The 144,179-nt window shown below is 39.5% G+C and overlaps 3 protein-coding genes across 13 annotated transcripts in view; all 3 read right to left on the bottom strand.

The window, feature by feature from the left end:
• EPM2A (EPM2A glucan phosphatase, laforin) overlaps window positions 1–12,347 on the bottom strand; it is a 34,984-nt gene extending 22,637 nt beyond the window's left edge. The window contains exons 1-3 of one of the 8 annotated variants that reach the window (XR_010720011.1): window positions 11,749–11,914; window positions 11,609–11,646; window positions 9,070–10,932 (exon numbers count right to left, since the gene is read on the bottom strand). Coding sequence is in view for 3 of the 8 variants with exons in the window: in XM_066178901.1 (XP_066034998.1) it covers window positions 1–7; window positions 12,059–12,320 (269 nt within the window). In the remaining 5 variants the exon portion in view is untranslated. Of the gene's footprint in view, window positions 8–8,975; window positions 9,030–9,065; window positions 11,915–12,058 lie in introns of those variants that run through there. The other 7 variants (XM_066178901.1, XM_066178903.1, XM_066178904.1 and 4 more) reach the window with 7 other exon arrangements.
• A 14,966-nt stretch (window positions 12,348–27,313) lies between these two features.
• FBXO30 (F-box protein 30) lies at window positions 27,314–44,552 on the bottom strand. 3 transcript variants are annotated; one of them, XM_066178898.1, is made up of 4 exons: window positions 44,378–44,552; window positions 39,688–39,792; window positions 30,848–32,939; window positions 27,314–30,008 (listed from the first exon to the last, which is right to left on the bottom strand). In XM_066178898.1, the coding sequence occupies exons 3-4, from the start codon at window positions 32,921–32,923 to the stop codon at window positions 29,805–29,807; spliced, it is 2,280 nt and encodes a 759-aa protein (XP_066034995.1). In that variant the 5' UTR covers window positions 32,924–32,939; window positions 39,688–39,792; window positions 44,378–44,552; the 3' UTR covers window positions 27,314–29,804. The 3 variants fall into 3 exon arrangements, with proteins under 3 accessions (XP_066034995.1, XP_066034996.1, XP_066034997.1); XM_066178899.1 differs by lacking the exon at window positions 44,378–44,552 and adding an exon at window positions 43,883–43,999; XM_066178900.1 differs by lacking the exon at window positions 39,688–39,792.
• A 34,655-nt stretch (window positions 44,553–79,207) lies between these two features.
• SHPRH (SNF2 histone linker PHD RING helicase) lies at window positions 79,208–130,917 on the bottom strand. Of its 2 annotated transcripts, none has more exons than XM_066178897.1 (30): window positions 130,776–130,917; window positions 127,705–128,374; window positions 127,180–127,309; window positions 121,150–121,368; window positions 120,752–120,830; window positions 119,814–119,964; window positions 118,367–118,472; window positions 117,612–117,868; window positions 115,527–116,222; window positions 112,815–113,066; window positions 111,954–112,032; window positions 108,402–108,565; window positions 108,056–108,312; window positions 105,195–105,316; window positions 102,609–102,697; window positions 100,761–100,850; window positions 98,584–98,691; window positions 97,945–98,087; window positions 94,876–95,049; window positions 94,494–94,556; window positions 93,227–93,452; window positions 92,204–92,347; window positions 90,812–90,913; window positions 89,900–89,971; window positions 87,971–88,159; window positions 84,372–84,464; window positions 83,745–83,831; window positions 83,127–83,305; window positions 81,153–81,233; window positions 79,208–79,939 (listed from the first exon to the last, which is right to left on the bottom strand). In XM_066178897.1, exons 2-30 carry the CDS (start codon window positions 128,341–128,343, stop codon window positions 79,843–79,845), a joined length of 5,088 nt encoding a protein of 1,695 aa, XP_066034994.1. In that variant the 5' UTR covers window positions 128,344–128,374; window positions 130,776–130,917; the 3' UTR covers window positions 79,208–79,842. The 2 variants fall into 2 exon arrangements, with proteins under 2 accessions (XP_066034994.1, XP_066034993.1); XM_066178896.1 differs by lacking the exon at window positions 130,776–130,917 and adding an exon at window positions 129,950–130,115.
• Window positions 130,918–144,179: the final 13,262 nt, after the last annotated feature.

The raw sequence follows: 144,179 nt of genomic DNA, 5'->3' as shown, positions 1-144,179 counted from the left end.
CCACTACCTAGAACAGAAGACAGGACAGTTGCAGGCTGTTTACCTAGATAATCTTCAAAGAAAGCTGCGGGGAGATTTGAACTGAGCATTCAAGGCCAGGAGTGGTGCTTCCTGCTTCTTCAAACTGCACTACCAACAACTGAAATAATAGCAACAGAAGCACTGCCACAAAGCAAATGTTCAGCATTAAAATAAAATTCTGTAGATTATTTTTAAAAAATTATTTTAATTATTTCTTTTAAAACCCCCACAATATTAAAAAACTCCTAAATCACTTAAAAATTAAGGAATAATTAATGTCATTTAAGTTTTTCATTTCATGTCTCCCAGTATGTGACCTCAGTGTTTAATATTCTTGCTCAGTGACCTCTCTCTAGGGTATCAGTCTTGCTGTGTCTCAGACATGCCATGGCAGCCTGACCTTGGCTCAGGCTGACTTCTAAGGAAGTTGCCAAGATACAGGAAAGACTGCAGGGAAAGTTCAAAGGGTAGCCATGCCAGAGACAACCACAAAAAAAAGATAGGACTGGTGACATAGGATTTGCTACCAGCTTAAGGATTCAAGAAGAAAAACATCAATGTGGGAAGGCATCAAAGCCCAAAGAAGGTGGCAGACAACAACTTAGAAACAAGACAGACTTATTTAACGGGACAAAGAAGGGTGGCCCTCCACCTCACTCACAGCTGCCTGGCCAGCAAAGACTTCAGATTCCTGCTGCAGACCAGACACATACAGATATCTAGCCATTGAGTTCATTAAACCCTATCTGTCTTTTAAGTTTGCTGACCAATAAACACTCACTTTGTTGTCTTCAAATGCATGTCTCACTTTGAGAGTCTGTTCACACACAGTAAAGCTGCCCAAAGTGACCCACAGAGAGAGAGACAGCCACAATTGCAATGGTGAATGACCACAACTATGTTAAACCACCCAGGTTAAAATAAGATTCTTTTTCTTATGATTTTCCACTAATATTCATTACCCTTCTTCTCTTACAACAGTAGTGTGAGCTTTAGTCAGAAAACTGGGGGTTTTTTAATACCATGCCACAGTAAGCAACTTGAATTGAAACAGGTCGTGTCATAAATCAAAAGGTTATCTAGCCTCCAAAAATACAGTAAATGTACATTCTCCCCCCCACCACCATTTTTACATACTTATTGTAATACTAATTGCCATGTAGGAATAATTATCGTGCAGATCAGAAGTGACCTAGTCTATGGCTTGCTTAAGCCTGTTACACTTGTACATTATTAATGAGGTTAATATATTTCTGAGAAAAATTATGCCCAAAGGAATATCTTCAATTTCACATTGCATGTAAATGCATGACCAGTTTTCAAGCACCATAGTTAGGGAAATTTGCTAGAGCAAGAACTTTTTGGGAGATGTATTAATGCAATCACTAGAGAGTAAGAATAACATTTAAGAGGAAAGCTCAAATGATCTCCTTTTTTCCAGATGACATGCAGGTCATTTTATCATAATTGTGAAATATTATTATTTACCAAAATGAAAAATAAAATATGAAGCAGAAAACTATTTTCTCTTTCACACTGCTGAGCAATCATGCATCACATAGTTTTTGATTATTTTGTTTATAAATAAGATAAGCAAGATCAGTACAGTTTCGGAAGCAACAAATCTTACCACTATATTTTTATCTCACATTTCTAATTGTTTACATATTCTTTCCACTTTTAAACAATATGAGAAGACAGCAGCATACATCAACAAATACAACAGCGTAACGAAACCTATGGATGTTTAAGACATTTAATTAATGACTTCATGCATCCAGCAAAATACAGCCACAAACACCATATCTTGCCTTCCACATTCTACCCTCCAACTGACTGTAGTGATGCACATCCCCGTAGCCATGTCCTGCCATCACGAGACTCTGTTTCATCCTGACCCCCACATGCCCACGGACCCATGTCCTGTCCCAGCCTCAGTCTTTCCCCAGGGAGAAGCCTGATGCTCGAGGCTGGGGCTGCCCTTGTGCCCCTGGCTGCCAGTGCCATGGGGTGTCCCTGCAGTCCCCGGGGAGCTGCCAACCCTCACTGCACCCTGGCAATTTTGAACCATGTTCTCAGGATCTCTGTTTTTTTTGCTACTCCCGGCCCTGTGTTTCCTTGTACGCAGGTACCCACCATGTACTTCCTATGGTTCCATTTTCAATTGCTGCTGCTTGAGGTGCATGCACTTCTGCCACCTGCCAGTTTTACAGTTCATCCTTCTACTTCTCCAGCTTTAATTCTTGTCCCTTTTTTGTCTTCCTTCCTTCTCTATGACCTCCCTCCTTCTCTCTGCCTTCTTAAGTGCTTCAACCTCCTTGCCTTGTAACCTTACCACTTTCACCATCATTAATCCCCTTAAATAGCCTACAACCACATATGGAAATGGGGCCAAGAGTAAGTTGTAAGTTGCCATGAGATGTTTATTTAATTTGTTCCCTCAAACAGGTTTTGTCAAATCTCATTTTGAAACACTTTCTTGAGTAATTAATATTTATTGCTGTTGATTTTTCTGCACCACTCAGCCTCAGCCTTCCTGCTGTGGCCTACAGTCAAACCTGAATCTCAAAAGGTATGGTTCTGGTTTGCCTTTAATAATCAGGTAAACAGCAGTAGCTTGCATTCACATAATATTTCATGAGAAGTGCCTAGCTCTTTACTAATCTCTATGTTATATACTGAACTATGAATTAAACCACTTTCCTACTGAAATAAGATATCTGTGCAACAGAATGTACATCAACATATTTTCAACATACAGATACATATTCACATGAGATACAGCTTCATACAGGAAAGAGTTCTACCATCTTCAATATATACTAATTTACGGAACAGTGTGATCAAAGTGGACAGTGTTCAGAAAGCTGAATTCCCTATACTTCTTAAGGGAATTATGAAAATCTGCGATGTTGTATTTCTCTGGGGAATGGTTTTTCCCCCCAAGACCCCTAATGCCTGTAACCATATGGTTTGACCTTTCCTTTCTTTCTTGACCTAATTGGCTGAGTGCCAGGCGTCCTCCCTGAGTGGAAGACTAGATAAGACCCCTGTACTTCCTTGTTCTTCCTCTTGCCCCCTGGAACCCTTCGAGAAAAAGCACCTTGGAATAGTCCTGGGGTGAGAGCCTCTTTCGGAATCTTTTGTCCTATCCCTCTGAGATATCCCTCCAAAGTCTCTCAAGAGCTAGTCCCGGGGGCGGGGGGGAACATTTACACTGCAATTACCGAAAAAGATCAGGTTTCACTACCCAGGTAATATCCACATGATTACACAAGTGCTTCTCACCCCAGTTTGCTTCACAATATGCATTTAACGACTAAGTTTCAAAATAAGAAAAAATTGTATCAGTCCACATCATGCTTCTGCTAGCACAATTTGCCACAGGAAGTCCACCATATTTTGGATGCCATAAGACAACAATGCAATTTTTATAGTATTTTAACTTTAATGTTCCTAGAGACAATAATAAAGCCAAGAACATCAAATGTTCCATTCACCTGCTCATCTTTGAAAAAAGGAAAACAAGCACAAATGTCCTTTGAGAAAGGGCTCACACAACAGCAAATACATGGCTTTACAGCTAAACCCATTTCTATATCAGTATTTTTCTTAATCTTGCTTTTATTCATATTCCAAGTGGCAAGACATAGGTTTAATTATTTATCGTTGGGAAGCAAATACACAATTATCTGAAAACATGTAAAATTCAACCATAAAAAGGGCTAAGTTAAATATTTGAAGAGTATTGATCTTCCTGTTAATTGATGATGTTTGCTTTCCTAATTAAAGAAGAAAAGCATTTTGGAAGAGTTTATTAGAATATACAAGTCCTAGTTTAACCTAGTTTAACTTCTAGGATAGCATTTTTTTCCTTTAATAAGGTCCATTTTTTTTTTTAATTTAAAACCATCTCTGTGATTCTTCACAGCAAAAATGTTCATCTGAAAGAGGAAGATTAAAATAAGTTTCTAGGCATTAAATTATAAATTTCTTCATTGCTCTTGCACTTGTTGCTCTGTACTGCAGATGGCTTTGCGCAGAATCCACTGACGCAGGGAATTGCTGGAGAGCAAAGCAACCAAGTAGCCCTACTTAGGGCTCAAGCTTCACAGAGGGCTCTTTCAAAATCTGCATGACTGCAGTTTATGGCTCCTTGTTTAATGCATATCAAGCATGATCAAAGGAGCATAAGAAGTGGCTGTACAAATAACTAAACGAAAGAATAAAACCAAAGATCTCCATATAACTGATAAATGGCACTGGTAAAAGGAGGAGACCAGAATGAAGGAAAACTCTGGTTTTGATCCTCCTTGAGCAGGGAAGTTGGATCAGATGACCCACTGTGTTCCCTTGCAATCTGAGTAATTCTGTGATTCTGTGAAAACCAGATGAAGATATAAGAAGTAATACAAGATATGCAAAGATCTAGGACTGGACAAAGGTAAGCAGAGACTAGAAAAGGATGTTCTGAAATTCAATCTAATGAGGCACAACCACAAAACACAAAGAAAAACGTGCACTTACTATTTTATTACAGCTGTACTGCAGGGATGAAAGAAGTATAATCCGACAGTCTGCCAACAGCACAGACTCAACACAGAAGAGAACTGCACATGTATTCCACAAGAGTCAGAGTGGAGAAATTACCAAGCTTGATTATTTATCAAATTATAAGCTTGATCTTATAAGATAATAAACAAAATATGGGTCAATGAAGTTTCTTGTCACCATAAGAGTGGTGAACAAAAACCACATGAATAAATGAAAAAAAAGTTTGCCTCTCCCACTGTGTCTGCAGAGCTCTTTGCAGCAAAGGCTCTGTTCAGCCACCGCTCTCCCAGTTACCAGCTTGTTGCACACCTTGTTCAAAGTTTGCATTTGTTCTGGTTTGTGTTGTGTAAGGGAAGATATGCAAGAACTCCAGGGCACAACAGCAGCCATAAAGGCACTGGGTATTTCATCCCTGACTTAGCTTGACCCTAAAACACAGACATGCAACATCCAAACCTTCAAACCCCAGTAAGGTGTGGGTGTTTCTCAGTGAGCTGCTACCTCTTTAAAAACCACAGGGCTATTTAGATAACCTTAGAAAAACACATTAACTAACTAACCAACCCAAACCACAAGTAGCCAGGCAATTTTCAGATCACCTACTCACTCACATATCAGTCAGAGCACAGACTAACTCCTATAATCTTTGTCATAAATTTTGCATGAACCAGCACACTTTAAGTGTCAATTCAAAATTTTACCTATGTCGAAATACTTTAAGTAATTCCATTTGCTATATCAAATGGTGTCCTTTAACAAGGTAGATGAGTATTTTAAGTTCATGCTTAGAAATTCCCCTGGAAGAGTTTAATATTATAAGCACTCTCAGGGCAGGGAGGGGTCAAGGAATAAAAGACTGCATCAAAAAAAGTTGCAGTAGAACAGGAAGGAAAGAAAACATACAAAAAAAACCCCTCAAAAATAAAGCATTTGAAAGAATAAGTTTTTGGTAGCTTCCTTACCTTCTATATCAAAATTACAACAAAGAAAAGTCTCAAGTCCTATTTTGGATACAATTCTCAGTTATCTGAATGTGCTATTGCACAGTCTTGCTATCCCACATCACTCTAACTGAACTTCCTTCAGTACACTCACAATATTCAAATTTACATACCCTTCACACCAGATTCTGTCACAAAAGTCTCCCTGTTACCTGTGAAAAAAAATCATTCTCTGACATTTTGAAATAGGATCTATCTCAATCTTGTCAAGACTGAATTGCTATTGATTGTTAAAAACCAGAGGTAGGGGAGGATGAATTCCCCTCAGTGGAACTGAGTGAGGTCGAGTTTTTGAGAGTTTGAGTCTGCCACAAGCTCTGGAGTCTCACCTTCCTCAAGTCTCAGCAAAGCCCTCAGTAGCAGCCCTTTGTTTTCACAGCTCTGACAAATAGCTCCAATTCTGTATGCCATGTACGAAGCCTCACTCGTATGCCTAAGAAAAGCATACTTTGATTTTTAATGCTATTTTCTTCTGCTGTCAGTAAAGCATCTTCCCCTTAGATTCTGTAAGGGGTAGATTAATTTATTGTATTACTTAAATACCTAGTATTAATGTAAGACAAAACTGTTAATTTGCCACACTCCTTAACTGGTTTGATTCTCAGGATTGTTTTCTTGCATTTGCAAGCCAAGATATCCAAGAAGAAAAACATTTGCATCATACACCCCATGTTTATATTCTACCAGACTTAAAGCAGAGTGTTGCAACTTCCCTTTTGGTAGAGCTGCTACACAGAACCATGGAAACAAGTTTTAATTCTATTAAAATCCAGGCCGAATTTAAGACTTTTGACTCTATTTATATATCCTAAGAAAATTCTTTGATGGAATGATATTTTGAAATTATGCCAGAATTAAAACGAAATAGTTTACAAGAAAGCCATTCTCAACACTTGATGCTGTTAATCACCAAGGCACTTTTTTTTTTTTTTTTTTTTTAATCAGATATAAGAAAATCAGAATTTTCAAAGGCAGCTTTCAAAAACATGTTTTATTTCTCTCTCTAGGTCTGCTTGGGCCCAGGTGTTTTTCAGTGGAAACTTCTACCATTCTAAGTGATTTTAACCAAATGCCTGGTTAAATGATGGAGATGAAGTCAGAGAAAAGCAACTAAAAGGAAATTTTCCACAGGTAAAAGACAGTTTCCTTTCTGACAGATGGTAGAAATAAGACTAAAGGAAATTCAGATGAGAGAATAATGGCTGATAGCAACAATATTTATAATCTAATACTGTCTTCCGATTTGCTTTGACACTCTCTACTGTACTGTCTACTACTGACTGCTGCTTTCTATCATACTGGAAGAATGGGCAGGAAACGAGCTACACCAAAATAGCAACCACAGCAACATCTTAACCAAAGTATCAGCCCAGTTACTTATCATTTCTCAGTTTTCTCGGCATTGAAAAGAAGTTGTTGAGCCCTATTGCATGCTACCACCACTTGGAAGCAAGGGACAGGAAAAATGGTTAATACAAGATTTGCATAAACAATGCATTTATTGTAATTTGCCATTATAACCACAAAGGCTTTAATTAGACTTTCACAGCAATCAGAACTGGCCTCTGATTATCTCTGTGGGCAGGAAAAGATACATGCCTGCCAAACACAGAGAAATGCCAAGTACATGTATTTATTTTTATTTTTTGTAATTTTGCAGTTCCACATAGGCCACTCGACATTGTTTTACTGATGTCTGGTTGTCTACTCAGTATAAGCTGGTTAATGCTAATAAGCAGATAGAAAGCAATGAGAATCTTGCTGCCATTTAATTGCACCGAAATGCATGCTCTGTACATCTTGAGGGGGTTGTTTGTTGAAGAACAAAACACCAGGAGCTATTGCACTTTGTAACCAAAGGTACTTTCCATTCCTTAACGAAGTATTGGGTTGAAGAATTCAAAGTTATCCACTTTTACTCGTTTTGTCACATCTGAAAGGTGACAAGGTATCCAACACTGTCCAGAAAAAAACAGCTTTGCAGGAATGAAATGCCTGTGATGCAGAATTATTCAACTATCACATAACCTGTGCTTTATGCTCATTTCTAGTCACCACCTACTTGAGGACAAGACTGGGATTGGGAGAATAAGTAAAACTCTGGATTTTTTTCAAAAGCAGAACAGATTACACCAAATACTAACGAAACATGCAAGTAGCTGCAGGATGCTAGGCAGCCACTGGCTATACAAAGGGAACATGGCACCACCCAGTGGGAACAGCACTACATGAAATTTCTGCACTAAAAGAGCCATGAAGAAATGTAACTCTTCAGGGTTTGCTGGGGTTTTTTTTTGGTTGGTTTTGTTTGTTTTTAATAATGGAACTGCTGCCTATTTTAGGGATCTGCAGAAAAAAAAGAAGAAAAAAAAATGGATCTCAGTTACAGAAATTAGTATTGCATCCAACTGTACTTCTTGAAATGTCCTCAAAAGAATTTTTACTTTGCATATATTGCTAAGGCTTAGCCCCAAGTATTTTTTGTTCTGTTACAATCTCTCCATTGCAAATGGTGAATGGACCATACCTTCTCATACAGCCTTGCAAGAATCTCCTCCTTTAAATTAAAAAATTATGTGTTTTATTCAAAGAGCCGAGGCCAAAAGTCAGATTGCTTCAAGTGTCAACACACTTTAAAAATGAAATTTTAATGTGCTTTATTATCACTGATGTTTTCAACAAATCAGGTGCTCAACCCTTGAAACCTCTGATCAGAATTTACTTCTGATTGTACTACAATGATGTGAATACATTTACTACTCCATAAATGCACCAATCTTTTGGTTTATACAAACAGGCTCACCGGAGCATGAACTGGAAATGGAAGGTCAACAAAACACAGGGTGAATAACATAATTGTTTCTAAATTGCACTGTATTGTATCGTTTTGTCTTGCAAACAATACACCTCCTTTTCTCTCCTCCTCCCTCCCCAAAAAACTAGAGATGGGGTTTTTTTGGAAGGATTAAGGCTCTGCTCACCTGAACAAATTACTAGAACATCAGCTGACACTGCTTTTGAGCTTTCACTGGTGATACTGTACCTGTCAAGCTTCAACCAAGCTCCATCTACACCAAATTAAGAACTACATGAAAATCACAGAATAACAAAATGGTTTAGGTTGGAAGTGGCCTTAAAGATCATCCAGTTCCAAGCTTCCCACCTCTTCCCCAGGCAGGGACATGTTTCAGTAGACCAGGCTGCTCAGGGCCCCATCCAACACCTCAAGGGGCATCCACAATTTCTTTGGGCAACAAAGGATCAACATTTTACAATACAAGCTTATGCATGTACTACAAGCTTATGTAGGTTTTAATAGAAGTTATTTTTCCCCTTCCCAAAAATATAAAGTGTCAGCAGATTGTATTCCATCATCTCAAAATACAATTTGGGGCATACCTCTAGTAAATTGCTTGTCCTTTTATGCAGCATTTTTCTTGATCAGTACCTACAGTTTATTTAGATGAAAGTAAGAGGATAAAGGCACGGATGAGTGTTCCATCATAAACTCACAAAAACAAATTCAAGCGTAAGTTCCATCTTGTATTTATTTAGTTTTGACAGTAGGCACAAAATACTTTTAGTTTCCAAGCTGAGAGATGTTAAGTCCAGTTTTGAAGAATCAACACCAAAAACAAAGTACACAGACAGACACTGGCGCAGCTGGGGGGAAAAAAAGGTACATACATTAATTTAGGTTTTTTTCTAAACCTATTCCCAGATTCTAGAGTTCAGCGTAACCAACCTGTTTCCCCAGACACCACAGCATATCATAAACCCTCCTGGACAGCAGGCTTCAGCTTTCACAGTAGGTAAGCAAGTACCAACCCTGAAGAAATCCCACACAGCTCATGTGACATGAGCCAGAAACGCTCAATGGCTTTAAGTGACAGTCCTGGGCACAGACCAGCAACATCACTCCGGGACAGCAGAGGCAAGCACCTGATCTTTCAGGAGGACCAGGGAGCCTCACCTCCTACCTCCTCCTCTGAGGGAGGGGAACTTGCTCCCTTCAGGCACAAGCAACAACCCAGGGAATCTTGCACAGGCCAAGCCTTGCCTGAAAGCTTCCTACCAAAAGCCACAGAACACTGGCCTGTGACTTGGACTCTTCTAGCCCACGGGAATAACTACCCCCACTTCTACCTTCCAGTCTCCCCACTGCATTGGAATGGCTGCAATTTGTACTCAAAATATATAAGGTAGGTACTGTACTGTCATAAAAACAGTATGCACTGCCAGTGGAATTCTCACATACATACATGTCTTAATAAAAATCTGAAGTAATTTTCTTAAATACAGCACATCCAATTTTTCAACATCCAATATATGTAAACATCTGACATTCATAACTAGACTAGAGTTTCTCTGGTTACAGATGAATTCCTCAACTCATAAACTTAGAGCAAGTATCATTCTGCACTTCTCTCCATCCCTCATAAACATGTCTTCAAAATTGCAGATGTTCTGCAAGTGCTAAACGTTTCCCATCGCACATTTTAATTCTAAACATGCAGGATACTAAAGAGACAATGCACAGCATTTGTTTAGCACAAAAAAAATTGTTCTTTTCTTTAAGAAGGGAGTTGTCTTTTCAAGTTGTGATTTTTATAAGAATAAACAGATGACAGCCAAAATTTTCATTGATCAAGAGCTTAAAAAACAAACAAAAAAAAATTAAAATAAATTAGATTCAAAAGAACTGCAAGATTCCTGTTATTGGATAGGAAAACATCCCTAGGCTCCCATCATGTAATAAATGAAGAACAATAAATTTCAAGGTTTAAGCAAATTTGTACTTTCCTGTAAATATCAATTGATGAAAAAAATGTTGATATGAATGACTAATTAAAAAATTCTTCTGCATTTGGATGATATGCCCTCTTGCTTTCCATCATTCCAGATAAGCACTGAGCTCAAACTCCTGAACATTCACAATGACAAGAACAAAACGACACACAGGTTAATCCTAAAACTGCAAATCTGCCAAAACACAGTATGCTTATTACTCTGACTACATTTTCTAAATGTGCTCCCTGAAACAGACAATAATTTGAGCTACCCCTTCTTCCAAACCAAACAAACCAGTAAGCAATTTGAGGTACCCCTTCTTCCAAACCAGTAACCATTGACCTTACAATTGCTGATTCTCTGTAGTTATTCTCTATTATTTCTCTAGAATTCTAATTATTTCTAAATGTACCATTATTTATATATTCTGCATGGTGAGGACTGTTTTATACACCAGTATCACTGTCACATTATGTACAACTTGGCACCTTCAAAAGAGACCCAATTCTGCTTCCTTGGAGAGATGTAAAGATTTTTATTCCACAAATTCACTTTTCCTGCAATTCTGGAAAAGAAAAACATGGTTAAAACAGGAAGAATATACTATGTATTTTAGTTTCTAAATAAAACAATGACTATTGTATGATGTACATAGTCCTCCATGATGTAAACTTCTGTGAATGTAGCATTAACACAAAATCTTTTATTAGCATAAAGAAGAACAAACAAATGCAACAGTTATGACAACATGCATGTTTTAGTCTACATGATGGAAAGGCACTTCAGAAGTGTGGTACATATTCTTAAATTGGGTGAAGAGCAACTGCTCTACAATGTGTTATTTTGGTACATGGATTATGATGCTATGAGTTAAAAAATACCCTCGCAAATCACCAAGTGATCTGTCTTCCTCTCACTAGGTCAAATCCATTCCTCAGCAACAGGAGGTATATTTAGAGCTTTATTTGACTCAGCAGACAATTGTCTGAGTGTTTTCTTGCATTTAAGATACTTAAATATACTAGAACAACATATGCAAAATGACTAGAGTTATTCAACCTTTGAAAACACACAGCAGGAGGAAAACACGGTGGAAGTACTACTGAAACAGCAAGAAGACTGGAAAATCTGCAATTGAACTTCTCCCTGTGTTTTTCTTAAAGAAATCCCAATAGTAAAATTTACCAGCCTGAAAATGCCATCATGACATTTCACCTTAGCGAAATGAAATAACAACTCACACCACAGTACATACTAGAAGAGCCTGAATTCTTTACTTCTGGAGAAAGAAAGAAAAGAAAATAAAACATCATGACAATGGATGCCGGAAGTAAGGGGGGGGGGGGGGGGAATAAAACTGTTTCAAATAACTTTTACCAACCTAGAAAGGCAGCCTCCTTCTGCATTCACCCGCCTCCACCACACGGTTAAAAAATCTTTTTGTTTGCGAGACCCCAGGACAGCCTGGGCGGCTCTCCCTGCAGGCACAGCTCAGGCACCGCCGGGCCGGAGCAGCGGCAGCTCCGGCTCGGGCCCGGCCGGACAGCGGCGCGGGGCGGGCAGGGAGCAGGCGGGGCAGCCAGAGCCGGCCCCCAGGAGAGGCGCCGGCACCGCCCCCGGCGCGGCCGGGACGTCCTTGCGGCGGGGCAGCGCCGGGGGCGCGAGGGACGGGGAGGGGTCCCCTCTGTTACCTTCCCAGAGGAAGTGGCCGCCCTCCCGCCGCAGGAACTTGTACCAGAAGGGGCTGGCGGCGTCCTCGTCCGGCAGCGCCACCTCCGCCAGCCACAGCGTGGGCTCCTGGGCGGACAGCGGGGCGCTCGGCCGCGCCCGCCTCATGGGCACGGCGCGCCGCGGGTCCCACTCGCCCAGCTCCGGCCGCGACCCGGCCACCAGCAGCTCCGCGCCGCCCTCCGTCACCCGGGCGGGCAGCACCACGCCGAAGCGGAACAGCATCTTACAGAACGTGGGTTAACCACGGGTTCTGCTACTGCTGCGGCACGGCCCGGAGCTGGGCCGCCGGCCGGGCCCGCCCTTCCGCCGGGGCCGGGGGCCAGACACCGCCCCTGCCCCGGACACCGCTCCCGCCCCTTGGCTCGGCGGGGCCCGAGCTGTGGCTTCTTCGGTCGGGGCTGGTCCCGGTGCGGTTGTTTCGGGCGCTTGGCTGCCGCACGTAGCCGAGGGAACTTCCCCTCCGAAAGTAGCGGCTGGGAGCTGAAACAACACTGACCCCCGATCGCCTCCTGAAGTGGGGATGGAAAATCCTCCCCGCAGCTAAACGCTGGCTCTCCTGGTTGCCAAAGGCTACGCGTCACGTATGCTGACTTTAACCAGGATTATTGCTGCATTAAAGGAAGGCACTGCAGTTCCTCCCAAGAGCCCAGGCTTAATTTAGCGCAGCGAACACATAATTAAAAATTGCCATACGTGCAGCTACAAACAAGGATTGGCTGCAAATAACGCTTTCGTGTTGATGATGTTTGTGTCTTTCCCGCTCGCAGCCAGCCAGTCGTGGTTAGAAATGTGAAATGCTGAGGGAGGTTAGAAGGCTTTTAAAAGAAATCTGGAGTTCACTGCACTCGTTCTGTTTAGAGCCAGAAGGGGAAAATTCGGCAACTCCTACATACTCAGGACTTAAAAAGAGTGAGGAAGGGGATGCAGTCCAACCATTTATGGGGCGGTCGCTGCTTGAATACACCCATTTCAGAAGCTTTTAAGGACAGAAACAGAGGAGTGGTAACTTTATTTAGGTCAAGTTCTGGGAACAGGATCAAGGCCTTTCAGTGAGTCAAAAGAAATCCTGCCTGAGAAGATGGCTGTTTGTTTCCTTTATTCAGGGGTGATGACACTGAAGTGTATGTGCAGCCAAATTTATTTTTAAGAGTGCTTTGGCCAATTTTCACTCATACTCATTGAACTTGTTTAAGTGATATTCCACCGCTTTTCCAGATGCAACCAAAGCGAATGGAATTCTTGCAGTCCTCCATTTCTGCTGACTTCACTGTAGCACTGCTGCCTTTGTGGAACAGTGCAGTACATTTTAATGTTTGTTTTTGCTCAGCCTTACGGTCAAGCTACCCATACCCTATCTCATAATTGTCCTTCAAATATCTATCTCTTGACCATACACCTACATTTTAGCAGCATGGATGAGACAGAATATAACAACTTTGGGGTTTTATCCTAAAGCTCAAGCATGACAGAAGTCCTGAAACCATCCCAGCATACTGTGTCTACAGAAAACCGTATGCTTCTGTTCATTCCAGTCACAGTCTCAACTAAGAAACTGCAAGATCCAATAATACATCTGACAGACAGTTTAATTCCTGGCTGTTGTCTAAGCCCCAGTGTAAAGAGAGACCAATCCATCTTTGGACAAATCTGAACTGCTTTATTCCTGTAAATATTGAGTCTTCATCTTACACTTGTAAGTCTTTTGGAACAATAAAAAAATTTTTCTGTGGACTCTGATGTGCCAAGCAGTATCTTTAAAAATAATTCAGTCCATTTCTTCTCCAGGATCTGCCTTAATCCATTTTGTGCCACTCAATACTGTGTGTTAGTTTAAGGTTAAAGATGACAGAAAGTGGCCAGCTTGATTTTCTGTGGTTTCCTCAAAAGCCCTAGTGCAGATTAGGGTTAGGTTGAGAGATCAACAGGAAGGGCTAAAAAACTGGATCTCCTGATGGATCGTTCAAGACTGAGATAAAAACTAGAAATGTAGATTGGCTTGGGACGTCCCATGGCTGGCGATAGTGGGAACAGAAGAACTGTTTATATTGGTGAAACTACAGGCTGAGTAGGGGCTGTAGACAGGCTAAAATTTATTAGCATTAGACCTGAGACTGAGGAGCTAAAGGTACTATAAGGTTTGTTTTTAAGGTCAAGAAGCAAAGGCAAATGTATGGGGTTTTTTCCCCTGCTAGATTTGCATTGTCTATGATTTGTCATCTTCTAAACTGGAATTTCAGCTGGAGTAAAGGCAGGGGAGGTGGCGAGGAGTTCCATTTACTGTTAGTATTTGGGATTGAAGGAACTGATGAAGTACTTCCACAGTTGAACCATTGCCATAACCCTAAATTTAGTTTTAAGTGTCACCCTAAGCCTCTTAAGGAATTAACAATAGTTTCCTTTGCCAAAATGACCTGTTATTCTAGTGCTGCTTGGCCAGTGCTCTTCCCGTACAGTCCTCAACACTATTCTGAAACGTAAAAGCTTTCCCTATAATCCAGTCATCTTTTACAAGCACAAATTAAACATGACCATTTCCTTTTTTGTTGGTGGTTTTTGTTTGTTTTTTTTTTTTTTTTCCCCACTAGAGTAAGTCATTCCAACTTGGCAAGCCTTACAGTTCCCATCAAAAAGCTTTGGCACAAAGGGGCAAAACCCTAATAATCAAGTTGTTTTTAACTGTTACAAAAACTGTTGTCAATTGTTGATTCCTATGGGAACAAACTACCATCTTAGTGGTGTGTCCGCATTGTAATAATAAACACTGTGCATTTGTGCCCCTCACAGCTCTTTAGGATCTCTCAGTACACTTAACTTACAGCAGCCACTTGCTGAGTGGAAGCCTCCATTGACCTCAAATCGAACAGTGAACTAGCAACACAGTGAGGCTTAGTGCCAAGTTTATTTTAAAGCCTTCAGTTTATTGTTGCTGCTACCATCCCAGGCATTTGCTAAAGCTGATTCTAATTGGCAAAAAGGGAAGAATTGTATGCAAAAAAGGGACAGCTTATTTTTACACACTATTAGTGTGCAAGAAGGGACTTGAGAGACCAGAGTTTCTGCAAGAATCAATTGCTTCGTGGATTTCACCTAAATTGTACCAATATGCAGTAGCCTTATGTAATTTCCAGCTAATTGGCTGGTTTATTATCCAAAATTTGTGCAGGTGGGGATCTCACAGGACGACTCACTGAGGCTGTGTACCAACTTAACATTAACCAACCATTAGTTATGCCTTCAGGTTTCGGCCTAATGGCTGTATTTAAAGGATTCTAGGGAAAAGTCTGAATGTCCAGAAACTGGAGCTGTAACTCTATTTGCAAACACATATAACACATTTAAAGGCATTTTCAGTTGCTGTGCACTGAACTTTTCCAGAATCACAGTTCTAACTCTCTGCAGAAGTCCAATTTCTTATAGTGTCTCTTTCAGGGATAAAATTGTCATCGCATTTTTGTGAATCCAAGAGTTTTAAACCATTTGTTACAGTTAGAAAACTTGGGCAAAGTTTGAAATCGGTTGAAATTTTAGCAAAGACAGTAATTGAGAATTTGGAACAGTGGACAGCAGTTCAAAATTCAGCTTTCCAAGTGGAAAGTCATATTTTTCTTCACAATTTTCTTATTTGAAAAGTGTCTACTAGGTATAGAGACAGCACACAGTTACCTGATCAATGTGAACACTAATAAAGTGAGAGATGAACTTTATAGTTCCACGTTGGGGTAGCCTGTGTCTGCAGTGTGCATGTTCTTTACCGAATCCAAACTTTTACCCCATAGCACAGTTTGCAGCTTGGAACAGCTTTATCTGTTATTGCTGTACAGTGATCTCAGATGATAATATTTCCAAGTAGGGAAATCTGTAGTGAAGAGAGAGAGTTTGAATAACAGAAACAAAACACAAATACAGAAAGATCTGGTTGGAGAAGGGAGGGGGTGTCCCTGATTGCAAGTTGTGGGTGATGTTTAGATTAGCAGTGCTCCTTCCTAGACTTGCCTTTCTTCCCTTTTAAGGTCATATTCTTTCTTGTAAAGATACAGAGAAAGTGTTATTGCAATTTCCAAATGTTTCTGCTAATTATAGAAAAAATAAAGGCAGCAGATGGTACGCAGTTTTGCTTGTAAAAAGGCAAACATTTATATTATATGATAAGCTGATTTAGATGTATTAGTGATTTGGGTAAATGTTCATTGCTGAAAAATTTATAGACAGCCTGTATTTCTTCAAAGAGATAGAGCTATATATAAGAAACCCTATTCTAGTGCAAATAATTTAAGACCACTGGTTTAAGTGAAAATTGATTGTGTTGATTAATCTAAACTAATCATTCTATGGACCCAGACCTTCTAATTGAATTCTAACTAATTCTAAAAGGAGTTCTGTCCCTCTCATATCAATTCTGATAGAACTATGAACTAATGCTCTCACCAATACTTCTAATTTGACAATACGGCAGCTAGGAAATACTTCTATAGACTGAAGACTGAAAGACTAAGAATTAAAGAACTTGTTAACAGAGAAGCACTGCTATCCATAGTTTTTAGTTTTAAGTTGAGCTGTGTCAGAGCAGTGATAACTGCATGAACCATTTTAGATGCTTATTGCTAGGAGTGACCTTTTATGCAGACTCAACTACAGAAGTTCTTTCAGGACTGACCATTTTAGGAATTGTGTTGGAAAATTATTCTGCAACAATAGGTAGGATACTACAGGAGATGGTCTCCACTTTTACATGGGGGTTTCTGTAGCATATTTTTTTAAAAAGTGTTATTTTTAGAAGTAACTTAGCAGTATAAATACACAATAACATTACAGTAGACATTGCAGAAATACATACAGGAATAACTGATCTGGTAGGTTTCCTTTTTTTCAACATCCAGTAAAGCTGTCTGCATCCTCCCCAGCCTCATATGCCTTGGGAGCTGGAAAAAGTCCCAACATATTTCAGCACAGGGCCCTTTCAGGATGTCCGATCAGCCTCATCAATGCCCAGAAATCAGTGAATACTGCAGGCTAGTCCAGCACATGGCTCCTTTCCTGCCCAGAGTGAGCCACACAGTTTTGGGAGGGATGCTCCAGGTCATCTGTGGTGCATTTGCACTGGGATGCTGTGGCCCAAGCCAGCTCAAGAGTTCTGGTAGCCCTAGCAGGAACATGGCTCTTCTGCCTGGCACAAAGATGCAAGAGAGGCCAGGTGCTTATTTGGAGATCAAACTACCTGGAGCTTCTTGAGTGAAAAACAGTATGTAGCAGCAATCATACAATATTAACTCACTGTAAGCTTCATTTTTGAAACCAGACTTTGATATCAAGTTTCTAATTAAAATATATATGTAAGGAAAAAAGAAAAGTGTTTCGGCTGTTTAGAAACAAGACTGTAAAAACAATTACTTGACTGTATGGAATAGCTAAACTTTATTTCATTAGTTGAGAGAATGCAATCTGATCCAAAACTTACGTGCAGTATGACAGATTAACTTTTAAGTAGAACAATGTGCCTGCTTTTTTCTTTGGAGACTTAAATAATCTTCCACTTTCACAAGCCGATGCTCACAGATCCTAATAACTGTGCTCCAGTCTAATGCACCCACTGTACCTGTGTAGGGCTTCAGTGTTCTTGGGATTCCCAGCAATTACTGATTGATAGAAAGTTCCTGTGTATTATACTCCTGGGGCCATTTTAGGAAAAATGTAATTGCTTACTTTTCATTATGCAGACTTTTTAATTGCAATTGTTTTATGTATGACCAATAACATTTCAGGAAGTCACACACAGCATTAGCTGTTGAGCAAAAAGTGAGAAAAGCAACCATGGGAAAGGAAGTTTGACAAGAAAACTTCCTTCTCAATATGTGCTTAAGCAATAGGCTTCTAGCTCCAAAACTGACTGGAATTTAATAAACAGCCTAAAAATGGAAGTCTTGCTGAAAAGTCTGACTAGATTTTAAGTAAGTTAGAAATAGAACCCATTTATTGTATAATGATTAACAACCTTGGGAACAAAAGCTGTTTGGAACACTAAAGGGAAACCTTTACTGCTTTTTAAAAAATCAAGTAAACACAAACTGAAGGATATTATCCTTCAAGCCGTGGCCCTATATCAGAAAAGGGAACAGAAACAATTATTCATTTAGGTAAAAAATCCTCAGTGGTTATTATATGCTCCCCATAGTACAAGAAATGAAACTTACTGGTGACTGACCCTACCAATCAATTTATTTTTCCAATTATATTAAAAAAGTAAAAAAAAATTTCAAAGCCTTTTTCTTAGACTGAAACTGGGTCAAAAAATAAGTCCAGAACTTATCTTTAGATCAACACATTATTTTTAAGGTCAAGGAAAAGTGGCAGCAGAAATTTAAAAAAAAAAAAATCAGAAAACACCCTACCCAGCAGTTCCACAACATACAGAAAATAAGAGGTTATATCACCAGCTAAATGTAATAAAACAGAGATTTAATGCTCAAGCGTAGATAACAGCATATTCTCTTATCTTCTTTCCATATATGAATCTGTTGCTGTATCACTGCATCAGTACAACACATTGCTGCCGCTTATCTTCCTGGTTTCATCTATTTACCAAATTTTCCACTGCACATCTCTTTATTTTAAAGAAACTTTATTTTGGCTGATTTGGTAAGCTTCCCTAAATTCACTTACCTGGCACAAAAATAATCCTTGCTAAGAAACAAACACTACTTTCATCCAGATATAAAGAAACCCTTGGAAATAGGAATTGCAGTCTAGAATGAGAGTGTAAACAGCCTGCAACTTAGCAACCTTCCACAGGCCATGGCAACAGCTTGCAGCCAAGAACCAGGAGATGTGTATGACATACTTTGCAGACTAGATCATAGACAGGGGACTCCTGCTACTTAATTTGGTGTGTGTATGTTGCTGTGTACCATAGTAACCTGTTTCCACTTGAGCTCAAGTTCTCACACAGATGCCTCCCCGTTAGCACAGCCATCCCTAAAGGTAATGCCACAGAAACCACAGCTGAGCTGTACCTGGCCCCTAAGTCAGCAACTGATCACTTGGTTTTTCTTCACCTGTTTGAATGAATAATAGATTTTGAAGATCAGCCCCAAACCAGATTAACCAGTCATGTTAATCAACAGTATTACAACAGTGTGTACAGTCCACACTCCCAATATTCTCCGTGTAGAGTTACACTGGAATTACACATACATTGTCTTGAACAGCTACAAGAACACTTGAATTTTCAAATGACATTATCTTTCTCAGTGCTTACTTTTTACTCCTTACTGAATGAAACTATAGTTATGCAAGCTGTCTGAAACTTCTTACACCTATGCCCTCTAAAGTGGTTTTAAGTTTACTGAAAAATAGCACAGAGATCTAATTTTTAGAGATTCCTTCTTGGTTTTCGTTTATACATTAACTAGTCTGCACTCTTCCATAACCACAAATTCTCAAGCTAAGATCCATTAAAGCTTAGTGCCACATAAAATATTGTTGCCAAATGCCTTTCCTATCCTGAGATAAATCTAAATCGAAAAGTTAACATTCATATATTAGTAACAGGCATTAATTTGGCCAAAATTGCATATTTCTCAAGTATTACACTCGTGACCTCAAATTCCAGGTAAGTAGAATTATTTTCTTAAATAACAGGATTAGTTTTTGCTTGATAGCAAATTCCTTGTCTGTGAAACTTGTAGAATAAATCCTGATCTGATCTCTCACTTTTTCGGTTCCAGCCTATAAAACAATGAAATGGGAGTTAAAAAAAATGTATTTATATAGGGATTGTTGGAACTTGTTCCATGCAAAATTCAAGCACTTTTGAGTTCCTGTCAACCAACAATTCCTTGTAGCATGCAGTAGAATATTATGTTCCAAGTTCTCAAGAACTTAACCTTATTTAAAGAATAGGTTTTTTACACTCCACACATTTATGAACAATTTTAATTTATTACCAAATACAGTGATCCCAGTGGCTAAAATATTTCTAAAGAGGAATAGGCAAAGGTAATAGAGCTGTTAGAATGGTGTGATGGCCTGTCTGCATTGACAGGGGCAGCACAGTGAAGCATTTGATGTGCCACTATTAGATCTTTGGAAGCATCCACATTTTAAGTGATTTAAACTGAAAGCAACAAGTAAGCTCTGCACTTTCACTTTGACTATAAGCATGAGTATGCAAATAAAATAATTTTTACCTTTAAGATCAACGATATTGTTAGTGTTCACTACCCTGAACCACATTAAATGACACATAAAATAAACTAGCCTTCAGCATTTTGCAAAGACTGTGGTGTGATAACTCAATCTGTTGCTTCCATAATCAGAAATTCTGAGGGTATCCCTTCTGGCTTGGTGAATTTGACTGGTGTTATTGCCCAGTTCCTCCTCACCAGAACATGAGTGTATTGTGTGAGGTACTGACTGTGGGTTCCAGGTATAACAGAGCACTTGTCTTACCTTTGCTTTCTGAACTGCCTCGCTTTCAGCTGTACACACATTGCTTTCAAACTACATGAATTCTATCAATATAAAATATTAAGCTAAACAAATTGACAGTTTTCTTCAACCCTGTTTCTAAAGGGTGATTATGCACACAAAAGACAATTTAATATTTGCATGTTGATCTCCATGCTCCTTTAGTCACTGCAGATACTTGTTTGTCTCTACCAGCCATCCTCCCATGGGTTGGAAATAAACAGTCTGGCAAGTTATCAGCATCAATTAAGGAAGGAAAAAAAAAAAAAATCAAGCCTGTTGCCACACGTGACCAGTGGAACAATCCATGCTACAGCATGCCCAAAGCCAAGTACTGCAGGAGAGGTGGCAATCACAGACCTATCCACATCTGTACAAAACAATCATCTGCAGCACAGCAACATCAGTATTTGATTCCAGAAAGCTCCTATGCCAAACAGGCATGAGACAGACTTTTTTACATCCAACACTGCAAGAGCTGAGCCCATCATTATTTACCTCCAAAAGCAACTGAGCCAAGGTGGCATATTATGTTGTAACAACTCTGTTATGTCTACCTTCTAATACTTTTCCTTTTAATATTTTTAAGGAGAGAGACAAACCAGTATTCGTATCATTCTGGTCTCCATGTCTTTGTAAGGAAAGTTAAACCAATCTTACTCAAATGAGGTTCTCTAAATGTGTTAAACACTAAACCTCAGAAGGTAGGTTTTTCTTTCTTTGTATTTAAAAAGCATGAAATAAAAAGCATTGACTGTCACTGCCTTCATGTGCTAGCAGAAAGGTTCAAAGTGACTCCGGCAAAACCATTCTTTTTTTGGAAGTCAAAAGCTAAGACTTTATGAGAAGTAACAGATAAATCCATACCCTCCTTTGACTTTATTACCACATAAAGGATTATGTGCCTGTGGAAACATATATTTCATTTTCTGTGCTTTCAGATCATCTTTTTTAAGCCATGGGTATTTAACATAGGTGCAAGTTTTAACTTAAGACTTTATGAAAAAACAGAATTGCTGTTTACAAAGCTATGCAAAATGGTCTTTTACATACATAATTTACACTAGTATGACTGCAGATGAAAAGTCTCAGTGGGAACAGCCAGTGGGATATTACTACTTTTTGAACAATGTCAAGAAAATTATAGACATTAAGGAAAAAGGAAATATTGCAAAGAAGCTCTTCTCTGCCTGAACTCTTCTCAGCCAAGAGATACTGATTCTTTTCGTACTGCTTCCCTCAGCTGTGTTTTTTGCAAAGCTCTGTGGATTTCACTGAAGTTCAAAATCAGCTCAAAATGTAAAGGGGACTATAAAACTTCAGCAACTGATTTAGGTATCATACTTTTTTTTTTTTTTTAATTGCAGTTCTCTGTCATTCAGAAATGCTTGCAAATATAACAGCTTTTTCTTTAGGGACAGGCCATTGACTAGACATCCAAAAGGGAAAGCTATTGAATTATTTCATGGCAATGGACTAGAGTGATGGATGAATGGCACATTACTGCCTAGCAGGGCTTATTTCAGACCTGAAGAGTTAGTACTTTGGTTTAGAACTGAGATGTATTTTAAGCAGCAACCCATGTGACCTTGATTAGGACAGCCTGAAAATTACATGGAAGTCAAGTCACTCATTTCCCCACAAGCACCTCTTTATGTAAATTTAGTAATAGTGTTGTCATATGACAGAATGTGAACATGTACAAATGTCTATGCCATGAATGTGTATAACACATAAACTAACAAACTTCAGATTGTTCTACTGAGACAAAAAACACTCAAAAATCTGTGAAAAGTTGATATTTACATAATAAATCCATCTGGTAGCTACTGGTAGTCTTTCCTAAGTTCTTTAAAGGTTTATGTTCATAGCACTAGAGAATGAGTGGTTTTATATTTATTATTCTATATTTATTAATATTTGCTTTGCGGTAGCACATCTTTGTTCAAACATTACTACCTGCATAAATTCAATGAGATAGAAATCAATTCATTTGATACACTGATCCAACTAAGCATAAATTAACTCTACATGGATTTCAAGGAATTACTATAGTCATAGCTTTAGCATCTTACTTCGTTTAAATGTGACTACATCTATATGATCCATATGGCAATAAATAGTGACTTTTTTTTCCCTTCACAAGCTACATTGTGGGAAAGTTGATGAGAACAATTGCAATTAAAAGCTGTGTGATCACATCTGGGTGAGTCCCCACATAATGAGCCTCATGACAGTTTCAGCTTGAGCACAGCTCTCAAACTTTATCACCATGGATGCAAGTAGCCACTCTAACCTGGTCAAAATATGGAAGAAAAATATGCTCATATAGCCTTCATACAACCATCAGGTACTTTGCTCAAGATCTGAAGTTGCATGGCATGCATCAGTTGGCCACTTGTTAATTTTCCCCAGGCTCTGCTAGGTCACCACAGCTGCCAGGGAATACTCTTTCACTTCATGTGTTGTTCTATGTTCTAAGTACCATAGTTAACAGTAAGTTGTTCAATTGCTGTCAACCAAGAGTGGCTTAAAGTTCAAAGAGAATATTCCAAAGGCAGGCTGTAGCCCTACCTTTAGAGTAGTGGTTTTTAAACCCACTTTTGCTGAGAGCATATGTGTGGTCAGAGCAAAATTAAAGACCAGTTACAATTTACATTAACTGTCAACAACATGATTCCATATTCTCCACCTATTTTGATGATTTCTTACTTACATTTTATTTCATCTTATTTTTACATTTTACATCTACATTTTATAGATGTTCTGGCCAACCTTATTTACCACACCTCTACACAAGGTAACTAATTCATCCAGGTTTCTGTGTGTTATTCTGGGACTAGTTAATGTAGTAGAAATGTAGTAGCCACAAAACCTGCTCCTGCATAGACTCCCTTCCATGGGCAGAATCTCCTGCCAGAAGCCTGCTCCTGTAGGGGCTTTCCACAGACCGCAGCTTCCCTCAAGGTAGATCCACCTGCACTCCACATGGGGTCCTTCACTGACTGCAGAGCTGATACCTGCTCCTCTGCAGTCCTCCGTGGGCTAGAGGAATGACCTGAGTTACCATGGTCTTTTCCGTAGATTTCAAGGGAATCTCTGTTCCCACATCAGGGACCTCCTCCTCCTGACCCTTTGTGTCTGCAGGGCTGTTTCTCTGACATTTTTGTCACTCTTCTTTCACAGCTGGTACATACTGTTTTTCACACTCTCTTAAATGTCCAGTCTCTTCTCACAGATCTTCTTCCCTCTGGATGGTAAAATCAGTAAATCTGGGACCATTTAATTAACTTGAAGGTCAAAAGGACAGTAGAAAAGTGATATTGCCAATCATACAGCTTTTGTGTCTTGTTTTGGCTTTGGTTTTCATTAAAAAGAGGCACTTGCTTATCTACATGCAGGAGACTTCATTTGAACAAAATATAGAAACTGAGTTTTCTGTTTACTTCCCAGGCTCTCCTAACAACCATTGATCAACACTGTTTATACATTAAAAAAAAATCTATCATTGAGAATTTTTCCAGTTGCTGGGGTAGGTTTCTTTTTGGTGTGTTTTTGTTGTTTTGTTTTTTTTTTTTTTTTTTTCTTGGCTGGTTTGGTTCTAACCTGTAACATAAAGGCTTCTGTGTGTACCCAAAAAGGCATCAGCTGAAAAATATGATTACAAGTTACAACTCCATTTAACTGATGTCAAAGGTGCAGGTCACTTGGATAGAGTCTGTTTTATCACAAACTATGGAAGCAATGTTGTATGCAATCCCATCTACTCAGTAGTCTTACTACATTGTTAATTCAAGAATATCCTAGCCATCTGTATATTAAAAAACACATACCCAGTGCTGTACCTTATAAAAATCTTCATTGTCAGTAAAGCCACCATGCTTAGGCAACACGGCATCCAGTCATCCCTTCCTCTTCAAATACACAATGACTTGAAACTCTGGACAGCTGATGCTCATGAACAGCTGTCACAGCCACAGCACTAATATTTTACCTTAACCAAGGTTCAAATCTCTTTAAGCAGCACACTATTTCCTGTTTCCTGCAAAGGTCTCCAGAATCACATGTAGAACACAACCATATAATTAAAATACTGAAGAGAACACAATATTCAGAAGATTACACAACACATAACAATCAAACATTAACACTTCTGAACAAAGTCCAACGTAGGTTCATGCCAGGTCGTTGATTGTTCATTTGCTAACCAGTCACATAATCAGATTAGTTTTGTCCTGCAGCCTACCCCTGTGCTATGAATACTAATGCAACCCAATTTTCATTTTACTAGCAGAATTGCCTCCATTTAAATCACATTAAACTCGAAGGTAGCTCTGCTACTTCTGTTACATACTTGAAAACGTGTATTAGGGGGAGAAAAAAAAGGCAAATATTTAATGAAAAGCATATGTCAATCTATTGCTTCTGTTCCTCTCTTTCACATCCTGCAAAAATCTAAGTTCAGTATGACATTATGATATTATGAAACTGAAACAGTTTTGTGAGGTCATTTCATCTTTCCCTACTACTGTTTTCCTGCAGCTCGTTCATTTTATGATTTAGATAAACATATAAATGTCAGCCCAGTTTAGGACAAAACTAAGAACCAGAACATGGAAATATCCTCAAGGCAGAAATCACATTTTCTTGATTCATTGTACAAATCTAGCCCTAAAGAAATTCTAGCATTCCTATATTTTGCAGTTAAGCTCTGTATATGTGTTTTTTCTGCTACCTGAGGCTGTAAGGAGGCTGTAAACCTCCTTACACCTCTTTTTACTGCTGCATGTGCCACAGCATTAGTCTGCCAAAACAGCAGAGGTGTGGACTTTTGTCATCACACTGCATCTAACGATGATTAATAATGTTTTCTTGACTACCAGGTTATTAGTGAGCTATACTGAATGAATGCTATCAGTCTTGCTCCTTGCATTCCTTAACACATTTTTGGTCTCTTTTTCTAGCAAATATCAATAAAAATAAGCAGATGGATCCTCTGTCTCTGAAGGACCTTACTTTTCTATTATTCTTACCAAATACTGCCTCTGATTCCACCAGCATGTACAATCTACATCAACTACATACCTTGCACTCAGTAGAGAGGACTGTGTTCAACTTGACTAATATTTGATTCAGGAATGCAGGCAGTGCTTGGAGACAGTTTACAACTAAAGCACATTAAAGCACAAGCAGCAGCAGGAAAACTCCTGCTATTATGGAAAAACTGATAAATCCCCATTGAAACACAGCTGCAGCATGTACGAGTCAAACTCCCACCATTCTCAGAGTCTCTCAGAAGACTCTGTATATGCTGGGACTCCATGCCAGAGTTATTTTATCTCTTCATTCAGTTCCTCTCTCCAGTTTGGATTATTGCTTCAATATTCACCACATGCCAAAAAGTCACAGTATGAGACTCCCATTCTTTAAACTCTGCTTTACATGCCATAACTTTTTATAAATCCTATCTGAATATTACTTTTTTCCTCAGTGGTGTAAACAACTGCTAGGTTCTGCTCATCTGAAGATGATCAAAGCTGCCTGAACAGACATTCTGACTAAAGGAATTTAAATCTAATATTACAGCAGGCATTGAACTGTCCACTGAACTTATATCTCATTTTAGAAAATTACATGCAGCACAGAAGAAGTTTCAGCAGTAGTAATCTCAGAAAAACAACCTAAACCACACAGGCAAATCCCCTACAATACTTCAAGCATCAAGAAAGTTAAAGAAAAAATATTTTGTTACACAGCAGAATATCTAATGCAGTTATGGAGAGAGAAAACCAAAATGTGGTCTGTCTAAAAAGTGAAATAGTCAAATGTTTTTAAGGTTGAACCTAGTGAAGTATGGGTACCATTTTTATTTGTAAAGACTATTAATATGCCAGTAACAGCAAATGTCAGGGCAAAATGTCAATTTCTGAGCAGTCTTCTATTTTAATCGTGTTTTATATTTTGCCATTCCATAAGCAGTCTGAAATACAACATTATCTGAACACCCTAAATTTTTGTTTCTGTACTACTCTAACCAACAACTTTCTACAGAAAGCTTTAATCATGAAACAACACACTGAAACTGTTCTTTGCAAACCTGCAGCATATCATGTTGATCAGATAATCTTTCTAATTTATTATTCAGAAAAATCAATTAGAACAAACCTACAAACTACAATATGTGTCTTCAATGTTTTGTACTCAAATCTTTAATTATGGAAGGGAATCTATATTGCATAATAGACCAAAGCAATAGAAATTAGTAGGTAATCTGAAAGTGAATGACCAGTCTTCATTCTGAAATGTGTATAAATATTAATTACTTCCAAATTATGCAATGTTTGAATGTTTGTAAATAGTTTCCCATATATAACTATATGTGGACTACTTACTGGAATCCTATAGGCAGACTCTGAGCACCATGCTTGAACACCCAAAGGCTGGGGACAAACTTTAAAGAAAATACAATCATACTAAAAGAGAAATTCCAAAAGTTTTATTAGGATTTCAACAGACATTGAAAAAAATATTGCATAATGATTGAAAACATAATATTTTAAACAAAGTAGCAATGTGGTATCAAGTAAAAGAAAGACTGGAACAGCTGTCTATGTATCATGTACGGAACATGTACCAGGAAAGGGATATGACATTTTTAAAATTCAAGGGCAAATGTGAACAAGTCACATTTTGATAGACTGACTATACACCATGGATGCTTTACAAACTGCATAGCAGTGTTAAAAAAAAAAAAAAAAAAAAAAAAAAAAAAAAAAAAAAAAAAAAGTTTAATCCTAAGTATACTGTATTCCTGCATTTGGAGCAGTTTACAAGGCAGAGATGTTGTTTACAACATTGTTATTTTAATAGCTCTGGATTCTCATAAAAAATAAACTAATTTAACAAAAAAGCCTGTATCTACATTTGAAAATAAAAAGTGCATGTACTGAGAAATAGTGTTATTTCTTAAGAAGAGTACTTTAAAAGTTCATTTTAATAGATCAACAACTGATGATACTTTAGATGCAGTTCTGCACTGTGCTACAAGCGAGGTTCTAACACCAGGTCCTCTAACTGAACATCCTCTTTTCCATAAGCACCAAGACATGTGCCTGCCTACCATACTTATCAGGGTTCTGGGGAGTTAGAAAGAATGCAGAGTACCAAAACCACCACATTGTTCACTAAAAAATACCAGTAACCCAAGACAGATGTTTTAAAGTAGATTCTGCCATAAATACGAGCATTATCTCCTCAACTTTCAGGATCCTCCCAATCACACAACTACTTTTAAACACTGGAGAGCAGCAGCAAGGAGCCATTAGAGCAAAAAGACAAGAACTGATGAAAGTCTGTCTCCTGCCTTGTACTGAAGAATTTGTGGGTAATGAGCATTTCAATGTGCTCAAAGAACCAGGCTGGAGGTGTAAGATTCCTACCTAAAACCCAGTTGCTATAGTCAGATCTGTACTTGAATCTAGATCCTCCTTTCCAGAGAACTGTGGTAACAGCTAAGAATTACTGCAAATGTTGCCAACTTCCGTAGAGGGTTTACTCCTTTCCTCTCTTCACACAAGAAAGAAGAGAAGTTTTGGAATGAGAACATGCAGTTTGAAGATCCAGGCAAAGCCTCTATTTGAGTTCTTATAATTTCAACTCATGGCACTGAAGAACTAGTTTTGTTTATTTTTTTTTCTGGGCACCTGTAGCACTCTGAATAGAAAAAAGGCAGTGAATGTTTAGCTGGACTGAATTCAGAATGGGAAATGTACAGATACCAAAGCTATGAACTGCAGCCAGACTAGCCATAAACAAGTGTCTGGTACAGAAATTACAAGTAATAAATTTAGCCATCTTTGTAAACATCTCCTCCTTACTAATCTCTTTTTTTTCCAATAATGGAAATACGAACAGTATTTCATTGTTCCAAGCTCTGGTCTGTTTCTGTTTTAGCTTTGTGGCACAGTTGCTAAGTGCAACAGGCTAGAAACACCAAGAGTAATACAAACAAGTTGGAAAGTCAGTTCAAGTTATTAAAGTTTTGCTGTACCAGGCCATTTTTCACAGCATGTATTCTCTGTTCACAAACTCTTTGTAAGATCTTTTCTTATGGAAGACTGGAAGCAAATTGGAGTTATTGGTTTCACAAATGTGGTTTAACATAATATTTCTGATATGCCTTATGCAATTAACAAATTATGTCTCATCTTATGAAGATGATACATTTGCTGTACATACCAGTAATTTAAAATGCTCCTTTAAAAGCAGCATTTTTATAGACAAATTAACAGAGAAGGAGACAATACATCTCACAATACCACAGAACAAGTAAAGCCCTTTCATTAGCTGCACTATAAATTCATAACTGTTCATCACATACTTTGAACTTCTGACTGCTCAAGCAACTTAACCCTCAGCCAACTGCAGGACAAGGAAAATTTTTCTGAACATTTGACATTGATATAATTGTAGGTGTGAGAGTAGAAACTAGTATTCCATGGTTTTAGCTCTAAAAGTTTTGCTCCCAGAAGTAAAACAACTGTTAAGAGTTCAGAAGAAAAACAGCAATTGTTGACATGTCAAAACAAAGTTGTACTAAAAATTAAGCTGCTGTAAATTTGAGTTCACTTAGATCATTCCTAAAAAACCTTTTTTTTTTTTAAAAAAAAGCTGATCCTAGATCACCTGTTAAATAGGAAGAGCAGCAGAACACTGATTTCATGAGAAAAGATGTGCTTAAAATGCTGTGTTTGAGACATCTATTATAAAGTTTTGAATTCTTCTTTATCTTTCAAATATTTGGATTATAATTTCTTTAAAAAAAAAAAGACCAGATACAGAAGGTACAGGATTTGGACAGGACTTTCCTCTCACTACAGTTCAGTGTTTCCTATCCAAATGTGGATACCATTTAGAGGCCATTTTTGAAATGTTATCAGTCAACAGCTACATGGGCACCAGTGAATCAGAAAACACACCTTAGGATTTTTGTTCTTAAATTATATAAGTTAGATAAAACTACCCTGTCCAGCAAGTTCCGAATTTTTCAAACATTAAGGCAACTTTCATTACTTTCCAGCTAAACAGTTTATAAAAAATAAATGTCACTTCAAACCTTATATACACAGTGACAGAGTAGATTTAGCTAGAAAGTATCTTTAGTACATTAATAAAGTGTCTCGTAATATTACCGAGGTTATATCAGGTGCTTGAGTGTATGTGCAATTGGAGTGGCTGCAATACTTAAAGTACTGGTTTGAGAACAGAGCGCAGTGACCGTCCCTCCTTGGTGAGCTCCCGCGTCACACACATACACGGCAGCGGCACAGCCTCCTCTCTTCTCTCCACGGCGTTGTAGCTACACTTCTTCAAGTGGTCAGCCATGCTCACTATGTCAGCAAACTTCCACTCATTCACAGTACAGAAGGCTGTACTGAAGCGCCAGACCTAGAAAATAAGCTGCACTTAGGCTCACAACGTTTTAAGATGCCTGAACTCAGAGCAGAAAATTACATGCTTGTGCTATAAAACTTCCAGGTAATGTTGTCAATAACTCATACTAAAAATCAACGTGACAAAAATACACTATACAGAATTTAGTACTGTTAGTCCCAGGCTGATTCAGACTCCAAGACAATTCTGAACACTGGGAAGAAACAGAGGTAGTATTTTTTGTGTCCACAAAATAGATAGAACCAGAAGTTAAATGACAAAGTATTTTAAGACCAGACACAACAGTTTGTTTCTTATCAACTTTGGCAGCTCCATATGAGTGCTGCAAATACTCTGCAGTTTGGGGTGGGGAGAATGGTAAAAACTGTATTACACAAAGCTTATCCAAAGGTTTTAAATTATTTCAATATTTAAGGCATTCAGTACCAAAGCAACAGATATGATCTCAACAGGTTTGAAAAAAAAATTGCTGTAAACACTACACAGGCAAGGAAAGCAAACTTGGTAGGCAGTCTTCCCACTTCTTTAGAATATTGATATTAAAGCAAATAATGGAGTAATCTTTTAACATTTTAAAATATTGGAAGAAACAGAAGATAATTTACTTACATCCAGCAAAAACTAGACAGACTCTATTTCCACTTCTCCAAGTGTGGAGAAGACAGAGACAACCTGCAGCAATTTTCACTTTTTCTATACAACAACCTCTTTCTTGAAAGGCTACTATACCAAAATCCAGTAGTAACAGACATTATTAAGAGAAAAAGCAGAAACAGGACCAATGTAATACTTTCCATTTCACCTTCAAAATAATAAAAAAAAAAGTAACTTACCTTTTCTTTTACCTGCCAAGAACTTCCTTCTGGGCACCTTCTCTTTTCCCAAAGCAGTATCACCATTCCACGTGCTTGAAGCAAGCTTCCACACACATCTCTCATTAAACGTGACACTCTTGAAAGCTGACATAAACTAAAGCCATCTAGAAAACTAGCAATGTGCTGCAGCACCTCAAAAGGTAGACTACTCAGATGGTCATTGTGTAGTCCAATTAAGCAGCTTTTTGCTGGTTCTACTAATACTGTGGATATACAAGGCTGCACTCCAAACGACCGTAAGTGGCGGTCATGAATAATTTTTGCCCCTTGTGTTGAAGGGCAAAACCTTCGTTGAGAATACGTACACCCATAATATGCCAAAGGACACCTCTGCTCCATCCAGCCATTAAGGCCAGCATGAATGTCTCCATGCACATTCTTAAAATGCGACGAAAATTCATTCCTTCTAAACAACTGTCCACAAACAAATGTAAACATTGAACGCTGTTTTGTTTGGTATCTAGCCACATATTCCAATACCAAATCCAATCCAAGGGTCTGGAATGGACTTGGATTTGAGAGCTGTGGGTTGGCATGATCACATGCAGAAGCTGAAGCTATTTCCCCCACCATTGTATTTGTGGCCAATATAGCAGATGGGAGAGAAAACGTTTGGGTCCCAAAGTCAACATGATACACATCGACAGCGCGACTTTCTGATATCCCCCTACCTCCGGGAGAATCTCCTAGGCAGAACAACAGAGCTGCAGTGATTAGATCAATTCCCTGAAGACCCATAGGATCTTCTGTTATCTCCAAATCTGATGTATCAACAGCTTTGTCTTCTTTTGGTGTTGACCAATAATGGTTAACAAGGAATCTGTACGATCGATGCCGTAAAAGTGAAAATGCATCTATGTTTCTCAATCTTTCTTGCTCCACTTGTCTCTCTAACATTTCTTCTTCATTAGCATTATGGGGAAGTAGCACATGATTAGCACTGCCATTAACTAAGTGATCAGCTGGTATTACTTCAACTTGTGCTGTTACAGGGCAGGAGCTACAAGACTGTAATGCTTCATCATCATCATGAGATGCAGTACATTCACCATTTGCTACACTGGACGGCTGTGAATTAGATATACCAAGATCTTCACTGTGGTCCAACACCTTTGAACATTCATTTTCTACATGAAAGCCATTACACAAAAGTGAGGAGTTACTGAGGTTTAGATTTAAGTCATGGTTTTGCACAACATCATAAACAACATCACAAGAACCATTTTGCTCCATTTGTGAATTTTGACTCAGGCTATCCAAGTTCATTCCCCCAACAGCTCCTACATTATCTTCATCTGGATTTTCAGAGTCAGACGTTTTATCCTGAATAATGCCACTAGAAGCTTGTTCTTTAATCTTGGGATCTTCCTTCATTTCATGTGGTGAAATGCAGAGGTTTGAACTTAACATACCAATGTCCCTTGTAGCAGTGTTCAGGATATCCAGAGCAGCAGCTAAACTCCTCGTAGTTTCTACAGTAGCTTGATAAAGCGCACCATAGGACTCTTCATCTACAGGCATCAAACCATTGGTATGCACTGTATTGGGGGCACTTGATTTGACAGGGGTTTGCTCTCTGGATTCTGGTATTTGATCACCTGCTTTTGACATCATAGTTGCTACTTTAAGTGATTCTAATAACATGCGCTGGTCTTGAAGAGCTAAAGCCATATCTAGCTGCTCCACTTCATCAACATCTTTACTCAGGTTTTCGTAAGATTTGCGGTCAGCATAACTGACTGGCCATCTATTCCACTCCATGGTACAACATACCACACTTGCAGGACATACTTCTAGATGATCAGCAATTTTATTTCGGGCTACTATGAAGGGACATCCAAAGCCACTATTCAAACAAGGCACTCTTTCAAGTGGACATAACATGCGATGTTCCTCAGCTTTACATGAGTGAAAAACTGCTCCACAAACCAAGGGGCAGCCAATCAAATCACAGGAAATGCCCGGCTCTGGTCTGGTCATACAACGACGGCTGACACAGTTCACACAGTGTAAGTGTTGCTGATGTTCCTCCATGACTGTAAATCCAATTCTGAGTAAAGAGAAAGGAGACAACAGCTTAAAATATTACCCAATATTGTTAATATTGACTAGCTACTATTTGCAGTTTTGCATGCTTGATCAGTAGACATTTTAAGAAAACAAGTATGTAACATTTCAAAGAAATGGTGCTTAAAAGATCAGCTGAAAATTAAAACTACACATTTGTATCAGAGCCCAGAACATAGTCTATGCATTCATCTACCAGATCTAACATATGCAACTTTAATAAAAATGTTGTATAATCCTTTATGTGGAATAGCCCTTTTCCCCTGCCCATTGCAAATAGGTCATTCCATGAAAAACAAAGCATGACCTTTGACTATATAGCCAACTACCTAAAATTATAAATGATACAATTACACAGAGTACAGAGACAAAAATAAAGGAAACCAGATTCATCCTCCTGTCCAATTCTCTAAATTAAACAGAGGCAACCTGTGCCCCAGGCTGCCTACTACCACCTATACTGCTGACACCTCTTCTTGAAGTTCTGTTTAAGGCATTCTGCAGCCTTCAGCGAGCATCTCAATTCCGTGCCATGTCCCATTCTCTCCCCACTCCCTGCTTCTGACAGACTGCAGTTCTTTACACCACCTCTTCACTCTTTTTCTTCATCTATAGCCTGTAGCCCCTCCCTTTATTTTTTACAGTAGTTGTTCTACAAGGGTAGCAATAATACTACATAATTACACTACATATTAAATAACTCCTTTTATTTCACTGAAAGCATTTACATAAAACATTAGTTGCCAACATGGTCCTAACTATATGTCCACTTCAACCCACAGAAGTTAATTTTTTAATGCATTCTATGACCACCCTGGTCACAATACCAGCAATTCAAAGTGTAAGGATATCAACAACTCTGCATAACGAGGCCAAACAGCAATAAAAATCAGAATACGTATACGTCCATGGTGCAATCTATAACTACACATTGACACCAATAAAAAATTTGATTCTTTGTTGTGGCATGGAAAAATAAATAAAATAAATAAAAAAAAAAAGAAGAGCAAACTTTGTGTCTTTGTATCATACTTTGAGAAAGTCTGGAACTGCTCTCTAGCTGGAGTACAGGCCCACACAAGTTACCAAGCTCCCCCCTATGCTCTACAAACTCCCTTTCAGAAGTGATACCAGGGATTAAAGTTCAGAGGTATCAGTGAATGACTTGCACAGAGCCAGATCTCAAAAATACTGCTTCAAAAATATATTGCTCAGCTCCATCTTTTCCTAATTCTTCCCTCTCTAGCAAATTTTTTTGAGAAATAAAACACTCAAAGAATTTAAGATTAATAAAAATCGTTCCTTATTCTGCTACCAAGTGCTCTCATGCATTGTCTTTAGACTAAACACTTCAGGTTTAATGCATTAAACCTTCTTAAATTAAAATTACTGTAAACTATAACAAGAAAACTGGTTCTTTTCAAACTGAAGGTAAAAGGAAACAAAAGTGCCTTTTAGACACTCCACTTTAAATAACTGAAAGCATTTAAATAGAAATCTATGTGTCACTTCACTCACTTGTATTCTTTTGTAATGCTTTGAAATTCATGCCAACTTTAAGTAGCAATCAGTCCTCATACCCCCATGCCTCGTAATTTGGATAACTTAAATATTTTAGCCACCCACTCTCCTGAACACTTTTAACAAAAAGCATATGTGCTACACTTAGCAGGCAAAACACAGCTGAATTGCCCCCACCACACCTTAGCATTTATATACTGAGTAACAGTAAGTTTTGAATAAATTGTCAAGTGTATCAGTCACTGGACTCAGTGACTGACTTGTTCAACATTTTTGCAAACCTCTCTGGCACACAACCTGCTTTTGACTTGCAAATTAAGTCAGATAGCATCTACTACAAGAGACTAAACATGTTCAGTAAAGAATGAAAAAATTATTTGACTTCTCTGATGATAATTTTAGTTCTTCCAGCAAAGCCCTCTCTGAGTAATTCTTGCCAAATACCGTGGCTTGTTGCTAGACCAATGAAAATCTCAGAAATTGCCATCAATACTGAAACCAATCTACTTCTCCTCAAGTCAACAGGTGAACAGAGATCAAAAGGAAGCTCTCAGGTACTGTGTGTACTTTAAAGTGCATAAGACAAAATGGAAATAGCACTGAAAAAGACAATTGCTAGTTTATAATACCAGGGCCTTTAGAGAGCCCAGCCCCTGCTTCATCTATCTGAACAGAGTCCTGCTCCCATAAAGCAACAGCCTGCTCACTTCAAGCTGGCCAGAAGTGAGCCACTTGAAGAGCAGCAGGCAGCTGTGTTCAGGGCAGGACTACCTATGGCTCTCTTAAGATGGGACAGTGTGTTGCTAACTGGGCTCAGCTGCACAGGTCACACCTGCCTGTGAGGGTACCTGAGATGACCTCTGCCTCACTGTTGGAGTTATGGATGCTCTCACCCTACCCAGTGGCTTCACCATCCACTTGACAGTACCCCAGGGGAAAAGAGGGCACTCATGTCATGAGCTGCCAATGCCCTTTCCCACTGGGTGGAAAAGCTGACAGTTGCCTGGGGGGTGGTGCTGTCAAGACTCATAGGACTCCCACAGGAGCAGGCGTGCTCCTCCACAGCAGCGAGGGGTAGGCCTGGGCTGCCCTGGGTGCTGCTGCCACACAGCTCCGCGCTGGGCGCAACCCAGGCACGTAGAGTGGGTGGAGACACACGTCCATTCCAGACCCTCATGGCTGCCTGGAGCCCATTCCATAGCCATTGCGACACTTGGACTTCAGTAGGAATTTCACCTCAACATCAGAGGATGTCAAGATGTGTCACATGACAGCAATCTGGGCTAAAATTTTACTGATTTTGGGCAAGGCGGATGAGCCACCTTCACTTAACCCAGAAAGGGGACACGTATCAATTATGTTGGAAATATAGCACACACTGCTAAGCCAGCACTACTATACTGCTTCTAGGCCAAAGCTGGCCCACCTGCAGCAGCTCAGAACAGTCAAACTGAGCTTGCACTTGCCTGCACCGTTTCTGGAGACATACCCTAAATTAGTCAACCATCATTAAATAATATCTTTAAATAGCCTGAGCTTACACAGAACATTCTATTAAGACAGTAAAACATCCTCCTCCCCAGCACACTATCTTGGTCTTTACAAGTCAGATTGTGAAACCTGAGTTGCACAATGATACTGGCTTTTCTCAGGCTCCTGAACTCCTTTCACTCATAAGCTAATATTCATCAAAACTTAATTATTTCATATAAGCAAATGACCTTTCAAAGTACGGAGGAAACAATCTGGTGAAAACATCAAATATCACTAACAAAGTGTGTGAAAGCTAAAGCTGACACTAAAATCCCAAGCCTTATCAATAGCTAGATGCTAATTTGTTCTACTACAGATGCTTCAGGTTGGTTTTATCAAGAAACAATTATGCTCAACATCAATTAAATAACTGAAGTAACTTATTTTCTCAGTTTCTATAAATAAGAATTTTACTGGTCATGAAGAAAGTTGATATTAGTTGCCATTTATCTTAAAATTCAATTCCTTTGGCTCATTTTCTATACATATAATTTAAAATATCTTCAGACACCAGGAGACCATCAGCAAAATATTCACTAAAATTCTGCATTCTGCTTACAAGCCTTAACTCCTCACCACCTGCTAAAAAATTTCAATTTAGTCAGAATGTTACGTTTTATTTATAAATTACTACAAAGTCTCTTTAAATATATTAATGCCCTTTTATGCATTTTTAATTTTAATACTTGAGCTTCAAACTCAACAGCTGTTTTGGGCAGTCATGAGTTGCTGGACTGCTTGAACTACTTTAGGCTTCTGATATAATTCAATTCTTAAATTGCAAACTAAGTGCAAAGGAAAAAAAATAAATGACCCTATCAAACTGGTAAAATAAATAGATAAGACCTCAAGAATTAGCACACTGAATAATCAGCAAATGGCCATGACTCACTCTGTTTTGTGAGCTAACTTTGTAAACCACAGAACTTAGCACCTCTTTCATTCATAGATTAAGAGCATTCACATATGAATAATTTCCCATTAAAGAACCACAATCAATATATCATTAGTATACTATACTGAGAACAAGAACCACCCTCTTCCCAAATATTGCTTTGTAAAGAAAAAAACCTGTTGGGTAAAGGGGAGATAAAGAAAATTCTCGCTGGAGGTAACAAGTCCTTTTATTTCCTGTAATACAGCAAACTGAAAAGGCTAACAAAGAATGCCATTGCTGACATAAAGAAAAAAACCTGTCGGTAAAACATGTATCAATAATATTTACAACGTATCAATAATATTACATGTATCAATAATATATCCCACTGTGTTCCTTGTCACGATATGGTCAGAAGAGAGTGTCACAACAATAACTACAGCAAGAAGAAACAGCTGTTCTTTTCTGATAGTGTAGTGTCAGCAACCAGCTTCAGTTCCTCCAGCTCAGGGTGCCGAAGTACGTACACTTGACTGTTACTAGCAGAGAAACCTAAAAATACATCCCGTTCCAGTGAGGTGACCACTGCTCTCAGAATTTGTGCCATCACTTGATGTTATTGTACATACTATACAGTCAGCTGACTAAATCAGCCAGAACATGCTTTGAAAATCTGTCATAATTAAAAGGATTAAAATTCCAGCTGCTACAGCCACGTGATTTCCAGTTGCTGTTGTAACACAAACATTAAAATAGCATAATAAGGGTTTCAGACACACACAGTGCTTCAGTTGCAAGTGTGAGCTCTCATTTTTTTCTATACCACAAAAACTGTACCTTAGTATTATCAAACCCAAACAAAGCCTGCTTGCTTACTCTCCTATATGAATTCTTTGGGGCCAATAAGACAGGAAATCACAGCAACCATTACTGCTATTGGAGCCATCCATTACACAGTCACCTTTTATTCATCAAACCTATAAAGACACTTCTATAAAATTCAACTGAACAGACCAACAGGTTCCTAAATTACTGCTTCAAGAAGAAGAAGACTAGAGACACACAAGCTGTACTACAGGTTTAAACTCCCAGGAGCATCCAAATCCACCCACAAGCAAATACATGCAAACCATACTAAAATATTCCCTTTTGTTTTGGACACTGCAGAAGTGATGCCTTAAGTTTTTAGCTTTTATATTTTTCAGATCCTGTACTGGATTAGTGTATAACTCTGAACTTCACATAGAGTGCTAGTAAGCTCTCATTACAGTTTGGTCAGACAAAACAATTCTTCCAGGCCTGAGAACTAAAGTCACCATCACAGCCTCAGGCCCTGAAAAGTATAAACCAAAGTTGATTTGGGGGGAACAAACTGGGGGAATGTGACTTCATTACCTGAAGCTGTAATTGGACAATTAACCCTGATATGTAAATAGACCAAACTTATATCTGCCAAAAAAATTTACGACCATCATCCATCTTGGGTGTAGCCTCTGCAAGGCTCCTGCACTGCCCAAGGTGTATCTGTTAAAGACCTTTAATAAATACTCACTTCACTGTCTAACTTTGTCTAGCCTCTGTTCTAAGTAGCCACCCAAGGCATCAGAAGAGACAGCTGTATTTCTCAGTCTTCCATATTTTACCCAAGTTTCTGTCAGGACCTTCTCTTTCAGATGCCAAACTTAAATCCTCAATCTTACACGATACTAATTACCACCCCTCAACCCTAAGTTCATCAGGACAACCCTGATTTCTGTTACAACAAGACAGACCAGAGAAGCTAAAACTATATTCTAAATAGTTGGATGGATGAGTGTTCAGTGCATTCTCAAACATAAATTCATCCACAACAAAGGTGAGAGGATCTTCCCTGGCTGGTAGTGACTGCACATACTAGAATGAGTCTACATTAATTTATCGTTAAGCATTGAACACATGAAAAGAGCTCCAATTACTAAAGCGTACCATGTAAGCAGGATGCTACTTCAACCACTACCATCATGATCTACAGTCTAAAAAAGAGTCAGAAAAAGATTACACTAAAATATGGCTTTTTACTGCAAGAAAAAAAAAACTCAGGGGACACATATTTCTGGAAAGATTCTAGTTTTATCAGTGGTCTAGCACCAAAGGAATATATACTAGCTGCTTTTTTAAAACATAAATCCAAGTTATCTATCCTCCTCACAAACAAACCAGACCAAAAAAAAAAAAAAAAAGAGAAATCTTTAACTACAGCAGAAATAATGAGCACTAGAATTACAGGGAGTTGCAATCTTTTTTATGCCAACCTTATAAGGAAGACGTTTCCATGTCTGCCCCTGCCCCAAATATCCTATCTTCCTAGTGGCAAACCATCTTCCTACCATTCAGAGAATACAGTGAAATTATTTCCTCCCAAATCGCTGCAGCCAAAAAAAAGAAAAAGAAAATAGCACTCAAGGGGAAAAGAACCAAAGCAAAATACTGCTTTGACTGGTGGACCCTCCACTGATGCCCTATGTGTCTAGCTTTGTTACATTTTAGAATAGAAGCTCTGATGAAGTAACAGAACACATTCTTCTATCCCAGTTAAGCCCAGTTAAAAGAGTGCTAAAAATCAAAAGCAAAACCACTAGGCTTTTCTTTTGAGTACTTTTGTGACACATCTGCCATGCATTCTTGCTTCCTTGACAGATTCCCCAGAGAAGAAACCCAAAGACCTCAGTGGCGTCTGGGCACACGCAGACACAGGGACACAGGACACCCACACGAGGACCAGCTGCACTTGCTGCATGGCTCAGGCACAAAAGCACTCTACCTGTTGAGACGGTGAGAGGGCAGAATCAGCTAGAGAACCAGTAGAGTTCATGTGTAAAGCACTTCTGAACTTGAACACAGTGTGACTCCTTGATTGCTGCAGATTCTGCAAGAAATGAGATCAGAAGTAAGGTTTCATTTAGGGTGCAGACATTACTTTCTGTATGTACAATCCCCTAAAAAGGTCATGTCTTACACTGTCTGGGGCTACAAACACTGAATTTTTTTGTAGCTTTTATGGGAATATAAACAAGCTTTTAACAGACTTCCCAAGTACAACCTAAGTTCTGTCATTTTAGCTCATTGCTGTTAGTCACACTGGATGGTAACCTAATTATATTTAAGGTTGCAACAGATTATTAAAAGTTATTATTCTGACCTACTGCACTTAATCCACTGCTCTGACCACTTCAGGGAAAAAAAACACCAAACTGGTATGAAAGATTGCAACAGCTGAAGAACTAAAAGAAATAAAGTTTGATTCTTTTACAAACTGCATTTTAGTCTAGTTAAAATTTGTCCATCTTCAGTCTTCATACATGGGAACTTATTAAGCAGTTGCTTACTATTAAAAAGCTTTTTACTGTAACAAGATGCTTCTTCCATTCCTTCATGCCCAAGGATTACCACTAAAACTTAAGAGGGTGAAACCAAGGTGATATGCCCAAAAGAACAAGATATTCTTTTCCCAATACCAGCTCACAAATCCTTCAGAAAAGCAGGAAAAAAAATAAGCCATTTCTCAGTAACCAGAAACAGAACTACTGGAAAAAATAATACATTCTGTATTACAGTAGGTAGTTTTAACCACCCAAAAGAAACCAAAAATAAATCCTTCTTATGTAATATTTTAATTCATACATGCTGCTGCCGAAGAATTCCTGACCTCTGCGTAGTTACAGAAATCAGGCCAAACATCTCATTAACATACTGTTTCAGGTCTTACTACACAAGTTCATCCAGGTCCCTTAGCAAAATGAGAAAACTACTTTAATGTAAATAGACTATGAAAGCAACTTCTCTCCAACATCCTGCACTGAAGTGCAATGTCATGTATTCTGTCCATATCAAGTTATTTTTTCTGTTAAAAAGATATCCTTGTTAGCAGACAATGGCTTGACTAATAAGCAGCAAAATAGACAGCACACAAAAAAAATTTTAACAGACATACCCACAAGAATACCTTATCAGATTACACTGAAGTAGAAATGATGCGAGTTTGTCTCAAAATATTTTGAACAATTTGAAGTAAAACAAAAAAATAAAAGATATTATAAGACAGTTTTAACAACTTCAATCTATTCTATTTTCAGGCATCTCCCTATCTTATCAAATGAAAGACACTTTTCGCAGCAACTGTCAGGCTTTTCCACCTTCCAAGCTGCTTGGCTTTAAAACCAACAAAACAGTAAAAAACAAACAAACAAAAACAACCCCAAAAAAACAACAACAACAAAAAAAAACCACCAAAAAAAAACCACCAAAAAAACCCCCCACAACCAGTTTTAAATAAAACTATTGTCTAAACAAAACCTCACCTATCTCAAACAGTTGATGACAGAAAGCTGGGAATATAACTCATAGCGAGCATGTTATACCAGCTCCTTCAATATGTTTCCAATATGAATGGAGGACTGGAAAACACGAGCATCTTCACTACATGTTTGTACAGGGTTTTAGGACATACCATTATTCATTGATTTGTTATCTCTAATATCATTTAGACCTCCTTTTCCAAATGTCAACAGGCTTGATGTTATTTCTTTTTGCCCAAGGACTCCAGCTGAATGATCCTATCCAAACACATTCCTTATCTGGTTACAACAGTGACTCAGACAAAACAAGGTTTTGTAAGAGTATTAAAGCTTTGCCAATAAAGCACACTCCTATAAAGATTCTATTTGCAATGAATCTGTCACACCAACAAATTTCTCTGTCAAACAGGACTTTTGGAAAACTAGAGTTCGTACTAGAGATGTTTCTAAACAAACAAATAAAAGCCTGAACTTCATCAAAACACCACACACCTTCCAGGACCTCTGTATTAAGTCTGAACCAGGTATCACAATCAGCCTGAGCCACTACCTAAAGTTTTACATGAACAGCTTTAAGTACACCACTCAGAAACTTACTTCACCAGGCCTCTCATTCTCAAGCCTTAAATTTAGACCTATCATTTTTTCATCATAATTTCACATTAAGAGCTGTGTTGGACATTTGGTAAGAAACAGCACAGTCTACTCAACTGGATGCTCAACCCCTACTGACTGTAGGGGTTTGCAGGGTCCCGAAGCTTCAAACAGCATTAACAGATTACTATAAAAATATGAAAAGACACCAAGTGTCACATCAGAAACTATTAAAAACAGTAGCTTGCAAAGTAAGTCAGAATCTAGAGCTCCTCTGCCATTTTAACCCTCTTGGCCTGTTTCAGACCAGTTTATGCTACAAGACTTTTCAGTCTTTTCTTTCATTCAGTACTGAGTCTAGACAGTGTCCTGCCACTTAGGACAGCTTACACAGATTTCTCTGTAACCATCAATAATGTAAATATTCGTTTCTTTGTGGCCTGTTCAGGAATACTTACCACCCCTTCTACAATCTATCTCACCAATAGATACATTATTCTTTTTAAGCAGATAAGGAAACTGAAGGGAAATTGTCACCAGTACAATGATGACTATACATGATTCCCTGCTCCCATCTTTATTCCACTGCATCTCATTGCCAGAGGCAGACAGCATTTTCGTCCTTTTAGACAGAGCCCACCAAAGAAATAGGTCTATCGATATGAGGGAAATATTGCTCTCTTAGTTCAACTGGACTGAAAGCAAAACAGGGTTTTGATTTTCTTACACAGCTGAAATCTGCAGCAGCCACAGGAACTCATTTGAAGACTAATAACCACATGCTCTCTTATTCACAACGTTGTACACGACATCCTCTGTTGTAGACACTCTTTACAGCATAAAAACCTGGCTGTTCAAAAGCATGCAGAGATCTTGTCCAGAAACTTTCCAACCAGATATTGCTTGTTATTTTGCCCATTAGACTTCTCACGGCAAAGTAGGAGGCAAGGGAAATATAACCCAAATTTAAGAAGCTAACTGACTAAATGCAGAACTTAGTGCAAAAGAATGTTCAGGCAGCAGAGTAAAACCATTGCTTTTGCACAGCCTTTGCCTATTCTGCTGGGATTCTCCTGTTCTCTAACACCTTCTAAATTTGGAAGCAAATGGGAGAAGAGACCCCACAAAAAGTTTCAGATTGCAGTACAATCCCAATTCACTCTCTAATCTGTTTCTTCTCTCAATGAAACTTGACCATTATGGAGAAATTCCACATAGATGTTTACATGCACACAGAGTGGAAGACAGAGTAAAGCTGCCAGTGCATTTTTCAGTATTCCAGGTACTCGACTTGCTTATCAACGAAGTTCTTCTAGTATTTTTTTGTACTTCTGCGAGAGGGGTGCAGAGGGGAAGGCCATAAATAACTGACATCCTTCTCAAACGGGATGCATGAACCTTAACCTTCCAAATCACAGCACAAGTTAAGGTGTATCACTCAACCTGAAGCAGAAGGCAGCAGGTGGCCAGGTGAGGGACTTAACCATCGAGCATTCCACACCAATTCTAGAGAAAGCCGAGGAGATATCTTGCCTTAAGTGCTAGCACAAACAAGGTGAGGCTGTTACTTCACGGGCACTGGGTTTGGACCAGTATGCTAACAAACACTTATCTGGCATATTAACAACATAATCACCGAAAGGGAAACAAGGATTATGAAAAGCTCCTCAGCCAAATCCGAGCACAGCTTTACAGAACAAAAGACAGCCACCTCTCCAGCCCAGGGGTTATTTCCCTTAAGAATTCTGAAGACCTGCTGCGAACAACAGCGACACTAGAACTTTTGGAAGTGAGGCCACACAACTGTTCCAACAAGCGAGCCGTTCAACGAGCTGCTGTCATCTCCCTGTCCGCTTCTGACTGCCGACCGTGGGGTTACAGGAGTACAGCCACACAACCCCCGTTACCTTCATCGAGGAGGGAAACAAAGGCTCCACCGCACGTCAAAAAACTGCCATTAAAAAACGGGACTGAGAGAAGAGAGAAAACACCACCTCTTGCACGGTCTGAGCCCATCTACTCGAAATAACACAAACGCGGGGGATTAGAGAAGGATTTCAGCAATACCTCTGGATTATTTGTTCTCTTCCCCCTCCTTTCACGCAGAAAGGCGACTCTCCGACTGCGGTCTCACAGCATCAGGCAGACCCCGGCCCTATGCCCTTTCCCACGTGCTATCGCGACACCCCGACAGCGCCGGCAGCACGGCGGGGTCAGAGGAAGCGGCCGCGGCATAGCTCGCTCCGCCGCCACCCGTGGGCCCAGCGGCAGCGGCCACCCTACACGGCCCGGCACGGCCAGCACACACCCGGCTCCGGGCCCCGCGGGGTACGGGGGACGGGTGAGGAGGAGGCGACGCCGGCGGAGCCGCACATCGAGCCCCCCGCGGCCCCCTCCGGCCGCGACATGTCAGGGGCGGCGGCGGGGAGGGGCCCCCGGGCGCTCGGGCCCCCGCCGGGCCGCCATTTGTTTACCGCCCGGCTGCCGGGCAGCGGGCGCGGCCCCGGGCGGGACGCAGGGCCCGGCTCTCCCCGCCAGTCGCGGACGGCAGCGGCGGCTCACCCGTCCCCGTCGCTCCGCAGGCAGACAAGCAGGCACAGGAGCCTGCGCTGCGCCCGGCGCTTTCCCCCCGCCGTTCTCCGACCGCCGCCGCCGCGCTCGGTCCGCTTCTCTTCTCTTTGCTTCGCTTCGCTCCGCCCCTCCCGGCCCGGCCTCGCCGCCCGCGGGGCTCCCGGCGCGGCCCCGCTCCGGCCGCGCCCCCGCCGGCCGCGCGCGCGCGTGCCAGGGCCAGCGCCAGCGCCAGCGCCAGCGAGCGCGGGGGGCGGGGCCGAGGCCCGGGAGCGCGCGCGCGCCGGCGCGGCCCCGTTGGCCCCCGGCGGAGGGGGCGGGGTGCCCGGATGTCGCGTGCGCGCTCCCCCCTCTCCCCCCCGCGCGTGCGCGGAGGCGGGCGCGGCCGGCACCGGGAGTGGCGTGTGGGGCCGGGAAGGCGCCGCGGCCTCGGGACTCCAGGCCCCGCGCTGCCGAGCCGGGAGCCCGTCCCCGGGCCCTGGGGTCGCTGGTCCGCAGCTCTCCCGAGCCCTCCTGTGAAGGCGGTGGCGCGGGCGGAGGGTACGGCGAGCACGGCTGCTGCCTTGCGTCCAGACAGCCCCGGTTTGCTCCCCTAGGGCCGGATCAGCAGCCTTGGTTCCAGAGTAGATCCAGCACCAGCACAGTCCATCCTGTAACCAAAGTCACCTTTTCTGGGTCTCTACAGGCGCTGGGCCTTGCTGAAGCTGTCACCTCAACAAAACCTTTCCTGCCAGCCGTCACAGTACGCCTTTTGGTGTTACTGGCAATGCTCCTCTAACACCTTTCTTGGAGTGTGTTAGCTTTAGTTAGTGTGACCAGAACTTTATTCCCGGAAACTTGGCCATGCACCCGCAGGTGCTGGTTGCTGAGCCTGCCTTTGCAGGTTCTACCCTTCGGCCTATGGAAGCCAGTCCTTCAAGGGGCTGTAACTAGGTATGAATTATACAGGGTGTTACCCCTGTAAGGGGTCTTATTCCTCATTGCATGCCATGTGTTAAGGGGCTGCAGTGTATCTTAAAAGTCCTCAGTGAAAAAAAGTTTAACTTGGACCATGCCCTTTCTTCAGAGGGAAAATATTAAATGTCCAGCTAGATGTGTTGTGGCCGCAGAAGACAGAGAGTGAGGAGATTAGATAATTGACAAGAAAAAATATTTTTTTCTTTAAATTTTCAGGAATACCTTCTTGGTCTGCACCGCGTTTCTGAAGACCTTATTTCTCTGCCATTTCTGTAAATTTCTGTTGGAGAGAGGTTATACATGTTTAAGATATAGCAAAATAGATTCAATCTCTCAGCACCCACCCCAGGTGTGGGGAGTAAGTAAAAATGTGACTGTTTCAAGTTCGACATTTATCATTTTAGAAGAGTCTTTCTTATTCTAAGGGAGCATGAAGGAAAGGCATGAGTAATCATTTCCATGTTAGCTATGTAAGAAAAAATGTAAGATGACCTTAATATTGAGGCATCATTGCCAGCACTTCCTATAATAAGCACTCTCAGGTTTGCCCCACCCTTATATGACACCCTTGATCTTCCTTGATCCTGAGGACAGGCCCTTTTTCCCCTCATAGGTTTGATTATAGGATCAGTGTATAATAATCTAGCCAAGTGAGCTCCAGAGGATGGTAGGGATTGGCACCATGACTCAGAGAAGCCAAGCAGAATAGTTTCATCTGCTCATCAGACAATTACATAAATTGCTGGGCAGAATCCATGCAGACAGTCACTGGTTTTCACAACTTACTCTTACTGGCAATGCCTGCTGTGGGACAGGTGAGGTTACTGTGCTGCTTATTCTCAAAACAGTGGAGTGTGCTCACTGGCTGGCTGAGGTATTAATTACACGGGCTGTTGCAGTGCTTTTGTGGCTGGCTGGCTCTGTCCTGGAACTGTGCTTCTATGATAGAAGCTGGGCTTTTTATTTTAATTGCTTCTTTTGAGTGAGGAGAATGAATTTCTGTGGCTTGGACTTCCTTTCTCATACCTCAGCTGAGACTTGTCTGGTCATTCTGCTTCTTCTCTAATACTTTGGTGCATATTCTTGCTCATGGTCCCATGGTACCCCACCTGACAGTCATCATCATTCTCATGAACTGCTGTTTCAGGTAAACAGGCAAGTTTTAATCATACCATTTGGCTAGTACCGCTGACCTACAAACCAGGAGGTCTTTGAGAATTCACTGGGTGAACCACTGGAGGGGTTATTTTTTACTGGCTTAAATCCAAAATGACTGGAACTTCATTCTGGTTACTCATAAATGGAAAATGTCTGGTCCACTATTGTTCTGTACATGATCCTGTCACCGAAGCCAACAGGAGAGTGAAGTGTAAATTAATTCTTGAGGCAGTGTGTTTTGTGTCTTTCCCTTCATCTGAAGTAAAGTCTATGTCAAATGCCAAGGCAGTTGTGAGGTGTGCAAATGATCTCCTGTAAGCCAGTGGCTGTATGTGAAATAAACCACATTTATTCCTAAGGTTGTGGGTAGTGCAATTTGTTTGCTGTCATTTTCTATGAAATGTGAATTATTTAAGCACTTTCTAATTTCAAATTCAAACTATCACAGTCGCTTTTCACTGATGGGTATTCATGTCTGGAAGTTCTTTCAACATGGAGATATAGAGCGGGAAGACAAATTTCAAGTGTTTCTGAAATGCATTTGCAAGTAGATTTACTAATGTGAGCATTCGTATTTAGCAGTGTGTAAAAATAAACAGCTGAGATCTGCCCACAAAGCCACATATGCAATTTGCACAGCACAGCTTTGACAGCAGGATGTTTCCAAACAACAGAGACCTCAAAAGAAGTTTTTTGCAGCTCTTGAGCTTGCGTTTTCAACCTAGGACCATCAAGTCTGATACTTACTTTAATGCCTTTATGTTTATATGTCTTCAAGCAAAGCCCCTCGTTTTTAACAAGGTGCATTGTCATTAAAAAAAGGCTATTAAATAGCCTACAGACATGAAGTAGCATAGTAATCATAGTAATACCTTTTCTAAAGCTTTTTTGAGTTCATTTTAGAACATCTGGAACATTAATTATAAAAGAAGCTGCTTGATAAGCTAATGAGTTTGGACATTTTATGTTGTTTCATCCTGTTCTGTCTTTAGCATAAAAAGGTTTTTTGGTAGGAAAATCTACCCTGTGGGGTCAGGTGTATCAATGTCAGCACAGTTGCCCACTTACCTAGTTACAACCATTAAAGCTGCAGTGGGTGGTTGCTCCAGTTGTTTTGTGAGAATTCTTGGTCCTCTGACTCAGGTTCTGGGATATAAATAACTTGAGAATCACAGAATGGTTGGGGTTTGGAAGGGTTCTCTGGAGGCCATCTAGTCCAGCCCCCTGCCAAAGCAGATTCACCCAGAACAGGTTACACCAGATTGCGTCCAAGCAGGTTTAGAGTACTTCCAGAGAAGGAGATTCCACAACCTAAAAAAGTCAATGAAATTTTAATCCTGCCAAATTGGATTCCCTTGGTTGATTGTAGACTTAGGAGGAAGAGTGTGATTGTTAGAGGAACATCACAGTGGTGGTCTTCTAAACAAAAGAAACTCAGACTGATTCCGTGACACACATGAAGGATACGATTTTCTGGGAAATACTGCCTCTTCAATTCAGGAGTTGCTTTCATGGGGAGGAGCTGTTTTTAGCCATGCGGGCCTCTCCTGTGGTTTCACAGGGGCTTCATCCTGTATGATCCATCCTCTGTGAGAGGATGGATCAGATTCCAGTCTAAAGGGAAAACTGTCCATGATATGGAGTTGCATCTTCCATTATGGATAGCAGCTAGGCTAGACAGGACTTTAGGACTGAATTGTTTCTGAAGTTGTGTAAGTACAGCATAGGCATAGGGAACCTGATGGAGCTGTGTCTGATTTGGATAATGGAAAGACAGAAGAGATGAAGCCTCTGACACCACATTTGAGAGGAGCTGTATGTCTGGCTGAGTTTTACATTGCAGCATCACGAGACCTCTCTGATCTCATGGCAGGTTTGACTTGGAAGCTGCAGTGCTCAGAAGGATCATTGCATCTCCTGGGCTTTATAGCCCAAAACTGGGTTTTAGCAGAGGAAGAGTGCCCCATTAAACAAATAAAATAACAGTGGCATAACATCTTCACTAGATGTAATTCTCTGTGGTACTAGTAAGTTCTTTTTTATAGCTACACTTCAGCAATTTTTATCTGTTAGTATTTTGTGGGGAGACATTGTGGGGACACAACTAAGTCACTCTTTATCACACCCACAGCTGGGAGGGCAAGGCAGTTCCTAATCTTGGATAATTAACACAGCTGTAATGTATTAAGGGTGAGATTGCCTTTAGTGCTATCTCTGTTTGTCTCCCCACAGTCTGTCTCCCCACAGTACTTTTATTTTTTTCATGTGTTTGGGAATGTTCTAGTTCTTAGTTCTTACAACCTTGCCATCTTGTATGACCTCTGGTTTTAGTGATTCCAAGCTACATCATTTGTTTAGAAGTGAAAGCAAAAAGCTAGCTAGCATTGACATGGATGATTAATTCAGAAGACTTAGAAAGATTCATTCACTAGTGCTTTTAATTTCTTTTCATTTTTTCCTTAAAAAACTGAACTGGTGGCGTGACAAATGTCACTTCAGTGTTTTATCTGAGGTGGAAAGGAGCTGGAGGTCAAGTCATGGAACCACTGAAATGTTTGAACTTGTCATGCAAGGGGGAGCAGGGATGAGAACATCATATACATGCTACTGCCTGCTGCACAACACCACAGCTTATTTCTGGCTTTGGCAGTATCATGATAGGTGAGAACAAGAGACAGGACTAACAGGAGTGCACTTAGAGCTCATTCATCACCCAGTAAACTATAAACCATTTGTGCCTCAAAATGTGTGACTTTAGTTCCTATCAAAACTTACTGACAGGGAGGCATGGTAGCTCCCAGCCCTTCAGACGGATCAGGAAGCAGTGTGCTTATTAGTCATGCAGGAACATCTGGTTGGGCTGTGCGCACATGTGCTAATCCAAAGGACTGCAGTGGCAAGGAACGCAAGCCACAGCATGACGTGTGCATGAACGTATTTAAGGTTTTTTTGGATTACAGGAGACTTCAGTTTTTAATCTCAAGACTGCGATAAGAATTCAACTTCAAACCAGTGTCACGTTTTTTACTTTAAAAGCATGATGGTGATTTTCAGTAGGCTACATAGAGCTTTCCTGTTTCTAGTGAACCACTTAGTTGGAATTGCTTCCCTGTTGGCTGTTAGCTTCTGCTTAATAGGACCATAAGAGATTGTGTGAGTGGGAAATGAAATTGAATTTATTATTTCTGGTCATTCTTCCATAATTAGTACAATTCTGATAAAAAGGCAAATTATAAGGCGTGTATATGCTTCTCTAAAATGAAAAGTCAATTAATGCGTGAAACTGCTTGCTCAGGAGCAAAAGCTGAACAAGAAGAGGAAGGAACAGCTCTACCAGCTCTGAGGCCGTGTGTAGGAGCTATCTCCTTTCAAGAGAGGGCTCTGACACCTATATATACAAACCAATATATCATGTATTCCAGAGGCACAGAACAGCTTGTCCTGCAGCCAAGGCAGGACTATCTGCTGCTTAGAGTTGTGGAACACTAACCTTTTTTGCAGACAGGCGCATTTGAAGTCATTTGAGGTCAGCAGTGGCCTGAACCTGCACACGAAGACATGGAGCTGCAGATGGCCCAGGGCAGCTTGCACAAGTGTAGCTGTACTGCTCCTCATTTTCCACCACTGCAAATCAGTGCACTTCTTGCAAAAGTTGTGTTGGTTTTTTGGTGTTTTTTTTTTTTGCAGAAGTATTGTTCGCAAAGAGGTACTAACAGTCTCTGAGTAATAATTCCTAACCAAATATGATTTTAGTCATACAAAGGGCTACACCCAGCAACAAGAACAATGAAAGTAAGTTAGTGGGGCTTTATTGACTCTCCCAATTGTACATAGGCTTCAGAACGGTTATCAGCAATGCTGATCACATCCAAACTGGGGAGGTTTATTTGTACATACTAGTGTGAATTGCTAGCATGGTAAAGAGCATACTAGAACAAATGCCAGGATTTGAGCTCTGGTTTGAAAGATCTATTTTTACTTAATGAGCTTGAAAGATTTCTGTTTCTTTGTCCTTAGTATTTGCACATTTGACAAGAAGAAATGTCCATATTTGCTTATATTTTTGTCTATTATATATATATTTACATAGAATACCTTTAAATATTATATTTCTATGCTGTACATAATTATATGTAATTTCTATATATTATATAAAAATAAAATTATTTTCTTGCCAGACCTTACTCTTACATGGAACAAACTTCCATGCACATCAGAAAGTCTTGAGTTTTGGTGTCCAGATGCAAAGACAAGTAACCACTGTGGCTGTTTCAAGGATTTGGTAATACGCTGTTACCTCTTCATGACAAAACTGACAGATGTATCACAAGAGGAGAAATCAGAGGCAGTTTTGGCATGACAATGTGGCTGTCAATGTGATCCTAGAAGGAAGAATTCCAGTAGGATTTAACCAAGGGAGTAATATTGCAATGAATGCTCATATTTAGAAGTATATGGGCAAAATGATGTATGGTAACAGTTTAATTTAAAGTTATTTGTACAATTTGCCTTTTAAAGTAATGTCCTTGATTCTGTTTTTTTTTCTATGCAGGCTGATTCAACTGAGACTCTGCACAGAGAAGATAGGTTATTCCTTCATATTAATTGCTTGTGCCTGCAATGACAGGTTAAATCTGGCATCCTGCACACTCCCTTTTCCCAAGGACAAAGCCTTCCCTCTCCCCAGGCCCTATATATAGAGATAAAGTTCTAGGGAATGATGCTGGGGAACTCCAGTGAGCAATGCTAGTGAATCTCTCAGCATCTTGGTTGGAATGGGGAAGGGAATTCCCCAAGTGCTCAATCATCTGGGGAAAGATCTTGATATGCATGTCATTGTCTTGATTCAGTTCTGCAAAAATAGTGAATTTCAAAAACAAGACTGTGAATTAAGGAAGAACTTTCACCATCCATAATAAAACAGATCAGGATTCAGAAATTCTACCCCTTTCACACCCTTGCAACATACCCAGAACTGAACATCCAGGTCAGCTGCACAGACGAAAATAAAAACTTGCTTCACTGATTGGGCTCTCAGCCCATAACTCCCTCCCATCACAGCTGTGCATAGAAGTTACTGGGGCTGTAGCTATCTCTACTGCTTCATAAACACATGTGCTGGAGGCTTGGGAATGTCCCAGTTAAAGATATTTTACAATACCAAAGAAAGAGGTCTGCAGAAGGATTAATTAGACAGAACTTCAGTTTCTTGTCTGGAAGCAGGAGACTGAATCTTGTCAGATGTATGGACCTTAGACCTCGTAAGTGCAAACAACTGCAAAAGGCTGAGGAAGGTCACTTGCTGTATGATAGGCTGAGAAATCATTGTCACTTTGTTCCAAACCCCCAAAAAATTGCATGGCAAAAATCTACCCTATTCCACAAAGAGAAGATGAAGTCAGCTACTGCAAATAGATGCTGATGTTATAAGGCTGCACATTTTGAAGAAGATAGAAGGTCAGCAATGCATTTTTAAGGGTTTCTTATCCTCCCCCATCAGTTTTATTCGTATTGTTGAGTTAATGCAAACCAGCTATAGTTTCTAGTAATAGACACAAAAGGTCTATTACTATAGGTCTCACAAAAGGTCCCTTTAAGACAACCACTACTGGATAACCCCCTGTGATGAAATCAAGACCGACTCTGCAGATACATCTTGAGGAGTCTTTGTTTCTCACATGAGCAATAATCAATATGGACTATGCCCTGCCCCTCATGGTAAATGATCTCCTTTTCTTCATAATTAGATGAGGCTAGATTAGGTCCTCCTAGGAAAAATAAATCAGATACAATGGTAAATTACTTATTTATGCCCTTTCAAAGTATTTTATGATGACATTGGTTTGCCAAGGTTTTGAATCACAAAGTGAACTAAGCACTGGTTTAACAGGATCACATGTTCCTGAAGTTTTGGGGTTTTTGTCTTTCTAAAAGAAGTTGTATGGACAGCTTACATAACAAAGTCTGAAGCAATAACTGACATTTATATCTGGAAGCAGGAGCAAACCCTAGTACTGTTTTTCTCAGACTTTGTTTGTTGAGTGTGTTTACAATCTTGTGACTTTCAGACTTAGCATCTGTTTTGGAATCTGTTTCTAAAATGTCACAGTGTCTTCTGCTTTGATTTCTTCCCTTGTTTAATGTCAGTGTGGTGACTTTCAGAGATATCTTTAAAGAGATAAACTAGTTCATAAAACCTTGTTGCCATGAGGCAACTGCCATTAATGATTAAACCTCTACCACCTGAAACCTATCAAGTAGGTACTGTATTTTGTGTCATGGTATCTCAGAAGCACCAGGAACATGATATAATATTTTCTCCTCTGATCTACAAAGTATTCTCCCTCTGGGCTTTGAATAATAAATCTTCTTGCTATTATCATCACTATAGGATGCCCCAGCATAAAACAATCTGTTCTTCTGGAATATTATAGTGCTCCCATTAGAGAACTCCTGTTTCAAGACCCCATAATTCATTAGCTGAATGCTTGTAAATGTCACCTAGTTATAACTCCTGTAGGAGCAAGTACTGTCGTGTGCTTTCTGGCACTACATGCCTTGTCTGATCAGACAGAGACAGATTCTTTGCTGCTTGTTTTCCTTTGGGACTACAAGTGTGTAATCTAAGCTGTAAACTACCATCACTATGGAACTTCTCTTTTTCTGTGCACATCACACAGGCTGCTCTAGGAATAATATAAAATATCAGTCCAAATCATGTAGACAAACCAAAAATTGATTTTAATAGGATTTTTGCTTCTTTAATCATGGTTAAATAGTTCACTGTCTAGCTGCAAAAGTAAACCTAACGTAAAAACGTGTGCTGATTGCTCCACAGTTTCTTTTCTGCCAAGTCATTGCACAGGCTTGCTGCAAGAAGTATTATTCCTGTAAAGGGGATGCTAAAACCCCGTGGTTGAACACTGCTCTGGGCTAAGTATCGGCTGAATTATGGCAGCTGGGATTCAGAAACTGCCATGTAAGAAACCTGCTCTCTTGGCCTAGCAGTAATGTAACTTCATCTTTACACTCTATTCATCAGTAAAGACGGTGTTTCATCCTTGGCAGCTTTTAGGCAACTATATAAAATAAAAGCTATGATGCAGTTGGATCCACTAAGCTTTTAGACTGTGGAACTGGTTTTATCAGACATTGAAGTGGCTTAACTAAACAGCAGAATGCAGTGACTGGACTTGATATTCATGCATCCCACAAAACAACCTAACTGGGAACTGAAGGAATCAAAATCAGACTGAGAAAAGCAGTGAGAATTTGCTAAATTTCAATAATAAAGTGGTTACTTATTCAAAAGGCTCTTTAGAAAAAGGTACAATAATTCCATTTCTCTATTAGAAGTCCCAATTTCTGCTTCATTTGCAAATAACAATTTTAATTTTTTATACTACTTTTTTAAACATTTTTAATTTTCCTAGATTTGCCAGAGGATAGAAAAAGTGAAGGACTGCAAGGAAAAAAAAATCTTTTTCTTTTGTCTGCGCTTTCTTCTGTGAGAGTTTGAATAAAATCAAAAACCAAGAGCAAAAATTCCTGAGGCAGACTCACAGTATCTTTTTCTAAGAACAAGGAGATGTCTAAACAACAGTGTTGGCCGCTGTGTTGGATGTCATACAACCACTTGTCTCAGGTGTGTTTTTACAACATTTCTTGCCTCCCCTTGCCCATGCCTGTTGCTCAGAGATCCCTTCCAGGCCTTCCCTTTGAGGCTGGGCAGCCAAGGGGACTGCCTCAGGGGCTGGAGCAGGTAACCTCTTTGCTGTCATTCCTGAGATGGATGTGATTTAATCCTTGGAGTGAACAAAGACCTCAAAAGTATTTTAATACTTGTTCAAAAAACTGTTTCAGTGAAATGCTGGGCTCCTTTCATCTGCAGTCAGTCTTTGTGTGAGACTTCTTGCAAATATTTGGCTGTAGATTAAGGCATGTTTTACACCACTGCATATGTTTATTGAATTTTAGAGAAGAATACAATATTGTCAGTTCTCAGTATCAATGAAAAAAGGGGGGTTTTCTTGTTGGGTCAATTTGATGGTCACAAAAGAAAATGGATTCCTAATGAGAGGTGTAGATCCCACTCCTTATAATCTGGATATTCTGTAGACATTACAGATTTTATGATAATCTTCCATTATCATAAAAATAAATAAAAAAATCTTAGCCAGAAAAACTTTTCTGCAGAGGAGAATTGGATGACAAAGTAAGTGAACTCTGACTCCAGGGAATGTGGCGCCATCCTGAAGCAACATGGTTTGGAGTTGAGTTTTTAATGAAATATGCAAACAGGTAGTATACTTGGAGTAGGACAGGGAAGAGTGACTCTGTTATTGTAAATAAATTTGCCTCAATTGAGTTTTTCACTGGCTGAAATATTCAGTGACACTTATTTCTTTTTTTTTTATTTCAAGCCTTTACATGTGTTCGTTTTTCTGCACACTGTAAAATTTAAAATTGTCCCTTAGAGTGAAAGCTATGATGATCATTCTATTGAAAGATTTAACTTGAAACTGCAAGACAGACTACCCTAAAATTACAGTCATGCCTGTTGTTGGATTCATTCCAGAAGTATTTGAGCACTCCCACCAAAAATTGCATGAAGAGTTACATGCACCCAGCTGCAGGCCCTGAGGGAAAGGGTAAAGAATCCTCTGGTGGACAGCTCCTGCTAACTTGCCCATTTGGCTCATAGTCAGTAACCTGCCTCTGCACAGTGGCCCAAAATAAAACCTGATGCTACAAGAAATACTTGCTTCCCTTGGTAGGCCAGAGCTTTTGGCTGAGCTGGAAAACCAGCAGAGATAAGGATTTAGAGTAGAAGATGTGATGGGCAGCTGGGAGACAGCAGTTTAGTGATATCTTAAGCTGGATCAAGAGGAGCTGATGGTTTGTCAGACCAAAGCCCACGTACCTGTCTCTGCAGTCTGCAGCACCAGCTATTGCTTATCCCCAGCTTGTCATTCCATTTATTACTGGCAGATAAACACATTAGCTTAGTGTTTCTGCTCAGATTATCATCAGCGAAAAGGTAATATATTTAAATTATGTCAGACTTCATTTTTGTGATCTACAGAGATGAACTGCAAACTCCTCACAGACAGATGTGTTTTGGGCAGGTATACAGAGGTATCACAATGCAAATCTACTTTTACTTAAGAAGTTTGCTTTCCCACCTGCATTAGCTAGTGATTATTTTAATGCTTTCTTAAATTCTGGAGTAAAATTACATGGGAGCTTACGCAAATATAAAAATAGATATGACTTTATGGTCAGACTGTACATGTTGTTCAGCTAATGATACTGCAATAGAATTGGTCAATATAGAGAACTTATCCTCTGTGGTAGATTTTTGCTTTGACTTTTCCTCTTGACCTGAATTCTTTGAATTGAAAGGATAACTTAAATTTTTTTTGTTGTTCCCCATGATGTAAGAATTCAAGAAATTATTATTTTAAAATTTCAAGCAGCTCTTTTTCAAGTATTTAATCTCATAAAGTAAAGATCTTTGGAATAGCTTCAACCTCATTCATAACCTAATAAGTCCAAATGAAGCACTGATTTTCTTCAAAGCATTTATTCTTTCCGTTATTCTCTTACAAAAGTCAATATATTCCTGTGGAAAATTATTCAGTTTCGTTGTATATTTGCTCCAATAAAAATAAGCAGTTCAAAAAAAATTCAGTCAACCCTGGATTCAGATTAATATTTAATTATTGTATAGGAATACAAGCCTTTCTTCTATAAAGGAGAACTGGACAGCATGGGAAGGTTCTTTTGTTGGTGTGGACCAACAGTTTTCAATGGAAATTATTAAATGTCCTGGAACCTGAAGGAGACAGATACAATTTTGTGATGATTATAAATCCTTAGCTTCAAAGCTATTGTTTGTGCCTACATCTAATTGGTGCTTGTGACAAACTCAGAAGTGAGAAGTTACTGTTGGGTGAAAAATTTTGTAGTATTAGCTGATTCAGACTTTCAGCTGAGTTTACATCTTTTTAAATAGGACAGTTCTTTATAATAAATTCCCTTCAAATTCACTGTGGAAGGAGGCTTAACACAACACATTTCATTTAAGCAACTGGTTTTGTCTAAAAAGGAGAAGGGACTTCGCTGAAATATTTTTTCAACATTTTTACCAACACAAAAGGTGCCAACTCTCAAATTTAAAATACTACTTTTTCTAGAAATCTAAACTCCACTGAAAGTTAGAATGATTTAATAACCTGCAGCTAAATAAATGTTTTCACTTAAAGCAGATTTTTTTTGGGGGGGGGGGGTTGTTTGTTTGTTTTCATTTTGGTTTTTGTTTTTTTTCCCAGTCATTTCATCTTACTTTGAGAAAAAGAAATCCACTGAAATGGATAAGCATTTGAAAGTTGGATGCCCCAGGTATTATGTCTGGAGACAGACTGCTGGGGACAGAAAAGCTGTTGCAGCACAGCGGCAGTGTTGGCAGTTTATGTCCAGGGACGGTGGATTAGTGGACCAGAGCAAATACACAGTGAGAAAGTACCAGGTATGGGCACAGAGCAAAGCTGAGGTCTTCTGTGCAATCTCCTTCTCAAAAGTAGGAGAGCCAGGCAGAGAGCTCCAGAGACAAGAGGAAAGGCAATCCAGGAGAAAATGAGCCACAAAAGTACTGAAGATGCTCTTTGGCCTGACTCTGCTACTGACTCAGGGCAGCAAGGATGCCTCTTCCCTTGATCAGCTACAGCGGGTGTGTCAGATGAGGCTTTGTGTTTCTCAAGCCTCCCATTCTCTGTGATCTCCTCTCTTGACCAAAAGCCATGCATTACATACAGGCTAGGTGAGGATAAAACCTTTCTGGTGATGTCCTTTATTTGTAATACCCATGAAATGCATTTTTCTCTTGAGCTGTTTACTTTTCATCCCCATCTGACATTCTGTCATTATGGGGAAACAACAAAGGGTGCTTTTCCACCAACTCAGGATAGGAAAGTCAAAGGCTCAAAACCCGATGCAAGCCACATCACTCCATCACTCATGCTAATCTAAAGCATGATCTAACTGTGTAATGGAAGATTCTTATGAAAAGAGAAACCTTTGGGAACCAGAATGACGCATGAATAGAGAAACATAAACGGGAGTCAAGAGAAGGACCCAGGGCTTACATCCTGGCGTAGTCATAGTGGTAGGTGTCACTGTGGCAGAAAGGGCACAGAACCCCATGGCAGAGCTTTGTGAGTCATAATCTTCTCTGCTATCTCTTGCCATTTCAGCAATCTGGCCTCAGAGGAAATGTGGCAGTCATTGTCCTTCAAAAATTGTTTTTTTTTGTTTTTTTTTTTTTTTTTTTTTTAATTTAATTCACTCTTAATGAGAATATTTATATTAAACCCCCCTGTGCTTAACAACTGAAATTATTCCTTTGTTACGTCATTAAGCCTCTTCCCTGGACTAAATGTTGATGTTTATGAAGTATCAATGAGAGCTCTCTTCTGTTCACAGTTGGATGTGATGATCATAAAGGTCTTTTCCAACATAAATGATTCTGTGATTATGAAGCACAGTGGTGGTAGCAGCCTTTCAGCATCAGTCTGTCTTCCAGCCTTCACCTCAGATGTATTTAGAAAAAAGAAATCACTGTGATGGATTGACCCTGGCTGACATCAGGTACCCAACAAAACCACTCCACTCCCCTCCACTCACAGACAGAGCTCACTCACCCTTTACCATCACAAGCAAAACAGACTCAACTTGGGGGAAATTACTTGGTTTTATTATCAATCAAAATCAGAGCAGAATAGTGATAAATAAACCCAGTTCTTAAAATCACCTTTCCCCCACCCCTCCTTTCTTTCCATGCTCAACTTCGCTTCTGATTTCTCTAATCTCCTTCCCTGAGTTGTGTAGGGAAAAGTGGAGTGGGGGGTTGCAGTCAGTTCATCACACATTGTCTCTCCTCCCTGCTCAGGGGAAGGACTCCTGCCACTCTTCTCCTGTGTCAGTGTGAGATCACTCCCATGACAGTGAGTCTTCCATGAACTTCTCCAACCTGAGTCCTTCCCATGGGCTGCAGTTCTTCAGAAACAGTTCGAGCATAGGTTCCTCTCTCTGCACATGGCCACAGGTCCTGCCAAAATCCTGCTCCAGCATGGGCTTCCCAGAGGGTCACAAAGGCTCCTTTGGGCATCCACCTGCTCTGGCATGGGGCTGCTCCATAGGCTGCAGGTGGATCTCTGCTCCCACATGGACCTCGGGCTTCAGGGACACAGCTGCTTCACCATGGTAGGCACCACAGGCTGCAGGGGAATCTCAGCTCTGGTGCCTGGAACACCTCCTGCCCCTCCTGCACTGACTTTGGTGCCTGCAGAGCTGCTCCTCTCCATTTGTATCCCTCTCTCCAGGTGTTGCTTTACAGCAGGATTTTTTCCCCTTCTTAACTACATGATCCCAGAGGCACAGCTGTGGCCAATGGGCTTGGTCTTGGCTGCTGGTGAGTCTCTCCTTGAGCCAGCTGCCATTGCCTTTGTCAGACACAGAGGAAGCTTCTGGCATCTTCTCACAAAAGCCACCTCTGCAGCCCCCCACACAACCCAAAAGCTTATCACACAACCAAAATATAAGCATATAACTTACCAACTGATTTTAACAAAAATGCTGTCGTTCAGAGCTAAAAATGCTGTAACAGTTAATATATCCTCAAATTTACATCTATAGAGAAATTACCATCTTCTGTATTTGGCGTAATTGTTCTGTTAACTATTCAGATCAGTCACATAGTTGCAGTGAAACAGTCCATGAACAGTTCATAAAAAACATGTCTGAACTGAAAAATCACTCTTTGCATGCTCTACAGCTATCCATATTTTGGTGCTTTTAGTTTTTATTTGCCTTCTTGTGTCTTTGAATAGCCTCTTATTTTAAGAAACAAAATTACTGCTTTTGAAACAAAATAAGCCAGTATATTTTCCAAACTTTGGTGGTGCCAGACACACCATGCTTCTGATGCCACTCTTTGTCAGATGATAGATGAAACTGAGTTCAGCAACACCAGAAATTAAAACTCAAATCCTACTCAAGTCACTAGGGCACAGGCACAGTAACTGCAGCATGAGTTCAATGCTCTGCTGAATTGGAATCTGTGGTGTGAAAGGCTACAATGAACCTTTCCCAGGAATGCTGAAGTTGGCCCAGAGCTGCCCGTACTGTCAGGTCAGCCCTTGGTCTGTGCAGACGCCTGTCCCCTCCACATTGTTGGTGCAGGGTGGTTCTGACAGTAGTCCGGTGTGTGACCCAGAAATTCCCCACTCAAACCCACAGGACACTAGATTCCCACAAAAAGGAGACGTGGCCAGTCCTGTGAATCTTCTCCCTGCAGGGGAGAAGCTGTTTGTAGGTGTTGGTCACATTCCCTGTGGCAAACTAAGGCATTAGCTCAAGAGCTTTCTGACTCTGAGACTTCTATCTATAGGATCCCAGTAAGTGTACTGAAAATTTGTAGGGCTTTGTGCCCTAGGAAGAGGCCAAAGCTGCAGTTAGTCATTGTATGTATGTAAGTTAATCATGCAGTCTTACAGATTGAAGCAGATCAGAGCTCATTCTGCCAGCCTCATCCTTTATTAAAGAGGCCATGTGAAAAGACATTCTTTTAAGGTGAGGAACATCCCTAGACTTTAATTTTTCTCTTACTGGGTCTTTAAACAGAACAGTTTATTAGCTCCAGTTAAAGGGAAAAATAGAATTACCTGATGTCAACACCAATTTTATTCTACCTGTCAGGTCATTGTGACATGTAACTAATAGGATGAGTGTTGGCAAGTAAACACAATTCTGATAAATGTTCTTGCAATTATATCAGAGAAGTTGCTCTGTATTGTGTTCATGAAGACAGTATGTGCACCAGCAGAAGTCTGAAGGTTAATGAAGAAATATTAGGAGACTTGTCAGCAGCTGCTGTTTGTACAAACCTCCATAAAGGGAACATTTCCATCTTTATGCACACACAGCTCCATTAAAAGCAATCACTGTTAAAAGCAATTATGTTTATTTTGTTAGCACTGAGGCGTGAGACTGCTCTGCTCCAGAGTCTGGTTTTTGGAATGGGGTGGTTTGAGGCGATCCTTAGTCACATGCTCCAGGCTTCCTTTTGCTCTGACCCTAATATCACCCTAATATCATCCTAGTGCCTCTGGAGGGGCACTTCAGTATGTTGTAATGAGGCACCCAGAGCCTGGAGCCACAGGGAGTTCCCTGAAGCACCACACCATCTGTTTGCCAGCATGGTCCTGGCAGCTTCTGAGCCTACAGCCCACACTCAACCACATGTGATAGAGGGGTAGCTGCCAGGGACAGTAAGGTTCCACATGTGTCACGTGTAAAGGACTGCCCAGATGAGAAGGGAAACTTTGTCAGTGCTGAGAGGAAAGAGGGCCACGTCTCTCCCTTCCCCTTCCTAGGAAGTGAGCTGCTGACAGCCCTGTTGACACGCTGGCTCAATGAACATGTTGCTCACTAGCCGCAGGCTGCCTTCCACTGAGCCACAGACCACTATGGGGTGCGTGGTGAGTACTTGGAGGTGCTGATGAAGGACCGAAATGGAGGTGATGGAGAGCTAGAGGCATTACTGTGCAAACTTCTAGGCGAAGGAACACTCCAGGCCTGGGCTGATGAGACCCTGGATGAACACTAGCTTCCAGCAGAAGGTCATGCAGGTGACATGGTCACTGGGGTCCCTTCCAGCCCAAGGGCTCTGGAATAGATTCTTTGAATATTTGGCAGAAGGTAGATGCTCTAGAAAACCTGAAAGGAAACAAAACTTTGCAGTGGAGGGGTTTGAGAGAGGCTGGTGGGGTTGACAGAGGCTGGTGCCATGGCGGCGGGGTGGAGGTGGGAGGTGACATGCAAATCCATAAGGAGACAGGCTTTGTTAGCTCTCAAAGCAGAGCAGCTTAAGAAGAGAAAATGAACATTCATTAGTGTAATTTCAAACTAACAGCTGGTGCCAGACATGATTAAACTCACAGTGTGTAAGAGGCAGTGAAGCCAAAAGTACACATCGCCTTTTCTGCAATAGGTGTTCAAAACCTAGAATTCAGGCAGTCTCACTCACATGTCCCCTCCTTCCACAGAGTATCCTGGCTTCTGGGAAACGGTTGTTCTTCTCAATTCCCCAAAGTGCACATCTATTTGTCATGATTTTTTGCACATTTTAATAATTCACATTGCAAATTATAATTACGGTTATTAATCCAAGGAATATAACTGTAGAAAGCTGCCGTGCCTTGCTGGATTTTTTCCTCTCAAATTGTACCTATAGTAAATCTTCTGAATTTGACCTTTCTTTATAGTTGTTAGGTTCTTTCTTTAATGTATGTTCTGAAACTGCCCACATAGCAAGTTTTTGTTCTTATCTATGCAAAGATCTATTCTCATGGACTTGGAGCAACATCTGCTTCTTGCTTAGTGTCTGTCAGACTTTTAAAGAAAATTTACAGTTTTGCAGAATAGACATACTTGCTCTCATTGCATAATGCTAGTAATATCTTACTACTGATATTAGTTATTCAAATGGTGCATTAAATTTATGCAAATTCTTCAAAAAAGAATAAAATGAAACTAGGACAGGTCAACAGTGCGAAGAAAAGACAGAGAAGGCGCAGAACTGTGTGCCTAATCCTCAGATGTGCTATTCTGCAGTTTAAGCCACCCCATCTGCAGCACCAGAAGAAATAAACACAGCATTTAGGAAAAAATGGGTTTCTTTTTGAGAGCAGGCCATGGCACATATTGCCACTCGTCTTCCTCATTTGGTCAAATTCTTTTTCATGCTGATCACAAACATTTCCCTTTTCAAAACCATGGCATTTGGGGTCATTCAAGTGTATACTGGATCTGGAATAAAATAATAACTTTTAGCAGCTTGTTATATGTTGACATCATCAGGTCATTTTGTAGCTAGATTATCTACACATATTCTAGAAACATTTAATTTCTAAAGAATAAAATAAACACGCTATTAATTATAGCTGTTCTTTACAGCAGAAATACCATAGGTTCAAAATATTGAAATAGGGGCTTGGGTCTTTTCTTAGAATCAAGATTTGAGCCATGGAGAACGCTGAACCGGACACCCACAGGATGCACAGTAGAAACCTAGGAGCTGCACTGGTGGAGGATGCTGAGGACTGCTGCAGGAGAATTATATCCTCATTTACCCAGAACTTCTTTGGTAGTTGAGTAGCGCTCCCATTTTGGCTCCGTAGACAGCCCTGAAATAAGGCAGTCAGAAGCACTGGGGTTTTTTCTTGCAGAGTTTTGGTGTTGAATTGGAAAGGTGCGTGTGTCTGATCATCTTCCTGAATCATCTGAATTGAAAGGTAGCTATACTAAATCCTCTGAGCTTGATTTAGGGAGCTCCAGTATAAGTCCTGTTCCACTTTTACTGTTTGATTTTTGCTGCAAAACATTTTCTTACTGTACTGGTTTTGGCTTGGATAGAATTCATTTTCCTCAGAGTAGCTGGTGCAGGGCTGTGGTTTGGATTTTTGCTGTAAATGATGTCGATAAACCAGAGATGTTCTTGTTTCTGCTGGGCAGGGCTTACACAGAGCCAAGGCCTTTTCTGCCTCTCACCCCACTCCACCAGCAAGGGGACTGTGAGTGCACACAGAGTTAGGAAGGGACACAGTTGGGACAACCGACCCCAAGTGACCACAGAGATATTCCATATGGGATCATGCTCAGCATATAGTGCTGGAGGAAGAAGTAGCAAGGAGGGGACATCTGAAGTGACAGTGTTTGTCTTCCGAAGTAATCCACACACGAGAGGGAGCCCCGCTTTCCTGGGAATGGCTGCACACCTGCCTGCCCATGGGCAGCAGTGAAAGAATTCCTTGTTTTTCTTTGCTCATGCACGCAAAACACGTTTGTTTTCCCCTTCAACTGCGTGTATCTCAAGGCATGAGTTTTGTCACTGTTCTGATTCTCTCGCCGGTCCCAGCAGTGGGGAGGGGAGGAAGTGAGCGTCTGCACGGGGCTCCGTCGGCAGCTGGGTTAAACCACGCATTTACATAACAGATGGCATTTCCCATAGCTTAAATCTTAGCACTTTTAGGCAATTAAACACGTTTTTTGAGTCAATCGCCAAACTTAAGAAGGAAAACAACAACTAAAAATTGTCTGGATGGAAATTAAATGGATGTTTATCTCTGATGAAACAAGCAGACCAACAAACAGGAACACTTTGAACTAATTCAAATGTTCAGCTTTTCCCGTAGGTTAATTGCAAAATGAGAAATATGATTTTAAAGCCATATAAATATATCTCTTTCTGGAGGCATTGAAATAATTTTTTACCTATCCAATGTGAAACAATTAATTAAAATACCAAATATTTCAGTGTTTTTATAATTCTGTCCTCTTTGGTTTAACTGGAGCATATTGTCAAATTCAACTTCAAATTCTATGTTTCTTACCATACAAAAATTAATTTTTCAACTACATTTGATTAATGGTCCGTGAGAATAATAAATTGTTCAGCATTACGTAAGAAGTCAAATCACAAGAGTAAAGACCATGTAGGTGCTTCCTATCTGGTTCCAGCAGATACATGCAAAGAACAGCTGGATTTTCTTGCATTCTTGCTATTTTCTGTTAGAACATTATCGGTTCTTGCACCCTGAAATGCAACTCACTGTACTCACTGTGCACCGTTGGCTGTAGGTAGGCAACAAATAGGAACACAAGTCTCTCACAGCTCAGAAAAATACATGGTAAAGTGAGAAAACAGAAGATTTTAAACCACCAACACATTTTCATTTGACTCAAATAGACAGGACAAAAAAAGGATTTTCACATGACAAACTGAGCCAAATGTAATTTTATGCCACTTGTGATACAGGATGTAAAGACTGTTATCTGTTCATGTGAAAGTAAGAGAAAAGAGACAGATAAACTATTCCAGGGTGGGAATTGCAAAGCAAACCTTTACTCTTGAAGAAATATTAATAGAACTATGATAAGACCAAGGTTTCGTTGCAAGCTCTCTTGTGTTTAAAGACTCCTGATTTTTTTTAACATGCTGTCCATCGAAATTCACAGTGAAGGAGGCAAGATTCCCAGCTACTGCTGGAGAGGACAGTGACAGAGGCCTGATGATTCCTTGTCAATGCTTCAGAAACCTATGACTGAGCGACAGAAATAACTTCTCATCAATTCAGGAAAGAGCCTTTAGGAAAGATCTTCATCTGACTTCTCTGTGCCTCTGCTGGTTTATGGCAGATGGGAAAGAAGTCTTGTGCCATGTACAGTCCTTGCAATGATCAGAAGAGGTTTGCGGCTGAACTTATGAAAGGAATGGGATAGACATTGTTTTGTCATTTTTTTCCTGATGTTCTTTCACCACATTGATAGCCTGGAGTTGTCTCCTTGAACTACCACCACTATTTCTATTTTCCAAAAAGAAAAATTCTATTTTCTTTATTACTGAAAGAATTATAAAGAAATGAAGAGAAAATGGTTTTTGTTTCTGCTCTTTCCTCTGATACAAGAATGTCTAAATTCAGATTAAAGTCTAGAGAGCCCACTGTACAGCAAGAACTGTTTCTCCATGGCATTCACAGTCTAGCATTATCTGCCTGTCTGAATTTGGTAAATTTTACATTACTTGGTGAGTCTGACTACAGGAATATGTAATTGTCACTGAGATCAAATGGAATTATACAGATTACAAGAGAAAAAGATCATCAGATGAAGGCATAAAAATACCCTATTTGTTTCATGTGGATGAATACCTCCTAGAATCTGAGGATTCTTTTCAAAAGAAAGGTACTTGGAATCTCCGTGTCAGTCAGGTCCATGGCACAGACAAGGGTTTCATTGATTTCTGTATAAACATTAAAATTAAGCATTTGTGTTCGTACAGCTGAGGCCAGTTTGATTCTTCATCCTATTAATCCTAATTCAGATTTACCATAACCTTCTTACCTAAAGATCTACAAAAGATTTCTGGGTTGAAATTTATGTAGAAATACAGCTGTTCTGAGGCTCAGTCGCAAAAAGTACAATTAAATAAGTACAGCAAAGGAAGAAAAGTCAGAATATCTATTTCTCATCATTTCCTAATACTTTGAGCATTATGTACATCCTGAATAGAAAATATCTTCTCCATAAAACAAATTTTTGAAACTGCCAACACAAAAGTGTAAAAAAATTACATGTTTTGACATTTAAGAATGAATAGTTCTTATTTTAAGTCAATAGGACATAGAATTATGAAATTCTTGCTCAAACCCTTCATGCTTCTGCTCCATCCTGTAGGCTGTTTTCTTCCCTGTGACATACCTCTTGCCACTCACTGCAGCTTTCCCATAAATCCCATAGTGCACCTTGGCCCCTGGGACATGTGAGGCATTTAGACTAGCCGTCTCAAAGGAAAATGACTCAGGGAAAATTTTTACAGAAACTGAATATTTCATTTAAGGTGTATTTTGCCTAGAAATCCCAGCCAGGTCAGCAGAGTAACTCGAGCAGAGTAGCAACTTTGCACTCTACCTACTGGTATTGTCTTGTGAGCCCCCTATTATGTGTGATGCTGTTTGCAGTGCAGAACTCGGCCAGCTCATGTACAAGTTTAATTTTTAGGAAAGTATTTCTTCTCTTTGACTCATGTTCAGATTAGTCTTTTACTCCAAGCATGGACTTTAATGAAGAGCTCTGCCTTGTTCTGCAAAGGTGAAAGGTAAAGTCCGTGTGTGCCTGGCTCTCAGCAATAGTGCAACATGCACCCCTTGAGGAGAGCAGTCAGCAGTTCTTAGGGATGTTTCCTTGGCTCTGTTGGGCTGACTGCTTGGCAGCCCTTTCTATTAGGGAATTAATGCTGTGGGGATGGACATCTCAGGAGACAAAACTTTGTCTGGAAACTCTCATCTCTTGTTGTTCAAGGGGGTGACTCAGAGCCCCTTCATAAAATCTTATCCTGCTCTAATTAATTTAGCAGTTCCCTGACTCAGAGATCACAGGAACAATATGTCAGAAAAGCAGCAATTACTGCCCCACCTTGTCACACAGGGTGGTTAATGATCACTGAAATTAGGAACCAGCCCAGCACCTTTTCCACTGGTAGCAATAGAGACTCAGTAAATCTTTCATGTATGATAGCAAACAACCTCCATCATTAAAACAATTCTGTTACCCTATATTTTTTCTTTTTCATAGGCCAACTTTTCAGTTGTGAAATACATTGCAATCTTGAAAAACTTCCTTTGGGAAATAATTAAAGCAACTATTTGGGCCTGACACCTTCTTTTTTCTTACACAAGCCAGCCACCCACAATTTCCTTAATAAAGGACATCACATTAATTCATAGAAATGCAAACCTTTCCTACGCCAATGTCTTCTTAACAAGAGCAACAAAAGTCTTCTGAGTAAAACTGAACAAGTAACCAAGCCGACCCTATGATCCAGCATTAGTAATACCACAGGTTCCTCTTTCTGAGCTTTACCAAAGGGCTTTACAGCCACAGCACAGAGTTAAGGTTGAGACCAGCAGCTGATCAAGGCATGGCTCAGTTGTCATGTGGCTCTGGAATTCAAATGAGGGAATCAGTACAGCAACCTGGAGAATGGTTAAGGGATTAAGATAAAAAAACCCAAAACACCAAAACAAAACCCAATCTGTTAAATGCAACCCAAGGTGTTTATTTTAAGTTTGTACTATGTTTAGTACTGCTAAACATAGATTCTGGAGAACTGGAGATTGGCTGGTGTAGATACAGAATATTTATGTGTTGTGTGCAAGAGCTGAAGCACCTCTTCCCTCACATCTGTGCCTAGCACACATTGTCTCCAGAAAAAAAAAAGGCAGGAATAGAAAAGAATATCCTTTATTTTTCCTGTCAGATGCAGGACCTTTCTGCTCAGACCTCAGCAATCAGTGCAAGGAACAAATCCTGATGTGGAGCTTGTATTAGGGCACATGTAGCTTGTTTTTCAGGTTCTTGTTTGCAATGGCCCTCTTGGTGCTGAAGGCAGCGCTCCACAGCAGCTTCCAAAGGCTGACTTGGGTACAAGTACAGATACTGAAGAGACTGGGATGTACTGACACCTTTGGATGGGCTAGGGAAGAGTGGAATGTTTATCACAGACTGTGTACCAAAGAGGCTTTCCTGCCCCTCAGTGTGAAAAGGGAATTTTGATGAACTGCGCAGTAAGGCTGCTGGAACTGCTTTGGAGGTGTCTGCCCTGACACCAAATGATGGCTTGACAGGACTCCACACCAGTGTGCAACAGCCCTGAAAGTCCCCTTTTCCGAAGCACAGCTCACTCTGATTTACAGCTGCACTCGCAGCAGAGCAGCTCACAGCTGAGTACCAGAGAAGCTGATCTGAAAAACACCTCCTGAAGCAGCAGAGCAGTGACCCACAGACACTTCCACAGAAGACTGTAGCAATCTCCTCCTGTTGGCCGTAGAAAGGGCAGCCCTCAAGCTGAAAAATTATCTGATAGAGAGAGGTCCTCCCCTTCTTTTAATGTATATTTGAACTCTCCTGGAAAAGTAACAAGGAAATACTCAATATTGCATTAGTAGTAGACAGGTAATACTCAGCTTCACTTTGCTGTAACAGCAAATCCAGTTGGTGATACGGAAGAGAGGATCTCCTGCCACATGAGATGTTAACTTGAATGTGACATCCTCTGGGGCTCAGTTCCTGAGCAAATGAAGCCATGCTGGTAGAGTTGCTGAAAACAGCACCAGCAAGAAGTACCAAACTTCCCCCTCTGCTAAACGAGGGACAGAACTCCAGCAATATCTCTGATTCAAGGCTGGGGCTAAGATCCCAAGAAGGAGATCATGCCAGGGAGCATTTTAACTATATTGGCCAGGGCGAAAAAACCCTGATGTTTTCTACCCAACCTTTGCAATTATTTATACAACCTCTGGTACTTTGCAAAATGAAGGGAAGATTATTTCTTGTGTTTGCAGAGTTTGCAAACACAGGGAGAGCTCCAGCTCTCTGTTTACCACTGAGTCACCAGCTTAACATCAGCTTGATCAATCCATGTTTAGCTGCAGCCAGTTACTTCCACCTCAGCAGCAGCAGTTCCCTCTCACTGCCAGCTAACCCTTGGCACAGAGCTCTGCAAATGCTCTTCCCATATTGCAGACAGAAAGTTCCTGCTGGTTTAGGACCAGTTCTTACTGTAACTGAAGCAGTTTATGATGGTTTTTATGTACTAATTGTCATCCAAATTGTCTTGGTGGCTATTTGTTTTAACTTTACATGCTGGAGTGGCTTGTGAGCTGCAGGATGTAGAAAAATAGGCTAAATCAATTTCTGCTTTGAATGGATGATTTTTATTTAAGAGATTCAACTGAGAAACAGAAATGCAACCATATGGTGTATCTAACTCAGAAAGTCTCAAAAATTTAGGCCCAGGTACAAGAGAAGTGCATCTAAAATACAGCTTTCCCTTTCTAATATTCATCATCTTCATCCTCAATTTTCATAGTAGTTCACTTACTGTTCTCTTGGAACAGAGGCTGATCCTGTAATTATCAAATGATGCATGCCCTGGCTCAGGGTAGACTGAGGCTAGAACTCCCAGGGGATGGGAGACAATTGCTCAGCACCCATTATAATTTCACTGACACTTAGGAGAATTAGTGCAATTAGAAATTGCAAGACACAGGAAATTCTCAAGCTGACTCCAGGAATCCATGGAGGCTAATTTTAATCTTCCTGAATGTAGGTTTTCCTGCAGAACAGAAATCTGGGAACAGATGCTGCCCTAGAGAGCTCAAATATTTTTCTTGGAAGAAACCCTATGCTCCTGTGAAATAGTTAGCAGAAGTCTGATCCGTCTCTCCTTTCTGTAAACATCCTAGTGTTTACAGCAACATCACAATGTTAAGTATTACTGTACCAAATCCAGATGTCCCAACTCATGAAAAACTTCTATGAAGGCAACAGGAATTCTTCTGTGGATAAGGCAAGCTGCAGCTTGCTCTAGATGGATGTAACCAGAGCCGAAGTTTACTCTCACTTGCACTGGCACGAGCATGACAAAACTCCATAAAGCTCCAGATTTACAGTGGACTGACTGACAGCAAACCATGTCCCTAGATACTGAAACATACCCAAAGGAACCAACTTGTTTGAACATCTCATTGGAAATAGCCAGTAGCACACCTTACCTTTTGATGTTTCACTCCAGTTGTGACTTCTGTTTAGCTCTTAACTGTTGGAAGTCCAGATTTTCCCTTATCCTTTGCCATATGAATGCCTAACAATTTTTGTTCTATTAGCACACCATCTTCCTTATTCAGGATACCATGGATAGCTGAGCAAAGGAAAACTAGATGTAGCAATAATTTCTTATTGTGTGTGCTAGAAGGAAAAAGTTTCTCCCCCCAGGCATTACCCACGCACTCCCACTTCGCTTATTGCGGTTCTACTTTACACATCCTTGTTCCCAACCTCCCTGGATGAGGATTACAGGTCCAAGTAATGCACTCACAGTTCCTTAAGCCAGGGGCTCACTGCAAGGGCTTGTGGAATTGAGACAGGGACCATCCTGTGCAATATCAGCCAGGAAGGAGTCAGGAGCCAGATTCAGACTCAAACCTTCAGTCATATGCCATGGGTAAGACATCCTCACCTGCCCAAAGCCAGAGGGGCTTTCCAACTCCTTCCCAGTCAGACCTCAGTATGAAATGGATGTTTTCAGGGTGATTCCATTGAAATCCTACCTTTCATTTCTGACCCTGTACATCATATTACAGTATTTGGAGCAGAAGGGATCTCTCTCTCTCTCTCTCTCTAGCAAGGTGTAAGTGTAGTTCATTAGTGCGAGTGCTGGTACAGGTGATGTCATAAGGTGCTCTCATCACAACATGCTGTAATGAAAGCCTGCACCTCACTCACACCAGTTACTGCATCAATGAGACTCCACTGTGGACTTTCTGCGCAATCAAAAATGGCACCCCAAAGAGCCTTGGTGCCTTCCTCTTACATGCTTAACATTTTACTATTTGTTTGTTCCAAAGTGTAACAAATGTGTAAAAGCTGTGATCAATGGGTGCAGTGCTTTTGACTGGTGTACTGCCTTTTGGATAGGAAAACTTTTATCTCCTGCCTATTTACGCCGTCAGTACTTAGCATATCAGGTCATAACATCCTCTGGTCTCTTAACAGATGCGGTGTTTATCCCAAGGTCACACTTTTTTCCACATTATTTCCAGAACCTCTTGAGGAAGACTGCTTGGTTGCTCAGTGCAGAACAGCTGTTGAAAGCGGTCAACCAATGTAGGGGACATGGAAGACAATCCTGCTCTGCCTGCACACAACACTTATAGCGGGGAGTGTTGCAAGAAACCCAGCAAATCACAAGAGCCTTTGTGGAGCTGCATCAATATACAATAAACACCACAGTAAGAGCAGGAACAGGATCCCGTTGTGTGCCAGCAGGCAGTGTGTGACAGCTTGTGCTGAATGGCTCCAACACCAGTGTGCCAGCCGCTCTGGGCATGCAGGCAGCCCAGACCAGCACCGTGCCAGTGCTGGCTGCCCCTGGCACAGGTGGGAGAGCCCGCTCCCTCCATGGAACAGGGGAGGCTGCAGCTCCATCTCCACTGCCATCTGGCTTTGGGCAAGTCCCTTCACCAACCCTCATGTCCTTTGCAGCTTCTGTAATCTCTTCCTGTATAACTGCTCCACAGACCATTTGACTCCACAGAAAATATCCTATTTTGGATTTGCACTTTGGTTCATATCCCACTTATACAGTGCCATGAAAAACAAAGGCCCTGCTCCACTGCTGTCTTAAAACTCAGTTAAGATACCTTTTTTTCAATATAATTTCTCATGCTTTGTCAAGAAGCTCGGTTTTATGAAATGTATCAGCTATTTTCTTTATTCTCTAGGTTCCATCTAGGTGTAACTAAGTGCACTTTTTTTATATATTTTATTGAATTTTGAAAATCTTAAAAAGAATTATAAACAGTAACACATGAACTGCAATACACCAAAGGGCCAAAGAGGTCTCCTAATTATACCACCACTCTCTTAAAAATAGTTTGTATATATTGGGATTGACCAGGACTGATTTACAGTTCTAGGAAGGAAAATATGATACAACTGATCCAACAGATAACTCTATCAAGGAGACACCACAGGCCTGGTCTCCATGGAGCAGGAGACTCTAATGAAGAATTGCTGTAGGGAGGAGTGAGCTGTTTCCAGAAGTCAGCAGTTTGGGAGGTGGCTTCAATCAACCACACTGGAAAGAATAATTATGGACCTCTGTGCTTCTACACATATTGTAATTGCAGTTTTGTATAACAATTATTTATACATGCAGAGTATTCCTATCTGTCAATACTATTTAACAGGTAACATCTATCAGACATTTCAGTTACAGACTGAGGAATAGGAACACAAATGATTAGGCGCTGTCTCTCAGAAGGGGCACCAGCTATTTTTCCACAAACCAGGAAGATGGAAAGAAAAAGTAATGAGTGTCACATCAGTCAGTATTATTTCAGTAGCAGGATACCTTAAGACAAAAATTTATGTTCACAAAGGCTTTGAAATAGCTGCAAAGCTCAAGAGATACTACGACGTAATTTTGAGAGTAAACTCTGAGTGCAAAAGAAAAGCTATTGATGGGAATGTTAAGTTACCCAGAGACCAAGAGAACATAAGGTTGTATATTTATCCATAACTGATAACTTTCAAATAAAAATTTAGCTTTGTTACTTTCTAAATAAATTATTTCATTGAAATTACAATAGCTATATAAAGCAAGGAAACATGGAGGTAATCGAAATACTCTTTTCTTGGCCTGTCATCCAGGAATTTCAGTTTTGGAACATAATTGAACACTGCTCTTTTCTCTCCTGTGGGTTGATTTCTAAAAGTCACTAACTTGCTGCTGCAAAGGCTGATTGGTTTCAGTGTTCTGAAGTTACAGGACATGAAATTGCTTGCAAAGTCCTGGCAAATTATCTGTTAATATGCAAGAAAATATGAAAGAAAACATTTTCTATCAAAATGCATGTAATTATAGATTTAAGTCCAAGGCTGTAGCTTTGAACTTTAAAATCTCTCCATAGAATCAAGGGCTCCAAAAAATGGCCAAACGGTGTCCTGTGTACAAAAATAGGATTCCTAAAGTGCAGAGTGAGTGGAAACTTTAACACTACTCAGAAAACTTTTCCTCTCTATTTTAGAATCAAGTCCCCCAGGACAGGGCTGGACAGCCCGCTCTACCATTCCCCCACTCTCACATTTGTCTTCTGTGTTACAGCAGCAGCAGCTGTAAGTAAGTGGAAGTAAAACCTCCCTCACTTAATTTGTTTTTTCTACCCCTTTGGTGTTTCATGTCCTCCAATTCTATTCTAGAGGCTTTAAGGAGAGCTGTCATATTTATGACATATTATGACGTATTTAATGAGAGCTGTCAAATGATTCAGGGTCACTCACCTTTGTTAAGAACAAGTAACAGAAAAGAAATACACACTCCACAGGGAAAAAAGAAAAGTCCTACTGAACAGTGGTAGCTTGTTGATGAAGGAAGCATATGTTAAGAATTCTAGAAACTTTACAGAAAATCTATGTTTACAAGATGTCTGAAGAATACACAAAAGGAGATATTCCCCAGAAATATCCACGGCATATCCCTCATATAACATAGCTGGATCAAACGTTTGACAAGATTTCTCAGCACTCATTTCCCTGCACTAGAGGACGGGATTGGGCTTACTGCCTTTCACCTGCACTGCAGGCCTTCACAAGGTGCAGAATTTCTCAAGTGGCAATTACCAAGTCCACTGTCTTGCCCCTTCAGAGACACTTGTTGATTTACAGCAGAAGTGATTAATTACCTTGCCTCTATTAAGCAAAACTTGCCTGTTTGGTTCAGGGAGGTTAATCTATAAATCTGTATTACAAATTTGAACCTTTATCTTTCACAAATCCACAGCATACATTTCACTAGGGAATCCTATGACTTAGGTGCACATTAAAACATGTATCCCAGGGGCTAAAACTTTTCAATATTCCCATTTGTTCAACCACTGCAAAGCCCTGCTTTGTGTCCACAGCCCAAGAGCTTTCAGTAAGAAATTGACTAATATTTCAAATCTGGAACACAAAAATGTGCCACTGCATTTAGATGAACATTTAGCTCCAATGAATAGGCTGTACTTGCAATCTTTCACCCTTTGTTTATTCATTGCTTGTATCAGTGACTCACTCCTCCCACAGAAAAATCAGCAGAAGGGCACTCAGAGGAACATTTTACAACTATTCCTCATTCTTCCCCCTCAACCTCCTCCAACTCCATCTAGTAGAGATTCCAGTTCTACTGCAGCATGTACAACAGCAGTAAATATGAATGGATCACCTAGTCTCAGAGATATCCCCTTCATCTCTTTTCTGGCTGGTGGTGAAGTGCTCTGGGCTTTCTACCTCTGTGACAGCAATTCTAGGATAGAATGTCTTTTAACCAGATCTGCTTACAAGATCTAACAATGGGGGCAGCAGTTATCTCGTGTATCATGTCCACAACTCCTACGTTGCTGCACTAAGATTTTGTAGAAGGCTAGAAGAGAAACAACACATTTCACTAATACTTGGTATAATAAATATGACTGAGGTAATACTAGAAGTCTGTAGTTTCTTGGGTCTTTACCCCATGTCCTTGTAAACTGGAACAATACTACCCAGCTTCCAGTCAGCAGAGACCTTCCCGGACCTTTGGTAGATGTTTAAGAGGGGTTATTCCATACCATACACCAGCTCCTTCAGAATGCTGGGATGAATCCCATCAGGCCCCATGGACTTGTGAACATTCAGCCAGTACAGCTAGTCCCTTACAGTTTCATCATTCACAAATGGAAAGTCACTGTCCTCACACTTGTGAACCTCCATCTCAGGAGACTCCAGGAGTGACAAGGCGAAATTCCATCAAGGTAACAAGAAAGGCAGTCTAGATTTTTGTCCTTAAACAAATGACATAGTCAAGAGAAAGTCTGTCAAATGAAGATCATCTGTTAGCATAAGGAAGTGACAATTCATAGTAACATAATATGAATCCCATTAGCTCACTTGCTCCCACAGGACAGAAGAAAAAGCAGCACAAAACTCCCCACAACTATCTAAGTCAGCCTACACCAACAATTTACATTCTGAGACACCCTATAAGCAGTCAGACCTTACACTTGGTAGAATTTGGAGAGGTAGTCTCTACCTGTTGTGAAGGTTGCTATCAAACTAAGAGATTTATATCTTGGAAACAATGACAGCTGTTCCTCAACTGAAAAAATTTGGTTTGTGTCCAGTTCAATGGAAGGGGCTGGGCATTTGCTTGTGTAAGCTCTATAAATACACAAAACAAAAGAACTTGGAAGTTAGCCCTGGAAGGCTGATATCTTGCACAAAGAAAACCAAAGCAGAGGTTTACAGGTATCTCACAATCCAACTGTCAGAGAACTATTTTAGTATTATATATTATTATAGTGTTATATATTTAGTATTTATATATTATTTTAGAAAGCCTATGTCATCTACACCAGGTGATTCCTTAACAACATTTGAAAGCTGCAATTTCAACTATTTGCCTTCTACACAGTGTATGACTGTAGAATACAGAGTGCCTACCAGGGACTTGAATCCAATACTACCATGAATCAGTAGTTACCTATTCCTTCCTCCTTGTCTAAAGAAGAGAAGTCAGTGGATACACTGTGATTTGTGACAGTGGTTCAGGTACACGTTATGAATTCCAAAACTATAGACTTGGCAAGTAAAAACTTGTAAGCCTCACTGCTTATTCAGTAAGTAGATTACTGGGGTCTTTTTTGTGTGTTAGCTGTACAATATATAACCGCGTATATTAAAGTTAACAAACTGAAATTTAGTATCTGATTCTGCAGTGGTGAAGAACAGGAGTAAATGAAAATATTATCAGTACAAAAAAGAATTTATACTAGGCTATAATTCTCTTTACCTCAGATACTTTTCCTGTGATACAGTAAGCTGGTTTTACTGTAGTCATTTTATGGATTATTACTCTTGTACTCTACTTCCACTGACCAAACACAAACATTCTTTGTAACGAACTGAGCAAGTTGGAGGTGGGTGGAGGGTGGGATGAGATGACCAACACAGAAAAAGAGAAAAATACAGGCAGAGGGAGAGACAGATGTCTTGCACCTCATTTTTTTCTTCATTATGAAATCTATTTAATCTACATTTATAGCATATAATCTTGTAAAGATCTCACTTGTTTCAGGCAACCAAAAAAGGAAGGAAAAAAAGCACAGGCCTAGTGGCTTTGTAACTCACCTTTCAGTCTATAGAAAAGCATAGCATACAGATTTTTACCAGAAAGTCTGTAGATTAAGCTTCAGAAACAGGTTTTATTTACAGCTAGACAAACCTCTAGATTTCTAAGGTTTCCTTAGACACTCATCTGATTTCTTACCTTGGAAGAGCAATAAATTTCAAGGTTAATTCTTTCTTACACTGGTCAATGCAAGATTGACCAATACAGACCATTTTCCCTCCAAATTAACTGAAGCACAGTTTTAACTGAACAAATAATTCTGCGACCCCTGAAAGAGGCAATGTAGTCATAACGACTGCAAAAATGGATGGAAAGAGGGCAGCACTATTTGTGTCAGAAGACACAGTGGCAGAGAGCTGGTCCCCAGCTCCTAGTCCAGACAGAATTTTTCCAGAGGATTTATGTCTAATTATGGGTTTAACCAGACACAACTATTTTTTACCTCTGTAGGATTCCACTCACAGATAGTCCTAATACATCTGCACGCATTGGCAGATGTAGTTTGGAAGGCCCATCTCACAAAAAGCATCATCAGCTCTGTTCAGTCCTTAATATGAAACTTGAATATGCAAAAGAAGACTGAGGTGAATATTCTTCTGTGGTACCTGACCTACATGAAAATTGTAGTATATCCCAGACTTTCATTAGTATGCTAAAAAGTTTCTTAACAGGTTAAGATGTAAACCTATTCCTGATACAGGCTGACTTAGAAACCAAAGGGAAATCTTGATGTACAAATTCTCTTAAACATCCACAGTGACATTCACACAGCTCAGTTTAACACCAGAAGTTTAACACCTCAGTTTCCAAGATGGTCATATTGTGCGGTTCAAGGAAGTTCACTATTTGTATCAAGCTTTTACAAATAGCAAAATGACAGCTCTGTTCTACAAGGCATCGAGCTTTATTTACAGTGAGAAGACCCAAATCCTCACCAATTACAATCAAAAAAATTCTTCATATTCTTTGTCATGGAAATGAAAGAGATTAAAAGTCAGCACTGAGATCTTTGGAAACAGCTGAAGCCTTATTTTTCAAGGGACTGACTTCACTGGATAAGTAATACTGTTAAGTTGGATCACATTTACATGTTTTAGCAGGAGAACACATGAGAATCTGGTACATGACTCTGGTATGTCCACACAAAGGTTATGCAAACACTGCAGTCAGTATTTATAGGTTTCTGTCTTGTGTGGAAAATCCCATTTCTATAAGTACACCAGAAGTCTTCAGAGAGGGCAGACTTTGTTCTCAGCTACGATACTGTCTTTTAAAAGCGTTTTGATACAGAGCAAAACCATGACAGCACCATGAAAACAAGGTTATTGTGTTTTGATAAAAGAAAAGCACTGCAGGTGTACAAGCTACCCTTAGCAGGAAAAAAAAAAATCATTTCATGAGAAGTCTCTTAAGATGTCTGAAAGAAAAACCTTTGTCAAAGATACTAAATATTGCTAAGAATGGAAAAAAGCATTACATTAAGTCTCTGTATTGGGTATTACATAAAACTTGAAGAATTCATTTTACTACTGACACTGGCTATATACTCCAGTGGTTCAACCCTCCAACTTCAAGAGGTGCTTTAACACAACTCATGCCCACATTTTAATGTAACACCTCCAGAGCCCTAGGTGCTGTTGCTCCAGGGCAGTCAGGAGGGCACCTAGAATGCAGATTTTCTGGCATTCTATGCTGTTATATGAGTGTAAAACAAGGTAAGACGGGACTAAAGACTCATGCAGTGCTTGATAAGAAGCTATACTTTTGGTTAGGAATTCAAAAGCCACATATTTATGGATAAAAAATGAAACCATCATGTTTATATAAATAAGCCTGATGCCTTTAAGATTTCAGCCTTTATATTTTTCAAATCCTGTACTGTATTAGTGCATAACTCTAAATTCCATATAATGGGTTAACCACTGTCTTTACCTTTTGGTCAGACAAATCAATTCCTCTGGGCCTAAAATTCAAGGACATTGTACAGACTCAGGCCCTGAAAAATATAAAGAAATATGAATTGGAGGGGAGCAAACTGGGGGAATATGACTTCATTACATGAAGCTGTAATTGGAGGATTAACCCCTGATTTGCAAATAGGTCAAACTTACATCTGTCTGGAAAACTTGTGACCATCGTCCATTTTGGGTGTAGCCCCTTGGGGAGGCTTCGTCTGCCCTTAATGTACCTGAAGGCCTTTCATTAAATATATCTGCTTTGATCCTTTTGACTTTGTCTGGCTTCTGTTTCTAGGTAAGCCCAAAAAAGGCATCAAGCCAAAAACATGAAGAGGTTGGGAAACCTCGCACAGCTGACATTTTTCAGTTTGCCTTTCTGTCTTCACATTCATTGACAACTATCCTTCCCACGTCCAGTTAATTAAAATGGGAGCTATGAATGTAAACACTATGTGCTTCCACAGTTTTTAGCACAGATGTATCTTTTCTCAGAGTGAATAGCAGCTTCTTGTGCACTCACATTGTGTCATATCTGAAGCTGATGAGGAAATGGGAATGCTGCTGCCCTCAGAGTTCCTGAAGTGTCTGTACAGCACGATCTCCAGTACACTGTAAACTAATTTAGGCTGGAAGGGATCCATGGAGGTCATCTGGTCCAACACACCACACATAGCAGGACCAACTCCGAAGGTGGATCAGGTTGCTTAGGGTTATTTGAGTTCTCAGTATGTTCAAGGATGGAGATGTCAGTTTCTGTGTAAACTGCTTGATCAATCTTACCTAGAGAAGAGTCTACTATCTATTCCATTCCCCCTGCTTCAAACTGAGGGAAGTAGCCTGCTCCTTAGGCATACACATTTGCCCACTTGCTAAACACAAAATTGTGTTTAACACCAACTGCACACCTGAGCTTGCTTCTGTAATACCTTTGGAAATTAATGTCATGTAAATGCACATCCATACCCAATGCCAAAAGGCTTAAAATTTACCATGCCTACCTTCAGCAGTCTGAAAGTTAGCCTAGATTTCTTTTCCAAACTATCTAACATCCACAAAGATGGGATAGAGTGTTCTTGCACATCTAAAGATGAAGCTTCACAAAAGTTCCTTTTCTCTTCACACTTTTTCTAACTTAGACCAGGCACCTAATAACTAGCCTGTCTACCATAATTTCATGTATTTTGTATATTTAGATTGCTGCATCTTTAAGGGGAAGAACTAGACAAAAAGATCAGTATGAGACAATGCACAGAAACACCAAATAATTATGAAGTGATCAGCAGTGTAACCAATTAATTTTTGAAAATTCTGTAGCAAATGCTTTTCTTCTTTTTTCAAACAGAGCACTAACTTAGTCACAGCTTCAAGTGGAAACAGGTACAGAAAGTTCAAATTTTTAACTGATCACCAGACCAACACACATACAAAAAGCATAATTTAATTATCATCTTTTTGCCGTAAGCATTAACAATGAAATATTTAACTGTCAAAAGTCTTTATGAATATCTAAAAGCCTAATACAAATATCCAAACTATTAGTAAACATTTGTAATTTGAAGTGTTAACAATAAGACATTTAATAATTCTGCATTAAATCTAACAAGCCCTTTCTAAAAGAATATTAATTTACAGTCATTCTTTCTAACAACTCTTTGTACAATAAAAAAAATTAGATTTTTCTGCTTCCCTTTCCCACCCAACCACCCTCATAGATTTGCTCTCAGACTGAGCTACTAGCCGATCAAGCCTGATGGTAAAAATCCTCTCAACCAAGGGTCCAAGATCTCACTTTTAGCATCCAGCTCAAACGCTCTTTGGGAAAAAAATCCATGTTATTGTATAATGTGCAAAGTGCAACTTTTATCCAGTGCCATCAGAAGTGTGTGCTGCTGTGAACGTCACCAAAGCATAAATCAGTAAAAATTAAGACTTCTCAATTTCCGATTGCTCTCTTACGGACAAATGTTAGATGATGTCTACAGGAATGAAGATCAAGTGGATATCCCGGTGCTTACTGGGTCAGGTACTTTCCAATTTTGTTAGGTCAAACCAATGTTTTACTCAAGTTCTTCAGTTTCCTCTGTAAAAAGTTCAGCCAAATCTGCCACTGTCAACACTGAGGCTTCTGACTGTTTCATGGAAGAGCTTGTGTGGCTGTGGGAAAAAATTGCACGTGGCCATCAGAGAAATAATCAGTGTAAGTAACAAGCTGTGTGCATTGAAGACAAAGCGCACAGTTCAGAGTCAATACCTGCCCAGCTTTGAAGCCCAGCAGGAGAACACACCTTCTGTCTGGAAAACAATACACTCATCAGCTACGGCCCTTGCACATTCTAAGTAAGATAAAAAGTCCATCAGCTGTCCCCAGCTGTGGTCAACACCAAACACTGCAAAGGCAGCAGAACATGGGATAATCCCCTTTGACCTCTTAACATTTCAGGGATTTGCTTCAGCTTCCAAGCATGAGGTTCAATATTACTTTCAAAAGATTGGCCCTCATGAGATCATTCAACCACTGTACGTTTATCCAAATTTTGTGTGCAAAAGTAGTGCTACTTCACAGATAAGGAGCATAAATCATTCTTCAAGAGCTAAAACTGAAATCTTTCATAACTACAGCCAAAGATGTGCATGTAATTTTTAGTTTAATAATCTGTAAAAGGCAAAATTTCCTTAAACTAAGGCCTCCTCCTAGATTTGTCATGGGTATACCATCTAGTTAAAAGGTACAAACCTCTTACACCATCTGTGTAAGGAATGTAAATAGCATTTTTGGCCCCGCTCCAATCCATCACTGCTTATAGATTTTGGAAAGATGTATCACAGTAAGAACTGCTTTCTGTGTCTGCACACCAGCCTGATGTACAACTTAGCATCTGGGCAATGCTTGCATGGACTGTGAAACCAAGGAATGTGACACAGCACCGTTGGACGAGGTTTGTAGGATTAAAAAAATAACAAAAGAAAGAACCCATGTCCTGTGTTAGAGTTTATAACAGATACTGTTGCTCTAGTGGCAGGCTTAGTACTACTCCATCAATTGCAATGCTACCAATGGAAATAGGTAAACTGAAAAGATAAATCATATCAAGATACATAATTTATCACTTAGGCTTTTATGAAATAAAATACACAAAACATAACCAAAATATTTTCCAGAAAATTAAAATACCTTAAGCTGCAAGTTACTGGAACCAGGTTAAAACTTTTGAAGTCTTAAAACTGTTTTGCCAATCAAAACATTTTGAAGAACAGTTGAACAGTTTATATATAAGATATACATTCCTAACCATAATGAAAGTATGGTGGAGAACAACCTTTTCATTTTCAGTGCAATAATGACGTTTTTAAAATATTCAACACATACCTTCTATCTACAGTTTTCAGCATAGTCTGCATTCTCTCTTCTATTGTTGCTTTTATCAGGAACCTATGAACAATTGTGGATCTGAATGTGTTTAAAAAAAAAGAAAACGCCACCATAAGTGAGCAGAAGTTGCACCATTACTGCCAAAGTTTATAACCATATTTTTGTGTCACACTAATTCTATTACAGGTGTTGAAAATATGCCTCTGGTTTTTAAGAAATAAATGTTACAAGTGATTAGCAACTTCCACTGACATTTCAGAGTGCTTAGTGCTTCCCTGTAAACACATTTCCACTTTACTGTTCACACACCAAATGAATGTAAGCTGTATTAGCTAAAATCCTAACGTAGATACTGGGCTAAGTTCTGCTTTCTGTGTCCTTACTAGAAACATTCCTCCTGAGCCTAAAGAAAAAGGAGTTTTGCCCACTGGTTATATACAATTCATTGTCACAAATTATTTCAAGAGACAAGAGCTCAATGTGATGGATAGTTATACCTAATACCCAGAGTTTTAATAATATTGTTTTTGAAGACAGCAAAATATTACAATTTTTTAAAAAGAAGTCAGTAACTGTAGTCAGTAAACACTGGTAAAATATAAAACCCAAAACGTCCATAAATATAGCACAAAATGAAAACTGCATTTATGATGCATTATGATACATTTTGAAATAAAATTTCAGAAAAGAAAGCAGTAATTTATAAAAATGCCAGGCAGGAGAAAGTGAAATGGAAAAAAGGCAGATCCAAAGATAAACATGAAAAAGCACCCTGTGCTTCCTAGTATAAACATTTTTCAAGGTAAGAACCCTTGAAAATGCTTAGATATTTTTCAGATCTTAGGCTGAAACTTTGGCAGGTAACATTTCACAGAGGAATACAGGGGCAATACTTTCGGATTCACAGGCAAGGTCTACCCCCAAAAAAGAGAAGTAAATAAGAACTGAACTGGTAACAGTTGCACCAGTGACACTAAACAGAGTATTCTCTAATGCTCAGTGTACTTGGAACACAACCTTTTTTAAAAATAAGTCTTGCTGAAATCTTAACTCTTAAAAAGTACAGCATATTCTTGGTGGTTTTATTGCAGCGTTTTTACCACACCTTTCGTGCCGGCATCTGGTAGAATTGCAGTGCGGGCTGTTGCAATCAATCTTTCCTATGCCCTCACAGCTAATTCAAAATCTTTACCAACACACAGAAATATCCACCTGTTCATAAACATTCTTTCACATACATGCTCCTTCATGTCCTCTCTCTCTTTGCTTTCATTTCCAGAACACAACCCCTACTACTATTCTACAGTATTGGTATTCCAGAATTGACTGCAGCTATTTTTCTTCTTCATATACTGGGCTTTAAATTTTTTTTTTCTCCAAAGTCACAAGACCTTAGGAAAAACACATACATCTCATATATTGAGGACAAACTTTCTAAAACCTTTTCTAAGTGTTCAGTACTACCTATGTCAGAGCAACAACACTGAAGCAAACAAGAGACATGCAAACTCATTAATGCCTTCAGAAAGGGGTGAGGGCAGAACTGTGATTTAAAAACTTTTCAGTTCTAACAAGAGTGTGCTATAACTTTCTTTCTGGGGGAAAAAAAAAAAAAAAAACAAACAAAAAACCCAAAACAAAAAAACCCCCAAAAAACGTCCCAAAACAAGGAAACAAAAGACCCCCAACAATTTATGCAGCTCCTAGGCTGGAGCTGAGAATGACCAGTTAGAAAGAGCCTCTCAAGGAAACTCAGAAAGGCCATGCCTGAACTTAGCTATATGCGGCATAAATGATGAGTTGCTCAGACTTGGAAAGGTAAGATGTTTCTGGACATTTCTGCAAGTAGAACTCCAAAGTTAAAAGCTAAGGCATCAACGGCACGCAAAAAATAGGGCAACAGCTGAACAAGCTTTTTTCAGATCTATTCTGGACCATATCTAAAGCACTGAACACAACAGCAAACCTTACTTTGTCTGGCCAATACGATGTACTCTGCCAATAGCCTGTAGCTCATGTGCTGGGTTCAGAATGGGCTCCACAAGCAGAACGTGAGTTGCTTCGATGATGTTGAGTCCATTGGAACCAGTGTGAAGAGGCAGCAGCAAAATATTGATGTTGGGATCATATTTAAATGCAGACAGGTTTTCCTAAAAGGCAAACACCACAGCAGTGTGACAGAAGTTCCTCAATGAAGAGTGTGGGGGACAAGACTGTATTTTCAACAAATTATAGGAGCTAATACAGGCTCCAGAGTGACAGTCTTGCAGGTCTGTCATCCCAGAACAGACACATGACAGTCACAGGAAGGCATGATCTTCTTGCCACACTGATCAGAGTGTCTCATCCTTAACTTTCATGCAAATGCATCTTTCTCAAAAGTGGATGTACTGTTTATCTCCAAATGCTTTAAAATAGGACTTTTTGAGATTATAAGTTTTAGAATGAATAAGTTAAGAGACCAAAGCTTCTGCCACACAAATTTCCTGCTCTTTTAGTTTCTGAAAGGAAGCAATGACATAAAAAGGATCAAATTAACTTCTATGATTTCCCACTGAAAATAATTTAAGAAAAATATCCTTTATGTACCTGAAATTTACTAATTCCATTGATCTGAGAAAAAACCATGTTGTTGTCATACAAAGCTTTTGAAATTATATCCAACACATCTTGCCACTGTAAAAAAAAACAAAACAAAACCACACAACACAATAAAAGTAACTCAACATTACAAACAGCAATGACAACTAAAAAATAATAATTAACTTTCCTAACAAAAAGTAAAGAACTTTTCAAAATACTAGCATTTGCATTTTTTTAAAAAAAAAATTGTGCTAGAAACCAAATCTTTCATAAGACTTAAGTAAGACAGGTAATTAGAAAGATCAGCTCGAATAAAAGAGATTGGTAGCCATGTCAAACACAGTTTTACAATGTGTCAAAAACATCTGGACATCACATTTTAAAATATCTAGAATTTCTACTGCTTTCATACAAATCTAAGTGCTTGCCCTTTAAAGAAGCAAGTTTTCATCTGCTGACTATGATCATTATTCTTGTTCCAGTTACAGGACTTGCCCTACAAATCCTCATAACAATCAAGTGGTTGTACAGTGATTCAACATTTTGGTAGCTAAACTAGTTCCCGAAAATATTATGAACACTTTAAACTCAAAACACACATGCAGAGACAAGACAGAAAATGGTGATTAATACCGTTGAGAAAACTAAGGACTTAGCCCCTGGATCTTTAAATTGAATTCTCTTCAGTGTTCGGACCACAGCTTCCACTTTGGTGGAGTGACTTCCCTTTGAAAAGTCAAAGAAGAGCATTAGTAGAGTAGGATAGTAAAAAACTCCTTCCACATTCATTGCTTTATTAAATGATGTTATATGAGGTCTCTTACACATCTTACACAAAGTTAGAAATGACCAGCCCCGAGGAAGGCAGGTCAAGTAGCACTGAAATACTTTTACCTCTCCCTTACAATGCACTGCATTAGGATCAGCAGTGTGCAACAGCATGTGTAGCACATGGAGGAATGAAGCGCCATGCAGACACACCCTCTAGTTCTGCGTGAGGCAAAACACATGGTTTTGGTGCCAAGCGGTGCAGTGGCACTAAATATCCCCATTAGGCCTCCTGCAGTTTGACTTTGTGGCACAGTCTTTAGAGAATTTTTCAAATGCACATTAAAATTTCCTTACCTTCACACCTCTTGAAAATGGACCAAGAAAGAAATCTACCTGAATGCTATTTATGCTGCTTTTGTTTCTCATTCTAGCAACACCAAACCTATGCACAGTACTATGAAACTTGCTATTTATACTTAAAACAGTAAAATTGTAAATATAATTAATTTTTGAATGATGGTGAGCTGTAATGAAAACATCTTTCTGTTCTGCATTCAGAAATATTTCAGTGCTTAATGAATCCAATACTTTATTCTACTTCTTGTCAATTTTGATTTATGTACTCTTCCCTTTCCCCTTAGGTCAGCAAGAGGATACAATGAGATGCAATTACTTTTCCATCTCCTTCAATATGTACTTTATATTACAGCAATTCTACCTAATGTATTTCTTAAAGAAGCCTTTACTTTCTTACTAGTTCCTACACACATAGTAATTTCAAGCTGTGCTAGACTGAGCAGGACAAATATTGTTTTATTCCTGTCTGCACCTGTCTTTTGAATATTGAATTAACTATGTTGGCTCACTACAATGACAGATCAAATTTACTGAAGTCATGCCGTTTGCAGAATTGGCTGGGAAGGATTGTCAGCAGTCTCAGCACATCTGGGAACCAATTCTGGGCTGCTTGTTCACTCATACATTAGGCAGCTAACATGTAAAAGACTTCCTGCAGACTGTTTTACCAAAGGCTGCAGTAAGCAGTGCCATTTTATTTCCCAGGGTCCTCCACAGTGATTCCTACTCTGCAATGTTACAGACATAGAAATTAATCAGCTTTCTTCCACGTCATTTCTGTTGCACCTGGTAGTCACTGACTGTCCCTCTGACTGTTTGCAAAGTCAGATGGACAATTAGAAATGCTTATGTTGGTAGGTGTTCTGATCTGAAAGGATGACACATTTGCAGCCCTATGGCTGTTGCCTGCCAATCATAAACACCTACAGTTAGGAGATCCAAGACTAGCTTTTAGGACTTCCTACATAATTCCAGGGTCATTTATGTGCTTTTCCAATACCATTCATCTTTGATTGAGTGATGACAATGCTGGCTAATCTGTTCTAATTGTCTAATTTTCCTCAGAAACTGTTTTTAGAACTTACCATAGGTTCTATTTTCCCCTGCTATAACAGATAGCAGCTTTAGCCACTGTTGTTGATTTTTCCACCCTTCAGATTCCTGTGACTCAGGTGTCACAAAGGTGACTTTGTACAAGATCAGTAAGGGGAATTATGGTGCAGAAAAGAACAGCACAATGCTCAAAGTGGCCACAGTCTTTTTGCTCTATTTTTTTAAACAAGATAACTGTGTAAAGTTCTTCATCCCTTTGTCTACGTTATGTTTAACTATATTAGACTTACTGAACTTAAAAGTGACTAAAACTTTGGCTCACAGCACACACAAAGATTTCAATTTTTTTCCCTATGGACAGATAAAACTGACAGAAGTACCCTTGCTTTTCAGTCTTAAAAAAATAAACCCTACTCCTTACCCCTGGTCTGTCTTACCATGAGTCTGTCATTTTGTTGAATATTCAGATGATTATTTATAAAGAAATTGGCTAGTTCAAATGAATTATGGAACAGTTAACATTAGAACCAAAACTACCCCCTAACAAACAACTTCTGTCTCAGATGACAGGCTGGCAACACCCACTGTAATACTGACCAGACACAGGAAGCTTTTACAAAACCAAAACATGCAGGGATGCCAATAATCTCCCTCTCAGTATAAAATGCTTCCATTTACAGCAGTCCTTCTGCATCTAAGGCATTACCTTAAGATGGTTAGTGTCAGTAGAATAAAGAGTAAGATAGAAAGAAAGAGAGGTAGTGAATACTTTAAGAGACTGGAAGGATTGAGAGAGATCAGATTAAAATATAAACAGGGAATAAATCACACAATTTTCATATCTATCCTGAAAGATACTGATCTTAACCTTAGTATTCTATAAAAACCATACTAAGTTTGTTGTCTTTGTTAACTGTCCTTTAAAGGAACAAGAGGTAGAAATTTTTATTTTTAACAATGTTGCTTGTTTAGAGAGTAAATACAGTGAAGCTACAGTGTAAATTTTTAAATTTTCATGAACAAAGAATGAACTTTGCTCAAGCAAATTCACACAAAATTAATATTTTTGCTTTATTTTTGCTTTCTTCAAAGTTTTTGATACAGAAATACTTCAAGAAAACACTACAGCTCTTTACACAGGACAGCAGATGACATGGTCTTTCAGAGTCTTATTTATGAAATTTGGTTATTCTAGTTATTTTTAATGTAATTTATGAAACATATTTGAAATTTTCTTAGAAACAGGGTGATATCTCTACTGTATATGGAGTTAATATATAAAAAGCCCTGCTTGAAGTGATGTTCTAAGAAGTAGCACTTGAAAAATACAGCCTATTTACTCCCCCTGGTGCCACATACTGTACACTACTTTAATAATTCGAGTTAGGAATCGTCTACTTATAAAATGGAATTCCATTTGTCCAGGGAGGTTGAAATAACTAGTGTGAATGTGGCAGCATTGTCTTCAGTATAGGGCAGCAACCCTAGACATTGTGCAAGGTTCAAGGAGACTTGAACAGATATCATGGAAGTCTGTCAGCACAACTAGTTATTATTTTTTACTATACTAATCAGACTGAAATTATCACAAGTTATGTCCAGCTGTATTATAATCATATTTTAATGAAAGACAGCAGTATCATCTAAACCAAAGTATTATCAATGTATTTTACCTTTGCATTTTAGCCCAGAATCCTCTGTTTTTTCCACAACTGCAATAAACACAGGTTTTTTGTTTCTACAACATTCTACAAGATATTCATGCAGAGCAAACATACAGCTATGCACTACATGTATGTCAGTATGGCTAAAGACTCATGGAAATGCTGTCTCTTCAACCCAATGAAAAGCCTCCATTAGTAAAAAAAGCAGATAAAATAGTGCAATCAGGACTGAATTTCTACACATTTGTGTCTAGTGGTTTTGTCACTAGGACAAGCTATTTATAAAACTATATAGTACACTTGTCTGCCTTAACACAGTATGCTACAAAACACAACAAATACGCACTGCTGAAAGTTTGAACCACAGAGCTCCTGCAAACAACTCACCTTTACAGGAATATCGTCCTCCTGATTTGCAGCCTCTGCAGTGAAGACATAAGATATTTCTTTATGAGATGTTGTCTGCCTGCAAATGGCACATTTTATGGAGCTCCGGCGGGTGCCAACGCTGTACTGCTGGATGATGATTGCTATGCACTCATTACAAAAACAGTGTCCACATGTCAGCACTGCCCACTGTGCAGGAAACAAAAAAACCCAAACACAACACAGTTGCAGTTTTGGACCAGTGAAAAAGAAAAACAGTCCACTAATCTATGATAAATTACTTTTTCATAGAGAAATTACGTTATTTTCATGATACTCATCAGATCGAAGAAGAATTTTAAAACTGTTGCACTCCAGCTGCTAAAAAGCCTGAATTTCAAAATTTTCCAGCACACAGACATTCATGATCTAGTCTCTGCATTTACTGTTCATTGTTTGCATTTTCTCAGTTTTGAACTTCAGGAAAGACATTACAATCTTTCATTTCTATGAAAGATGATTCTTAATGCCTTATATGTAAACACAGGTTAAGTATTTACATAATTTTTTCAGTATTACACAAGTGTTTGTATTTGCCTTCTATAAAATTCTTTCGCTGTGCATTCATATTAGATTGGTCTTATTAAATAAGTGATAGAAAGAAAGCTTTAGTTTTTCCTTACTGGTAAGTCCTAGACAACATCTTTGAACTTACACAGTGTCTCAGTCTCTTTATGACAGAATGTGTGTGAAACAGAAGATTGCGTTGCAGAAGCTGTTTTCCCCTTGTGAGCCTAGAGCATCTACACGTCAGCCAGAACTTTCCATAATAGAGAAGCAATTTGCAGACCAATAAGTTTTGAAATTCAAAACAGTATCTTTTGCTGTACTAGTCTGTTCTTTAGGCCATTCCAAGAGGAAAGACTAAGTTTTCATGGGACCAAGTTGCAAAGGAATTGACTGAACCTCTGATTATCAAGCAGAAAGTCTTTTAGGCTTTGTAAAGTTTTTTCATTTGTGCAGAAACAGGATGCAAGGTACTTTAAAAGTTCTTTTAAACATGAAAGCTACAATCATCTAAAGCAGCAGTCTTGCTGTTAAGCAAAGATAAAGAAAGTTAAAAGATTATTTTTTCTTTCAGTGAACTTCTTCAGCTCTGAGATAAGGAATAATGGCAGTTAACACGACTAACAGCCGTTCTCTGTAAAAACCTGTATTACCCTTGGAAGAAAAGCACAGAGGGGATTTTGGAAACATGGCAGGACAGCAGTTCATGCTTACACATGTCTATAATGCAAAGAGAAGTTAAACCTCCTTAAAATAGCTACCCTAAAAGAAAGAGACAATTTAGTTGGCCATATAGGAGTCTTTTCATGTTTTTTCCTAATGCATGGCAAGGCAAGTTCAAATTATGGCTTTGTACTTTATGATATAGATTAAGTCCCACTTGAATTTCAACTCCTGCAGTTCAGCAGGGAAGTGGTGGGGAAGGAAATCCACATTGCCAATATTTATTCTATTGGATTTTGCTACTGTTTGCGTATGTAATATCCTTTTCTTCAGAAGAAAAAATACCACCAATAAGAACAATTACAGTAAAATACAATACTGGACAATAGAAGTCTACCTACTACTTCTTCCTGTTAGCTTATAAATGGAAGAAAAATCTTTCTGCTAAAAGTATAACTTCAGAGCTATAAAACAATCATGAACACACATTTTTGGAACATTTAAGCACTGATGTCAAAAGCTAGAAGAAGTAGAGGTACTTGTATTTGAGAAAGATGTTATTTCAGGGGAGAGGCTGGTTGGTGCATTGCAGGAAACAGCTCATTTTCTCTGTTTCATTAAAACATCCATTTAAAAACAGATCTTGACAATTTGACACAAACTGGTTCAGCTCTAGTTAAAGATGTTCTAAAACTAAAACCTGCTGGATAACTATCTTACCTGCATTCCCAATTGACGTGCACAGATTGGACATGGTTCTGGGTTAACTCCTCCAGTAGTTTTATCCTGAGACTATAAATTAGAAAAGAAAGTGTAAGCTTTGTGTTTTGTTTTTCTATATTTAAAACAAGCTTCCAGAAAAAAAAAAGAATAATGAGGCCCTTAAAAGAAACCAAATCAAACGAAACACTGTGAGCAAGTTAAAAACATATTCATGTACTCAAGTCCATCTTGAGGAGTTAAAAAAATATGTTACTTTTGGTAAGCAAAAGGAGCACTTTTCATTCTGCAGTCTTTTAGATGGCATCTCCAGCTCTGTAACAGCTCTGAAAAATCCTGGTAAAATAAAAGCTTCAAACAACAAACTCCACATATTTTCTATCAGCTTTACATTGTTGCAAAACCACTTAAATTTTGCTTAACTATGCTTACTTGAACATAAATGCACTTACTCAAACACTATGATTAAAATAACATAATACATAGAGGTTGTCTGTTTCAGTTTGGTTTTGGTTTTTTGTTTTAAGCATTTACTTAAACTCCAGACATGATTATCCTTCTGTTTCAGGTAAGCTCTCTGTAAAACACCAAAGCTGTGGCAGAGACATACATAATTTTATAAGGCTTCTACTAAACATGGCCCAGTTAGTTTTAATGAAAACTTTAAACATCAAAACTAGTTCATAGTTTAATAAGCATGTAATTAAGCAAGTAACTAAAATGTATAATGCAATAAATAATTCTATGAGCACATAGTAACCCAAAGAACAGCACATGGAATTTGAAAATGTAATGAATCTTCACAGAAAATACAATTTAAGATAGAAGTTTTAAATAATGGTAGGTTTCTTCCCTTCCACAGGTAAACATAGTACATCACATAGGTAAAGACCAAGGAACTATTAATCTTACTTTCTCCAGATTGGTGAGGTACAGAAGTTGTCCTAATTTCTTTTGAAGCTGTGATTTGGCAACTGCCTTGTCATTCAGAAGTTTCACTCGATTTTGCTCTACCTATGAAAACAACATTAAGTATGTGTTTAAAAAGGAAAAAAATAAAATGAAAGTTTTACAATAAGGCTTAAATTATTTTTTTTCGTGAAATTCAGTTCAGTGATTTAATGGCAACAGATGGAAAATCAGCTCATGTTGGAATTTTAAGATGTGCTTCTCCCCAAGCAAAACTGATTATCTATTCCTTTCCTGTACCCAGTATGAACACAGCACTGTGAAGGGGATGAGATGCAGAAGGTACACAAAATTGCTTTTTATTGTTTTATTTACGTTATTGGTTCTTTACAGAAGCAAAATTAAATTTAAAAAAACCTGAATTTTTAGAAGTTTCTTTTGAACTTTATTCAATTTCTCTACTATTTCCTTATGACTGTGTATATATATACTAGCATCAACTGCTGCTTCCAAAAGCAATGTGTAAGAGACAACTATTTTCTTTGTATTTCTTAGAAATTTCCACTTTTGACTTAACCTATACAAAGACAGAAACACCAACCTGACTTTTTTTTAGATTAATTACAGATGATAGTGAAGAAGTGTAATACTGCACAAGAGGCAGGCACCTGAAGGATGAAGGCCAAAGTAATGGATGTTTCTTTTACGGCTGCATATACATGCATAACTCTTAAGACTTTATCAGGCAATTGTTAAGCAAAGTGCTCCTTTTTAAAAATTGTTTTAATACAGAGATGAAATTTATTTCCGTATAGAAAGAAGCGCTTTTGTCTAACTCAATCTCACAGAAAAAAAGCACAAAATGTGTCTATAGAAAATTTACTTTCATTGGTGCAAAAAAAATAAAATAAAGAGGTTAAATCAATCCAGCATTTTCTCTACCATCATAAACCGAGTCAGAGGCAGCTCAGAAATTTCAATAGACTGGAAAAAAAGATTATTCTTCGAGGTGCTCACTTCTGTTTTATACAGGTGTTTGTGGAAAGTATTAATAAGGGTAAGGAATCAGGTCAACTTAATTTTCCACCAGCTTGGAAGACTGGGCAATTGTAGAGAAAAGAAGGAAGTTGCTGCTGCTGAAAGGACAGCAGTCTTAGGTAAATATGCCGCTCTGACTGAAGGCTAACAAAAATGTATCAAAGTAACAGTTACAAGCTCAAAATGGCCCATGTGTTTAATTTAGAAATAGGTAAGAATTCTACACTCCACCAAGCCTGTCTGAAATGAAAACAGGGACACATTATAGACATTATGCATAGATCCAGATGCAGATTTATTTTTGTAGGAGGTAGGTTCCTCCAAAAAGAAGCCATTCTTCCCTGCCCAGTGCCCTACCTCATGTGGTTCTATAATGTGGAGCACTGGTGGATTTGGTTTTGGCTCATCAGGGTGACGCACTCTCAGCCGTTCTGTCGCCATTGCCAGCTCATCAATAGCAGACACGTGATCCCTAAGGACCATCCAATACTCATGGAGCAACTGTAAGAAAATCCCAAACAAATGAACAGCAGAACTGAATTGAGTTACACTTACATGGCTCTGCCATACAATGTAAAATAAAATGTGAGAATCTTTTTGGAGGAAGAGATAGTATTTCTTTTCAGCATTCAGCCACAACAACAACTAATTATAAAGGAAAACAAGCAGTACAGACATCATTTTGCCCACTCTCTTTTTCAGCCTCTCTGTATAAACAAGTATTAATAGCTGTCTCTCATTTCTTTTACAACTACTAGTATTACAATTTGGAAACAAAATGCCTTGCAAAACAAACAAACAAAAAAACCTAAAACACAACAACTCTGCTGAATAAAAAAAGAGTTATTTCACAGGGTATCATCCTTGTAACTCAGTGTATATTAGAGTAGTACGGACCACTGAATCAGTACTTCCAAGTCACAACAGATGGAATCACACCACTGTCTCCACTCTCATTGGCATATTAGTCCCATCTTTTGTTTCCTAACATAAATGCACATGAAAAAACTATGTTCCTTCTTCAAAAGACTTAAGGTAAACTGAATTACAGAATGAACCAGTGTTGGATTTGCTGAGTCTTGCTACATTCTGATTCAACTAAACAGATGAACACATTTAATTACATCTTTATACTGTCTTAGCAGATGCAATTACATTGCTAAGTAATTTAATTAGTAGCCAGTATAGCTTTTATAAACTGTGAAATCATATATAAATCATTTAAAATCAAATCCTGTAATAAGCACTGTGGAAAAGATTGGTGTAGGTAAAGCCTCATTTCAGGAATACGACTTAGATGTGCTAATATTCAGCTGCAATTTGTTTATAATAAATTAAATGGACCACACAACTGTTTGATCACCATGTAATTTACTGAACCTTATATTCCTTTTTCCATGCTTCAAAGAGTTCCAGGAATACGCTCCCTTCTTCGGTTAGCCTAGCATCCATTCGGTGAGCTTTGGCAAAGGAGAGAAGAGCTTTCAAGGCACGCTCAGTTTCACTGGTCGCCCAGAGCCCTCTGCTTGTGGTGGGCAAACGGTCATCGACAAGCCCTTCTTGGTCTTCTATCATCTCCTCAAATATTGCCATTTGACCTTTAACACTTCAAAACAAACCAAACACAGCACTGAGCACAGATTCTGTACTTCCACATCCATCTGTACTTATTCATCATTTATTTCAGCCTTCTTATATATGATTAAAGGATAATGCAAACCAAGCAAATATAAACTGCTGTTTTATTACCTAATCAAAAGCTTGCTTTGAACACAGTGACCTCGGTACCAATCCTCAGGCCAGTTTGTCAGCTCAAAATCATCAATAGCTTGTGGACAGGCTTATGCATCTAAATCATCTTTCAGTAGTTATTAATGTCATATTCATAAAAAAAAATCTGACTTTTTTTTATAAGCAAGAATTACTTAATTAAACTCTGCTGCAAAATTTGCTGTGTATTGCACTGTGAAAGAACAGAACAGCTTCCCAGCTCTCTCCTTGACAAATAGTGCGAATTTAGAAATACATTGATTCTTCCCGATTCCAGCAGTCATGAGGCAACAAAACTCCCACTGGTAAAGACTTCTCAAAATGTTTTCTCAGTAACCTCAAGACTTTTCAATCCAATTTTGACACTGAGGGATATGAGAGAGAGAGGTCCAAGAGAGAGCATGCAGAGAGCTGTAATCTGTCTCTCAGTACTGCCCACCATGCATACTTCTCTGACACCCCATGCTGGTGTCACCCTTCTTTCAGCTTCACCCTGTCTGAGATCTCTCATTGTAACATTGAGTGAGGGTAGTATTATACCACGTGCAGCTGGACTCCAAATAAATATTTGCACAAATAGGAACATGTGTTAAATTAGCATACTTGTATTTATATGCACGCTGTCTGAACATGCCACCACTTCATTTCAAATTTATGGTCATATTACAGCAGCTTGAGAGAAAGTGGCATGTATTCATTCCTTGGACACCATTTCTTCAAATGAAATATACATACAAAATTAAACCTAACAGAACTGCTATCAAAGCCATCAGTAAGAAGTCACTGTCATTTGGTCATAAACTTATTTCAGAAAACGTAAACCAATCCAACTCTCACTTTTTCTCACAGTCAGAAATTTATAAATCTATGAACTTACCTATGCATAAAGAGCTTTGACTCATATTCTGTGAACAATTCGTCAGCCTTACAAAAGACACAGCTGCAATATAGAAAATTGAAAATAGATGTACTCAGAATTTAATCAGAAACCAAATTATCATAAGCCCTTATTCCAACATATAAAACTACACAAAATTCTTAAAAAAAGAACAAAATAACAATTATACATACACTAATATAGCTGACACTAGAAGATTTTATATAAATAAAACCAAAGACCATGATTCTAACAAATCGATCTGTGATAACTGTGTGCATACAGCTCCTGAGTACGTAATAAAGATTTTAGTATGTTATTTCAAATAAAGGAAAATTCAGTAATACACATCTAAGGTATATTTTCTGTTTTCAAGACCTACTTGTTAAGTGGCAGTCTAACAGGTCGCAAATGGCAGATAGTGGCAGCCTCAATAACTTGCTTAGAAGGAGGCCCTTCTAAGTTTTTCACTGCTTCTCTTACAATCTTCTGGAACTTCTTCACTTCATCCAGCTGGGTTGTGAGTAGGTATTGAAGGCCTCTACAGTCACGGAATCTGATTTAACAAAAAAGAGGAATTAATGTACATCAAGACACCAAATCCAAACTTGATTCAGTATTTTAAAGTAGAAGAGAAGTAGCTAAATAGCAATCTAGGACAACATACAAAGTTGGTACAAAGTTGGTACCACAAGCAAGTGCTTATTACTCCTGTATGCAATGCTGTCAGAAATCACTCCAGTGTATCCCCAGAGCTGATGCCTGGTATTTTTAGAACAGAAAGACTTTTTCCAAGACTTGAGAGGTGTGGCCAAATACTAGTAATGAACGCAAACCTGCAATATTCTGGGCCACAATGCAGAACTACTAAAGGTAAACCACTGCACATACTTAACAGTCTTACTTGTGTCTGCTGGCCAACAAAATGATTTTCAATGTACCTGTGCAATTCCCAGCAGACATATGCACCCATCACAGAAATACACTTCATTCAGCAAGTTAGCTTTCAAAGTTAAATTTATTAAATGGACATACCAGTAAACTATTTTCCTAAAACCTAGCTGCCTTTTGTGATTGGAGGGGTGTTGCAGTAATGAACACAAACATGAACACAAGTTAAGTACTTTCCACATTGTGTTTTTCCTGAGAGCAGAAGTCTCTTGCTGAAAGAGTGCATCATTCCTACAAGCTCTGACATGGATGTACAAGATTGTGGTTCTACACCATACAGGAAGTTTGATCCAAAACATCTGTTTTGTACAGCGCAGAGAGCAAAGCACAGGTTTAACACTACTAAAGCTTGGCATTCAATATGGCCTACTTCAGTAACATGCATTTTAAAATAACATAGACAAAGTTTGCCTAACCAGGTAGTCTGAAAATAAATGTAAATTGCAACCACAAGTCTGTTGTTAATAACATCAGTTGCCAAATAACACCAGCTTTATAAAAATCTCCCTCACTATACCATGAATTAATCATAGCCAGTACTCAGTAAAGAGTACTTGTTGCTTCCACCACTGACCAGCAGCACTTGGTAAGACACTGCTTTTTAAGTTTTATCTCATATGCTAAAATAAATTGAAAAGGAAGCAAGTTTTATCCTTGTGTTATAGAAGAAAGTTTAGTCACAGATCGTTGTCCCAAAGTTATACAATCTGTAAGCAGCAATTTAAGAAGATACTTTCTAAGTCCTAATTTGAATCAAGGAAAAAAAAATCAGTGTAACACAAGCTAACATACAGAGGGATGTATAGGAAAAAAAGTTTTGCATGAACATGTCAATAATCCTTTCCTTGTATTTATTTTGACCAGAATGTGATGCTATCGTTCTCAAATAACTACAAAATGTTTCTATTCAGACTCACAGACTGGCTGAGGTTGGAAGGGGCCTCAGGGCATTGTCTTGCTCAAATGCTCTCCTCAAGCAGGGTCACCTAGAGATGGTTGCCCAGGACCATGCCCAGACAACTTCTGAGTATCTCATGGATGAAGACCCCCCCAAACTCTCTGGGCTACCTGTTTCAGTGCTCAGTCACCCTCACAGTAAAAAAACGTTCCCTGATGATCAGAGGGAACATTTTGAGTTTCAGTTTGTGCCCTTTGCCTCTTGTGCTGAAGAAAAAAAGAGGTTAAGCTTTGTATCTTTATTTAGATTATTCAATAGAATTGTGTTAAGTACTGAAAATAAAAGACAGATTTACTTCCATCAAGAAGAAATTTCAGCCTTTTGGAATCATGATGGCAGAATAGTCAGAGAGTAGGAACTTTACGTATGGAATTAAAATATGGAAATTAAAATTCCATCTTTACATATGGAATTAAAATATGTACGTGTCTTATGTATTTAAATTTATACACACGTTTTATAAACTTGTACACAGTACATACATTTATATACATATGTTTTATATATCATAAATATAATAAAAATGTATTTAACTAAAACATGATTCAGAAAGACTGTATTTAAGAGCACACGTTCATGTATCTGAGAAAATTTCCTGAGGTTAAACTATGAGAGCACTGTCCTTCCTATGTCTCCCTTTTCTGCGATGAACTTACAGACCTTCATCCAGGATGTACAAGAGGAGAAAAGGGTCTATTCAATCGTAAAATTTAGGGAAGACCTCATTGCTTTCTATATTTATGTAACAGGAAGGTACAGAGAAGACTGAGTGAAACTTTTGTCAAAGGCACCTGGCCTTTGACAAAAAAACAAAAGAACAAGAGACAGTGTACACAAGATGCAACACAGGAAATATTAACTAGGTAAAAGAATTTTAATGTCTTTTTTTATCCATCAAGTGGGCCAAATACTGGAACAGGCTTCACACAGAGATTACTGAATCTCCCTCCTTGGAGATACTAACAGGTGAAATCCCTGTACAGCTTTACTGGATTGAATGAGCATGGATCTGGATATTAACATGGGAGTTGATTTAAGTGACCTCTGAATTCATTACTCTGTAATTGAACCCAAAAGAAGTGGTGTACTGTTGTCTTGAACATGAAACCAACCTCAAATTCTTTGCTCAGAAAAACAGTGATGCTATTTTATGGTGTTACACAAGGATTTTCTGATATTATCTGTTTACTTTCCATTAAAGCAAGCCAATTTCTTTTACAGGCTACTCAATTATAATGTAATAAACTTTGAATTCTTCTTACTTAGCAGTTTCATGAGTATAGAAGACTGTAAAACCACAGTAGATAATACAGAACAACTTTTCAAAGAATTCTTATCTAAGAGAAAACAGTAATTTTCCTGCTTTTCTTTCCAAGTCTTTTATCTAGTTGCACTTTTTCAGGGACTGATTTTGAAACATAATTGCAGTCCATATGCTCTGAAGCAAAAATGCCTGCTATCTAATTGCAATTGCTAGCACAAAATAGAAAGTCCTGAGTAGATTTAACTGTATTTAAAAGTCTATTTCAGTTATTCTCTTACTTCTCTGCCATGGAGAGTTTACTTGTCTGCTGTTTGTAGTTGCAGGTTATCTCATTTTGCACACGTTGAACAAGCTCCTCATCAATGGCATACTGTATCGCTGTCTGGATGACATCCAACCACCAAGGAGAACCTGAGTGTATCTGTATGAAAAAGAATAGATTTATCCTTGAACATTCACCAGAAAACCAATCTGCTCATTGCAGCAGAGGCGCATACTGCTCTTTAGGCCATGGTCAAACAAGGCTGACTAATTCCATGAAAAGTGGAGGATGAGAGTGTGATGAAAAAATATCCTATCTTCTGTTGACGTGTAAACACATGACTAAGAAACTGTGTACATTCCCCACACCTTTATATTCCTTCAGTAGAGTCAGATTCACCAAGGCTATCTACAGCCACACAGAGATAACGGTGATCTCAGTTTCTTCCTTCTCTCTCTGTCTCAAAAGGACATTAAAAGATCACTTAATCAGAGAAAGCAAAGTTCCCTGTGAAATTATTACAGCGACACTGAAGTGACCTTGTAATTTTAACAGGTGAAAAGAGAAAAACAGCTGGAGTTCTGGATAAACAGATGAAAATAATATTCTTTAAAAAAGCCAAAAGTCAGATACAAAACATTTAAGAGGTACCTGCCTTTCTTTGAAGTTCCCGAATGGTTTGAAGAACTGGTTGTAAGGCCTGATGGGCTTCTGCAACTTCTGCGTTGGATTTACTCATATAATGCTGTCGAAGTTGTTCTGCCTGGATGGAAATAAGAGCTTAAACTACGCAAAAATTGTATCTGTGAGGAACACTGCAAACGTGAAAACTCCCCAGCTACCATAGTGTTTTTAAATGGTTACCTATCTGCTATCTACCTTCCTTTGTAAGCAATATTTAGCAGTATTTTTTCCCCTAGAATCCAGCATTTATTAGTAAGCCAAAAAAAAAACCAAAACAACCATTTGAGAAGATAAATTACTGTAAAGATGTTAACTGTGGAACTTTGCTTTTGGGTAAGCCCAAACAACACAATAGGAATACAGTGCATTACAAAAGGGAACTGGAGTATAACTCAGCATTCTTACTTATCTGGGTTAAATAAGCAAACAATAAAAAGATCCCAGAACAGCCTGAGAACAGGACAATTGAACTTACCTACATATAAAACTCACTCATAAAATAACAACAAAGGCTTAAGTTTCATTAAATGCATCAGATACAATTTTTTTCAGAGAAATTACTTCTTACAGTGAAACCCCTCTTGGTGTACAAGTGCCACTATAAAAGCAGTGCTAGTTTATTTCGTATTTTAAAAACTGATGAACAAACAACTTAGAAGTAACGTGTATCTTGAACCGTTACGTACTGATTTCACAACATACATTTATTTTGTGCATTTTAGTGTATGTTCAAGTCTTTTTTTGTTTGCTACTGCTAAGATAATACATTGATGTTACAGAGCGCAGTTTACCTGGAGTGGACAGGACTCTCAGGTACTTAGAGGAGCTACTGACAAAAGGTAGCTATAAAAAACCACCTCTGCATCACATTTATAAATAAAACAAATTTTCTAATAGCTTTCTTTATAATCATGCCAGGATAATGCAGTATTTAAAAACTGCAAGAATTACAGGTCAATAAAAAACAGGCAGTACTTCTACAGAACTTCTATAAGGCAGGTACAGACTTTATATATTTAGGAGAACAAGGCTCATTAAAACAGAAAAAAATTGCTATGCTTAACACAGAATTTGCATAAAAATGATAAAATATCAGAAGACAGCCAAACAGTAAGACAGATACTCATCACCAGTATAAAACAGGAGAGACTGGAAGAACTGTGCCTGTGCAGCTTGAAGGAGAGAGGCTTAGATATTACCAAAGAACAGCTGCCCAGCAGGTAGAAGGAAATCACCAAGACTGGGAGCCCAGGCATATTACTGAAGTACGTGGCAACTGAACAAGGGACAATGGCTATAAATTGAAACAGGGAAAAGAAAAAATCACACAGAACTCCCCTGCTATGAAATATATGAAGAACTGGAACTGGGTAGTCAGTTAAGTTGTGAAATCTCTTTCCTTGGAGGTTCTAAACGGCCAGTTGGATAAAGCCCAGGGATACCTGAACAAAAATCCATGTTGAGCTTGCTCTGAGGGGGAAGTTCAGCTACAGACATCCCAAAGTGCCTTTCAGCCCAAATAGTAACACAATAATGACATTCTTTTGGAAATGATGTCCTTATGTCCACTGCAAGTAACCAGTGGGGAAGAGTAATCCCAGCTACTTTGCCAAATACTTCCCTAGTTAGGATTAAGGATATAGTTAAGCTTATGCATACAGAAAGTGATACAGAGTGATTTGTTCATCTGACCAAAGAAAAATAAACTTCAGCTACAGAAAGCTCCGACTATTTGAAGTTAAAAATGGGGAAAGCTAAAGAAAATGTGAGGAAATAAAGGACTCAGAAGAATTCAGGATGACACATTCTTTATCAATAATATCTATGTAAGTTATTTCCACAGGAACATGGGGGTGGGGAAAAAGCATTTCAGAGGTAAAAGTTATTAAAATTTCCATAAAATACACTCACAACATAACAGAGGCCACTAGCATTGAGAACAGCAGTACTGTATTGAACATTTCTGCTCTCATCACACAGTAAACAACTCTTGATTTTACTAAGTTTAAGGGAAATATATGTAGTTAACTCAAAAGCTATTTCTTTTGAAATGAAAAGAATTGTTGTTTCTTTAGTTAGAGAAATTGCTGAGGGGACAAAAAATAAAAATGTGCTCTTCAGTATTTATGAAAAACAAAATACGTTTACCTCTTCTGCAAGTCGGCCATCACGCAAAGTTGGAGGAATTCCTGGGTGCTTTGCCAACAATTCCATCAAATTATGCGTAGAATGAAGTCTCTAAATATACACAAAGTCAAGAGTAATCATGAAAAAAATCCATTGCAACATCCGTGACAGGAAAAACCTGAACAGCAATGAAAGCTTACAGCAAGAAATTATCATGCATTTAAAAACAGTTTTGTCTTTCTCTGCTAATCTGGAAGCATCTTATAAAGAAAAGAAAGATTCCTTTCTACATTTTACTGGGATAGGAAATGATAGGAAATGAAATATTAAAAAGACCTTCTTTAACATCTCAAAAGCAAATCAGCAGGCAAGGGTAATACCAGGTCATCAGATTCTATACCATACTCACCCTCCTAATTAAAACAGTCCTTGACTATTATGAAAAAAATTAATTATCTCTGAGCATTTTCTTTGGTAAATGTCTTTTAGAATATTCTGATGAAACAATTCATTTAGCCTATCTAAACCAAAATAAAGTGTTAAGGAAAAGACCAGATACCAAGAGCTATAATAATTTTTCATATTTTTCTTTTGTCTGAAATAAAAGAGATTGAAAAACCATGATCTTTCGGTATACTTTTAGGGACAATAAATTTGATTATTAATATAAGGAAACTCTGCTCCTCTTCTCTGGTTTCACCCTTTGTTTCTCAAACCAAACCAATAATATTATGCTTCCTGCACAGCTCCCACAGACTCATACTAACGACCTCCACTGTCACAAGCTTGTGCCCTTCTCACATCCTGGATTCTCTTCACCTCTGCCCTATTACTATCTCAACCACTTAGGAGGACCGGCCAGCAGTGATTTGCCAGTACCCCAAAGAGCTAATCCTTCACAACTGAGAAGACTTAACACAAGTAAAATTTTACTACACTAAGGCAATATTAGGCAGTGAATATTTTGAGGGGAAAAAAACCCCAACTTTATTGGATTGCACAAGTCAGTAGAACAACTTCATTAACAATCTATGAGCAGCTTAACAAGTTTACACTAACACATCTATGCTAAGCAAAAAAGCCACTAGGAAGTCACAAAGGAAAAAGAAAAATCAAAGACGCACAACACAGACATTATGTGACCACATGCAACACAATCAAATAATAACTTGCAAGCAAGTAAAGAAACAGACAACTGATCACTTCTTATCTGTGTGTCACTAATGCTTTAAATCTCTTTATTATGCTGAAGAAAATTTTGGTCAATTTAGAGTTAATAGTTCTTGAAGAACTATAAATATGTCACTTAGAGAACCATGGTTTTTTTTACCAGGAAAATATATTCATACTTTTAAATAGTATTTAAAAGGCATGAAGTAACTGCCCAAAGAGAAAAGGCACTTCAATTCTTTTCCATGTTTTGATGCCCTTTTATCTTCTGCAGTGCAAATATTTTATTATTCTCTATCATTTGGCACATTAATATCACTCTCAGTACAAACCCTGCATTCTGTAATTGCAGGATGTAATATAACACTGTTAGCGTGAACAATCACAGTCACATGCACCAGACTAGGAATTCAGCTTGTTAACTATACTGCAGAACAGCAGGTGGAGATCATACACTGCTTCAGGGACATCAAGAAAACTCACAAGGAGGTTTTTAGAAACACAGTAGCTTTTCTTGTTGTCCAAAAAAAAGGAAACGTGGCGGTCATGGACAGATTCCTATCAAAAGATTGTGATTACAGCAGGCTGAAAGAGTAATTCAGCACACCACTGGGAGGAAGAAAAGACTGACCTGTTAAATTAAATCTAAAGTATTCCAGTTCTTAACTACATCTCTCTTACATTTCAATGCTCACTCACTTGCAAGGAATCTGTTTTGAGCTTTTCTTTGTGCTCTTCAGATGATCTTAGTACTTCTCTGTACAGCTCCGCAGCCAATGCATACTCTCCTGAATTAAACAAGAATAGCAAAAACACAGACATATTGTGTTGGTTTTTAAATATACAAGCAGGCATGACCTTACAAGTGCTACATTACTTGTAACATACTAAGATGTTCTCAGAGACTCTGTATAGTAAGTGCCTGTTTTCAAGCAATTCTTTCCTAGTCATTCTACGCCTCCCCCCCAAAAAATTTGTAAAAGACAGAATATGATATTCTACAAAGACTACTGCAGTTTCCAAATTAAATATCTTTTGTGACTGTAAGAGCTATAAACCTCTTAATCTTAAAATATGTATTCATGGTTGCATAAATCAAAAAAAAATCTCATGTTGCACTTTAAAAAAATCATCTACAACTCACTGCAGTGATGCACTGCTAAATTTGCACTGCAAATGCATTATTCACTCTCCCAGTGAAAACCATGAAAGTTGTGTCATACTTCAGAAATGCAGAAATGATTAGGTACATGCAGGGAGCATAACTACTGATGTAAGCTGCCAGCATCACAATCACTTCTCAGAAAATAGCTTGTATCAATTAAAAAGAAATACAAAATTGAAGTTGTGTATGGAAAAGCAGTGAAAAAATAAATCCATTTTAATTTTTTTTCTCAACTGATGGCAATTTACTTAGCCAGTAATACTCTTAAGAGACTCTTAAAACATGGAGAAGTACAGGGACAAGAAATGAATAAAGACAGATTAACAGAGTAAAACAAAACCCATCATCCTATCTATATGGATGTGTAACATTTTATGTCAACAAGACTTACTGCTTCTTACATTGAAAGAGTTGCATTTGTAAGGGTGTAGTCCCGCAGTAGGGACAGGATTGCAATTACTAGTAACCAGCCAAAAGCTATGTGCTGAATTTGCTAGCTTGAAGCTTGTCAGGCCTCCCTTGAATTTTTATTGATCTGCCTGAACCTTTCACTTGGTTTAGCTGTGATAGCAGTTTCTGTAATTCATTAGATGTCTATGGCTAATTTTTAGTATATTTTTAAACTTTTGTTTATCTTTGTGTGGTACAAACACAGCTTTATATAGACAGCAGGAACAAGCAATTATTCCATGTATAATGAGATATTTACAACTACCACAATGATGTAGTGTAGGGAAATACAGGCCTAGTAACAATAGCAGAGGCTATTGACAAGTAAAGATATAGGATGCAGTGTAGAGTACAGCCATGGGATGCTAAGAGATGGTGCACAGGCTTGGCAGTGAATGAGAAAGCCATGGCTATAAACAACTCACCCACAGTCAAAGAAATGCAGACTTAGAGCTGGACAAAACTGGTTTTAGGGGCAACAAAGAGAACAAAGAAAGAGTATGTAACATTCATAAAAGGCATCATGTACACTAAATTTGGCGTTTTCATGGAGCTGCAGACCAATGAAGAAAGAGAAAGATGCAAACATGCTAGCAAAAATAAAAAATGACCCTCACTGGATTTCTGTGTGAGAAAGAAACCATCAACATAAACATTTTATTCCTCCTGATGAAGGTATTGACAACTGGCCAGTGCATTGCCACCACATCTAAGAAACCATTGACCTCAGGGTCCAGATGAGCCTAAGTAGAAAGATGAGCATAAAAGCAGGACAAGAAGTAGACACAAGTAAGTGTGGCTGTTACACTTTTCTTTGCCTGTAGCAACTAAATTTGGACTAATAATAATTAGACCCATAAGTTTTCAATTATACAAAGACTAAATTCATGGCCTCACTTTTATGTAAGGTGTGCTTCCCCCTTTCAAAGACTGAGTGTAAGGGTAATACTGAGGGAGGAGTTCCAGGTCAGAACTCTGCCTCTTGTCCTGCTTTTGTTTCTCATCAGACAAAGTTTTTATCAATCTGGTTCAAAACAGGCCAAACAATTTTTTCTACTCATGTATTTTAGAAGCATTACATCTGTAAGTAACTCTTTTTAAGTACTTAACTCTATCAGAAACACTTATCTCCACCCTGAAATTGTAACAAAGTACTTCAAACCTACCAACTACAGATTAAAGAATCTGAATATTGTCTTTTTGTGAGGCAACTAAGAGAAAAGGCAGTTTGCCTGTTCTCTTTCAAGGAAGACTTTGATATGAGCTGGAAAAATTCGAACAGCATGTCAACTTTAGAAGAACATGGAAAAGAGGCATTTTTACACATTCATAGCTGAGTAATTTTATTTTTATTTTGTGGGACACTCAAGATTAATATAATTATTTTGTTTCTCATTCAAAGCTTTTTTTCCCTTATAATTCAGATAAAAATCACAAAATGGACAGAGCTGTCTAGCAGGAGCAGCAAAAGGAATCCACAGTCAGCACAGCAGTTTGCATGGCTGGGGGCACAAAGGAAGCCCAGAAAGCAGTACTGATAAAACAAAAGCAGGTTAAGTACAATTACACAAGTATGACTTCTTTTAACCTCCCAGTACACAGAGATGGAGCATATTCTTTACTCCTGTACTGAAAGGAGTAAAGAATATGCTACAGCCCTTTGGTCTTACCTTTAATGATATGGATACCAGCTAAGCCATTAAGAGCACACACCAGCTGTCGGTGAGCTTCTTCACACTCTGTCCGACATTTCTTTTGCAGGGATGCCAACAGTTCCTCCATGGTCATGGTGCTGAAAGGAGACCAAATGCCTTGAAGTTGAAACAAAATGGATGTACTAGAAAAGTATATCCACCATACTGAAAATGGTTTTTTTGAGATTTCTTTACTTATTAAAAAACCTCTAGCTGTCAGATTTTCTTCCTGCTAGAGCTTTACCCTAACTTGAGTGTGTCCAGAGGTTGACATTTCCTGGAACAGAAAGAAGTAAGAAGCAAGAAGAAAATTTGAACTTGGTAAAATAATCCTTCATAGAGCAAAATATTTTTCTCCTGTTAGTGGTGAACTGGAAACAAGCAAAATAGAACTCATTTTATCAAAAGCTGTTCAGATGAAAACAGCTATGACAGACTACACTTCTACCCTCTGCTACCAATCTAAACACAAAACATATGAAGTGTCAGTGTAAAGAAGAAAATGTGTGAAATGAGAACAGAGAAGTTTAGCAAAAATCATTCTAAACTTCCTTTTCTACATTTGTCACCTCTGCAAATTATGAGAGGAATGCCACCAGAAGAGAATTAGCTTAACATAAAAATACCAGAAATGGAGGGAAAAGAGAGAAGCAGGAACAGAAATGAGGAGGATGCTAGAAGGAAGCTTGAAGGATACCTTGGAGTAAGGCCACAGGTTAAAGAGTCAGAAGACTGATATGAAGAGACAGGAGAGTAAACAATAGCAACAGCCTACAACAGTTGACCTGAGGTAGCTTCCAATACCAATTGCTGCTGTTAAACCAGACACTACCCCCCTCCACTGACACCCTGCTCCTCAGCCACATTCACCTTCAGGAGAAGCATTCACTATTTGGTGTTCAGCACTGTGGAACAGAGTAAGAAGTCACATAACTCTTGCACAGACTGGGCTCAAATTATGCTGGAAGGATACCCTTGCCTAGGCCTTTATTTTACCTTCCTTGTAACATTGTTCCAGTTGCAGAAACTGATTCTTGGTTTTAAAATACAGTGTTACACCAGAGTCACCTTTAAATCAATATAATCAATATTCATAATTACTGAATTCTGCAAAGGCAATGGTAAATACACTTAAGACCTGCATATGCTGATACTTCCGCCATTGCTACTTACCTTTTATTTTCAAAACCATCAGCAGTTCCAAGAAAAATTATTACAGCAGAAGGATGTACATATAAAATATGCAATTTGATACACAGCCTGAGACTACCAATTAAGGCAAAAAGAAGCAGTTTTTACTCAGTTAAACTAGGAGAACCTAGAAAAATCACTTTTAAGAGCTTTTTTTTCTTTTTTCTCTGAGTAAATATCATTTACTTCCTTCACTACATGTGGGAAAAAGTCATCTATCATAGAACAGAATATGCTCCAAACTCAGGTTTTTATTCCAGGCCCATGTCTCTTATCTATATGCTCCAGCATCAACTTTCTTATTTCAATAAATTTCTTTCATTCTTCAAAGGTCCTAGCAGAGAATTTCTTAATTATTCTCCTACATATAACCAAAGACAGGAAGCAAATCTTCTCTCTATTCTGGGCATGTCCACTGCTGCAGTCGAGTTTGGTTCACAACAAAAGGTATGTAAACAGTGCTGGGAATTGACTTCTCTTTGTACATGTGATTTCAAGAAAGATTTAATTTTCTTCGCTGCTTTCTCCATCAGTTACTATGCAGCTGTCACCGTGCAACTATTCCACCAAAATCAACACAGTACAAAGCTGTTCCCAACATACTCTGCTCATTTTACGTATATTGCATTTATACTACACTGGCTCATTTTAATGCAGTGATAGGTGGGAATATTGATTTCTCCTACGTTTGAGTCCTTGCTTCCACATTAGCAGACTGCTACAGTAAGTGCAACAGCACAGTGTCTAAGTATTGGTCTCTGCTCAAGTAGGTGCCAAGTCAGCTTCAGCTGCTTAGGCACTGCAGGCGTCCTGTATAACAAAGAGCAAGGAGTAAGACACAAAACTTTTTACAAGGATTGAAAGAGACTAAATAGAATGGATGAGCTAGGAAACAGTAGCAATAACACTGGCAGGGCTAAAAGTTGCAGTTCTTCCCCACCTGTAACTTAAATAAGAAACATAAACAGTGCTCTGAGAGTCGGGAATGGAAACAGACTGTTCTTTCACAACCTCCCTCTGACTGACTGAAAAAGTAGCAGCTACATTTCACAATAAGACTGGCAACATGTCATTTTTTTTTTTGTCTAACAAAAGCTGAGACCAAACTGGTAGTTGCAGAGCACTTGTGGGGGAAGGTGATCTTGAAAGCATGTAAATAAAAGAGCAATGGAACAGCTTTCAAGTTTGGATCTACATTTACAAATTCTGCAACCTAAGATAACATTTTCTTTGAACTAAAGAATTACTCTATTCTGTTGATTCAGTTCTTTCATTCTTCTCATTCATGAACGTGAATTTTGTATGAGACAAAAAAAAAAAAAAGCAGTGGGCTTATTTTAAAACAAAAAGAAGAATCTGGCTTGTTTCACACTCAATCTGTTACCTGCAACACCCTAGTCATAGTAAGGTTACAGTGCCACTGGAGAATCAAATGCCTTCAGTATTATGTTCTTTAACACAAGAATTACACTAATGACCCCACTGTGCCCTGTTCAGCTTCTGAGGTCAGATCACCTTGGCATGTCATAGTCACACATTTAACTAAAGAAGCTTAAATTAGGCTTATTTGAGGACTGTACAAGAACTTGCACTGCTGGGTTTTGCTTTGGATAAAGCAGGGCATTTAAGAAATGACAGAAATTCACCTTTTCTGTAGCGGCAAGAACTCTCCCCGAACAGCTTGTGGGTGGCAGCAGGCCTGCCTCAGCCGTAGCAAAGGGTATAGAATAGAAGTCACAGTCCTCCTATCCAGGCTGCTAAGCTTAAGAGTCCAGTCTGAAATCTTCCTGAGTTTTGCCAATGCATCCTGGCAGCACACCTCGTGCTGGCGATGGTAGAAGTGTCTCTCCACAGGAGAGAAGTGAAGCCAGTGGATATTTTCTGTCTGAGGGGGGATTTGAATCTGAAATTAAAAAAAAAAGAAGAAATTAAGTAATTTGCAAATAAAACTATTGATGTTCAGGAATTCTAAAATTCGAAACTTTTATTTACTTGGTCAATCACATCCTTCTTTGCTGATCTCCACATTATCTTCGCAATTAGACTGTAGAGAGGCCGGGGATTTTTCCTGCAATAAGGTCGATACAGTAGTTGGTCCCACCAATGTTTGACCCAGTAAGGATCAACTCCAAGAAAAAGGACTAATCCATACAAATCTGCCAAGAAAAGAAAATGTTTCTATTTTATTACTTTGAAATGTCTCAAAAAAATTAACTGTCATACAAAGACTATCAGGCATAAATCATCTCCATTTGGGCCTTATCTTTTACACTTGCCAGTCACTCCCTCAGCAAAATATTTGACACAGGGGACTGGGTGGTGGAAGGTGGGGGTTCTCCCCTTTAGCCTATTTTTGATTTCCACACAACTTGAGAGAATATAGCTATTTGTGAGACACCTTCCTAATTTCAAGTTTAGCAGAAGAGAGTGAAGAATTTAAGCCTATTCAGAGGAGAGGCAAAAATTACATGACTGCATATGGTTAACTGGGTTTGCCAGCTTTTTCTAAACCAATATTGCTCGGCATCTTTACTTCAGAGCCTGCTGTGCACCGTCTGCTGCCCACAATCCTAGAAGGGGCTGCAATTCAGAAGAATTTTCACTGCTCTACTAATGCATAAGAAATTAACAAAAGACACTTCAATTGTTTTCTTGCTAATTGAGAGAATACATCTTGCTAATTCTGCCTAATTCAGAAGCCTGTCACTTTTTGGAATGAAATTTAAGAACATACTGACTTTAAACTTCTGTCTAAATCTTGCTGGAAAAATACAGAAGCAGACATTTAAATGCTGCCTGTGGATACTGCAGAAACAGAGATATGTGATGATATCTTATAGTTCTTGAAAATCTGGTGGCTACATTCCTCTTGTGGTTTAGGTTTGCTTATCTGAGTTACGGCACTATTTACGTGGTGGTTTTACATTTGTTGAATTTGTTTGCTAACTGAAAGATAGGATTTTGAGAGAAGAAGACAAAAGCAGGCTCAAATTAGAAGCAAAAACAGATAGATTTTAATAACATACACTAAGCGAGGAAAATAGGAAGAGAAAAAAATCAACACAAATTAATTTTTTAAATTAACCTTTTCTCTCACTACAAACTGTTCATTCTCTACAAACAATGTAAAGAGGCAAATCTCAGAACTTCAGGTCAGTATCACTTATAAAACAGTCTTTTATTCAGTTTTTGAGAGAGAGAAGTTACTCCTGTGGTTTGGCAACTTTCACACAAAAGCAGCCTGCCCGGTGGACTTCTGCAGTTGTGGAACTTCATATATTATGTAGCTTTTTCCATGATTACATGTGGGCCACAGACTCATAGACTGGGGTGGCACTTTTTAAAAAATGAGCTGTTTTTTTTTTTTAAAAAAAAAAGGATCTTTTTCAACTTAGGGAACAGAGATGGTCTTCTAATTTTTTTCACTGGCAGAGGCTTCATTTCATCTTTCTCTGTTCAACTTTTTATGGGGATCACAAAAATCACAGCTTCTAATTCAATATTCACTCAGTTCATCACAGACACTTTTGCTCAAATTCACAAATCATCTCCTCAATTTATACTGTCTACGATTTAAAAGATTATCCTGTTACTATAATTCATAGGAGATTTTCAGCTTCGAACTAAGGCAACTCGTCATCTCTACCAGTTAAAAGTTACTCTTCTTTTACTGACTTTGAGATCTCTACATTGTCCCTCTACATGTCTCTAATTTGGCTTTTTCTTTCATCCCCGAGAATGGTTAGGGTTCAAAGTCTCAGTCTGTGTCAGGAAAGAGTTAAAGCTTGCTCAGGCCTGAGGTGGTCAGGAGATCTCTGCCCGGGCAGCTGCAAATGTTCCAAAGCCATGCTGGTGATGGGGAAAGGCTGATGGATACCTTCTCTTCCACTCCTCGACCTGATGGTGCGAGCCGCTGGCAGCTGCTCTGTAAGACCCAGTGTGGAGGGGGAATCCATCCTCTCCCCGGGCCAGGGGTGCCGGCAGCCAGGAGATCGGGGCACGCTCCTGTCACGACCGGCCCCGATCCCCGCCGGGGGATCCCCGCCGCGGCCCCAGACACGCAGTGGCCCTGCCGGCAGCGGCTCCCGGAGGCCCGGGCGGGCCCAGCCACCCTGGGGGCAGCCAGGGCCTGAGCAGGGCTCTCCTCGGCTGCCCACGTCTTACCTGATGGCCGGACGGGGGAGAAAGAGGAAGTCTCCAGCCCAGCTTCAGCTTTTATATGGATATTACCAAAAGTCGCCTTCCGTTTTCGGAATAGTCAGAACTGCATGTCAATCCAAAACCTGCCCCCTCATAGGTCCCTGTCCTTTCCAAAGAATTCTAAGGTCTTAGCAGGAAGATACTGTTTCAACCCATGACAATTCCTTATTCTGTTAGTTTTATCATAATTCAGTATTTAGCTGAAAGCATAAAGACATTCACCAAATGCATCATAGACCAAAGGAAGAAAAATCCTGGGAATCATTTCTATGCAAGGAGCAATTGTTTACCCAGAGGTTCTGTCCCACTGCATTAGAGCAGCGGTTGCACAGATTGAAATGAGTCAGCAGTTTTCATCCCCAACGTGAGCTGCCTTAGTATAGCCTGAGAGTCTGTCAACATGTATTATGAACTGTATGACACCTCAGATATGTATTAAATCAACACTATCACACACAGGGCCATGAAGGAGTTCATCACAACACTAAAATCAATCACTTCTTTCCACAGCTTTGCTTTATTAACAACGTACTCTTGCAACTATTACATGTATTTATAAATTTCATTCAAAATTCCACAATGAATTAATCTAAAATATTGATTTTTACAACTTAGTATCCAAACAACAGTCCACAGATGCTTACACTGATTTATCCACTTTCAAACGCATTGCCCCAATGTGCACGATATATTCCAAAATCCATCAGAGAACACAGGGAGACAAAGCAGTTAGTCAGCTCCCTTTCTTTTATTCTATCTCTGTCTGAAGCCTGTCTACAGAAACTGAGCACCACACAAAAAAAAGACAAGATAAATGTCATCTGCTAACATACAGCTACCTACTCTACACCTCTCAAATTTATTAAGTTCTTACATAAGGACTTGAGACAGTTTCATAAGCTTTAGCACAATTTTTAGAATTTATATCCATGGCAGTGGATGCCCATGGTAGTTCATACAGAGCTATGCAAAAGCAAATACAGCTTTGCTTGCTGTATTAGACAGTTCACAGGATGCTGTAACCAGAGTAGACTATCTGCAATAAAGAAGGGTTAATATATATCCACTCCACTAAGAACAGACCTGAGTCAGCTATTAGACATACAGTTTCTCTGATCCCCAAAGCATTTGTCTAACTCAGGGAGACAAGATTTCAGCTCTTCAATTTTTATACTGATACATGCATTGATGGCGTTATTATCATGCTTGAAGTTTATGTCTTACAGAGTTAGAGTACCTAACGAATTCAGAACAAAACTAGCAGACATTTTAACTGCCTCAAGGCCCCACCTAGTTACCAGCATAAGGAAATCCCACAGATTACACTGCTCCATAAAATCTCACCTTCTAATCCTCGCTGCACAGGAGTGCCACTGACACACCAGCGATTGATTCCACTCAAACGGAGTGCCATTTCAGCGGCCTAATGAAAGGACACAGAGCCAGTGGTAGGAAAGGAAAAACAGAGTGGAACACAACCTGACACCACCTTATTTTTGAGAAGTCTGAACATCTCTTCAGAATGTTCACTTAGACCTAGAAGCAGCATTGGTGCAATATATTATAAAAACATATATAAAATTTTTGATCTTTTTAGAAGGTAACTGAAAGCTGATAAAAGCCATGTTCTCTTCCAAGTAATCAAGTGCAATTAGGGGTTCACAGAAGGCAAACAAATAGCAAAATAAACCGTATGTTAAAAAATTTTAAACATTAAAGCCTGTAAGGCATTATATAAGTAGCATTTTTGTCTTCCTGTCTTGGGCAAAAAGACTGGACAAACACTAATTAAAATAATCCCCCCTGCAGACTGTATCCCTTGAGTCTGCAGACAGACTGCTGACTATTTTAGCTTCTAGACCCAAAGGATATATCTATGCCTCGGAACAGGCTAGTGTCTCATTTGAAACTATCAAACACCATACACAACATGATGACCTAGTTCTTTAAATTGTCAGTATAGATTATGTTAAGTATTTTTTGAGCTGCATATACTTCAAAATCTGCCAAAATTCCAACAGGAGAACCATTTAATAGTAAGTATCTTCATCAGAAAATTCACTTCTGAAGAACAAGGGACAAGGACAAATTACATGAGTGTACTCTGAAGATTAAGAGGGGGAGAGGAAAGACTACTCTACTATTTACAATAAACTTGTCCAAACGTTTTCAAGTTAAATGAATGCACAACCTGGAATGTCATACCTTCGCAGTAGTGCATTCAACCATCTGTGCTTCGTCGAGGCAGATCCTCCACCACTCCACTGCCACCAAGGGGCTGGGGATGGCCATGTAACGCTTCTGGTTCCTGAAGCGGCGCCCATCCTCGCTGTTGCTGTGGGGAATGTCTACGTAGTTCAGCTCGGTGCGCAGCACGTCGTACGTGGTGATCACCACCTCCTGCTCGGCCAGCATGTGCGGCTGCAGAAAGCCGTGCTTCTTCACGCCTTGATACACCTACACAGATTCACAGTCAACAGCAAAGAAGAGACACTTGGATAAAAATGCTAGAATATCAGTACAGCTTAATATGTGCAAGCTTTTAGCAGTGTTGCTCAAATAAGAAGAAACTGTTCATAAAATCAATATTCATATAATAGTATGGTGGAAAATTCATCTAAGTAACCTAATAATAAATACAGTTAGAGTCATGGATGCAAAATTTGTATCTTTTTATGACTTTGCAAAACATTTATTTCCTCCTTTGAAAGAGAGAGGATTAATTATTTTCTACAACAGTTATTTGTTGTAACAGTTGCTTGAAGATTAAGTATTCTGTAATGTTATATGGAACAACATTATGTAAGTCACTGTTACATGTTCAGTCTTCTCCTCTCCTTTACTGCAGATGTATTACCTTTCTTCCAAAAACCTTACTCACTAAAATTTAACTCATGATTAGGTAAAGACAGAAATATGCATCAAAATACATAAAGAAACCAGAAACGACACTCTGAATAAAGTTTTACCTGCAGAGATTTAGGAGATGAAAAAAAATACCCTAAGTAAAAAAACAACCCCTGTGCACTAGCAGAAAACTTTCATATTGACATTTGTTCCATTATCAGAAGTACTTTTCTTATCTTCCTCATAATATTAAGCCAAATCCCTTTAGAAACATACAGAAGTTAAAATAACTGCTCTTTACTCCTTGATGATCAGCACATTTCACTGTTAATTTCACTCTTAACCCTACTTTTTCTCCCAGTAGTCATCTTCCTCTAAGTTTGTGCATATGGCAACAGTGTTTCTTGTCAACTGCAAGAAACACCTGCAGATAATTTCTTTCTGTTCAGCCCCAGAGTGGGACAACAGAGCCATCCAGGACATGGCACATGAAATAGAAAGAAAGGGAGCTTGGAAGGGGAAGAAAAAAGAAACAAATTAACCAAAAAGAGTCTGCTCTCTGAAGCAACTGAGAACAAAAAAAACAGCTGCCAAAGTCCAACGATTTTTTCAAGTATTTATGAATAGATTTTCTGGAGATTTATAACTTGGCCAAGTTTTGGTTGTTTTCACAGCAGCAGGAAAAGACAAACTGCCACAAAGCAAGCCCTACTGATGAATTTTAATTTCTTGTTCTACTACATAAAACCGTTAGAATTTCCCATGGGTTGTAAAGCAGTTGAAGAGTAAAAAACACACTTCGCATGCAATGCAAAAGTTGTTAACATGGGAAACTGATTCTTTGAAACATCTTCACTATTTTCATTTTACCTTAACAGAAAATAAACCAGCAAATTTTCATTTTGAAGCAACACTGAACACAAGTCTCACAGTTGGCAGTTAAAAGAAAATGAAATCAATCTTGAAGAATGAAAGACATCACAGAGTTTAAAATACCAACATTCAGTATTGAAACTATTTTACTGTTACCATGTAAATCTATTTCTGATAATTTTCATCAAAGCCGGTATTAAACTCGGACTGGGCCCTAGGCAAACCATGCAAGTTTTACACACTTGTTACTTCCTGCATTAAATCTCACTGGACTGCTCACACAAATAGCACTGGAGGCCTGGAATTCATTTCTATATTGGGCAACTATATGTAATAGCCAAAGGTATCAGATATATCCCTGAATACAAAGTTATATCAATCTGCTACTACTTTGTTCAAAATGCAAGTGATTGATGGTTTTCAAAGCTCTTGATCATTACAAAGGTTCTTGACTGCTAAAAATACGAGGGACAAAACTTCCCTGCATAGGTAATAAAAGACTCTTGAATACTGTGATAACTGTATTTCAAAAAAAACCTGTATAGCCATTTTTACTCTAAGTATAATTAGGTTTATTCTAGTGACAGAGTTACTAGAAACCAAGTGAAAGGACAATACATGAATAAGTAACATCCTAATAAATTTGGCAGATGTTACAGAGACAATGCCCAAGTTGTAACAGTATTGTTTTCAGTAAACACCAATGCCCAAGACTTCTTTTGTAAAGTTTGAGAATCAGAAATACAAAATTACAGGCTTTACCTACAGAAACATTTTTTACCTAGAACAAAAAGAGGAGCAACAGTCAGAAAATTGCTTAAATGCAAGTGTTCAGTGAGACAACACTTAAAACATCCATAAGACTTTTTAAGTTCCTTGGTAGTCTTTCCAACAGCCTTCCCTCTCAGAAATCACACGTTGCTGTAACTGCTTTCAGTTTGCTATACAATCTAGTCCCCTGATCTATCTCCCCAGTGACCAACTAAAATAGAAAAAAAAAAAATTAAGAACTTTTTGCAGACTGTCTTTCTGGGACACCAATGCACCACATAATGGCAAAGCATTGGTCTACCAGCAAGAAATGCAGAACTCTGACACAGCAAAGACCTCTGAACTTTGAGTGATGCAGAGTATCAGACAGGAAGCCTTGAGCCTCGAAAAAATAACTCTCCAGAATACGAAGCTATATAATCTTACCAGAACTCGAAGAGATGATGATCTTACATGCCTGTTGATCTCATCTACCCACTGGTGACAAATAGAACTCGGAGAAATGATCAGAGTTGCTCCTGTGGGAACTGGTTTCATTGCCACAAGGCAGTGGGGACAGTAGAAAGGCCTGCTCTTCAGGTTCTCCTCTTTGTAGTTCACACATTCTGCATGCTGCCACAGGTAACATTTCAGGCACTGCACACGAGCTTTGTAGTCAGCCAGTCCGAGCTCACCACAGATGCATTCAAAACGATACTCAGAGGTATTAAATGGAAATACAGAACTGGTATGCTGTATGCTACTGCCAGCACGTTCTTGAGAAACTGAGGACTGGACCTTTGGGATTTCCTGCTGCACAACAGCTGTAGTTTTAGAAACATCAACATCAGGATGACTGCTCATGTCACTGGAGACAAGGAGGCTGCCATTAAAATCAGGAGACTTTGGGACCACAGTTTCTTGCTTAACATTTTTCTCTTCTACAGAGTTCTCATGATCTGCTTCAGATTTCCTGTTATTTTTACTAGTTGTACAATAATCATGTTCTTCCATGGCGATATTCTCATGTGAAGCAGTTTTCAAGACACTTTCAGATGTTACATCACTGTTTCTTGATTCTTTGGTTTGAGTTTTAGCATCAATCAATTGCTTCTTCTGAGTGTTTTCTGAAGTCCTTGCTACCTACAAAGTAAATTTAACCAAGAATGTCAGACTTTACATTCAGATTTGACAGTGATGTTTAACATCTACCAGTGCTACTTAATGTCTTAGTTAATGACAAAGCCAGAGGGATGGAGTGCACCCTCAGCAAATTTGCAGATGACACCAAGTTGAGCAGTACAGCTGACACATGTGAAGGGTGAGATGCCATCCAGAGGACCTGGACAAACTTGAGAAGTGGGCCCATGGGAATATCATGCAGTTCAACAAGACCAAGTGCAAGGTGCTGCACATGGGTTGGATGAACAGATGGAGAGCAGCCCTGCTGAGAAGGACTTGGGAGAACTGGTGGGTGAGAGGCTGGACACAACCCAGCAATGTGCACTTGCAGCCAAGAAAGCCAATCATGTCCTGGGTGGTATCCAAAGCAGCATGGGCAGCAGGGCCAGGGAGGGGATCCTGCCTATCTATTCACTCTTGTGAGATCCCACTTGAGGTACTGCAATCCAGCTCTGGGACCCCCACCTTAAGGAGGATGTGGACCTGTTGGAGGAAGTCCAGAGGAGGGCCACGAAGATGATCAGAGGGCTGGATCATCTTCACTCTGAGGAAAGGCTAAGAGAGTTGGGATTGTTCAGCCTGGAGAAGAGGAGGCCTCAGGCTAAATTATGGCCTTCCAGTACCTGAGGGAAGGCTACGAGAAGCTGTAAAGGGACTATTTACAAGAGTACGTAGCGACAGGACAAGAGGGAGTAGTTTTTAATGAAAGACAGTAGGTCTCGATAAGATATTAGGAAGAAATTCTTCACTGTGAGGTAGTGAGACACTGGAACAGGGTGCCCAGAGACAATGATGCCCCACCCCCAGAAGTGTTCAAGGCAGAGTTGGATGGGGCTTTGGCAACCTGGTCCAGTGGAAGGTGTCCCCACGGCAAGGGGGTTTGGAATTAGATGTCTTTCCAAGTCCCTTCCAACCCAAGCAACCTACTCCTCCCCTTTTTTTTTTTTTTTTTTTTTTTTTTTTTTTTTTTTTTTTAATGAACATATAAACACATCAGTACATGGATATTAAGCATCTATATCAATTTCCAGTTTGAGGATTTGGTTAATGTTTACCAGTGTTTAAAAAACAACTTCACAGTAAGAACAATACAACTCCCAGTGACACTATTTTAAAAGACTAATGACAGATGTAGCTAATATTGTAGCCACAAATTTTATCTACTTATGATTTCTGTTTCTTTATTTTTAAGTGTCAAAGCAATTGTGGCAGTTTTCTTCATTTTTACCACTAAATCAGTGTCACTGGACTAGTGCAAGCAGACAGTACAGCTGAGAGTAGCATGCAATTGGCAGAAAAAAGAACAGCCTTTGCAACAGTCTTTGAAGTAACTATGGCAGCATGTTTTACCTGCTCTTTGGTTCTTTCTCGCTTCTTCTGTTCCTTGTAATTCTTTCCCAGTTTGAAAGACCCAGCCAGACCATGTCCTTTAACTTGTTCCACCACCTGTTCTGAAATTAGTTTTTCTAGAGTTCTTTTGAGAAGCCGTCTATTTCTCTGCGTGTCGTACCTATACACAGAACTGATGTACTTAAATATTGCAATAATGGATGCTCCTTTCTTCACATTCATTTCCTTTACAGCTGCTAGTATCATTACTCGTAAGCCTGTATGAAGAATCAAAACAAAACAACTTATAGCTTTAGATAAAATGAAGTTACCTCACAGAATGTGTATTAAGGGAATTCTGAACAGTATTCGTCTAAAAAATGCAGACAGGCAGCAGTTGTGACAAGCTTTTACTTGATGCAGCTCTACAGATTGCTGTTCTAAAGTGATTCTAAAACAATGCTCGATAGCAATAGAAATAAATCACTCTATTTTCTTACTGAGGCATAAAAATAGAGCTTATTTCATTTAAATGCATTAACTCTTTACAAAGACCTCTAGTTACATGGAGCTCTGTAGCAGAGAGTTCTGAGTTGGTAACTTTACTCTGAACTGTGGATCACTTGTTTGTAGCATGCAATCCTACATGACAGTGCTCAGCAAAAGAATAATTTCATTCTGAAGAAGTCAAGAGTAGCCTTGAACTCACAGTCAGTGGCCAATATAAGACAATGCTAACAGCAAAATGTATTTTTAAAGTCATCAGTAATACTTACTGGGATACTGTATTTTTTCCTTTAATTTAGGCTCCATTTCCTTTGGTTTTTTCTTTTTATTTCCCTCTAAAGGTTGAGGTGGAACAAAGAAGTTCACAAGCTTACCCTAATACAGACAACATTAAATAGTTATTAGCTCATGTCTCTTCACAGTCACTCTGACCTTCATTAATGTCCTCACATCTGAAAGTAAGCATGAACTGCTACAAATGTGTGTTCTGATCTCACTATTTTGCTCAGATAGCTCATTTTTCATTACAGACTGGCACATCATTCAATTCAGTTTCTTGGCAAACAGTGCTTAGCACCCTAACTGAAACATAAAGAGCAGCTCTGAAAGCCTCCTGGGTCCTCCACTGCTTTAGCATTAAATTGCAGGAATCTACAGCTGTAAGTGATTTAGGTTCCTCATGGGGGAGGAAAAAATATATATACTTAATATGCAGCTAGATACACAAAAGGAGGTAAGCAACACAGAGGAAGAGCCCTAGTCAGCTGTATAAAAAGTATGTTTCTCCTTTTAGGAATTGCCTCCTAAAATTTTACTCTATTATTAGAGTAATATAATAGCTAAGATGCCTGTCCCAACTACTTGCATCATGAAACATTCTCTGTAACTCCAGCCCTACAAAAGCTCTGGTCTTTAGCTACTGTTGGCAGTCAGTGTCCAGGCACTTAAGTGCTTGTACTCCTCTCTTTGCACTACTCGGCACTGACTCCCACATATTTAAGAATCATCTTATTCTCTCTAAGAATTGAGGCCTTTTAACTGATAAAATTACATGATAAATGTACAAGTAAACTGGCTGCCTTGATTTCCAAGGGATGGAACTCATAAAGTGTAAGAGTTTACTTAAAAATAATGGTTCCTTCCCTTCAGAAAGAGTTATTCGGCTTAGTGGATGTGCCAAGTTCTCACAGTATGCATGATGAGGAAAGTGAAAAGGTGGAAAACTGTTGCTAAATAAGCTCATTTATTATATGAAATAGAGGGAGAGCAGAAATCTTTATTCAGAATATAAACTGTCCCTATTTTAGCACAGAAAATGTGTCTAATGTGTCTAAAACGTGTCTAAAATGTGTCTAAAACATGTGTCTAATGGATGTTTGAGACTCATCAATACAATGAAGTGAAGGAGAATGACCTCCAACATAGTAAACTAAATTATGTATTTTTACACTCCTGAAGCCTGTCCTAACTATATTAACAGCACAGTTGCCTGATAAAACCACTGAACAATGGCAAAGAATCAATAGCTTGTCATGCAAACTATTCCACCATTTATGCTGCCAAGTATCATGTCCTACTAAGGGAAAAGTTTTCACAGCAATACAGCTTTAAATATGGACATCTATAAACCAGAAAGCAACAAACTCAAGAGAAGTGCACTTGCATTCATTATGAAAAGCATTTTCTTCATAATAACTCTCAGCCTGGTTTCTTTACCTCAGGTAATGTCAGATCATCTTGTCTGATGTCTGGTCCAGTATGATTCAGAATAAGAGCCAACACTTCTACTGTTTTTCCAAGACCCATCTCATCTGCCAAGATACCTCCAGGCCACTGGGGTCCAGCAGTGGGATACTCACGGATAATACTAAAATTCAAGTACATTCCCAGTGAAAGTCAGTAACTACAGAAGGCTGTGACAGAGAAGCCTGAGTTCAGGGACACACAGCAGAGCTCCAGCAAGGCAAAATTTGTCAGGTGAGGCATTATCTTTTATTAGTTAAGCTGAGATTAACTAAAACTAGCACACTTTTTGGGTGCATGAACCTGACCAAGACAAATAAGCATGCCAGAATTTTTAGAATTTTTTCACCTCCTAATAGGCCTTGCCCTGCTAACCTTAGCATAACATAGCATTAGTCTCAAAACATTTGAAATATTTTTATATTCACATGTGAAAAAGATCTGAAAGTTACAAAGGGAAAAATAAAAAGCAAACTAGCAATCAAAAGCTTCTATTCTGACCAAGTTAATAGAAAAGAGAAACAGATTCAGTAATGCAATACCTAGCATTAATAAAAAGCATTATACTGCTGCCTTCCCTTGGGCTTTAAAAACATTGGATCAGAAAATCAAAGACTCCAATACTATAAGTTAAAAAAATGCTAATATTAAACCACTAAATTATTGACTTTTATTAAAGACATGCTTTAATAATTACATCTTCAACTTGAGATCTACATATTTATCTGTGCATTACATACTCCAGTTTGTGCTTTTTTCCAAATAAAAGATATCACTGTTATAATTCTTTAGTTGCTAACTGAAAAACAAGTTATGGAATATCTTATATCCTGCAGGATAAAGCTACCAATACGGTTTTCACAAAGTACAACCCTGAGGTGTCCCCAGAAAGAGGAACTATAAAAACGTACCAGCCAGTAAATGGATTATAGTAGATTTTTACTCCATCCAGAGTGATCACCTCCCGCCATAAGAAGTGCAGTGCATTTTCTATGGAGAAAGTGTTCAGGTTACTATGATGAAGTTTCTCTGTTAAGAGCACACTCCTTAGAATTATTCTGCCTTTTTGTGACATTAAGAGACAAGAAGCTGAAGTCCACCTCCACAGAGCTTCTCAACCAACACAATCCATCAACTGCTGTTCAGCAAGACTTAGCTTATCATTTAGTGTACTACCCAAACAGCTTTTATGAAAATATTAATGAAATAATTCACAAAACTTCTAACCAAACAGCAAGGAAACATTACTGCTGATGGATAAAATTACACTTTCCTCAATTATGCAAGTTTTTCGGATCCATATACTTGCCACTGCTTGGAGTACTTGCGTGGTTCTCTCGGTGAAGCATCCAGTTCACGGCTTCACTTTGGTATTGCCTCAGAATGGGAATTAAGGCAGGATGCTGCACATCCTTTCTCAGTAATTGGATTTCCTGCTGATGTGTGTGCCTTACGAAGTCATAAAGCTCTTCAATATTTTGTCGTTCTAGTTCCGTGTCAGATTCTTCCTCATCTTCCTCCAGCTCATCTGCACACACCAAATAATTCAAGACATAATCAACTTGGGATAACATTTCAGTAAATTTTGCAGCAACATATTTAGTTTACACATATGAAAACAAACAAAGCAACGTGTCACTTAAACATTTGCCATGACTGCATCTGACTCAGCTAGCAGCAGTAGCAAACAATGAACAGTTTAATAACTGAAATAAAGGAAAACATTGCAACAAAAACAACAGTAATAATAATAATAGTAATAGCAATGAAAAGGGAAAAAGAGAGACATTAAAAGAACCCAAGATACGAGTGATGCACACAATACAATTGCTCACCTCTCACTGATCAATTCCCAGCCCAACACCAAGTGCCAACTGGTGGCTCCCAGCCAACTCCCACCAATTTATAAACTGAGGTTTATGTTGTTCTCTGATGTGAAAAATCCCTTTGGCTGTCCTGGCCATGCTCCCTCCCTTCCTGTGCACCCGCAGAGCAAGGACTGCAAAGTCCTTCACTTGGGGCAAGCACCACTCAGCAAGAAGCAACAAATCCTTGCATGACAAACATTATTGTCACAGTGAACCCAAACACATGGCATTGATCAGCTACTAAGAAGAAAACTAGCTCTATCCCAACTGGAACCAGGACACCTAAAAGTTAACATGCTATGATAATTACAGATGTATACATGATAAGCAAAGCTCTTTCTTTAGAATTTAGGTATAGAATGACCAGAACTTACTTAATAAAGTCCTTCCACTAAAAAATTCTAGTTGGTACAGAATCACAAGTATCTCGTGCTTCTGATTTAAATATTAATTAATGACCTTACATAAAGGAGAAAATTTAACCTTCATTTATTCATCTGGTTTAAAAAATTGTAGCAGCACGACAACACGTTATTCTCACCACTTGCATCACTACAAAAATTCAGACAAGGCATACTTTCAAAATTAAAAACCCACCTCAAGAGAAGTAAGCACCCTTTGGGACAGAAGGCCTACCCTTCTTTTCTACCCTCTAGGAAAGAAGACCTTCTGCATATGTATTTTTCACATAATTTGGATATATGGGCATACACAGAATTTAAACAATGTAGAACAAAAATTCATGAAAAATTCAAGGGTTGGTGTTCTAGAAAACAGATATGAGAGAATGAAAGACTTGGAGGCCAAGTTTTAACAGTGTTTTAGGCCTAAAATTGAAACATCAGTATCAAAAAAATACAGACTGGTTCTAACCCTAGCTAGCATTAGGGAAAAATTCACCCCGCAGAATTTTGATATTAAAAAGAAAACAAGAACAAAACAAACAAAAAAATCCACACCAAAACAGGAAGCAGGTCAAAGCTATAATTTTCAGCATAAAGCGACTTTAAAGTATTTTTAACATCCTAATAAAAAAGCTAATGGCTGGCACACTTAAATCAAATTTTAATTCTGATGCCTCAGGCTAACAAGGAAGAGATGTACCTGCCAAAAATCAGAAAACTTAATCTTAAAATAAGGTTCAGGAGCTGGTATTAGGACTCTCATGAAAAGCAAAAGCTTTCTTTCATTCAAATGGGTGGTGAAGGCTAGAATGACTGCCAAAACAAAAGGAGGAAATTATACACCATCAGCACCTTCCCCTAATCCTTTTAAATCAAAGGAACAATCCCAGTGCTTCACAAAGGAAATGAGAATACTGAAAGACACTAAGTTTCTACATATTCATGAAAACTATATATCTAACTTGTAATGTAAAGAAGGCAATCAGAATGCGCATGTGGGGTTACTAATGACCCAGCCTAATAAAAAGCACCAAGAAAGCACTCAGCTTTATACATTAAAGAAACCATTCAAAGGGATCCTTTAACACATACCCCTCACTTTAGGAAAAGAACAGAAAATTAGAGTGTTTGCAAAGTATAACTTTGATCAATGAATTTGATATATAATGACACCTATCATTATACTTGCTAAAATAACAGTCTTCAAATCTCACATTTTTAAGCATAATAAATTGACTTCTACATAAACTAAGTAAGACTATCCAGAATTTTATAGGAGAGCAAAGACTACAATATATTTTAAAGCAATTTTTTAAATACAATTGGATTTTTTGGTACATACCTTTCTTGTTTTGCTCATTCTTTCACAGATTGCTTTTTCATGATTAAATGGTTCTACATACCACAGGAATTTTGAAAAGGATGCTAGGGAAGTTTATCCCTCTCTCAGTTACTTATTAAGCAGTGAATATTTAATTATGCTTTCAACCATTTCAAAATGTAATTCAGTTTACAGAGGTCTCATCTTAATCTTTTTTACATTTGAGAAACAGATGGCATTGTACTATCTAAAAATTCTGTTTCTTTGATGCTTTTCAAGTACTCTATTTAATTCCATCAATGACTGAACTACAGTTCTGCTACTGCATTTGCAGTAGGATCTTTACTTTTCCAGGATAACCATATCTGCATTAATGAAAACAGCCTAGATTAATGGAAAACTCGTTGCCTCACATGTGGTAGTAAATAAACATAAAATACCAAAATCATCTTTGCAGCAAGAATTTATTCTTCTTGGGAAAACTGAAGGCAAATGGCATATGATAAAAAGGTAAAATGGCAGAGTACATCTAGCTGAACAGGCAAATGTGGCTGAGACTCAGGGAAAACAGTGTTTCTGACCTTTAGAAGACAGGGCTGGCAGTTCAGGAGGACTACAAGGATGTTGTGAGGTTACTGTATTCAATTTTGGGCCCCTCACTACAAGAAAGGCGTGCATGCTGGAGCTTATCCAGAGCAGAGCAATGAAGCTGGTAATGGATCTGGAACACAACTCTCACGAGGAGCAGCTGAAGGAGTTGGGGTCATTTGGAGAAAAATTAGATGAGAGGGAGACCTTAGTCCTCTCTACAACTACCTGAAAGGAGATGAGGGGTCAGTCTCCTCTCCCAAGTAACTGAACAAGAAGAAATGGCCTCAAGTTGCGCCAGGGGAAGATGAGATAGGGTAACAGGGAAAAAAACTTCTTGTCATAAAGGGTTCTCTAGCATAAGAACAGGCTGCCCAGGGAAGTGGTTGAGTCACCATCACTGGAAATATTTAAAAGACATGTAAATGTAGTGCTTAGGGACATGGTTGAGTGATTGATTAGGCAGTGTTGGGTTAAAACCTAAATGATTCAATGACTCCATATTAAATATTTTATCACTTTTTTTTCAGATTACTTAATGCATCTATGCTATGCTTGCCATAACATATACAAACTTCCTGCCATAAAGTCTCAAAACCGTCTAGAAGAATATTAACAGAATTAACTGAGTTCAGTAAGGAAAAATACACAAAAATTAAATGTAGCAGGAGAGAGGTCATATCCCTTATTTGTGTAAATCCTTGTGCACAACCCCATCAGCATGAGAATGTGCTCATCAGTGGGGGGAACAAGAAGCTTCATCTTGGAACGTTATTGTAGATTTTAGTTTAGATGGCTATTGTTGAGTGTTAAAATATATACTTAGGTGTAATTTTACAGAACCTCAACTAATTCTGTTTAAAAATGTGTAGAAGAGACTAAGTTGTTAGAAACATTCAAAGGAACACATTCATCAGCAGAGAATCAAGGCTGTATTTTTTTTAGGCTACATCAGTAAGTTCATGCTCAAAAACTGTTAGAAAATGAAACCAGTTTCACAGTGCATAATCATCTGGGGTCTTCCCTCACAAATATTTTTTCATTTCTGTGACATGCTTTTTCTGAATTCAGAGCAGAGCATAATGCATACTATGGACTTACACAGTGGTTGAGTGATCATGTTTTGTTCTCACTTTCAGGGTAATTCTTTACTTTTGATTTGGTTTCACTAACACTGAGCATTAAGTTGATGCATTTACTGAGCTATACACCTACCTACTGAACTGCAACCCTGCTTGCAACAGCTAGCAAAGAGGCCATAATATTTTAATTCTGCATTGTTTTCCATTCATCTATTGAATTTTTACTGAAACTCCACTGCCTAGTCTGCTTGCAAGCTTTCTGTTGTTCTTCATGTCTGTTACGCTGAAAAATACATTTTAACATTCTTGATACCATTTCACCAATCATTCTTTTTCTCACAGTACTAGTAATACATTAAGCTGCACATGCCTTTGTAGGACTTGACTAGTGATTTGCAATCATAATATCTGTTCTCTGTGTCAACTATTTTACTTTGTCATTTACATGGCATTCATTGGTATGAAATCAAGATTCTATTATTTTATTTTACAGCACATAAAAATGTACAAGCTGAAAAACAGTCAGAATCTTTACCACCTGGCAACATAGGTCCTTTATGAACCTGAGCTGCTTGCATTGTTTCTGAAAAGTTAAGGTGTGACAACCCAAATGCTCAGATCCACATTCTTGCCCCAGTAACTTTGAGGGGCATGTCCTCCCTTTCAGAAAGTAGTCCATATAAATACATTCTTTAGTGTACTGAAGACAAATGCCCCAGGTTCCAGCAGAAAATTACTTTAGATCTTGAAGTAAGTAACCAGTCATCTTCTTCACAATCTTTCCCCAGTTCTTCCACATTGAGAAGATATGCAGAGGAGAAAACTGCTTTCTGCTATAGCATTACTTTTATTCCAGCACTCTATCATATGCCTTAGACATCTCAAGTCTATGAATTCTCTGGCAACTGTTCTGCTTCTGATGCATTTATGATAATGTATTTTTCCTAACGGATTTAAAACCACTACTATTCATTCCTAGAATTTAAACTATTTATACTTCAGACCTCTTCTTGGATCTGATTTATTGTGCTTTCATACCTAAACTGGCATTTTTGTGTCGGTCAGACTTCAGTTTTTGGAAGGATGATTTCCTATGTGCAATATCTTCCCCACTTACTGAGTTATACTGGCCCATCCTTTGGTACATCTCAAGTCTTTCCTCACAGCTGCACATGTGTTCTTTGCAGCAGGTAAGGATGTTCAGATTTTATTCTGTTAGCTCTTCCTTTTAGCTTCTCTTCAGCAAAGTTGTCTGATTTTTTATACAATTCTGTCTCTTCTAATTAAGTGCAGTTGTATTTGGGGTGGGTTCTAGGCTTCCGTCACAAAAACAAACTCTGTACACTACAGTCACTGAATCAGCCAAAATCTTCAGCCAAAATTTTGAATCAATTCTACACTAAGGAATGAGACAAAGGCTGGTTGGGTTGTTTGTTTGGTTTTTCCACCAGTTTCCTGAGACATCACAACATAAAGCCATCATTTATTACCCTATAAATCTGTATTACTATTAAGTGCAATCTGGCAAGCATATCTTTAATTCTAAGATGATAGCAAGGCCCGTGTTTCTCAATCTGCAATGGTATATTCTTGAAACCATCATAAAGCTGCATTTTGCATTATTTTACATTGTAACTGCTTTACAATATAAAGCAAACAGAAATCTATTGCTGCAGTTGTGTGATAGGCCCCAACCTGGGAACAAGTTTTCCAAATTTAATTCCTGGTTCTTTTACACAGTTCCTGTATAATTCGGACAAGATACTGTTGATCTGTTCAAACAACCCCTATGAACCGGTGAAAGCTGTATTTACTCCCAAAAAAGTAAGGACTCAAAACACTCTAAGCTTCAGTACCTCCTGTAGAGAAGAATTATCACCTCTAATTTCAGCATAAACTAACTAGCATGTGATTAATGGCCAGATAGTAGTATTGAGCAAATTAACTAATAACTCAGCCTGGAAAAAAAAGAGTTGCTCTAGATGGCAGGAATAACTACTATTTTCCCTTACATTTACAACTACTCCACAAGACAAAACTGTTTCTGTTCATCAACAATCAACTTTATTGCATTACCTGGAATTAAAAAACTGTAGAACTTTTCCATGAGTTTTTGAATCATCTGATTAGCTTTTTTGGGTCTTCCACCTCCATCACTGAGAAATTCTGGTTTACTTAGCCCAGCTTCAAGAAGGTAAATTCCAACCTGTGAAAAGGTTACACAGTTAACAATTTAATTAACTGTTAAATTGACAAGATTATTAGAAACAGAAAAGGATGAAAAAAATAACAGTGGTTTGAAAATTAGCAGGTACAGAAAGATATAACAAATCTACTAACACCATACAGAGGAAATACAGCTAAAAGCTCCTGTGATTCCTTCAGGTAATACATTGCTAATGGTGAAAAAATAAAAATATATTTCTAGGAAAAAACCACACTGAAAACATTACAAAAGCATGCAGAAACTATACATTTTCATCACATTATAAATACATTGTAGCTGCCAGACTTCGTTGTTCAGATGTTTTTATTTTATATTTCAAACAGAAAAAAAAAAAAGAACTTTCAAAATGCAAACCAAGTGTAATGAACGCATACCTTTAAAGCCTGAGCCTCTCCAGGTCTTTGATAAAGTCCAATTATCTTTTTCTTTTGCAACCATCTCAAGCCTTCCAATATTTCACCACTTAAAGTTGCTTCCACCAAAATACGCTGTTCAAAAGCACCCAGGTATTCTTTTGTTTCATTACTGTACTCTTCTTCACTTCTTTCATGAACACAGACCTGCAACTCATCCTCAGAGTCTCCTCGCATTAAAGTGAAGCTCCTGTCACAGAATTTGTCAGTCAGAATTTGCTCAGAAGGGAGACGAAGAGCAAATTCTCCCAACAAAGCCTTCCAGGACCCATCTGCATGGTATGGCAAGACTATAATGTTTAGCTGCGCAGACACAGGAGTCAAGATGGAACAAGAGTCTTCTTCATCGTTAACTGTCAAAAACTTAACAGATTTTGAGCCACTGCCTTCTTTCCGTACAAGATCTTCATCAGTGCTATCATCATTTATAACAATGAAGGGTGCAGAAGTGCTTGGAACTGGAATATGGTCCTCATTAGTTACTTCATCCTCTAATGCCACCATGTCATTTCTCCGGTCTTCATGCATATTCCAGCAGAGCTTTTTCTTCTTCTCCTCATCCACTTTGGACGGAGGTGCACGTTTTCGACGACTACTCATTTTGCCGTTTTCTCACGGGTACTTTCAGTATCTGCAAGGTGAAGTACATCAGTCAACAGCAGGCATTACAAAACCAAATGCTCACTCTAGCATTTCACTGTGCAAAACTCTGGGACACAAATACATGCAGTATGCACTCCAACGGTTCAGAATTATTAGCTTTAGAGGGCCTCTCCTATTCCTGTGCCATCACACAAAGCTGGACATGAAGCATTGTCTCGTACTAGATCTTCTAATTTTGCCAGACACCTACAGACAAAGATCAACAAAAGTGCTTCATTTCAAAGCTGTTACTGAGAGAATCTTCTGGGACAGATAGAAATCAAGAAGCAGTGGAATCCTTAAAAGATGGGGGTGGAGGGAGACAGCAAAAAAAAAAAAAAACAAAACAAACCTCCGCAAACAAAAGTGCAGGAAGTACAGGAGATCTGGGGGTGGGTGTGGGGTAAATACACATAAAATTCATCTTTCCTTTTAAAGCCTATGTAGAGCTGAAACTTAAAGCAAACTTGACACAGAACTAGTCTGAAGCTGCCACTACATAAAATATGGTTTAGAGCCCAAAACATCACCTTCCATCCTTTAAAGTCCCCAGTGACCTCGCTACTAGTATTAAATAATTTTTTTCCCCAGGAAACTGTTCATCCTAGGCCCTGGATACACAAACTGCTTGCAGAAGAGCCCTTAGTTAGTTATTGTGCATTCCACGAGGACCAATCAGCAAACTAAATGCAGAGTCTCACTGATACTGAATAACTGTAAACTGAAGTCAAGATGGACATCCAACTCCTCAACTGAATCTAGGCACAGAACAGATTTTGTGGGTAAAATACAAGAAAATAAAGCACAGCTGCTGAATGGTATATATGAAGAAGCAAATTATAGAATATTAGACCCATCTAGGAAACTAATAACTACAGAGCCCAAAACCACATGCTCATCATTAAATACTCTAGCAACTAGGAACTTTTTATTAAGATTTTTTACATGGAGCCTCAACACAGCAATAGATCTGTGACCTCATATTATTTACACTTTGTCAGTACAGATATTTGTGTCAACTCAGCTTGTGCAACTTTTAAAGGAATGTAAGAAGATGAAAGTATTCCAAGGTACTAAATCCAGTACACCATATCCTAATGTTAAAAAGGCTTATGCTGGAACACAACAGAATTCCTGTTATTGAATAACTTTAGAAGGGTCTTGGGAAAAAAAACCCTAAAAAATGTAACAAACAGACACTAATTGGTAATTCATGAAAGCCGAAGGAACTATCACGGAATATACAAATCTTGCTGTATTTGAAATTCAAACACAGAATCAATAAGGTTGGAGAAGACCTCTGAAATTATCGAGTCCAACTTGTGACTGAACACCCACCGCCTTCTCAACCAGACCATGGCACCCAGTGCCACATCCAATCTTGCCTTAAATACCTTCAGGGATGGTGGCTCTAGCATCTCCCCGGGCAGCTCATTCCAATGTCTAACCATCCCTTCTCTTCAGAAATTCTTCCAAAGGCTCAATCTAAACATTCCCTGGTGAAGCTTAAGGCCATTTCTTCTCATCCTGTCAGAGTTGTTCAGGAGAAGAGGCCGAACCTCACCTGGCTACAGCCTTTCAGGCAGTTGTAGAGAATGACAGCTTCCCACAATTACACAACAGACTTAAGGGAAGGAAGGGCAGTTTTCCGTAACAGTGCTCGTGCACACGGAGCGATGCTGACAGCACTCGAAGCAAACCCCGACGGCGAACACACACCGCACTTAAGCCAGAGGCAGAAGGGTCCCTGCGGCATCCCGGCCTGAGCGTGACCGCCAGCTCGGGCATCGCACTCTAAGGGACAAGCGGGAGGGAACAGCTCCGTGTGAGTGGGGTCTACCCACAGTTCCTGCGGCCACAAGACGCCCGTGCCTACGAGGGGAAGCAGCAGCCGCACACGGGCCAGGGGAAGCGGCCGGGGTTCTCTGCGGAGACAACCCCGCGGCTCCGCCGCCGCACCGAGCGCTCGCCGCCCCCAGAGCCAGGGCCCGGGCCTCCCGCACCGCGCTCCGCCGCAGGGACGCGGACAGTTCTCGTTGTCTCGAACGAGGAAAGCGACTGGAAGTAACGAGCCCAGCAGCGGGATGCGATACCCCCGGCAGCGGCACTGTACCACCGCGATACCCGCCACCGGCGGGCTCTGCGCGGCTGCGGTGACCCGCCGCCGCCCCCCGGTCACCGCGCAGTCGGCCCGCGGCGTCCACCGCTACCCGCGGCCACTCGCACAGGCCTCGGGCTGCCCGGCCCCGCCGCCGCCGCCCGTGGGACGGCCGCGGCGCCGCGCAGGACTAGCGAGGCGGGAGCAGCGGCCGCTCACGGCCGTAGCGGAGGGCGGGGGCGGCCCCGGGGGCGCAGGGTGAGGGGAGCGGGGCGTGGAACCGCGGACGTACCGGAGCGGTGACGCTGCTGCCCCAGCGGCCGCGGCTCCTCCCGGCTCGGGCGGGGCCCCCCGCACGCCCGCGGCGGGGGGCGGGTCCGGGGGGCGCGAGACCGCACCGCCCCTGGCAGCGCCGGACGGAGCCCCCGGGCTGGGGGCTGGAAGGGGAGGCGGGCACGGGGGCGCGCGCGCACCCGCGCTGGCCCGAGCGGCAGCCAATGAGCTCCGGGAACCGTGCATTTGCCCCGCCCCTCCCTGACATCAGCGGAACAAAGAGACGGGAAGACCGGGGAGTGGCGCAGGCGCAGTTGGGTGCGCCCAGGCGAGGGGCGGGGCTAAAGCGGCGGTGCCCTCAGTGGGGCGTGGCTGAGGGCGGGGCGAGCGCGGGGCCGTGGTGTCGCGCCGGTGGGCGCGGCCATTCAGCACGCGGGCAGGGCGGTGCTGAGGGGAGGGCCCTGGGGTGGGGGCGTGGGAACCTGGGGCGTTCCCGGGATTTCGCGGGGAGTTCCACCTGAAGCTGGGGCAGAATTTCGCTGTGCAGGTGGCCGCGTACTGGAACAGATTGTCCGGAGAGGCTGAGGAGTCTCCCTCGCTGGAGATACTCAAGAACCGTCTGATCGCAATCGCGTGCCGTGTGCTCTAGCTTGATCCTGCCTGAGCAGGGCGGCTGGGCCGGATGATCCGCTGTGGTCCCTTCCGTCGTGACCCATTCTGTGATTTTGTGCGTGAAACACTTGGCAGAAGAGAGAGGACTCTTCAGGCATCTCACAGGAACAATTGAAAGAGCGAGTTTCTGGGCTGTTAGTACTGCAAAAAGGCAAAATCAGGCCAATTAATTTTTAACAACACAAATCCCTTCAGTAAAAATTACAGAAGGAAGCTGGTGAAGTTGCTGAAGTGTCTGAAGCACAAGTCCTACGAGGAGTGGCTGAGGGAGCTGGGGGTGTGTAGCCTGAAGAAAAGGAGGGACCTTACCACTCTACAGCTGCATGAAAGGAGACAGTAGCCAGGTAGGGTTTGGTCTCTTGTGTCAGGCAACCAGCGACAGGATGAGAGAACATGGCCTCAAGGTGTGCCGAGTGGGACTTAGTTTGAACATTTGCAGGAATTTCTTCATAGAAGGAGCAGGTTAACACTGGAATGAGCTGACCAGGGAGGTGGTGGAGTCACCATCGTTGGAGGTGTTCAGGACTGGATGTGGCATTTAGTGTGATGGTATAGCTGGCAAGGTATTCAGTCCAAGGTTGGACTCGATGGTCTCAGAAGTCTTTTCCAACCTAAGTGAGCCTGTGATTCTGTGAAATGTGCAGGTTGACAATTGGAGGCAGCTGTAAATACACGAATAGAAAGCCCTTTACAGCAAGATGATGGGGTTCTCTTTTATAACAATACTTTCAACCATTTTTTAGAATTAGTTTTTACAGATTAATTCCTTACTTGCCTGTGTTGATTTTCTGCCATTTTCAGCCCTTCTGAAAGAATAGGTTCAGAAGAGCTGCTCAAAACTGTGGTGTGCAGTAGCTTTGGAGTGTTGGCCCTTATGCCATGGTGGTTTGGCTGTTTTAATTCACAATGTTTAATTTTGCATTCCTAGATTAAAATCAGCTTTAAAAGCATCACTTGGTCCTATGTTACAACAAGAAATTGCTACAGAACAGAGATGAAATGGAAGACACAATCGAATAGAATCATTTAGGTTGAAAAAGACGTCTGAGATCAAGTCCAGCCTCTGACTGATCACCTTGTCAACTGATCATGGCACCAAGTGTCACATCCAGTCTTTCCTTTAAACACCTCCAGGAGCAGTGACTCCACCACCTTCTTGTGAGCAGTCCATTTCCATGTTTAATCACCCTTTCTGTGAAGAAACTGCTCCTAATGTCCAACCTGAACCTCCCCTGGCACAGCTTGAGGCTGTCCTCTCATCCTGTTTCTGGTTGCCGGGAGAAGAGGCTGACCTCCACCTGGCTACAATCTTCTTTCAGGGAGTTGTAGAGAGCAATAAGATCTTCCCTTAGCCTCCTTTTCTCCAGGCTAAACAGCCCCAGCTCCCTCAGCTGCTCCTCATAAGATTTGTGCCCCAGCTCTGTTGCCCTTCTCTGGACATGCTCCAGCACCTCAATGTCCTTTGTGAAGTGAGGGGCCCAAAACTGAGCACAGAACTCAAGGTGTAGCCTCACAAGGACAGGGAGAGAATCACGTCCCTGTTCCTGCTGGTCACACTATTGCTGATACAGGCCAGGATGCCTATTGATCCTATTGATTCAATCTGTGAGACAGTGAGCAGCTGAAGTGCTGTGCTTTGCTAGGAATTTGTGAAGCTACCTTGTTTCACTCCTACGACTGGTATGCACCCATATACATATGGATAGGTAGGGTAGGCAGCCACCTTTAAAGGAGTGATGTCCAGGTTTGTGTTGCAAGATGTGAATATCAAATTTTCTCATTCTGAACTGGCTCTCTTGGTGGCAGGAGTGAGGGGCGCCAGAGAACCACTTCCGTCACATTTACTGAGGTGAGGGGAGCATGCTGTCAGTTTGTGACAAAGTAGAGACCCCCCACATGAGACCTCTGAGGTGTGACTCCTCCTGTGAGTGTCCTGCACCTGCTGTTGATGACCTCATGCTGTGAAAAGTCCCACACATTACTGCTGCTCACCCTTCTCCACTTGGTGAAGTTGGACTGCACCAGAAATGGGGAACAGGAAAGAAAATCATACACTTCCAGAACTCTTGTAGAAATAGTGGACAACAACTCATGTCTCAGTGATATCCGTTCACAGTCTCATTTACAGGGTTGTTTGCAGGGCCATGAATCATTGAATGAGTCTTGCCCTTTAGTTAGCTCTTCTATTTCAATATTGCCAATGTCTTCTAGCAATTATTACCTCTCCTGGGTTGGGATTTTTGCTTTCTTTGGTAGTCATGATGGTCTTTAAAGACTTACAGTATAAAGTATTTGTGAATCTGAACTTTATTTTTTCATCTGTATATCATGAAAATTAGTAAGCAAGAGAGAAACATTTCTGCTTTCAGAAGAGGGGGAAAACACAAAGGCCCCAAGAGGGTGCCTGCTCTACATGACAATATCTGTCTCAGCCTCTCTTTTTCTCTCACCCTCATTTGGTAAGTATCTTTCCTAGTTCTCAGGATAAACAACCTTGTCATGATCCTTCTGCTGAGGTAAGGAGGAGATAACTCCAAATAGGGTAACAGCCACGCTCTGGCCTTTGTCTTGTAGCCATTGTCTTGGCACTGCTCAAAAAAAGCTGAGAAGTCACTTCCCAGCTCTCCCTGCCCACTTATTGGGTCAAGACTAAGTACCCCTTAGGACTTTTCAACACAAGAAGGAGAGGAAAGAGACTCAGATTCGAAAATACCTTTGGGTGGAGGTGCAGTGAAACAGCACTAGAGGTCCTTTAACAAGTAACAATTTTATTTCAAGAAAAATTCACATTTGTTAATGCAAAGATGATGTCACGCAGTTAGAAAAAGGCTATATTGGTAAACCTTGCAAAATCCTATGAGAAAGAGGAGGGTGGGAAAAAAGTAGGGAGAGAAAAGAAAGAAGAGGGGGGAAGAGAGAGAGATCATCTGTCCTGCATCCAGCGTAGAGCAAGCTGATGGAGATCTTTGGATTGTCAGGAGCACTAGTTCTGAAGTTCTTGAGTATACTCTGACACAGTCAGAGGCACAAATCTTACCCAAGAGCTGTCCCTGCTTTGGGTAAGGAAGAGGAGCTGGCCTGTTGATTTGTCTGTAAGATGGTTGTGTTCTCAGCCTCTGCCATGAAGGATTTCAGATGCCAGTTTTTAGTTTTGGAAGAAGTGGAGGTGAGACTGTGCTGCCATCATAAATGGGGGCAAGTCAGCCAATTTATATGTAAAAGTAACAATTTATATGAAGAGGAACAGAGAGAGGGATTACAAAGACTGTGGGTCTAGTGAAAGGGCAGAGCAGAGCCATGACACCTTAGCATCATCACTCCCTCTTCCACCTGACTGCAGGGATAAGGGTCATCTCCTCCTCAGCACAGCATTCACACATCTCATGGAAATCTCTTAGCTATGTATCTTGTGGCATATCTCACAGAATCACTAGGTTGGAAGAGACCTCCAAGATCATTGAGTCCAACCCATGCCCTCTCACCTCAACTAAACCTTGGCACCGAGTGCCACATCCAGTCTTTTTTGAAACACATCCAGGGATGGTGGCCCCACAACCTCCTTGGGCAGACCATTCTGATATCATGGAATACTTGACTGTTATCTTGCCTGTTATGGCTCCACAGGAGTGTTTGAGGTGTTTCTTGGAAGGATACAAAGGGGTCTTCACCCACTGTGTCTGTCCTTTGTCTGAAGGAGTTTTGCTTTTCTGTCTAGCCACTTACAAAACTATCTTTTGAAATTAGAGTTGAGAGCAGGTAGAAAAATCCCTGTTTCTGTTCTGCTGCTAATGGCTAAGGATCCTAGTGATTAGCACCCAGAAGTTTTTTTCCTTTTCTAAAGAACTTCAGTACATGAAGGATGATAATTGCCATTTAACCTACGAAAATAAAAAGGAATAGTATAAAGATAAGAGAACATGACATAAAATAAGACCATGTGATTTTTTTGACCACACTTGAGAACACAGCCTCCCTTGCCCATGAATAAAAATTCCTCTATGCTTTCAGTAGCAGCTCTTAAAGCCCAGAAAGAATAAGCAAATAAAATCAGGTGAGCTGCTACTTTCCAAAGAGTTTCTTTTTTGAGGGAGGATGGAGAAAACAGCATGTTAGTTGCTGTGGTATTTTAAAGTCCTTTTTTAGTTGCAAAGGCAAGCAGAAATCTTGTAAAGAAAATCAAAATTGTATTTGTCTCCAAATTGGTTCTGGCAGGAAATGTGAATGTTTGTAGCAAAAGAATAAAACTGAGGGCAGATAGACTCGATTCCCTGCACTACAATGACTGTATGTTATGCTGTGCCTCAGCAAACTTATGTGTTACCCCGGTAGTTAACTAGCAGGAAAAATCTATTCAGCTCCTTTGATGAAAATCACCATGTGGCAGAAATGGAAAGGTGGACCCCAGTGGAGGCATAATATCGTTCCAGTCTATTCCAGATTAATAAACTTGCGAGCAGTATTCTGTGCCCTGGAAGGAAATTATTTTCATAGGTTAAGCTCTACCCAACTTCCATAGTGTTTGGTACATGTAATAGAAAATAATATAACTATCATAGTGGGACTTTGAAAGTGGTATCATATAATTGCTACCATCCACAGTGCATAATGCTGCTTTAGGCAAAAGAGTGGAGGATTTAAATATTTTTTGGAGAGCTACAAAGAGCAGAGTGTTATCGCGTGCCAGAAGCAATCATGTAAGCCAGTAAACTAAGAACCCAGCATGCGAAAAACACCATGGAGCTATGATGGCAACCCTCCCTGTTTTCACTTCTTCAGGACTTCCACTCTTTCCTGTTTTCTCAAAACAGAGAAGTTCAACATATCACTCATGCCCTTCTGCATCTCCTGGGGGAATCTACCTGCACCCCACAGAATAACACACTGCAGGCCATCTGTCTCAGCTCATGTGTATGCACAATTCTTGTACACCCTTATCCATCTGCCACTCAGCTGAGCTACGTGCTGGTTTTGTGAAAACCAGGTGATGCACCTGACCTCAGGACTGACAGCAGCAGCTGATCTGTCACTGGTGGGAGTTAAGCCCATCTCTCTTTTTTCAAGAGAAAAGGACAGTTAAAAAGACTATCTAAATATAGAGCAGGAAAAAAAAAATAACCATGTCAGTGCATCTAGGACATCATCTAGAGTTACTATGTAGGATTTGGAATCCAGTTCTTGGAGTTATTTAAATATGTACCTAAATAAGGTGTTTTCATTGCTTCAATAGTCCTTTTATAAGCCTTTTTTTTTAACGTAACAAAAATGCATAAAGGAAAAGTTTGCAGTTCCTGAGAAAAAAACAAACCTTCTAATAAAATTGGAATTAAATAAATAAATTGTTTATAATAAAATCAGTAAAAGCATTTGGAATTTTAGGCTCAAAATATAGATGTTTGTTACATAATACAGGGCACAGTGGTTTGAAAGAGATCTGAAGGATGCTCACAACAAAGAGATATTTCAGACTTTATCTATTAGAGATATATTTCTTGGTAGTGAAAAATCCTGATTTTCACACTGGCTAGAGAAGATTTGAATTCATAACTTGCTCTGTAAGATAAAAAAAACAAGCAAACCAAAACTGCTTGCAAAATTCTTACCGACGTTTTATACTATGGAGAAAAGGCAAATCAAATCGAATTTGAAACAAAAATGTGCAGTCTTCTGGAACTATTTTATTTTGTCCTCTTTCCTCTTAAAGAAGTGATAAGCAATCTTGGTAGTTTCTGTCAAAGAAAATAGGAACTTTATCAGGGCAGTTATGTCTTTGATTTATCAACTTGGACGTATAGAAAGAGCTGCAATTCTCAAGCCAGAAATCAATGCATTTATTTAACACCGATGAAAATTTGCCTCCGCAGATGTTTTCTTTGAGTTTAACAAGGTTCGATGTTAAAACAAGTTTATAAAGATTGATGTAGCTTCATTGCAGAGGGTTAATAATAATAATTCTCTTCAGAGGAGTATTATAATAAATTGTCTGTCCAAAATTCACCTTTGAACCCGCTTGGGTGACTACGTGAGTCAGAGAAAGCAGCAGGTTTCAGAGGGGGCAGGCTGTGCCCCGCCCGGTGTTTGGTCTGGCTCTGGGCTGCAGGAGCAGGCAGTGCTGACTCACGGACTGCACGGGGCATGGGAGAGCTGAGGAGATGCCCCAAAGCTGTCAGCAAACTGCTCGGTGCTTCGGGGGACATACGCCTTACCTGGATGTTGTTAGTGCCAGGCAGCATTTCTGGTGGGACATGGGGACGTTTCTCTCTGCAGCATCCGAGGGAGGTGGACACGATGCGACACTGAGCCACAGGGGAGTTACAGTGAGGCAGATCTCAGCTGGGCAGCAGAACCGGCTGCTTTCTGCTGCTACTGGCACCTGGTCCCTTATATTCCCTGAAAGGTGCAGTAAATCTGGAACAGAAGAGGCCTGAGTGTGGTGGTATTCAGCTGCTGTTCAGGGAGAAAGTTAAGACAGCAGAAGCCTTTAGAGCCCCTGTCATGTGGGGCACTGTGGGTCCCTGGAGCAAACTTGTAGTAGAAAGGTGCCTGAATCATCCCTGAGCTAAGATTTTACTTTGGCATTAACTCACTATGGCAACAACCTTAACTAACGAGAAAGGATGTTTTCTCTGGGTATAAATGTCATTGTGTTTCTAAATAGGTGTAAACTTAGGCTTATTATTGTAGAAACTATATTTTTGCCTGTCTTTGGCATTAAATTTAGAAATGCAATGAACAGTGAGCAATGAGAAGTTACTCTGGGGCTCCAAATGTGGGTTTTGGCTTGTTTTCCTGCATAGTACCACAGAGAGACCAACCTAATGGGGACTGATGGAACGGCCCACGTAAATGAGCAGCTCTGGTTTGTGGTTTATCACCAGCACAAGTGGTGCAAGCAATTTAAGTATTTTGGTACTTCAGTACATATTTGCCACTTCAAATCGCAGAAACTTGTAATCAAATTTTAATACTTTTCTTTAATCTCCAGCAACTGTAGATATTTTGTTGCTATTACTCTCTATTTTGCCTTTCCCCATCCAGCCAAACCCAGATGTATGGATTTTGTTCTAGCTGTAACACAACAAAAAATAATTCTGTGTCTGCTGTGGTCTCACTAGGGTAGATGTTAGATCGATAGATGGTAGGTAGATGTAGGGTGCTTTTTATGTAGCTCTACAGTTCCAAAGTTTGTACACCAATGTCAATGATAAACCATGCTTCAGTCCAATCTCCTTCCTGCTTTCAGTGCTCTAAGGGGTTTTGTTTTGACTGGTTTTGTTCCGAGGCATTGTCCTACATGGTGCCCCATCTGTGTACCACAGGATTGTTCATGTCTCCTAGCTGGGCTTGGTAGCATCTACATTCTCTGACTGGGGAAATGAGTCAGCAGAAATGACTGTGCACCACTGAGCACAGTCTCAGGGGAAAAAAAAAAAAAAAAACCAACAAAAAAACCCCCCACCTTGTCACACTATGAAACAATGAAATATTACATCTCATGACCCTGCTTGAGTAAAAATAAACCTTTTTAATTGAGGAGGTAATTGGAAGCTATCGAGAGATGAGAGAACAGGTTTTTATTTGAAAAATGATTGTGAGAGAAAGTAATGAGGTCAGAACTAAGTAAATATTTTCCCTTTTTTCCAGCAAAGTATTACTTTTCATTAACTATGGTTTGTTTCTCTAGGCAATGGGAACATAATACAAAAATTTTGCAAAAATATTCTCCTGGGATGCTTATGGCCATGCAGATGTTCCTAGCTGATGGAATCCTGGGTCTGCGGCACAGATGGAAAGTGATAAATGATTAAGATGTTATACGATATAAATAACAATACTACAATGTTGTGCTTGGAGATATCAGAAAAACAAGGAATGCTTATCTGCTGGCTTGGTAAGCATCTTGTTTATGTCTGATCAATTTTGCAACAGTTCTGGCTGCTGCCCAAAGCATAAGTTGGTATGTTGCTGCCAGGGCCCCGGAGCCACCACAAGCCCAGACTGACCCTTCCTGGTCATCCCTGCTGGGCTGGGGAAATGGGAGGGGCCCTGGCTGCCAGGCTCTGCCGTGAGGGACACCTGCTGGGGTCTCCCACCACCAGCAGCCCCCAGGGAGCCCTACAGTACCTGATCCACAAGGAAACCAATGAGGGAGCCAAGGCCGAGGGTGGTTTTTCCTTTCAGTCCTACTTGGAAACCACATTTGTCAGGAAGCCTTACAGAAGAGATTAACCTGGTGGGAAATATCTGCGTTTTCCAGTTTTAACCCAAGTGATTAGAAGCATGGCAGTGCCACATGCGGCTGCTGCTGGAATCCTAGAAAGGAGGAGAGTCAGGTGAGCTCCCTGCACTTGATGCTGCCCTGGCGCTGGTCCTTCTCTGGGCACAGATCAGGGCATTTTTGAGTGTGATGTCAGAAGACCTGAAGACACATCTCTGGTAGTGAAGAAATATTAGGTTATTTGCAGAGAACCAGAATCTCACCATTATTAATGAGTTCTCCACCAAAAGTAATCCTGGATGCCAAGTTTTGTTTTGCTTTGCTACCCTGGTAACTCCAGAAGAATTATTGCAGCTGCTGATCTTGTTTCAAAATTTTTGCTTCTTGATCTCAAGATAAATTATTTGAGAAGGAAAATAGGGGTAGCATCTACACCAAGTAAATCCGTATATGTTTTTTGTTTCAGCTTCTTGTGACTTGAGAGCTTGCACAGTTTGGCCTGATTGGACTCAGGCAAAATTTTTCTTTGGGTTGGGTTTGCCTGATGAGAGTTTGGTGTGGTTTGACATTTTGGTGCCATCTTTCCCAGGCAATATGCCCCTTTCACATCCAGTTCTGCACAGGCAAGGTGGTTTCCTGAAGAGCCAAGCTGATTGTTCCCCATATATGCCTTGCCTTTCTGAGGGGTTCAGGTGAAGTTAGTGTTGTTTGGAGCTAGAGAACTTTGATTTGAATGATCTTTAAGGTATGTATAAAGTGAAGTAACTTAAGAGCAACCTGCTGCCAAGCAGTCTTTATTGTTTGTCCTTCAACTGCAGACACTTCCCTGTCTCACAGGCCTGAACTATTATATGCTAAACAAAAGCTTTCTCCTGAATAGCTGACTTCCAATACACAATTACTATAGTTATTGTAGGTATTGTGTGCTTCTGTCCACAGAGTAAGAAAGAACTGCATCTAATCAAAATTATCCCATAAACTGTGTAAAGGTTTGATACTCTTTACCAGCATTGAATGCAGATTGTCTTCAAAGCAAAGGTTTCTGAATACATTACCTACACTATGAAATTAAAAACAGCATCCAACTGAATAACGTCTTCCTCTCACCTACACTTCATATCTTCAACCAAGATAGTTAAATCGGAAAAAGAGATGAAGCAGTTTTATCTCAGCATTCTAAAAAGTACAATTTACAACTGTGAAATGTTAAGAGACTTTTTCTAACACTCCTTAGAGAACTTCCACACTCTCACACGTACCCTGCAGCCTCAAGGAACCACTGTGAATTCTGGTCTTGCAGCATCAGGTCTTCTTTTAACTCCTAATGGGCCAAGCTTTCTGTCTCTTCAGCTGTGAGGGTTTTAAACTAGAAAGCATATGCAGAGGTGGAAGGCATAGCTGGGATGCAAGGAAAACAGGTGTAGTCTTCACTTCATAGAATAGTACTTCCTCTGGATTTTTACTGGGTAGACTTATTTTTTTTTTTAAGTTTTACTGTAATTTTTGATTTTACTATATTAGAAATGAATGGACAAAATTAAAAATGGACTACATAACCAAAGCTGAAAGGAGTCTTCTCACCACATATCCCTGGATTCCTCTCCTTACCCTCCTCCTCAATTTCTAAAATGAAAAATGAGGGCACAAACTTAAAAGCTGTGTTAAATGAGAGTGGAGTTAAGCATATGTCCAAATATTCTTTGGGATTAAGTTCTATACATGTGTCATCAGTCTGTTTACATGTAGTCACAAAATAAAAGCATATGAAGACTTTTTATGTGGGTTTGGGCTAAATAATCAAATTCTAGGATGATTTGGAAAATGGATTGCAATTGTTGTATAATTTGAGTGGTGCATATTACATTGTCTGGTAAAGGAGAGCAAGAAGAAAGAATGATGTACAGATTTGCATCCCCTGTTTACAGTGGTTGGAATTTAGAGAAAAATAAAAGCCAGCTGAAGAAAAGAGAAACTAAGTGCCGGTACCATTTAGAAATCAGAAACACAATAGGAATTGAGATGCTTATATGCAGCACAAGCAAGTTGAATTTAAATAAAGACATGGAAATCAATAGCTGTCTATTACTGTAGTGACAGCAGCTGCCAAATTGGTTGAGTTGGTTTGGGTTAATTTATTGGGGACTTATGGTTTGCAGCTAAATAAAAAGTGCAGTAGTGATGAAAAGAGTCTTCTTAGAAGCTGTTGCTAAGAAGAGAGGAAAGAAAAACAAGTCTATGCTATGAAAACAAACACATATTATACTTATTGAGAAAACATCCTCTAGAATAAAGGATAAAGACTATGCCATGAAATTAGTATGCATTTTCATAACAGATTTGTACAGAAAATTTGAAAACCACAGGGGCATGCTGTTTACACAGAATCATCATATATATGTGGACATTCTCCAAACAATGCAATTAACTGCTATTTAGGCATTTTCTCTTTAGTGAGTTCTCTTAATTTATTGAAGCAAAAATTGATTACCTATGACCATTATTTACAGTATGGCAATGCAGCTACTCAGCCATGTATTCTTTCTGTCCTTTCATCTGCTCATTGCTCAACAAGCTTCACGAATTGCCTTGTGAGTTACAATTAATAATCTACACATGATTTACATATAGGAGAGGAATAGGGGTTTCATGAGGACTCCACTTTCCTACTCAAACCTAATAATTAGGCACGTGTCATCAGCCTGCTTAAGGATTGCTCTGTCCTCCACCCTCGAAAGTCATCTCTCGTGAGGACTCAGTTTTACCTCCCCAGGACAGAGACACCGCATTCTGCAGCTGGCCCAGAGCTGTGCTGCCTGGGCACCTGATTGCTGCTGCTGGTTATTTCATGGAATCATAGTATGGTTTGGGTTGCAAGGAACCTTAAACACCATCTAGTTCCAAGCCCCCTGCCGTAGCCTGGGACATCTTCCATTGGACCACGTTGCTCAAAGCCCATTCAACTTAGTCTCAAACATCTCCTGGGGCATCCACAGCTTTTCTGGAAAACCTATATCTGTGCCTCACTTCCCTCAGTGAAGAATTTAACCTGTCTCTCCTGCATTGTGGGTATTTTAATGGGTTTGTTTCTTCTAGTTGACTACTGACATTCAAAAATTTGCACAAATGTATTTACCTTTGAGACCTTTCCAAATTTCAGTGAATTTTTTCCCCAATCGCACACTGAATATTTTTAGTATTTTGTCAGGAAGGGCTGTGGAGGCAATAAGCCAGTTAACACGCTGGCTTTATTTCCTTAGACAAAGAAGATAAAAGTGTTTTTTAACTGAGTGAAGCTCTTCTCTTTGAGTTTTCTTCACTGTTCCTGGCCCTCCTTTTTGATAATTTTTCAATTCAGCCCCATGGCTACAAATAATAAGTAAGATTTTTAAAAGAAACTGATGGTTTTAGGTGCATCCTAATGTCCAATTCAAAGCATATGAGAGGGTCTGGTATTTCAGAACACTTACTTCAACGTTTATTGAAAATCGGAATCTGCTAATGCCTTGTAAGCATGTTTTTCTCAGGTAGAGCAAAAAAAAAATTATAGTAGTGGTTAAGAAAGAAAATCAGGAGAGCAAACATCCAAGTATGATGTTTGGAGCTCTGTGATCTAATCCATGAACCAAACATGAGCCATTAATCATAAGTGGACTAGAGATATAAATGAAATATTGCCCACTTTGAGAAAGGATAACAAAAGGCAACTAGCTGATGGAAATTCAAGATAAAAAGCATTTGAAAGTACTTACTGAGGACAGGCATTCACCATGAATTCAAGGTGCTGGGTCAGCTGGACTTCAGCCATTTTATCACCCATGGTGATGTCACACTCAATGTTTGTTTTCCTGCCTTAGTAAAGGCAATTTTTGCGATAAATCCAATGTAAGGTCAAATAGAGTTGCATTGGTGGACAGGACTGAGAATGTCTGATTCTGGAAGAACTGAGAGCTTGGATTTGAAGCACCCCAAGGACCATCCATTTATAGCAACTAGCTGAGGAGCCAGGCAAACCAGTGTGGATCAAGGTCTTGACATCCCTGCAGTGGCAGGTGGCCAGTGAGACAGTGCAGCCACTTCACCAGAAGGAAGTCACAGAGAAAAAGCAATTAAGGTGTCATCAAAGCCACAGCAGCATACTGTCAGGGAAATGAGGGGAAAGAGAGCTACAACAATGATTCTAATAGATCCTGAAGTAATGAAATGCTTCCAGAAATGCATTTCTTGAAAGGAAAGTCAAAATGATAAAGTCTGTGAAATTTCTGTTTTCAAGGCAACTCCTTATGATGACTATAAATAAGTATTTAAAAAAACATATGTCATCTGATACTGTTCTTTTTTGTTTTTGTTTTTGTTATAGCAGAGATGTCAGAAAATGTGTAAGCACTTAGTGAGAACTATTTTTTTATAATGCTGTGAACTACCCTCTCATTTTGTAGGAACAATGCTTTTCTGCATTAACTTTTTGAACAAATGTATCAAGTAATTTGCAAATAGTTGGAGGAGCATAGTTTGTACACCATATCCTCATTCTATTTC

Source organism: Chamaea fasciata, unplaced genomic scaffold, assembly GCF_029207755.1.
Source record: "Chamaea fasciata isolate MVZ Bird 193981 ecotype frontalis unplaced genomic scaffold, bChaFas1.0.hap1 SCAF_3, whole genome shotgun sequence".
Classification (NCBI taxonomy): Eukaryota; Metazoa; Chordata; class Aves; order Passeriformes; family Sylviidae; genus Chamaea; species Chamaea fasciata.
The sequence above is the reverse complement of the archived record's forward strand: the minus strand, read 5'-3'. Positions and strand labels throughout refer to the sequence as shown.

Bases quoted from the DNA above. Each gene is read 5' to 3' on its own strand.
- SHPRH (XM_066178897.1), bottom strand. From the start codon at position 128,343: ATGAGTAGTCGTCGAAAACGTGCACCTCCGTCCAAAGTGGATGAGGAG. The intron at 98,088-98,583 runs GCAGGTACCTCT...TTTTTCATACAG, and splicing joins TTCGGGAACTTCAAAGAAAG to ATACACTCAGGTTCTCCTTG. The intron at 83,832-84,371 runs GTATTAATCACC...TTTTTTTTACAG, and splicing joins AGTCCTTAGTTTTCTCAACG to TGGCAAGATGTGTTGGATAT.
- FBXO30 (XM_066178898.1), bottom strand. From the start codon at position 32,923: ATGGAGGAACATCAGCAACACTTACACTGTGTGAACTGTGTCAGCCGT. The intron at 30,009-30,847 runs GTAAGTTACTTT...CTTATTTTCTAG, and splicing joins CTTGGCAGGTAAAAGAAAAG to GTCTGGCGCTTCAGTACAGC.